The following is a 144179-nucleotide window of genomic DNA, read 5'->3' on the forward strand; positions in this document are numbered from 1 at the left end:
GTGAGCTGTGGACAAACAGCATTTTGTAGGAGTTTTATAAAGACTAACCTTTGAAGAAATTAGTTGACAGAGAATATAAGATGACACTAAAGATTTCTTGCAGGTGAAACAAGAAAGAGATACTCCAACTTCGATCCCTACCAGATAATAGTATTGTAGGACATATGAAAGAAGAACTGGGAAAATCCCCATGAAGAGGACTCAAGATCAGACCAGAACACACTCTTCTTGTTGACCCACTGAGTATGGGTCTGCAGGTGTTCCCTGAAGAGGAGAAACTGGAAACTGATATCGGATCTCCAAGATATGGTATACATTACTCTCTAGAAATAAGCACCAGAGTAAAATATATATTTCTAGAATGTTCTTATTCTAGAATGTGGACTCAGTGATTGTCTTTTTGTCTTGGGTAAAATCTCAAGGTTAAAAACAAAACACCTCAGGCACTGATTATGAATATGTAGCTTAAGGTATTTACCTCACCCTTACTGTCAGGATTTAGTGCCCGGGAAAACAGGGAAGCAGCAATCCGTCCAGACCACATTCCCATCAGGGCTCATTTGTGTACGGCCTGCTTCATGTTAGATTGGTACACGAAGCAAATGCTTTATCTAAAACCGCATTGAATGGCACTTAGCCACTGTTTGCCCATGCCTTTCTGTCAATGGAAGCTTCTTAAACTGAAAACCCCTTGAGGGCAGGAATTATGCATGCTTTTCTCAGCAGGACCCGGATGGTAACAGGGACTAGAAAAATGCTCTCACCAGCAGCCACCGGTTACGCCTGGGACTCCAGCAGCCTTCTCCGCTTCATCCAGATCTCCACTGTGGGTAGTAATCGTTGTCCTCTTCACTTGAAATGTTTTATGAGAAATGGAAGATTAAAGAAATACAGCCAGTTGGGAGAAAGAAAGCCTATGGCTAAAATCGGATTGACCTGCATTCCTTTGAGTTGAATGGCTTATTCTCCATATTTCTCTGAGTTGAATCTCGGCTAATTATTTCTCTGGGAGGATTATGATCAAGAGTGCTCATGTTTGGAGGCACCATTAGCCAGACAAACATTTATTCATTGCATATGGATGCCCAAAGGAAATCCAAAGTGGAAAGGGAAGCCCAGGAGAAACAGATCCGCAGAGGGCTGGAGCCTGTGTCAGAGGGGATTTGAATTCCCATTATGGGGGTTTAGATGACGTTCCTAAATTCAAGTGCTGAATGTGCCGATCTCTACGCTCTGAGCTGACCCTTTCTCGACCAAAGCCCCGTGGAAAGCAATCAGAACCATTTAAAGCTGACATTTCTCAAACTGAGAGCAGCCCCTTCATGCTCCTGTTAAAGTATTGATTAGATTTGTCCAGGAAGTTTTCTATCAGAGGGAGAGATGAGTGCAGAAGATGTTTGCATCTATTTTGAAGTTCCTAGACCTGCAAGGACTTGAGGTCCCCATAATGGATTTCCTTTCCTCCCTGGCACTTGGGGAGGCCCAACACTCTGACAAGGTCCTTGAACCTTTCCCCTCGATGACAATCTATTGGTTTTCCCAGAAGAGGCCTTGAACCTCCGAGTTTCTGCTTCTCCCCTCCAGAGCCCTTGTAAGATCCTGCTGCTAAATTTGTTGTCTTTCCTCATGGGCTTCCTGAAGATAGGTAGATTCTAATCTCCTTGATGACTCCCTTGCAGCCTTTGGCCTCCCTCCCTGGAAACCCCCCTCCCTGCCTCGGCCGCCTCAGAGTGTAGCTTGTGAAAGCCCAGGCTGTCATCTCCCTGTGTCTGAACTCAGGTGCGAAGTCAGTGATCTAGGGAATGCGTGGGTGTAGTGGAGGAGGCTGCCCTCTGGGAAGGGGCTGGGACACAGGTCCTGAGCTGGGCTGTTGCTGCCCTTACATCTGGGGCCATGAGGATGTCATGAATACCCAAAGCGGACAAGGAGGGCTGCATAACGAGCTTCCCAGGTGAAATTTTAGAGGAGAAACAACTAGGACTATACATTTGATGGCAGAAATCATTTGAAATGTTTACCTAGATCAGATATTTATAAATGCAGTAGGGGAGGGTTCTTAATCTGACAAAGAATAAACAGAGCTCCAGGATAGACTTCAGGTAGTCTAAAACCTCTGAAATCATAGTCAAACTTGTGTGTGGGGTCCATAGCTTTGATCAGAATCTCAAAGAGGTATACGGCAAATGAAAAGTTAAGAACCACTTAATCAGTGACTTGTGCTTTTGGCATCCCTACCCAGCCCCCTAGCAACCAGGAGACTACCGGGAAAGCAGAAAAAGCTCCTATCAGGACAATACCAGGCCTGGGAATATTGCCCAGCCCAGCCTAGTCCCCTCAAAACGCTACCCCCAACGGGAAAGCCTTCCAAAGCTGGATAGGAAACCCAGAGACCATAAAAGAAAATATGGAGAGATTTTATTACACAAAACAGAAAAGTTTTCATACAGAAAAATGCTATCAACAAAATTAAAAGCAAATAATAGACTAATAAAAGTATTTATGATCTACATAATGAAAAGTTGATATTTTTAATATGTGAAAACATTTCAAAATAGGGAAAAGCCCTGAAGGGTTTATTTATAGATGAGGATATTCAAACAGCTAATAAATCCACAAAACTCCCTAGTGATCAGACACATATAAACTAAAACAAAGAGACACATTTCTCACCAATTAGATTGAAAAAATGAAGATCAATAATGTCTAATGTCCAGTGATAAACTATTGTGGGATTATAAACTGGTGCAATATTTTCAGAGCAGAATTCAACAGTTCCTAATTAAATTTAAAATGCATGTAATTTTTGACCCAAGAATTGCACTTATAGGAATTTATTCTCCAGAGTAGTCATGCAAATGTGTACAATGTTTACTAATCAATGTAATAGGAAAACTCTGATAGCAACATAAATATTAATTAATAGTAGAATGACTCATAATACCTTATGGTTGGTTCATACTGTGGAATGCTATGCAGCTGTTAAAAATAATGATGTCCCTCTGTATGTATTGAATTGGAAGAAGGTCCATGTTATACCATTGTGCTTTAAAAAAAAAAGAAAATTATGCCATAGTATTGTCCTATTTTTATCTTTATTATAAACTACAAAACAATATGTATATGTGTGAGTCTATATGTGTGTGTTTGTGGATAACCAAAGTTCTGAAAACAATACATATTTATCTATTTAAATTTATATACATAATTTATCTACTAAATTTATCTTCCTGTGACGTTGGGGAGTCACTTTTAAAATCAATGTATTGTTGAAAACTGTAAAAACAGTTTTCAGTGTATTGTTGAATTTTTAAACCTCCATATACTAATTTTGTAATCACAGAAAAAAATCAAAAATTCTCCTTAGGAGTGCATCCCAACCCCGTTGTAATATGGTTTGTATAAACGCTGTCTTGACCCAGTTTTGTGGCCCTGGCTAGAGGCTGATCAGTTCCCCTTCTCAAGTAGTTAATTAGTTCCACAACCCCAACCACCTCCTTTATGGGGCTCTCGCACTCTAGGCCACGATATACTTGTCCTAATCACCCCAGGGCTGGGCACTAGACAGCCAGGGACAGCCCCTAAGCCCCAGAGCTCAATGAAATTATTCAAACTAGCCAATCCTAAGTCTGCTTCCCCTGCCTCCCTTGTTCCTTCCCACGGAAACCACGATCAAGGCCCTTGCCCACAGTTCCACTTTCTCTCTCTTGTGACCCACCCTGGTGCTTCCCTGCGTGGTCCTGCATGGTGCACTGTGCTCTTCCCAGGGAACTGTGAGAATAACAAACTATAAAACTCTCTCAGGCCTCTGTCTCTTGATCTGCACCTGGCCTCACCACATCTCACGCGACGTAATATGGTAAAAACCCTAGTAAAACATGCTTGGCCATGCTTTCAAGGAACACCCATGGGTAGACACCCGGTGCTCACAGAATTAGCTCCAGAAGTGCCCCTATTTTAGCTGCCTTTGCCTGGCATCTCCCCTTGGCTCCCACACTGCTGACCTTTACACAGGTCTGATGCCTCTTCTCCCCGGTGCCTGGACCTGATGCACCTTTGGCTCCATTTCCTGGCTCTCGCTTTGCCTCTCCCATCTGGTCCAGCATCTCCATGGAGCAGTCGTTGGCTAATGACCTGCTGTCTGGCCCAGCTCCCACCAAATATGGCCCAGCTTCATGGGCAGTCCTCTAGCAAACATGACCAACGAAGCACAGAGACAGAGCAAAACTCTGAGGCTGTTAGACCTAGAGCAGTTTGAAGCTGGAGTCAGAAAGCAGGCAGATAGATTGTCACAAGTTTGGAAACTTACGAAGCCAGCAATCACCAGCAAGCTCTCTGAAGCCAGGCCTGTAAGCAGAAACAGGAGCACATGTGGAGACTGGAGCTGAGGCAAGCAGGCTGTTAAGAGCCAGATGGACACTTTGAGGGGCAAAGCAAGGCAGAGGCCGAAAGGGTAGGTTGATGGTCACAAACCAGCACACCTATAAGAGAGGCAGTGCAGGAAATAAAGAGCAGTGAGCGTGACTTCAAAAGGCGTGGGTTGGAATCCTGGTTCTGCTGATTCTATGTTGGCTGCATAGATGTGAGCATTTAAAGCTTTGAAGTCCCCATGTCTTCATCTGTAGAGCTGGACATAAGGATACCCAACCCGCATGCCCACCTCAGAAGTGGTTGTGAGACTCCATGCCCCTTGTCTCCCCTCACCACACACCTGACATCTAGAAGGTATGAGACGCAGGTGAGAGAACAGTTAAGAGGCTCCTTGTGGCAGACACCTTGATCCAGAGGTAGAAGCTTCTTACATATGTGTCTCGGCTCTAGCTCATCTGAGGTCCTCTCAGCAGAACTCAGGATATGCTAACTGGCCAGAGGTAAGGAGAACCTGAGGCGGGGGTCCTAATTCTTGGTTGGGCATGAATTCTATCCCCTTCATCTCTCCTCATGTTGCAATTCTAGCCTCCACAGACCCTCAAATTGCGTGCCCCTCCCCTCAAAACCCCCCACCAGATATACGTACCAACTTTCCTCTCACCCCTCTTTGGGGCTGCTAAGAACAAGATGCCTGTGTCCCAAATCTCAAGCCAAGACACAAACCCCCAAAGCCACCTCTGCAACCCCCTCTTGTTCACCAATTCCTCAGAAATCTCAAACAATTTCCATTATTGGCAGACACGGTGTTTCCTTGTTGCATGCCACGTTCATACAACTGGAATTTGTAGACAAGAAAAATACAGCTGTTACACAGCACTAACTGGGCTTTTATGTTGCTTCACAGGCAGGAGACTGGCTGTGGAATGCCACACACCTCCTTATCACGGCTTGCGTGCTGGGACCTCTATTCATTTTATGCATTGTGTATCTCGGAATTTTCCAGGATGTGATGGAGAGTCGTGTTGCTTGCTCTCAGAATTATACAAAAAGGTATTCTTTTTCTTGAGCAAGAAATCATAGGCACTCCAGAACCCTTCTGACTCAGGCAGAGCTAGGGGGTGGGTTTTCCACAAAAGGCAGAAGCAATGAATTGACACTAACTACGTTAACTAGCCCTCCCAAAAGGAGTGGGAGCCCCCTGCTCCCATCCAAGTGTGAGAGCCATTCGGAGGCAGCAAGCCTTTAAACACTCACAGTGGACCTCGGTTCCTTTAGCTTTGTGGTTCCATTATGTATTGGCTGACAGAACTGCCACCATTAGTTGCCTATTTGTTCAATTCAAATAATTATGCCAATGTAGTGTTCGAGAGAGGGCTGGAATATGCAACCTGGGAGAGCCTGGCCTGCTATTTGTCAGCAGTGGGATCCAGGAGGAACTGAAGGTCTGTAAGCACTTTGAGACCAGCACCTGGTGAACTGAGAGCCAGAGAAGATATTTAGCCTCGGACGGGAGGAGGAGCAGAGGCCCTTGTCTTGGAGATAGCCCTTGGCCTCCTGCTAAGGGAGGAATATGTCTTGATTGTCCAGCCATTTGGGGAGCACCTGAGAGGCTCACGTTGCTCTGTGCTACAGGCCTCAGGTCCCTTATCAGTGGATGCTCACACTGATTTGCCTCCAAATTTATCAGGCAGCCACTGTAGCTGCAAGTTCATCCCATGGGTGTTCAGTGATTCTGCTCATTTCCTCTCTGTAAGTAGGATTCAGGATGTAATAGAAGGAAGGAAGAGGAGGAGAAGGAGAAATGAAGCAGACTGGAGCACTTCAGGAGAGGACCTTCTGGGATGAGCTCAACGCTTGGCAGCTTCTGAAGGGCAGGCCTCCCGACCTCTGCTTGGGTAACCCAGCTTCCACCACTTGGGGGATTAATATTTCTGCCCCGAAAGTAGGCCCCGGGGGGCTGTCTATCCTGTGGGTGTCCAGCAAGTCCTCCCCTCCCTACCACATCCTCTGAAGCTCAGCCGTGGAATGCAGTGGGTGGGACTTTTGTCCTGCAAACCACATTAACAGAATTCGAGCCCCGTCTCATTACTCGCACTTAGCTTTGCCACATCAACCTGTAGATCAGACATTCAAGCCCTTATGGGCCCACTTCTAACTTTCTCTGTCCTCCGTTTGAATTGGTTTCATCTAAGTCACACTCTTTTGGATACCAGGGTTCAAAGGACCTTTCTGTAAAGACCTCAGATTTTCCTCTTGTGCCTCTTCTGATACCCTATTTGGTGGCTCTGTAGGAATGTGTCCACAGAATGTCTCTAAACAAGATTCTGAGGTTTTCTGCAGAGAACTCAAGTCCAGACTCTGCCCTCTGTTATCCCAGTCCCTTCCCACACTTTGGGATCCACAGTTCCATTAAAACGTTGGCACATTACCTCCCATGATTAGACATGTACCACCAAGAAATGCCATCTTAGATTTCCAATTCTCCATTCTTACCCTAAGAGCCTTCAGGAATGAACTGTCTCATGACCTGTTGCTTCTCCTCAATATCAACATTAGTATAAACATGGCCAGACTTTTCTTGAAAAAATTATTCAGGTTCAAACCATACAAAGAGGTATAAAAGGAAAATGAAAATTCTCTTTCTTCCATCTTCCCATCCCACTCTTAAGCAAAGATTTTCATTTTTGTTATAGTTACCACCATAATTATAAATAATGTGCTTATTTCTTTATTTCTGGATTCACCAACATCCAGCTGCATCTACTGCTCCTAGCATGGGGTAATTCTTACAAAACAAAAAGTTGTGAAAAGTTGGAGATATTATTCCATCTGTACTTGCAAGTAAATCTCTTTTCTTACAGTCCTCCTCACCTCCTAGTGCCACCACTTTGATGCACTGTGACTTCAGAACCAGTGGAGGTTTATGAATGTGAGGGTTCACATTAGTCTGGGCTTTGATGGTGACCGCCACAGGCAGAAGAGGAACCCAAAGAATCTCGCCTCTGGTGGCCACTCAGAACACGTGCTGAAAGGGAGGAACAGACAGCTGAGTGAAGCTAGCATTCCTCTGCAATCTTGCTTTCTTCTGCTGTTTCTCGTGCCCAGACAGCCCTGAGCTAGCTGGGAGCAGAGGTCCTAGGGCTGTGGGTAAAAGCAGGTCAGACTCCACTTCTGTTGCCCCATCCAGTCACGGCTGCTGTGGGCTGTGGGCTGCTCAAAGGTGCTGGCCTCCCTGCCCAGGCCTACCTGGTTTCAGACCAGCCAAGGGCAGTGATGGGTCACAGGTACCTCATAAGCACCAGGGACCTGAAGAAATGAGGCAAAACTGGGTGCTAAATACGGGGAGACATGTCTGGCCTGAGTCTCCCTGCTCACCCTCTCATCTGCTACACCGACCTTTTGTCTCCCTCTTCCCTTGTCGCATAAATCCTCTGCCCTCCTCTTCCCTTCTCAACTCTGTGTGGCTGACTGTTGTGACACTGGACAGAAAACCAAAGGCCTCCAGCCATCCTCACCACAGGCAATTTCTCACTGGCTGTTTTGTTCTAAGACTTCAACTTGAATTGCTGAGCCTTCTCCATCTTGACCTATGCTGTCCAACAGGGTAGTCACCAGTCCCATGTGTGGCTATTTAAATTTAAATGTATTAAGATTAAATCAAATTAAAAGTGTTCAATAGCCACTTGTGGTTAGTGGCCACCATGTTGGACAGCAGTGAATTGAAACAGTTCCATCATCGCAGAAAGTTCTGACCTAGGCTTTCTACCCCGACTCCTCTTCTAGCTCTGGACTCACCTCCCTCCATATTTCCATTCCTTTATAATGCGTAAAAAAACCACAATTTTTTTTTTTGTCTAAACCTCCTCCCTAGTTGAGGCTCCATTCATCTCTATGTAAGAAAAGTTTCTTCAAAGGTTTTCCCTACACCAAAGAGCCGCCTCTCCCCCTCTGATCAGAACTGTACCTCTCTGCTGGATTGCTGAAGCATTGAAGTGATTTCTCCTTTTCCTTTGGGAAGGGAGGAGCAAGCTAGCCCCCGCGAGGGCCAGCAGCGCAGTGGCCAAGGAGGAATCTGAGGGTTAGACTTGGGGGAGCCATCTAGATGTTGTGTACAGACATTAATGATCAGAGCTGGGCTAATCAGAAGTGGGTTCTTGGCCAAAGCGTGAAAGACCATATCTAAAGATTTGCAGAGTGAGAGAGATGGAAGTGAGCAGAGAGGCTGGTGAGTCCAATTCCAGAATGTGGGCAAAGAGATTGACTCAGGAATGGGATACAAGCAAATTGAAGAAAAAGGAAAACAATAAAGCCTCTCCAATGAAATAAGCATGTTTCAGAAAAAGTTTACTGTAGAATGGAATTATTTTAGGTGTTTTTTTGTTTTCTTTTTCCTGAGGAAGTTTCACCCTGAGCTAACACCCATCTCCAATCTTTTTTTGTTGCTTAAGGAAGATTTGCCCTGAGCTAACATCTGTACCAGTTTTCCTCTGTTTTGTGAGTGGGTCGCCGCCACAGCATGGCTGACAAGTGGTGTAAGTCAATGCTGGGGATCCAAACCCATGAACCTGGGATGCGAAAGTGGAGCATGCTGAACTTAACCATTACACCATGGGGCCAGACCCTAGAATGGAATTATTTTAAGTAAATCCCATTTTCCTTTTGACTTCCAGCAAGAAATTGGAAAGTTACCTTAACAAAGCAGCAAGAGTTAAAATACATGAGTGTGTGTGTGTATTTTAACTAGGAGAAAATTCAGTAACGTTTTGTTATTGAATGCTAATAACAATACTCGTGTTGAAAACAATACATCGTTCTACTCAAAATGAAAGCAGTGATGGGCACATAGTAAGCAATCAATAAGTTCTTGTTGATTGATTGAAAATAAATCACAAGATAAAAATACAAATTAGGAGTCCGTGCCTCTCCTAACCATTCTTTCCCCCACACTAATGAGTTGTTGATTTTGCCAGTGACGGCTTCTCCTTAGGAGTTGTTAGTACAAAATGGTGCTTGTTGAGGCTGGGCATGTGCTAATCAGTGTTAGAGATTAGTCTGTATCTCAAGTGGTGGTAGCTACAGAGCCGAGAAGACAGGCACGAAACTTCCATTCTTTTCATTTTATAGTGGTTTGTGATTTAATTCATCAGTCCCTCAAATGAGGAATTCTATGATTGGTATTTCACTAAGTAAAGGAGAGTTGTACACTTGGGGCAAGTCATGGGTTTGAGGGACAAAGAAAGAGACACTTTCTGGTTAGGAATTTCAAACCAGACAGTCTATCTGGAAGCAGGAGCTGTGAATACTTGTGCTGAATGTAGCTTATGCCTGATGATCATATGGCCAATAATAGCAACTATTGTAATGGACACTTGCTTTTGCTTCCAAGTGTCCGTTTCTCCTTCTTCTGATGAAAGTGACCCCCACGGATTGCTTTGGAGAGGGGAACGCTTCCCTTCCATGCCCTATGTTAAAGTAAATGCTTTAGTAGCCATAACAAAGAGACTCCAAAATGTGATGTCTCAAACAGGATAGTAGGCTATTTCTCTCTCATATAATAATCCAGAGCCAGTAGACAGACTCTGCTCCGCACAGTCACCCGGGGACTTAGGCTAGCAGGTCAGAGCTGCCATTCTCAACATTCGGTTTCCAAGCTTGCCCCAGCCTTTGCCATTTCCACCCAGCAGGAAGGAAAGGGAGCATGGAGGAGTGCCGGCCCTGTAAGTGGCTACCTATCACTTATAGTCTTAGTCCATTAGTGTGAACTTGGTCAGCTGGCTACACTTGGCTGCAAGGGAGGCTGGAACGTAAAGTTTCTAGCCAGGCCCCATGTGTTCCAGCCATACTCTAGGCAAAAGGTGAGCACATAATCCGAGCTAAGGTAAAGGACACTCTCCCTCAAACACTCTCTCTAGAAATTTGAATCTTGAGCAGAATGGCAAAAAGACTGAAAATGATTGGAGCTGATCTATCCCAGTGGCAGCATCCTAAAGAGATCCTCCATTGATTTCTGCCACCTAGACACCTGGAACTGCCCTAATTCATGTCCGGTTTTTACCTATCTATATGGAGTGGCTGTAAGTACGTCTCTGCTTAAGCTAACCAGTGCAGGTGTTTATTTCTGGCAAGAAAGATGCAACTGATATAGCTGCCTCTTAGTAACTGCCTGCTGCTTAACTCAATAACAAAGATTTCTCATTCTTCTAACTGTGTGCTAGACAATATTCTAGGCACATGGATCCATCGATAAACAAAACAGATTACAGCCCTGCCTTCATTGCGCTCTCCTTCACAGCCGCCTCTTCTGACTTTCTGTGAGCAAAACTCTTGGCTTTCAGGCTCTCGTCTCAGTTCCTTCAGTGCGGGCCTAAAACTTCAAGTCGGACCCAGCCAGCTTCCCACAAGAGCAAATGCACAGGGAGATTGTCAATGTCACTTGCACTTTCCTTGGGCATTCTCACTTTTCTTTTGCCTTCTTTTTCTGTCTGCAATATGTAAATTAATTGCCAGTGCATCTTGCAAGTAGGTTATGCCCAGGCAACAATTTGACTATTGCACTGCAGCCTCCACGACTCCACCAGCTATAGGCATAATTTTTGTGACAAGTAGGAATTTGCATAGTAGCAGGCATCAGTGTACTGGTTTGCAGTGAACCCAAATAAGAATTCCACCTGCCCCCAGGCGATTATTACACGCATCCTATGCTAACAAGCACATTCAAAAACAGATGGCTTTATGAAGGTCTCCCCTTTACCTCATTGTCATGCAAATAGCCCAAATCAAGGAGTCTAAAAAGTGCTGGAGAGGTGCTAGGAGAGCATCTTAAATAAGTAACAAGTCAATGTTCAGGGCATTCCTTGATGAATTGGGAGTTATAGCAAAATACTACAGGCTTCAGCCAATGGGAACTTGCTGACACCAAATTATCTTTGAATACCCTCCAGTAATATAAGAAACTCCTTCTTGCTACTTATGTCAATTCTTTGTGGGTTTTTTCCTTCCCGCTTTTCCATGAGGAATGAAGGTGGGCTGGAAGAAGAGGTGGGGCTTGGAAGGAGTTGCAAGCTGCAAAAAGTCAAGCTAATTAGCAGAGGGCTGGGGCCAGGCCGGCGGGGCCGGTGTCTGGGCTGTGTCAGAGTAGAGCGGGGTGGCCCTATGCATTTAACAATAGCAGCCGAACAGGTTTCAACCCTAAAGATACGTGGTGGAAAGATGGCATGAATATTCAGTGAGCACCAGGTCCTGAACCCACGTTTTCTCTCATAAAGAGGAAAGCCAGGCGCCTCAGGTAGCAAGTTTCCAGTCTATCAGAGCCGAATCTCAAGCTTTCAGAGCTTCATTGCTAAGTGCTGTGTAGGTGTGAAAAGCCTTATTACCATGTAATTTTGTTGGGAGCAGACTTCCAAGTACCTGCTTTACTTTATATTCACATACACAAAAAAGATCAAAATGCATTTTATTTCCTAACAATAGCCAATTTGGCTATAATTATTGTAGAATACTGAATTTTAAGGCCTTGCGCCCAAGTGACTCCCCACGTCGCTCCCCTCCATACGTGAATATCTTCTTATTTATTGCCTCCCCCATAATGAACTTTGAGATAAACAACAGAAAAAGTAATTTGTTTTTTGACAATGCTGAACCTTTGAATAGAGAAAATCACACAGTTGAACACAGAGCGCGGTCCTGTGTGGTAAGTGGTATCCATAGCAACCAATAGATTTTATGCTAAGTCTGGCCTTTAAAAACATTTCACGTTTACCACTGAGAAAAAGATGGCCTTGATTTAAAAATGATACAAGTACCTCGAATGGGCATGCTTTCCGCTCTGGGCTGCAAATACAATTAAGAGGCATCTCCTGAGCACCGAATCACCTCAATAGTATCTGTGTCATCCTTGAGGAACATCATGGCCAGCTTGAAAAAAAGAAAGAGGCTGGGCGTTTTGTATTCTGCTGCAGAGGCTGAGGCCGTTTGTTTTCCACTTGTTCTCCTTGTATTTAACACCAGGAGTAAGAAATAGGGAGTAAAAATAGCATGTTGGCCTCTTATCTTAGTCTGTGATCATGGTGACAGTGAAAATATTGTGGCCTGCTTATCTTGGGAGCAGCTCCAATCACACGGCTTATTATAACTTGAAATAATGGATGGAGAAATACCTACCATTCCGGCTTCAGACTGAGCGCTCTAAATTAGTTTCAGTTCACATTTAGAAAGTTGGGTACCAAAAATGGAATGCAGTTGTGGCAAAGAGAGGATGTCGCCTTAATGATATACTTGAATAAAACGAGAAAGGACAAGCCCCTTCATTAAAGAGAAAAAAGAGAGAGAGAGATTTGATCAATGATGCAGCATAGGAAGGAAACACAATTAATATCTTTAGGGGGAGTTTGTTTTGCTGAGCTGTTTATAAGTGCTTTGACAGCTTCCTTTTTTCTAAAACAGCATTTCTGTTTCCTTTTATTAGATGGGTTGTCCTTGATTCCTCAAAATGGGATTATCTTGGCCATATCAGAAGTTAGAGAAACCTCGATATATTTCTTCTAAAGGTATTTTCAGCTGGAGAGCTTTTGCCATTGGCTGGTGTTATGGGCTGAATTGTGTCCCCCCCAAAATTTACATATTGAAACCCTAACCCTGAGGACCTCAGAATGTGACTTTATTTGATGTCAAGGCTTTAAAGAGGTGATTAAGCTAAAATGAGGCTGCTAGTGTGGGCCCTAATCCAGTCTGTCCGGTGAACTTACAAGAGGAAACTTGGACTTCCAGAGAGACGCCAGGGATGTGCGTGCACAGAGGGAAGACGGTGTGAGCACACAGAGAAAGGTGGCCCTCTGCATGCCAGGGAGAGAGGCCTCAGAAGAAACCTAACCTACCAATACCTTGGTCTTGGACTTCCAGCCTCCAGAACTGTGAGAAAATTAATTTGTGCTGTGTAAGCCAGTGAATCTAAAGTATTTTGTTATGGCAGCCCGAGCAGACTGACACAACTGGGGTGGGAGTGAGGCGTCCTTTTATGGAGAGGACAGCTTCTCAGTGCACTGGGGAAGGAGATCAGGGTTGAAGAAACCATCAACCTCTCTACCTTCCCTGAAATGTGGATTTTTGCGGGAGAGGGGTCTACTTCATAAATACCCCTGCTGCCTCCTCTGACTCACCCAACCGTATTAGACAGTGGCAAACAGGACAGTTTAGTGACGCCTCATTATTGGCTTTAATGAATCAGGGATAATTTCTGAGTCATCAACATTTTACAAAGGCGAAGTCTTCCACATCCTTCATACTGCCAAATACCTGAGAGATGACGAGACCCAGGAGGATAGTGATGCCAGAAAGGAATGGCGGGGAGGGGGCACGAGGGGCTGCATTTTGTTCCTCACATTCATAAGCTTTGCTTGATGCCTGGGCCTCGGGCCCAGGACCACACATCAGCCACCTGCCCAAAGGCACGAACCATTCATCTTTCTGAGATAATTTTCTTCTTTCAGTCCACAGAGAGCTCTGGGCTATCTTTGGCCAGAGAAAGAATGTTGACTGTTTCACACACTGAAACATAAATCACTCTCTCTAGGCCTTGTTAACTTTTACTTATAAACTGTTTTAATGTAGAACTGTCAGGACCCCGTGAAAATAATGGGTGGTGACAGGTTTAGGATTAAAATCTTCTCAGGTAGTTAGGATGGTGAGTTCCGTTATAAATCGCTTTTAAAGAGCTGAGGCATGGACTCTGAGCTTCATATGCTAACTCCAAATGGACACCAATGAGGCAGCTGGGACAAGTATATGCTAGTAATTCATCTTAATTATTTGTCAGCAAAGCCATCGTAATAAGAGATGTCTTTCATTTTGATTAAAATGACCCTTGGTAATCTCTAAAGGGTCTTGTCTGAAAAGCACCATTGAAAGGGAGAAGTTGAGTCTTCTGGGGTTTCTGTCTCAAGCAAGGAAGCTTGAATTAGAAAAATATACCAACTGATGTAAAGATATAGCTCAAGTGTCCAATTACAGAGGCATCCATAATTCTCTCAGATGACCTCATTTGCTTCAGTGCCAGGGTATCAGTGGGCTCATAATTTCTCTCAAAACTTAGTGTATCTCAGGGCTCACTGGACAGGCATGGTTGTTTACTCACAGGGAGGTGGGGCTTTGAGGAAAGACCAGTACCTGTCATCACACCCTATAGAGGAGGCGTGGTTTGTGTACCATGCAAGTTCAATGAGTAGGCAAAACAAACAGCAGCCATCTCCAGCCATAGAGAAGCAAAGCATTTTCTCAGGGAGCTAAAAAGAGTGGATGTCTAGCAGATGAAGGACACTTGAACGGGAATCTGGGCAAGAACCAGCTTGAGTACTGGGTAGAGAGAGAGAAGCAGACCCCTGCTCTTTAGAGCTTAAGCCCAGGAGTTCAAGGATCCTGTCCCTCCTGACAAGAACTTCTCAGTGCTTGGGGAACACACATGAGCACGATGGTCACACAGAGATATTCCAAGAGGACAGACTATCAGAATCTTTTATTCATTCGTTCATTCAACAAACAATTATTGAATGCCTGCTGTATATCAACGCTGTTCCAGGGACTGAGATACATCTGTGAACAAAAGCTACAAAAACCTGTCTCCTTAATGGAACTTGCATTCTAGGGGCATCAGTTATTCCACATCAAGCCTCATCCATCAAATGAGACCAAGGTGACTTATGTGGTTTGTTCCTTGAGACAAGAGCTGCCTGGGGAGGGCAGCTTCAGACAGCTGCGAAAATACTTGCCAGGAAATGAGCTAGAGAGGTTGGCTGCCTCAGAGTCACACATCCTCTTCTGGCCGACGTTTCTGGGTGGAGAAGTCTTTCCACATCTTGGAGAAGCTCTACAATTCGATAACAATTTACCAAGATGTTTCTGACTCTTAAAACTTGTAGCTATAGCTACAGACAAACTGTATTACAGGGCTTCAGAGAACCATCTGCTAGACTTTAATTTGCTTCTTAGGACTGAGAGGATTATAAATCACGCAATAACACATCTCAGAACATTCTTTTCTCCATATCTGCAGCTTTAAAAAAATTACACATAGTAGCATCATTTTACTTTACCATTCTTTTCTTGGTGAATTCCTTGCCTAGGACTTCTCCTTGATGGACAGAAACAAAATGGAATCTCACTAAAATAGTGAACAGCTTTACTAATATGATACACTGCATGCAAATATAAAGTAAACTGAAATACTTTTCCACAGGAATTTTTAATAGTTGTTTTTCTCTATTAAATTTATGAGACTCTGTCTGTGTCATTCCAAAGTGTCACTAGCAGACTCTCAGACTCACAGTTGAAGGATCTACAGCATGAAAATCTAAAGCTCATGGGTAAAAATATGCAGGCAAGACAAGACTTCCCACTCACTGTCATTAGGAATTGCACTTAAGGCTGTATTTCTAATAATCAAATCCTCCATTTGGCAAACATTTGTTGAGTACTTGTATTGTACCAAGCCCAGTTTCTCTCCAGGAGCTCACGATTCAGTGGAGGGGAAATATGTGAACACAGAAATTCCACAAAATAGCATATGCTCAAAAGAAGTATATTTCAAGGTACCATGGATGCACAAAGGTGGAAACCCTTAACTCTGCCTGGCAGGTGCTTCCCAGAGGAAGGGACGTTCGTACTTCCTTGAGGAATTCCCATCATGTGTAAACTACAAAGAGCATGTGGTAAAAGTCAGGGAAGGAAAAAAAGAGCATGGAAAATTCTGGCAACTGCAAGCACCTCAGCGAGGCTGGAGCCAAGGGTTCGTATGAGAGAGTGATGAAAGACGAGGCTGGAAATATTGACCAAGGTTATGGTGCATCTTTTCAACAATACTAGGGGATTTGGCCTTGATCTCAAAGATAATGAGCAGCCTTTGGAAGAAGGTTGCTTTCTTCTAATTCACACACACTTGCTCACTCTTTCATCTCTGAAATAATGGGATTCCAAGATGATGCACCCTGTGCCAATGACACAGAGGGAAGCTAAGGTATCCATCTGAGGATCAAACCTTGTCCTTGGCTTCATGAATCCATGCCTTTAGCAGTTGCTTTGACTTGGAAAAATAGTATAGTGATCCAGGAAAGAAGGGGCCTTATCAGGTAAAAGAAGTCAAATGAGGCATTGTCCTAAGTTAGAAGCTTGAAATCCAAAGTCTGGGAAGGGTAGGTCAGGATCTTTCTGACCTCAGAGACCTGAGGTTCCTGCATCTGAGGTCCATTGACCCAGACTATATCTCTCAGGAAAGTCCCAAAACCATACAGTATGAACCTTGCCAGATACAAGCTAAGAGTCGGGGAGGGGACTGACAGCCAACTAATACACTCTGTTTTTTATATTTCTCTCTGCCCCTTGGCACTTTAAGAAAAAGTTGTATAACGAATAATGTCCATATACATTTTTTTTTTAGATCTTGCCCAAACTACTTTCAGATGTGATGAGATGGCATTCTGCCTTGTTTAACAAGCCTGAAAATGAGGAGTAAATGAGTCGATATGATTGGAGAATTTTGAAACCTTTCCTTTAACTGGTACTCATTTGTTTTACATTCTGAATGGAATGGGATTTAGCAAATCACACTTGCCTTTCAATGTGGGGATGATGGGAATCTGTTGACTGAACATTTCTACTTGGACTCTCCCTCATGGTTTTACCTCAAGCATTCACCAATTGCTACGGGTGCTTTAAGTTTTCCTTTAACTGCCATCTGCTGACTTCCACCAAGGAGTTATTTTAGCCAACTCACACTTCTGTGGAAAGAGAAGGTGTTGGTGGATTGGAGAAAGCCCAGTCAATTCTCCCTATTCCGTTCTGGGCTCTGACAGTTCCTTGATTTGTAGGGTGGGACAAAGCAGTTAACCTTTGTGTCTCCAAAAGCAAATGATGAATTCTGTCCCATTTACATTGTTTATTAACAGATGGGAGTTGCACATGATTAACTACTCTGTTCCCTCATTTCTTTGACCTTAAGATGCCAACCTCGTGAGAGGTTGCTATGCAGAGATGTATAGCACGCAGAGCCTCGGAGGAGGTGAGCAGCACATACTCTGCGGGGGTAATGATGATGATGAAACTCATTTGACTTCTCAGCAATGCCAAACTCCCCAAAGGGTAACACATGTGGAAGGTGAGCCCTATCTACTTTGCCGTGCTGGAGGAAGCTGTGTAAAGTGGGCAAGGAAAGTGAGGGTTCACCAAAGCTGAATATACCCTACTTTGCTATAGCAAAGCCAATGATAATAACTAAGTTGGTTCAAAACCAAATGGCAGGTCGGATCTTTGATGAATTGCTGGAGATTAAATCAGCTAAGTGCTGTTGACACTTGGCCATTAAGCCCAATGGGGATTCTTTGACCTGGAAAAAACACTCATCATCAATATCTTGGCAGTTGAGGAGAGAAGCAAGGAAGTTATGGAGAGTCTAGCCCCCCATTTTACATTCCCTTTATGAACCTGTTTGTCAGGTTACTCCCTGACAAAGTCTTCTTCATAACAGCAAAGGACACTTCCTTATCCCCAGTGCCTGATAAGATGAACTATAATTCTCCACTTTATTTATGTATATATCTGAATCCGCATAAAGTTAAAGGGAAAGATTTAGGACTTTCTCTAAACCAGCATGTTTTAAAATGTGTTCCACAGAATGCTAGTTCTCAAGATGCTCTTCAAATAAGAGTACTTTGATCAAGTTTGGGAAATGCTTTCAAAAATTATTTCCTAAGTGCTGGGGACACAGTGATGAACAAGTCATTCAATGCCTGAACTCTGGCGGATCATGGCACGTGGTAAGGTCAGAGAAAAGGCAGAGATGGGTCATGTAAGGTCTTGGAAATCATGGCAAGGACTTGGCTTTTATGATTAGAACAGGCAGTCACTGGAAGGTTTTAAGTAGCTTCTATCCAGTACATGGTGGGATATTAAAGTCCCTGGGAACTTCTGAGAGGAAGAAATCTGTAAAGCTTTCTTTAACCCAGTTATTCCAACTTATTTGACTTGTTATATCATTTAACACGTGGGAAACACAATTTTGAAGGATTCCTTTGCCTCATTTTGATGTCCTTGTCCATTGTGCCGCTTTAACATTAAGATGCTGCTCCTGGCCCAAGGATTTCACTGCAAAATTGTTCCGGTTTTGAACCTTGGCTACTTCCATGCTTTTCCCCGCTCCTTTGTTCGTAATGCTGAATTGTTATTTGAAAACATTTCTTTCTTCCCTTATATTAGTTATAACTGATATAATTAACAGACCTGGAAAATATATACTGGCTCAAATACCATAGAAATATATTTCTTGTTGACGTAATAACCGTACAGGGAAGGTGAACAAGTCAGCAAGTACCCTTCCTCCACATAGTCATTCAGGGATGTAGGCTGGTGGAAGCTTTGCCATTTTCAATATATAGTTTCCAGTGTTGCCCTAAGACTCGCCTTCATTCTGCCCAGACAGTAGAGGAAGAGAGAATGGAGAAATATATATGCATGTGTTTGGGAGGGTGGGGGTGGAGTTATGGGCCATGGCTGGAAGATATCCAACACTTCTGCTCACATTTAGAACTAGAAATAGTCAAGTGGCTCAACCTAGGTGCAAGGAAGTTAGGAAATGTAGTCCTTGCATGTGCGGCTACCTCCCAATGACATTCTACACTATGGAAGGGTTGCATGAAGTCTGTTGGACAGCTACCCACATCTGCTACACACCTGCTATATTACCAGCTCTTTGAAGGAAGGACTATAAGCTTTAATGCATTCATTTTCCTTAGTTTCATAAATATATCATGGTGCTGGCATAAAACAGACATCTGACAAATGTTGGTTGAAATAAGCAATGGTACATTAAAAAATTAAATTTCTCAAACAGGAGGGTGAAAAGAGTTGAAAAGACCATCAGAAAACAGAATAAGGCAGCTGCCATGGTATTTCAGTTCCAAAGAGATAAACATTTACAGAGAAAGTGGTCAGATTTGAAGTTTAATTTCTCCCATGATTTATCTAAAGGAGGCCTTAAGCAAAGCAGAGGCGAATTGAAAGACAGAGATGAGATTTTCAGAGGCTTATCTGCAAGAGAGGAAAGTTCCTTCTACATTTCTTCGTTGTGTTTTTGGCCTGGAACCTCACCAGGCAGCCTGAATGTTGTCAGACATCTTCTGGGTCATAAATCACATCGAGGCATGGTGAGCACTAAATCAATAGAGTTTCTAATTTCTGGAAAAGTGGGAAGGTGCTTATGTAACCTGCTGGGGAAAGAGAAGGCCATTGGCAGCTTGCCTTGTTTATCCTGCATCGGATTCACGCTTGGAGGGCTCTCACTCCCTGGAAGCCCTGTTACTCAGATGGCGCTGGGGAGAATGCTGAACTCTGTAGTCCTTGGACACTCAATTTCCCCACATTATTTTGTTCTACCCACAGTTCATTTTGCAATTGGAACTGACTGAAGAGAAGTGTTTACAGTGTCGCACATCATAGCCCTGCTAATGTTTTCTCTGCTGTAGAAGGGAGAAGAGGTGGGAGCTGGAAGAGAAAGAGCATTTATCATCTGGGACAACTTCCCTACCACATGCCATCGTCATACCTCTTCAGAGAAAGAAAGCATTTGGGGTGCTTGTTTTGTATGATCCAGAAGTTTTCCATTCCACCTTTAACACCCCCACGATATGATCTTCAAGCAAAGAACACCTGAGCAGAAACACAGCTTGTACTTCAGGCCTCTAAGCTTCTCTGTCTTCCCTATTTATTATCTACATCCAAAGAGAGCTGAATGCTCTGGGCTTTCTTTATTGGAAAAGTGGGGTGAAAATGCATTTTTCTTTTCAGCAGAACCGAGGTGGGGAGAGGCACTTGCAGCTTAATACACCAGATACATGGTCCGTTGACGCAGTCTAGCAAATTTCAACAGAGCTAGACATCAAAACTGCCCTTCATGGACCAGGAAGAGTTAAGTGGGAGAGAGATAAAAATATATGACATAAATAATCAAAGCAATAAATTTCCCTGCTCAATTAGTCACTCGGAGAGGCAGGAGGTGGAGGGGATGGGTGGTTGAGGAAAAGCGGACATTCATGTCGCAGTGTCACCCCAACCTGCTTGGTTCACCTGCAGAATTCAGGCTGGTTGTTAATTTTATAGGAGGTCCACCTACCTCACCTCCCCACCTTCTGTTACTTTAAAATATTAGCCAGTTAAACCAAGGATATCCATCACCCCATTCAAATCATGCCTCTCTCTTTTGACAGCAGTAGGAGAAAACAACCTTCACCCACTCCCACTTTTCTTGGTAATTTGGGTTTCTTTCATTTTCCAACTTACTGTTATAGGATACACTGAAAGCAGAAATCCTTCAAAATCCATATGGCCACTGCTAGAAACCTACATGAATACATATTTTTATAGGCTTAACGGGTTATAAGTGAATCCTGATATCAGGCATTTCTGACAGCCGCTCCTGGCCTGACCCCGGAGGGTGTTCTAGGAAATCCAGAACTAGGGCAAAATTAGCCGTGCCCCAGAAAATCTGGTCTGTCATTGAGAAAAAGCAATTTATATTTGGAGGAACTGGTGTATGCTAATAACCACTTTTGAGTTTTTCCAATCTGGTCTAAATTAGCCCTAGTACTGCCAAGGTCTAGCTACCAAATGAGAACAATTATTTCTGGATTTCAATTAAATTGAATTAAAGAAGTATTTTATTTGTTTTTATTTGCAATTTTTTTATTATAAAAGTAATATAGCCACATTATAGAGAATATGAAAAATATACTGGAAAAAAAGACTCCCATAATCCCCTGCCCTACCAAGACCACTGCGTCCATCTTGGTGTTAACTGAATAATATTTAAGGAGCATCCACAATAGTAGATGCGGTGTGGTGGAACAAACACCACAGCAACAGAAGCATAAAGTAAGAGGTTTGCAGGCTGGGAGGGAAGGCCCCACATGTGCATATAATGAGTAGAACGGGTCAGTGAATGATACAGGCTGAATGACGTAGGTCTTGAGAGGGAAGAAAGGACTAAGGGTTAGCAGTCAAGGAAAACTCTACAAAGGTCATGGGAAATGAGTAGTACTTTGAAGACTGGATGAATTGTGGCGGGGAGAGGCTGCTAGACTAATGAGGGTTGTGGGGAGGGACCCTGGAGAGAACTAGAAAATGAATCTAGCAAGTTTGTAAGGAATAAGGGATTTGGGCTGAAGGATTTAAATGGAGGAAAAGTCAAATATAAGATCTGATAGAAAGTATGAGCCCTTGTAGTGTAGCCTGATGAGTCTGTGTGAAGGGCCAGTGTTATGGGTTATCTTATTCAACAGCACAGTGTCTGTCACATAGTAGGCACTTACTAAATCATTGTTGTTCCATTATTCACTAACGTACATTTAGTGACCCACACAGTGCCTAGAATAAAGGAGATGTTCAATCAATATGTTTTGACTAAATAAATCAATGAAAGGGTGGGGTCAGATTATAGAAGGTAGGTTTTAGATTATAGCCTCTTCAAATTCAAGGATAATGAGAGACTTACTATTATGCTTTTTCAGTTAGGATTGGGAGAGGGACAGAATGACCCTAGTAGTCTAGAAATGTGAATGTGGTAGCCAAGTGCTTAAAGGGATGGAGAAGGGGAGCTCGAAGGAAGGGAGAGCTGCTAGGAAACTATTATAATAATTAAGGAGAGGATGTGAGGAGAGGCTGGAGGAAAGTAATGGCAGGAAAAATGGAAAGGATGGAGAGAGACAAGGGAAGAAACAGCCTGAAGAATAAGTATTAGGGGGAATTGTCTTGAACAAGGCAAACTCAAAGCTCTCTTAAAAGCCTTGAGCTTGGAAATCTGGGGGCACCAGTGAGGGAAAATGGGCAGCCAAAGGTGTGTTCTCTTGATGGGGAAAGGATATATTCCATTTTGAACTTATTGGGTTCAGAGTGACATTGGGACATTGAGACCAAAATGCTGGGCCATGGGACTGCAGCTAGGTTGGCACTCTCTAGACCAATGGTCTTCAAACATTTTCCGTCATATACCCTGGTCAGTAAAATTTTTTTTTGCTATTATTTATTATTAAATTTTGTACATATATAATACTATGCTATGTATTAGATACATTACAAACTATACATAAAAATTGAAATTGATGATAAAGATGAAAAAGACAATATTTTAAAATATTTTGTTTATATGACCTCATTTGATTAACTAACGTTAATAGTCTAAAGAGAAATAAACTCTGAGTGAAGTTTATTGTGAATGATAGTGAATATAAATTCATACTTCAAATAATTTAAAAACATTTTGGTTAGTTTCTTGACAGACTTTGTTATATTATGACTTTTTTTCTACCTTGAATCTGGTTGATGGAAATCTTGCATCTGGAGTAAAAATGTCAGCTCTGCTGTCTTCGTATTGTTTGCTGGTGCTTGCATATTTGTAGGGTGAACCCACGTGTCCCAGTTTGCTTAAGATATTCCCTGTTCACATCACTTTCCTGGCATAATGATTAATAGTGCCCCTTTTACTCTCAAAAGAGTCACTGTTTGGATGTTAAATTAGGAAATCATGCTAATTATGATTATTATCTTCAATTCACAGTTTTATTGCAGGAAACATTTTAAACCACTTGTCCACCTTGGGTGGGCTAGTTTAGTCAAAAATAGATGGTACAATCTGCAAATCCACTTAACAGATACGTGTAAACATATATGCGGTAATAGACTGCACCTGCATTCAATGAGCGGCGGCCCCACCACCAACCTTTCCTCCTGTGGGCATCCTTTAAAGCCTTCAAGAGCCACTGTGTACAACACATGACCCATGCCTGGCTGCCTTTTAGACTGAGTGAAGAATCACTGTCCACAGAAATACGAATTACTAACAAAGCTTAATTTCTCTCTTAGTTTTTGCATGAAAATGAATTAGATGTTTATTAGAACTTTCACTGTAGTAGATTCGCATGTGCACCCAGTGGGGATATCCACTCCACTTTGGGCTATTGAAGGGTCTGCCTTATTCCCATCTCTATCCTGAAAGCTTGGCACTGTATCTGGCAGATAGGAGGTAGTCGAGATGTAAAAGGAATATGGAATGAATGAATTATATTCTTCAACAAATGAAATTCAGGTGGAATGCAGAACTAGAAGTGGTGAAGAGAAACTACTATCTATTGAATACCTTTCTTGAACCCAACGCTTTCACTAATGCTTTCATTTAATCTTTCCTATAATCCTGTGAGGTATGCTTTATTCTTCTAGTCTTACAGATGAAACTGAAGTTCAGAGGAATTACATAACTTGTCCAAGGTAAGTGGCAGACCCAGGTCTACCTGACTTCAAACCCATATTCTTGTCAGGAGTTGGGAGCACAAGGGTAATAATTCAAAGGATGAAAAACAATGAGTTCTTCAATTCAGAGAGTATAAAGTCAAAGAAGAGGCCCAATGGTTGAGTTTGGGGAATCACCCACAGGGAAGGACCAGAAAGAGAAGGAGTGAATGGAGAGGTGTGAGGGAAACCAGAAAAAGTGGTGGGTGACGACATTTGCCAAAGAAGGAGAGAATTTCCTTAGGAAAGAAAGGCTGACATGTTGAAGACTCCCAATGGACCAAAGAAATGGGGACTGTAAGGAAGAGTGACTAGTGACCTCTGAGAGTGTGTTGTAATTAAACAATAGGATAAAGGTCACACTGCAGAGGATTAGAGAAAGAGTGGCTGATGAATGAATACACAGAGGAGAAATACACACTCATTTAGGAAGCTTCTCACCGAAAGGAAGTTGAGGGCCAAGAGGATTAGGCAAAGTTTTCTCAAGGCACAGGACATTCGTGCACTTGTAAAGATGTAACAGAGACAGTTGGCATTCACCAAATAGTCCATATGCTTTCCCACATTTCCCAGCCTTCTTTGCATATTGATTTGGGGCTATGTGATAATTTCTGGCCATGGACTATGAGCAGGACTATGAGCAGACTACGACTTTTGTAGTTTTGGGTGGAGGTTAGCAAGAGTCAATGAGCCTTCTCCATCACCCTCTTTCCCTGACTTGGCAACCATGGAGGCCATCATGTTCCAGATAGCATCACTTCAGAATGGAGGAAGGCCACCCAACCCTTATTGGACTCTGTGAAAGTGACACGTTAAGTCTTTGTTGTGTTAAGCCACTGAAACTTGGGGCATTGTTTGGTAAAACAGCTAACATCAATTGTTTCGAATGAGGAGAGGATGAGATGAAAGAGAGGGACAAGTTAAGTCTAGGAGCAGCATTTGTCAGGATTCAGGAAAAAATGGAATTTTGAAAGGAGAACAGTTCTTTCCTGGGAAGCTGAAGAGAGGCTGAGAGGACAGGAGTCAAGACTGAGGGATTCCATAGGATGACCCAATCTTTTGGCAAGGAGAAGGCGAGAGGTTAACCACTGAACTTGCTGGGTGGGAGTGGGTGTTGGGCTGGAGGAGAGACTGCACGGTCTGAAACTCATCCTCCCTGTACCACGTGGAGAATCAATGAGGGATGGTCAAAGGGATGGCTCACCTAGAGCCCAGCTGCCATTGGACTTCTCTAGAAAGCTATGGGGAGCTAGAAAATGTCCAGAAGAGAAGAACTAAAATGACCAAGGAAATGTGAATTTTGTAGGAAGAGAAGCTAAAATGTTTGGAACTCTTCAGCCTGGAAGCACCAAGGCTGAGCAAGATGTGATCAAAGGCTTTACAATATGAAGAGGACAGAGGGAGAGGAAGAGACAGTCTGGCTCACTGAAACTTGTAAACCCATACAAAGGAGCACATCCTGAAACCTGACGAGATGTAGTTTTAAGATAAAGAACCAAAGTACTGCTTTCTACGGCAGGTCCGTTATTGGCATAAGGTATAGCATAAATGTAAATACAAATGTAGCAGGAAACTGACTTCTGAGACTGAATTTCCAAAAGTTTGTACAGACATTAAATATAAATAAACAAGGATTTTGCATGATCGAAGGCAGAGTGGGAAAAAATGTGGTTTTGAGCAGAGAGACCTGGTTTTAAACTCTCTTACTGAGCTGGCTTCCATAGTTCATTCAACAAAAATTTATTGAACATCCACTATGTACTGGCGCTGAGCTACACAACAGGTTCTAACAGCAAATGAGATGTATATGGTCCCTGCCCTTAATGAGTTTACAGTCTAGCAGAGAAGGCAGATATCAAATAAATGATTGTGCAAATAATTATTTAAATCACAATTTTGATAAGGGCCTCCAAGGGCAGGCCCAAGGTGCTGTGAGAACATCCGGAGGACCTAGACAATCTGGGGTGTAGGGAGAAAAGCTTCCTCAAACGATGACTTCTGAACTGAAATTTACAGATCAATAAGAATTGACAAGTGAAGGGGGAGGAGAGGAGAGTTGCAGGCAGAAGTGAAGGCACTGAGGCCAACAAGATTATCTTTTCTGAGCCTTAGTCTCCCCAGGTGTTGTTAATGCTGTTGGTGGTCCACACCAGGCCATTACACACCTCCCCTAGCTGCTGTGAGTATTGGCTGCCAACAGCTCAGAGCTGTCCCTTTGGAGATTTTGTCCTCTGCCAGCAAAGCTACATCACTTGGAAACACCTGGAAGGTTATGGCACCCCCACCCCACCCTCACTCGTGCAGGTAGGGAGAGGTGGGTGCAGCCCACAGCCAAGGACTGACTGATCCAGGTTACAGATGGCTGGCCCCTTGCCTCATATTGTGGAGTTGTTCATGCTCCAGAGCTTGTGTGGATCTGGCTGAGTCTGGTCTTCAACTGATACCACGTCTCTCCTTCACCTCCCCTCCTGCCTCATCCTGCAACCCTCACTTCCTCACAGTTTCTCTCCTGAGTATACTCCCTCCATAGTCACTTATGCAAGAATCTCCATCTCAGGCTCTGCTTCCACCCAGGACGGTTACCTTAACTGAAATAATGGCTGGAAAGGACATGAACCATATATTGATAACCGTGCAGTGGAGGAGCTGGGAATCCATGGTGCTGGCACGGGGGTGCTGGGGAGCACCCCTTCATATCTCTCCTCATCCAGATATCTGGGTACCTCATTTTGTGCAAGGATGTTAACCATACTGTTTACAAAGCGTGTTCTTATCCATTGTCTAATTTGCCTCTCAGAACAACCCCTTAAGTAGGAAGGAGCAGGTATTATCCCATACCTCACAGTCCAGCTAAAAGCTAGAGTCGCAAAGGTGAGTGACTTGCTCAGGTTCACCCACTAGTGATGCCAGAACTCAGAGCTTCGACCCTGGTCACCAAGCTCATCCACCTCCACACAGCCGTCCACCCGTTGTTGATTGGTGCCCCTGGAAAGATCGGGCACAGAACGAGATGCGGAGGATTTGCCTGACTTCATGTGGCATTTCTATGCTCTTGTGGATTTGCTGTCATAATCTTTGCTAATTTGACTTTGAGGGCAAACATGTTGATCAAGAGAATGCATACACCACTTTTCAGACCGTGTATCTGTGTTTTCTTTTTTCCAAACTAAATGCTATGTGCTGGTTTCCTTTCACTTGTGAGATTTTCCCCTCCCTTCTTCAAGTGCAAAATGCAGAAAATCTTTTAGGATCCAGCTAGTGCGTAAAAATCTAAAGGGGAAAGTAAGAGAAAGGGTTTGAGTATCATTTTGTTAGGGAATTGAGGAGATCTTAAAGAGCCATGGCCTCTCGGGCAAGTTTACTGAAAGGAGTCAAATGATTCCAGGGAATGAGTCCTACCCCTCCTCTCCCCAACCAGCTTTGATGCAGAAGGCGGAGTAACCTTGTGGGTAACCTGTCTGGTCCTGACATTCTATAGGCAGAATAAAGGATGCTTTGGCATTTGTATGACAGTCTCTGGATTTTTCTTTTCGTGCCTCCAAGTGCACAGAAACAGGACTTTCATTTCTTGAGAGTTAATTTCCTTCAGCAGCTTAGTCTCCATCTGAAGTCACAATCCTCTTTGGGGAAGCAATTGGTTATTGTGTAAAGGATTTTGAAGTCACATGCTAAGGATTATAACTCTATTTGGTGAGTAGGAAGCAGTGTCAGGAGAACTCTTAAACACTAAATACCCAGTTTTGATGAAAATGTTCCTACTAGAGACGAATAAGTGAAGGAAGAGTGAAATCGATGAAGTTGTTGCAGATGGGAGAATGGTTAATGAGTATCTCACCCAAATGTGGCCTATCACTTTATTGACTGAGCATTGCAATGCATTTCTGCCCTGTGTACTGGGGCACTTTGGTTAGAATTTAGCTTTACTGGTTTTATGAAACTCTTTGTTGCCATTATTTTTATCATATCACTCTTGCCATAAACATAACCCCTTCCCTGCCTACCTGAGAGGTTGCAATGAAGATAAATGACAAAGGACGCTTTGCCAGAAAACACTACATATCTGCAAGGAGGTCTTACCATCATGTGCAGCATCCCTCTCTCCCCACAAAACAGAAATCCATGGCACGAGTCGTTTCCACGTTCCTAAGTGCTCACATCCTGACATGATTCTACATGAGCACTGTTTTGTTTAAACATGTACACGAAACTCACTGAAATAACACTCATGAAATATTAACTTACAAAATTTAACCCAGGATGCAAAGAGGAGGGAAAATCGCAAATTTCATAACATAGATCATTCAGTGTCTTTCAAGACTGTTTAATTTTTTATGTAAGCTGTGTATTTGCAACCAGAGCACATTGGCCTCAAATTCAGAAAGGTAACTTTAGCATTGCATGACTGCTCAGAATCTTTACTTGTGCCTGCCTTACTAGAGTTGCGCTCGTTTTGGCTTGTGGGAGGGAGGTACCTTCTCCTATTTGGCTCTCTGAGTTAATTCACTCTGCAAAGTAGTGTGTCCTAAACCCAGAATGAGCCCTTTTCTTAGGGCTCACCACAGCTTCCAGCAAAAAGTCATTTTGATTATCCTCCTTGCTTTGGTTTGGAAATAAACTCTAACTCCGCCAACTGTGCGACTCCATCAGACCAGAATATGCTGAAGAACTAATAACCAGATGGACCCTGAAGCCATCAAGTGTATGTCACTCTTATTTATGCCCATTCGTTGTGGAACGTAATCATATTTTCATAAGGGGAACAGGCGCACAATTGTGCTCTTAGTAAAACGGTATATATTTCATCTGTATTAAAGCGAATTTTCAACTATTTTGAACTCTTATTAATTCCCAAGTATCATTTTTCAAAGTCAGTAGCGAGTGCCCATTTATCCAAAAGCTCATGTGCGATGCTCAAATGGCCATATTTTTCCTACATAGTGACAAGTGATGCTCTTAATGATGATTCCAAGTACCACGCAATCCTGTGCCTGTAGAATCATCAAAGACGAAATCATGCTCACCACAGGCTTCGGGTTGTTTGTGATTTTGTTATAATTCATCACAAAACTGATAACTTTTGTTGATATGTAGATAACTCCTGGTTAGATAAAATATCAACCAACCATCGTATTATCCCATTGTCAAATAAGGAAAAAAGTAATTGACATCTTTCAAAAATAGAAGCTATGAGAGTTGCTTTTAAAACAAATCATTGACGGATTCAGAATTTTGGTTTTTAATAGATGTAATCATGATGAAGTTACTGCTCAATCTTAAGGCCACACAGATGTGTACAAACACATACCTTTTCTGAGCTTACAAGTCATGGTCGTTGGAGGTCAGTTTGCCACTTGGTTGTAGGGAGAGAGTCAAGAGATGGCTTAGGTCACAGCTCTGATTTAAAAAAATCCCCAGGAGGCACATTTTTATGAGGCTTTATCCCCAACCCAGGAGAGTAAGCAAGTTCCTCCTCTTTACAGAAACACTTTTTCTCCATTGGGCAGTTCTGCAAGCCTGTCTCTGTGAGGTCTTTGCCATACCGCTCTGTCAGCAGGTCCTAATGCCAGCTGGGACTCTTGGGTCTAAGATGACTTTTCAGTCAGACTCACACCCTTGGGGGACCTGGCAGTTCGGCAGATGTTGGGGTCGTCCTAGATAACAGAATGTATCTGTTGATTTTCAGTAACCATAGAATACCGGTTAAGTGCATGGACTCTGGTGTTAGTTAGACCAGATTTAAATTCCCTTGTTGCCATTTGTTAGCTAAGTTACCATTGTCAAATGGCATAACTGCTCTAGACGTCTGTTTTCTCGTTAGCATAACAAGGATAATCATGCTACCAAGAGTATCTACTCTGCAGTGTCGCTGTGAATTAAAAGAGATAATGTGTGCAACACCTAGGGCACCGTGCCTGGCACATAGTAAGTCTTCAATCAAGAGTGATTATTATTTTTATCTGGCAACCTTCCACAATCATATATATGTGTATATATATACACACACACACATACATGCAGGCTTCTGTTACCCATATTGATTTAATAACCTAAAATCATTTTCTCACTCATTATTATAATAGCAATCATAATTGCAATTATTGTTTATTCATGACACCTCACATTATTATAATTATTATTTTTATCCTGCTCTCACAAATGTCATCAATAACTCCCTGCCGTTAGTTGTCATTAATAATTATCAACTCCATGACATCCCAGCCCAATGTGCAGGATAAATAAGAGTTAGTTTTGTTGGTACTAAAGGCCAGCCATAAGTGAAGGACATTAAACAAGAAAAAATCCCCCAGAATGTTCAAGGTGAGTTTATTTTCTGCTCTGAACTAAACATAATAACTGACTAAATTTAATGTCTGACCTAAAACATCTGAAAAGACCATGCTCTGAAGGAAAACACTTCAAGGCTATGAGGCATGTGTGAAATCATGGGCGCTAGGCAGGAATATGCCATCCAGTGTTCTGTGAGGCAATATTCTAGAAGAAATAAATGAGTTAGTTGGTTAGTTAGTTTTAAAGCTACATGAAATATCAGCTTGCTTTAGTAAACTCTCCTCGGTGAACACATAAGTAAATGGATATGTAAGGTAAATCTCATTAACTTCTAGCTTTTTTCAAATTCTTTTATTTGCTGGGATTTTGTGAAAGTTAAATACAGTATATGGGATAGAAGCCAGACCTGGACCTTCAGCCTCCAAGGAAATAAACTGCAGTGAGATTTGACTTCACTTGAGCCGTGAAGTGATGGGTCTTTAAGAGTGACAAATGAGGTGAGGAATGAGCAACATTCCATTTTGGATTCTGGATTTTTTATGTCCATCCTCCTTATGTCCCTTGCTACTTTGTTTTGCTGCCAGGATGAAGAGACTCTGGAAATCAGGAGGTCTGGAGAGGACACAGGGTGGCCCAGCTGCCTCCTCTCCAGTCCTGAGGGGGTGTGCTAGCTCAGTGTGGCCATTCCCACATACACAAAGGCAGGTGGACGCATCTCCGAAACAATTTTCTGTTCATGCAGTTTGTATACTCTTGATTTGTTCCCGTAAGAGTAAGGCTGCAGGCTTCTCAAGGTCAAGGACGAAGATGTGCTCAGGTTGGTATCCCCAGCACTTCACAAAGGACCTAGTGTGCATATGGCACCCTATAAAGACTCTTGAGTGAAAGGGGAATGTGCAGAGTACATCCAAAAGCGGGTGGGAGGGGCATGAAGTAAGCAGGACTGGAGGTGAGAAACAGCAGTGATCTGGCCTCCTTCTATCCTACAAAACAGACTCACTGTGAGTCATCTCTACCTTTTCCTGCTTTGATTTCTGTATGGTAGAGAGATTTTCGTTGAACCATATGAAATTCCATCTTTGTTGTTGAAAAATGTACAATTATTGACAATTTAAATTTCAACCTAATAGTATTCAGAGGGATTAAGAGCCCTTATCTGAGATGTAGAGACATGAGTTTAAATTTTGACCTCTGCTTAGACGTGCGACGTTGGACACGTTACTTAACATTTCCAAGCTTCCATTTCTTTGTAGAATTGGAGGTGATAGCACCTACAGCTTTGTAGAGATTGAAATAAGGTAACACACGTTGACCAACAGCTGCTACATTCTCCAAGGTTTGGAGTACTGAGGCACTTCTCATCTGCCTCCATTGTCTTAAACGTAGGCGCTGGCCGTCTTTCCTCCATCACTCTCCCACTCTGCAGTGTACTTTCTGCGTGATACAAGTCATTATACTCTGCCATTTTAAAATGAGATTGAAATAGAAGCTTAAAAACAAAGCATTCAGTTGTGTTTTTTTCCTACTAAAATCAGAAATTTCAATGCTGCCGGAAAGCATTTTTTTATTTAATTATTCCAACTAATGGGTTTTATTGTAATGAGATTTTTAAAAACCATTATGATGGGCAAAGGGCTGAGGCTAAAATATTTTCATTTACAGATACGTTCTGCTTTAATGAAACCCAATATGTAAAAAACTAAACTTAGATAAATTGGAAGCTTTATCTATGTTTATATTGTTTACATCACAAAAGAGGTATTCTGCCTTACAAAAGCGTTTATGTCTGTGTTCCTTTCAATAGTGAGATCTCTATGGTACATTTAGAACACAACTTGAATTATTACTGTGTTATTTACACACAGGTGTTTGGTGTAAAGCAGGGTTAATCTGAGGAGAGTGTTGGGTTGAGTAGGAATGGCTCTGAATTCAGTGAGCAGTCAAAGAAGAAGAATTGAGAGAAGAGATTTTGAGTGACATCCTCGGTAGAAGGTAAAAAGGTTCAGCATTAGACTTTCAGGGCTCCTATCTCATCTTGATGTGAAGGCATCTGTCAGATGCACCATTATATCTCTTTAGCTTAAACTGAGTGGTGTTTAGCGATTAAAGTAATGGAACACGAATCAGAAGCTGTGTTTTTGTTTCCGTCTCTTTTAAGCTTCAGAGTAGATACTCTTGACGTGTTCCCTCTAAGGCCAGTTTCCCGTTTACAAAGCAATTATTTCCATCCTAGGGGCTGCAGTGAAACCTCGTTAATGTTCTTAACAGCCTTGTGAACTCTTCATACTGAAGATCTGGCCGTGTTGCCTTCCACAGCTGGTGAATCAAGACTGGAAAACCCTCTTTACCCACCACTTGTCTTTACCTTAAAAAAATAAGTGGTTATAAAAGCCAAATCATCAGTTATGCAATTAAGAAACAAAAGTCGTGTCACCCAAACTGTACATAAAAACTTTCTCCAAAAGCTTTATTAAATAAAACTTTAAAATCTGTTAAATGGACGGCAACCTGTTACTAAAGCTGTTGTATGGACTATTTTATTCAAAAGAATTTGTTAAATCCATCTCAGCAAATCAGGGCCAGTTTGTATAGTTAGTGAAAAGACAGAAATATCCTTGTTATATATAAGTGGGCAAAATACTGAATATATCTCCTGATCCACATTGTGAGAGTTTGAAAGTAGAGGTTTGATGATTTTAGACCTATGGTCTTTGAAAGTAAAGACTAGTTCTAGAATTATAGTAGAATCAGATCGTTGGATACAATCATTTAAAAAATATAATTGCTTTACTTATCTGTTAAGGGAAAGTGAACTAGCTTTAAAAGAAAACCAGAAAGGATGTGGTAGACGTGTATTCCAAAGAAAAGAAGAGAAGAAACCAATATGATGAATTAAAGTTAAGACTTAAGTATATGTTATCCCCCTTCCTTTTGTTACCAAAAGTAGAATGCATTCGTCTATTCCTACCTTCTAAACGCAATATGAAACCAGTCTTCCCCAGACGTAAAACAGTGCCTAAAAAAAGAGTAGCCACTTAATAAATGAATGAGCTGGCATTTACAGAAGTATCTTATCTCCTTATGTACAGGGTGGGTGTGGACTATTATGAAGGCGAGATGTGGAAGCAGAGACCAGGCCCCATTTGGAGACCCAACCACATTGACAGTCAGTTGGTGATTGGTTAGCAGAGAACCAGGTCCCAGCCACTGTACTCAAGTTGGAGGCAGCCATCCACGGGCTGCAGGATTCCCGGCAGGGATACTGGTTAAAGTAGGATTTCAAGTCCTAGAGAGAATGGACAGAGATGTACTAGGGTAAGGAGAGGAGCACAAGGTCACAGCCAGTAGAAACCAGCAATCCTTGATGCCAAGTCCCGAGGCGTGAGCTCAGGATCTGCTATGGGAAATGAGGTCAGGTTGAACCTGAAGATGGGAGCCTACTGTTCCTAGCTGCGGGATGAGAGGTTATACATTAAGGCTGAGAACTTAAGGATGTCATGGAGTTAGCATGTTTACACTTTCCTAGGTGGTGAAAGAAACAAGGAAGAAAGGCTTTAAAATCTACGTTCCACTAACATTTCATAAGATGCTACTGATTTACATATCAGAAAAGGAACAATTATGAACAAGGATTGTTTGAATTAAGGATTCCTCTAAGCATTCTATTAATACGGTCCCAGAAATAATCTACAATAGATATCTTGTTTTTTCTTTTAATGAAGAAGTCTTTTCCCCTCTGTATCAAGAAGGCATGAAACAGATGGCACCCTGAAGCTAGGTAATTAGAAGAGTTTAAAAAAGGAACTATTTACAATGATGTGGGCTGGATTTAGGAAACCAACAGGGATGGTACAGTGCTCCAGACTATCAATAGTGGGAAGCCGTTCTACCCTCAGGGATGAAGGACAGTGTTTGGAGAGGGTTACCTGCTGCTCTTTATAGAGATATGGCAGGGAGGGAGCTGGGATAATAAACACCCCGATCATACTGCTCCCTCACCCATTCATCTCCTGCCATACCTCTCATTGGCTGAACCCAACCAAAAGCCAGAGAGCGCACAGGTCATCCAAGGGCGGGAGAAGGTGGAGAAGGGTAGAGAGTGGACCTGGAGAGGCAAATAGAAGATTAGCCAGCACACCTTTACTGGGAAATTAATTCATCTTAAGAAAATGATACCTCAAAGATATTGCAAAACGATTAAAAATATTCATTTAGGGGAATTGATGAAATCAGCTCTGTTGGATTCTTTAACATATTTAATGTTGGTGTACATTTCATAAAAGCCCCCAGTCAGCAAGTATCTTTGATTAGACTGTGGACTTTCTGAGGGCAGGAACTCTTCTTTATTCTTTATCGTTAACAACCAGCACTCTTCCTGGCACATACTACACGTTCAATAACCATTTGTTGAGTGATTGAATATGTGAATAAGTGAATGAATGAATTATGTTCTGGTTTATTTAATTTTCTTGTCAAAGGAAGCTTTATCCAAAAAGAAAAACAATTACAGAAAACCTCTCTGAACTTCTACACCCACGATTGAAAAACTCTTCCTAAAATATAGCATTGGCTGTTCCTACCATTTTAAGAGGATTCCACTAAGCATGAAGGAACATTTCTTTGATGACTGAGAATCTAGCAATACTCAGGGCAGTCATTTTAAGCTGTAGGTGTGGGCAACAGAGCTGACTTTGAAGACGCTCAAAGTTTTTAAACATAAATAAATAAACACGTGGGAATTGCCATACCAGATCAGACTGGCCATGTATTCCGTCAAGTATTCTCTGCTAGGGCTAAACGTTCTACATTTTTCCTTAAGTGTGAACTCTCTGATTAATTTAGGAATTGGGCTAGTTGGGTTCCAGTGAGTAGAGATTTTACTTCTTCATTAAAAAAAAAATTCTTTTTTCTGCCACTGTCATATTTTGACTTCTCTTCTGGTGCTTTTCCAATTTCTCAAAATGTCTTGACTCCCTATTAAAATAAGTCTCTGGACTTTCTTTTTTCTATCGCCCTTCAAAAGATATTTTTACCCTCTTACGTCATCCTGGTAGAGATTAGGTAGTTTTATCTTATTTCTTCTTTCAAACATCATTTCTTTAGGCGAAATAATTGCAATTCTCTCATAAACTTTCTCCATAGTCCAAGTTTCCTGGTGATGTTGTCAGTTGGCTTGCTCTTTGACAAACTCCTCCAGCCCTCTCGCAATCTTGAAAAGAGTGAAGGCCATTGATCTGCCCACGTTTAGTGTTCTAGGGACGGTCTGGTCCAGGGTCTGTCACAAGGATAGGTTGGTCAGAGAACACTGACTTACACAACCTAAAAAGAGGGTTGTAACTCAACTAAAGTGGATTTTCCCTGGATAATTTTGTTTATCCCTAGAGTAATTTCCTGGCAAAGGTCTCTGGTAATTTCCTATGGTCCAGACCTCTTGTCCCTTCGGAAATCTGGCTCCCAACACTGGTTCTGTTCTATTTTCAAAGTAATAAACCATCACAGACACCTGGAAACTCCCAGTCTTCCAGAACTCTTAGGATCCTCGTCCAGCACCTCTTAATAGGAAACCCTCCCCCGTTCCTTATACCAGACTTTGGATTCACTTCTTTTTTTGGTCACCACTTCGTGAAAGAAGCTCTCCAGATCCAAAGATTGACCAAATCTCTCCTCAGCCTTCTTGGTGGAACGGAATAACACAGCCCTCTCAGCTTGTGTCTTTGGTTCTTCTCTTCCCTTCTTCCCACTCTACTTCTCTCCCCACTCCACTTCTCTCCCCATCGTGCCCAAACCATTTTTGTGGCTTACCTTCAAGCTCTCCACAAGTTCTCTAAGGCCTTCCTAGTTTAGTCCTCACTTCCTGAAGAAGTGGCAAATTATACCTTAATAAGGAGATAAAGTTTATTTTTAGAATAAAATTTAAATTGTACTATATGTATGTGTGTATATATATGAGGATGCATATAAGCAAAAGAATAAAAATCACAAAATTCATAAGCAAAAAACCAAAAATTAAAAAGATAAAAGTAATCTCTGATCTTATTATTCAGAGACAACCATTGTTTACATTTTGATGTATATACTGACAGTCTTTGGGGAAAAGAAGTCTAATTTACAATTTTTTAGGTTTTTTTTTTTTTGAGGAAGATTAGCCCTGAGCTAACATCTGCTGCCAATCCTCCTTTTTTTGCTGAGGAAAACTGGCCCCGAGCTAACATCCATGCCTGTCTTCCTCTACTTTATATGTGGGATGCCTATCACAGCATGGCTTTTGCCAAGCAGTGCCATGTCTGCACCCAGTATCCAAACCGGCAAACCCTGGGCTGCCAAAGTGGAACGTGTGCACTTAACCACTGCGCCACCAGGCCTGCCCCATAATTTACAAGTTTTTAACAAAATTGGACAATACTATCTATAACTCTCTTTTTATCTCTGCTAAATAATACACGAGGGATATTTTTCCATATCATTAATCTTTTACATCATTTGAAATGACTGCGTAATATTCCATTTCATCAGTGTTCATAATTTATTCAATAAATGTCTTCTTGTCTCCAATTTTCATCTCATCACGATGTTCCAATGGCCACCTTTATCCCTAAATATTTGCACATACTTATATAAAGAAATAACTCCAGATGGAATTACTAGATCAAAGAGCATACAAAATACGGAGGATTTTGTTATAAATTAGCCACATGGCTGAGGTCTGGAATCCAACCTGTTGCAAAAGTTGAGAGTTAAAAAGAAAGATAAGGAGAAAATGAGGCTGTTTGAGAAGCACGGGAAGAATATCATTAGTGAGGGAAACCTGAAAACACTCAGGTAAAGAAATAGAAGATTAGAAGCTCAGCTTGTGAACAAAAACATGTAGAGGAAGGGAGTCCCTATGATACTTTAGAAATCTCGTCGGACTCCTCCCTGACTTAACTGGGAAACTAACTTTATAGATGGAACACTTCAGTACTTCTCTATATATCTCTTGGCATGTTTCCTCAGTGAAATATTTCTTAGACCAAAAACAGATTGCAAGATCATGGTCTTGGTAGTAAAAAAAAAAGACAAAGATTAAAAAAGGGAAGCTCAAAAGTCAGCATTGTTGGTTTCATGTAGAATTGCAAAATCCCCCCCAACAAATCAAAGCTGCAGCAGGGTAGTAACCACTCCCATCCTTATGACCTTTGAACTTAGAGATGTGACATGTTTGTCTCCTTTGTGACCAGTCCAGTAAGGGTGTTGTCCCAGTTGTCTTATACCTGGTTGAAATAGAACCTTGAAATAAATATAGCAGGCTGAGATTCTCTTTTCAGAATGGTTCACAAATAAAACTAGGCTTAGGGAAGGATGTTCAGAATGTATCCAATGACGCCATTTCAACAATGACTTGAGGAAATTAATAATAAAAATCATCATTCATTGTCATGGGTGGCTATGGATTATGACCTCAATTCTGGACCTGCTTATTGCTTCCAGCCAGAATAATCCTGGAGCCCAGGGTAAACATAAAGCATACCCAGAAAAGAAGGAAGGAGAGAAGGCAAGAAGGGAACAAAGAGTAGAAGAGTAAGGAGAAGAGAAGGTGAGAGAGACAAAGGTGAAAATGGAGAGAAAGCAGAGTGACTGCTTCATTGCCACTGGGGGCATGAGAATAACGATTTGTTAACAGTGCTCTGAAGACTCCCTGTGCCGGAGGTCCTGACATACTGCATTCTCTTCTCATCCAGAAAGAGAAACTGTCTGTACAGCTTGCATAGCTTTAGCCCTTAATACACACACACTGCTTAAGTAGTTTCCCAGGAACAAAACAAACAGAGGGAGTGTCAGAGTCCTTGATGGGCTGGTCTGTGACGAGCCAAACATAGGACCTCATGGGAATGCACTCTAGGAAGCCCCATCATGGGTGCCTGGGGTAGCCTTCGAGGGCTTGTTCCAACTCTACCCGAATGCAGGATCTTTGATGTCCATTCTTTTTGAGTGGGTTCTTTAGCATCAACCTCTCTGGAATCCTAAGTCCCACTTTGCGACACTGTCACCATGATGGGGAGATGCTACAGCTGAAAGCAGTGACTGGCAGGAGCCTGGGAAAGTACAATAATATTCTAAGTTGCCTTTAGTCTTATTTTTATTTAGGCTAATTTACATGGCTGGTTTATGCCAAATGAGGATATTTTTCCTTTTCCTTGGAATAGCTTCATGTTAAAATATCACTCTTTTCAAAATGCCCAAATATTACTGTGATGAATAATGAGACAGATGGAAAATAGGAAGGGTGGAGCAAGTTCAAAATGCTTTACACTTGGCAGAATTAATTAGCTTTGCAGATTTCCAGCCTCCATCTACTTTACTCATCTGTGGGCACCTTCCACTCCATCCTGTGGGGATGCAAGGACCAGAGAGCTTCCTGGATCTTAGCTTCCACAGGAGCCACATCGAACTCTATCGGCCTCCTACACGCAGCCTATTCAAAGGGCGTGTGGCAGCTGTCTGTCCCGAGCTTAGCATGATGCATTCTGAGGAGTGAGCATGCCCAGGGAAAGCTTCCAGGCTGTGGGACTTTGCTACTTTTCAGAACTCTGCCTGAAGCATCAACCATTTTCCAGAAAGAGTACCGAAAATCCAGTGCATTGTGAATTTTCAGAAAATGGAAGATTGCAAGGAGTTCTTTATCCCTTTCCAAGCAGACAAAAGCAGGAAGCAATCACCAGCTAAATATTTGACAAAATCAGCCTCACAGCTTCGTGTTGCTAGTAACGTGGGTTATGTCTGTTTGATCCCCATAATGGCAGCTGCCATACTGATGGATTCCAGTGTTGTTCCTCAGCTATGGTGTGTTTCTGTCTCACCTTCTTCTACCCAGACCGAGCCCACCCTCCAAGGCCCACGTGAAATGTCAGCAGCTCTTCCAAGAAGCCTCTCCCGTGTAGATGCCTCCTTTCTGTACCATTTCTTCTCTCTACTAAACAATTTAGAGATTAATAATGTAGCAACAGGAGAGAGATTAAAAAGCCATCTGGTGAACAGCCCCTGACACAGCTTAAAATACCTACAAAAACAAAAAGAGATGCGAGCTCACAGTAAAAGCAAGTACTTGGGAGTCAGACAGATCCAAATTCAATTTTTTGAGCTGCTGCTTACTAGCTGTGTAGTGTGGGCTGTGGTTATTTAACCTCTCCGTGCTTCAGTTCTGGGAATAATAATAATACCCACCTTATAGGGTTTTTGAGATGAGTTGATTATAATTATAAATAGTCTAAATAGGATAAATGTTAATTATTACAACTACTACCCTTGCAGCTGGGATGGATCACCTGTGGCCACAATCCTGGGGGGAGGTCCGCTGACTTCCTGACCGATGGAACCAGATGGAAAATGCACTGGGTGGTCCCTTCACGTCTGCCTGTTGCAGTCAATGAAAGCCTGTAAATGGACAGGAACACTCAGGGAACTCAGGGAACTCAGGGAACACTGTCCCTGACCCTCAGTCTGTTCCTGGGTGCCAAGAGCTCACAATGCCGCATTCATTCATTCATTCTTCATTCATTCATTCATTCATTCACGGAACAAATATTTAGTGAATGCCCAGTAAGAACTGGGTGTTTATCTAGGAACTGGATATAGAGCAATGAATCAAGCTGACAAAAGTCCCTCCTTCTCTGAATTTTACATGGTAATAGAGAAAACAGATATATAACTAAAATCTATGGGATACTAGGAGCAGAGAGTACAGAGCTGGGGATAGCCCACAAAGTGGGCTCTGACACTTGGGGACAGGGGCATCCATCCCTCCGGGCAAAGCCATGGGGGGTGACTACAAAGACGGAGAGTGCTGAATCCTAGAAGGACTGGGGCCCCGCTCAGCCAGCACCCTGTGTGAGGCCAATGAGCCAGGAAGCCCTGCAGCCCTGAGGGGCTGGAAGGGCCCAGCTGGGACCCAAGTCTGGTTGCCATGGTTTCTTCCTCCCCTTAACTTTCCCTTCCCCAAGTGGTGGCCGAGAAACCACCTGTTAAGAAAAATGCCTCAAGTTGCTTTTATTTATGAGTTTTATCTTCAATCTAAGGGTCCTGCAAACATGTTGCGGGTAGAGACCAATTGTGATACTTGAATTGCCCACAATAATTTTCTTAGGGCTAAGTAATAACATTAATAGCGAGCACATACTGAGTACTCATCACACACCATGGTCTCAAGTGCTTCACGGGTGTTAACTCATTGACCTCACATCACTCAAGGAGGCGATACTTTTATTTTCTCAGATGAGGAAATAGAGGCACAGAGACGTTCAACACTTTGCCTGTGGTCACTCAGCTGGTCAGCAATAGTTCACCGTAGCAGTACTGTCATGGGCTGAATTGTGTTCCCCCAAAATTCATGTGATGAAGTCCTGACCCCCAGGACCTCAGATGTGACTATATTTGGAGATAAGGTCCTTAAAGAGGTAATTAAGTTAAATGACGTTGTTAGGGTGGGTCCTAATCCAATGTGACTGATGTCCTGATAAGAAGAAGAAAATTGGACACAGACACATACAAAAGGGAAGTCCACGCGAGGACGTGGTAAGAGGGGGCCACCTGCAAGCCAAGGAGAGAGGCCTCAGGAGAAATTGACTCTGCCAACACCCTATCTCAGACCTCTGGCCTTCAGGGCTGTGAGAAAATCAATTTCTATTGTTTGAGCCGCCCAGTCTGTGGCAGTCCTAGCAAACTAATACAGGTATGTAGTGAGTACTGAAGAAAGATCTGGAGACTCTGTACTTTATTTATGAGGCCACCTAATCTAGCCCTGCTGTCCTTCCCATGTTAACATGAGGATGTGACATCTCTGGTCCCCTGGGCATCTGGCGCCCAGCAGCCTGAGATGTCCGTGGTCTCCTCAGTGCTGAGCACACCCCAGTAGATGGAAATATTCATGTTCATCACACAGAAGCCGTGAATCACTGGCCTACACCTGGCACAACTCATGCAACTCGACGTTTTCATTCACTGATTCATTGGTTTATTGAACCAATGATTATTGATGCCTGCTACGTGCCGGACACTGTCCTGAGTCCTGGGAATAGAAAGGTGACCGGGATCATGTTACAGTCTCAAGGAAGTCATCATACAAATAAATGTAAAATTTGTTTTGATCAGGTAATCATACTAATGAAATTAAAATAATCGATGTGATGAGAATGAAAAAGGAGAGCTATTCAGTGCAATGGAAACAGTCACTGGGGAACGTTGACCTGGAAAGGGAGGTCAGCAAAGGCTTATCCTTATAAGATATGTAGGATGGAGTAACTAAGCGAAGAGAAGGACTAAAATTCCAGATGGAGGAAAAGCCAGGGCAAAGATTTAAAGAAAAGGATTCAAAACACATCAGCTCTGCTTCTCAGATGCTTGCAGAATGGAGGAAGGAGAGGAAGGAAAAAGAAAAAAGCAAGAGGGGAGGAGAAGAGATAGAGAAGAAAAGAGGAGAAGAAAAGGGGAAAACCAACATTAATTGAAATCTACTACGTGCCAGGCCACATGCTGGACATCTTCACATAATTCAGCTCATAATTTCAACCCTAACAGATACAGTCACACAGGACCAGGATGAGGCAGGAGAGACGCCCTTGCCCGACACTGAGAGAGATGCCTCCTTCAGTTTTGAGCACAGGTGCGTCACGCTAGCCCAGGCTCTGCAGCTGCACGGGCACTTGTCTTCTTTATCTCTGTGGCCTGGGCCCGCTGCATGGCACCCCCCGCCCAGTAACACAGCAAGCTCGCCCTCAGAAGCATGCACTGGAGCAGAGCTCTCAGAAAGCTTGCCACAACGAATTAGGCCCCTACACAGTCCCCACAGCCCAGCTACTGCCGTCTGTGCATTCCACTGCCCATGCAGCCTCCCTGCAGGCGTTTGAACAAAGCCCAGGGTGGGTGGGGAGGATAACAGGGGGTCAGGAATTGGTGGAATGCGATGGGATGTGCCGCAGGATTCACATTCTCAGGCAAAGTCCAAGATAGCAGAAAGAATTGATAAACGAAAACCAAGACCTGGATTATAAGCAGAGAGATAAACTGGGCTATTTTAAATTACTGCCCAAGAAGTGATTTCGTGCTATATATATGCCAACAGAAAAAGAGAAAAGACAGCAAGTGGCTCAGCTCAGATCAAAAATATTTTAACATACATTTACCTGCCACGTTCAGAAAGCCTAGCAGCACTTAGGTCAAAGGAATTCCTTTTATTTTCTGTAGTTCACCATGTGCTCAGCTCCATCACTTTCCTTCCCCCTTCCTAATGAACACAAGCAACGACTAAACGAACTTTGCTAATACAACATCTCTAAAAGTATGACTGAGAGCCTTGTCTTTTACCTGGATCAGATTCTATATTAAAGCTCACGAGAGAATTCGATGCTAAGAAAAGCTTTGTTTCCTTGTCAGTAATAAGAGCTACAGAGCTTGCTGAGTTTCCATTTTTACCATGGCTACTAGGAAGCCCACAGTCATGGTTAAGTTTAAACTTTGCAACTATGTTGCCTCTTATGCTCAGCAACTATCATTTCCTTGTTTGGTCCTGATTTTCTATTTCCTATTTGTACTTATGGCTTCCTTGTACAGAGTTTTTTGCTGTAAGTCGCTGCACATTCTTTGGGAAAAGAGAGAGTAAACAAAAAACTAACAAGTTCTATTATCTGTCCATGGACCAAGCTTCTCAAACTAAGAATTCCTAAGTAACCCCTGTCTTTGGTCATGGCTTTGACAGCCTTGGCCACTCTGACGTAACAGAGAGATATTGCCTTAGCCCCTCCAGCCCCCTCAGGGCTGCAGTCATCTGAAGACTTGACTGGGGTTAGAGCGTCAGCTTCTGGGGAGGCTTCCCCCACCTCTCCCACCAGCAAGCGATCCAAGAGAGAGAGCAAGGACTAAGGCACAGTGCCTTTTATGACCTAGCCTCAGGAGTCACACAACATCACTTCCACCACATTCTCTTCATTAGAAATGAGTCACCAAGTACAGCCCACACTCCAGGGAAAGGGAGCTAGCCTCCACCTTTTGATGGCAGGAGTATCAAAGAACTTGAGGACACATTTTAAAAACCTTGTTCAGAATATATAAAGCTACTTTCATTTTTCTAAAAGTACATATATCCAAGGCACAGCTTGGTATTCAATGTGACTTTTCCTAGGTGCAAACTAGGATAGAAAAAAAAAGGATGAAAAAGAAAATGCTTTCCCTCATTTGATGCTCTATCAGCCAGCATCCTGAAATTGCATGGCTCCGGGAAGCTCCAAACACAGGCATATGTGGGAAAGAGAACGTGACCCCAAAATGGAATGGGGATCAGAGAAAGAAGGAGAAAAATTTTAGAAGGAAAGAAAGGGAGCTCTATTCCTAGTTAATCTTAAAGTTCAGCCTCTCTCCAGACCAGAAGGGAAGCTCAAATAAAGGTGGCAAGGTCTAACGTATCTACAAATTACTCTCATCTTTTGCCAAGCCTTCAAGTTAGACCCCAGGTGAGAAAAATGAGCGGTGACTCAGAAAGCAAAGATAGAGAAAAGAGCTGATTTCATCCCTGGAGGAGATGACGGGTGCTGGGGAGGGAAGAAAAAGGGGAAGGCATTCATCACAGCTCGAGTTGTAGACCAATGTTGCCAGGAGAAACCTAGTGACTCCCATTGGCCAGATGCTGGGTGCCTGGTATATGCCCTGCTGTGCTGGATCCATGTTCCAGGATGCGTTGCTGCTGGTTGATCTAGAGATTGCCATCTTATAGTAAAAGAGTCAACAGGAAAATAGGGAAGCTTCCTAATTCATCTTAACATGCTTGCTTATTAGGGTAGTGACCACGCCAGTGCTAAGGTTGAGTTGAGACAGCTAGGTTTTTCTTCTCCTCAGTCATCTCAGCTTTTGCAAAACTGCCATAAAATACTCCGATATGCACCAACTAAGTAACCAGCTCTGTGAGGTGTGTAACATTCTTGTCATGTGGGAATTAACGGACCTAAAATATGGGCAAGCCAGAGAGTATATTATGGAATAAAGCATGCAGCTTAAACCTTTTTTCTTTGTTAAGAAATCCAGGTGCCTAAGAACATTAAATTTGCTCATTCAAAGCATTTAATGGCACATCGGCCCCGCCCCCCCAGCCCACACTCCCAACCCTCCACGTCACCTCTGACCCAGCAGAGGACACTTCCCTGACCCACCAAGGCCCAGTTCTGTGCCCTCCCCAGGGCTTCCATGGGAGCTCTGTGCACGATAGCTGCCTGCCTGGGCCGTGTTTGTTTTATGTTTATCTGACAACGGGTCCATTCCTACTTCAGATGTGAGCCCTAGAAGGAAGGGATTTGTGCTGAGCCTGAGTCTACTGCTGATGTAGGTACTTTACTTTGGGAAGGGATTCCAGGAATAGGGATGGGAAAATGCGGAAGGAGGGAAAACCAATACAAGAGTGTATTCTTTTGTTTTGGTAAGGAAGATTCTCCCTGAGCTAACATTCGCTGTCAATCCTCCTCTTTTTGTCCTTGAGGAAGATCAGCCCTGAGCTATCTGTGCCAGTCTTCCTCTGTTTTGTATGTGGGTTGCCGCCACAGCATGGCTTGATGAGTGGAGTAGGTCCATGCCCAGGATCCAAACCGCGAACACGGGCAGCTGAAGCAGAGAGCCCGAACTTAACCACTCGGCCTCCGAGCCAGCCCCCTAGGGGATGCCTTCTTCAGGTGGTCACCACCCCATAAATGATAGCATGTGTTCAGGGGCTTCCAGCCCTCACTGGTCAAGAGCGGCAATAAATCCCTCACCTCTGCAGGCCCCACAGGATGTCCATGAGTGCAGGGCTCTCTGGCAGGCACCAAACACTCTGGGCAAGGGAAGCCTTAGGGCAGCTGAGGTGAGGTGCTGTTGGAAGCTGATTGTCACAGCAATGGCTCATTTAAAAGGCGGACAAAGGATGTGAGGCAAGAAACAAGAGGTGACAATACAGTGACCAGACAGGAGGAAGGGAAAACATTTGGAGGCCATTGCAGTAATCTAGCAAAAGGTGATAAGGACCTGGCTTCACACCCACTGTGTCTGTGGAGACAGAGAGAGAGGAGCTGACAGGAGGACCATTTCAGAGAGAGCTCTGGTAGGTCTTGCAGACTAGAAGTGGATGAAGACACAGAAGGGCGTAAGACTGAGGATGCCTCTCTGGGTTCTGAGCTGGCTGCCTGGGCAGAGGGTAAAACAGGAAACAGAGGACTGAGAAGGAACGGAGAAGCCTGGTGGGGATTATATTATTGACTTAGGGGAGATTGTTGCACGAGTCATGGAGGAGATGGGGAGCTGTTGGAACCCAGGCTTAGGAAAAGGAATGAAAAGTGCCAATGAGGGCCCAGCTGAAGAGAGAGGTTGTGAATTATATATTATATTGGCCCCACGCTGCATGATGTTGACAGTTTCTGCAGACTAGATGCAGGAACAAGTAAGACGGACAGCAGATCTGATCCAAGCTTGGGATTTTATTGGGTGTGCCAAGAAGGACAAGCGAACAGAGGAATTGAAGATATGCTGAGAGTGTGAGACGTGTTGGACCATATATTAGATTTTATGAGGGGTTCTAGATGATATTTACAACTTTTTCATATGTTCCAGATTCCTAAATTAATATAGGAAACATGATGATTTCTCCTCTTTGTGATCTGAAAAAGAAAAGTAATGTATCTGATGTTGGTGTTTTTGAGTATTCATGGCCCCCCCAAAATTTTTTTAATGGAATTGGCCAGCAGTTCCTACCAGGTTTTATAGGCAGCTGGAATGAGCTTCTGGGTGACTTCCTCAGAAGGGCTGAGGTAATGAAAGTTTACAAGGCACATCCTGATTTGGCTTCCCACTGTTGGCGCTCAGCTGTCCTGGGAATGACGGACATATAAAAGCCAAAAGGGCTTTGAGCGGTCTCTCCTCTACTCACACTCCATCAGCATGTGTTTGCTCCTCGGCCATGTTTTAGTTTTTATTTTCTGCATTTCTCCCCTCCCTTCCCTTCCCTTCTCTATCCCTGCCTCCCTCCAGTCTCTGGTGCTGTAGGGTGACAAGAAAATATTTGAATCCACCCCAGCATGTCCCTGTAGGTCATTTCCTTGAGTACAGTACTGGTTTTACAAGGGATCCAATTACCCTGGAGAGAGCTGGACCGCCCCTGAGGCACCGGGGCCAGCCCTGACTCCAGGCTGGCCCCTCTCTCCCGTGACACTGGTGTATTCTCTTTCAGGTTGGAAGCCACTGCTGTTCCCTCCCTGTGGAGGTCATAAGGGTTGGGGAGGTGACCTTAACCCAACTCTGCTGAAAGCTCTAGGGCTTTTGTTTTCTTTGATTCTTTTCTAAGGCCTCCTCTGTTTATGTGAACATTATTCCACCTAGAATGAGTTTTCAAACCCTTGGTATTTGCTTTAAAGGTAAGTCTGCTTTGAAGACTGGTGGAAATTTCAATCCTATTCCTATTCATAGTCAAAGAGTGAGTGGGAACTAAAAATATCAGCATTTGGGATTATTTTTTTCTTCTGAAGCTCTGAACAGAAAGGCAGCAAGCGCTCCAAGGGAGGCGGGCTGGCACCCCTGCCCCCTCGTGTGCCTGCGTGTCAGCACCCGGCTCCAGTAGCCCCAAGGCTCTCCGGCCAGAGCACGAACGAGTCTTCAAGGCCGTTTTTCTAAACACGTAAAATGAAGTTTCCTAAATACATTCATTACACATTTAACAGGCAAGACGATTTGGCTACAGAAAAACCTCAGATCAGTCAGGATGTTCAGAGTATTAAAAGCCAAATTAGCTGACAAGTATCATCTCCACTCCATGTGCGGCCTGACATCAAGCAGTTCTAAAAGTTATTAGCAGGACGTTGTGGCCAGAGAGCGCTGCGTGCTGCTTTCAAGCCTGCGTTCATTATTCGCTGGCCGGTCTGCCCGTGTTCTTGCAGGGCAGTGATAGTCTCTAGGCGTGGACAAGCCAAGCCAATGGGGGGTTGGAAAACAGCGTACTGGAAAGGCAGTCCCAGCACAGACACTGATTTACCATTGAGGGCTTCTTGTGAGTCAGTCTTTCTAAAAAAGGAAAGGTTCCTTTAAAAGAAAAAAAAACAACCTCCAAAATCGGTCCATTTTTTTTTTTTTTTACCAGATCTGTCTTTTGGAATTAGATTTAAATTAGGACAAGATGACTCATTCTGCCAATGCCTCATTAAAAGAGAGATACCTTAAGAAGGCCAGAAGTCTGGATGTTAAGAGATTGGATACAGATCCTCCTTCCCTTTCTGGCGCTCTGCTCTCCCAAAGACAAAAGGAGCTGGCGAAGTTCTGTATTTCTTGCCCAACAGGTCAGGTTGCCCCTCAGTAATGTGGGCAGACATTCTGATTGACAGACTGAGTTAACAGTCTGTAGCCAAGGTAATAACCATTTGGTAGGACCATATCGAAGCTAATTATTAAAGTTAATTAACAGGAAGCTTAATTAACTTATTAGCCATCCAACAGTGAAGAAACTGCTAAAGGTCCCTTAGGGACTGGTCAGCCCTCTGATGTTTTATTTTAGGTTAAGGGCAAAGCAAGAAAATATCTACTAATGAAACAGAACAAAAAGAAAAATTGTTAAGGATCAGAGGCACTCTGGTAACGCTCCATTCTGAGTGTGCACTGCCGCCAGTAGACGGCCGATAATGATAACAATTTCCAGTAAATTGTATTAGATAATGCTTGTCACAGAGACACAAGCAACTAAGCCATTGTTTCCTTACTATGAACTTATCTATTCCTTTCATTTAAAATCTGAGAGGAAGAAATTCATCCACATGAAAACAAGTGGCTTTTTGGACAAATTGCCAAAGAGATCCTGCCAGCTCAGAAGACAATGCCTGACGAAATAAAAGTAGCTGATGATCATCACGAGCAATCAAGAAATGTTAATTGCCCACTCACCCTTCCTATCTGCCCATCCCCACCCAGGCCTGTCTCTCTGATTAGGTTCATCCTTACTTTCTGGCCAGATGAAATTAATGTGGTATAATACATAAATACCACCTGTCGGTTACTGCCTATTTGACACTGGGTAAATTCTTCCAAATCCACGGAGACCATGGAGGAAAGAACCTGGGTTTGAGGGTCAGACTGACATAGATTTGACACCTGGCTCTGCCACTTACCTGCCATGTGACTCAGGCAAGTCCCTTAGCCCCTCTGGACCCACCTTGCAGGCTGCTGTATGGAATAAAGCTAATAGCATTAAGTGGCCCACAGTGCCTGGCATTGAGGAGGTGCTCCATAAACCATATTATTGTCTTGAGTGGCTGTTTAAGTGACAAAGAACAGGAGGCCCATTTATTAATTCCTTTATTTAATACATAATTATGGAGCACATTCTATGTTCCAGGTTCTGAAGGCACTCCGAGGTTATCTTCGATCACCCTGGGGCTCCAGAAGAGACTGGATTAGTCGTACACTAAGGACCACTTACACTAATGACCTCTCTGGACCATGGGGTAGTATTTGGGCCATTCCTCTCTGTCCAGGATCTGATTCCACTGAAGCTGTCATTGGGCTACCATAGAGTAGGGAGTTGTAGAGAGGTCAAACTCTTTGGTCTTAGGACCACTTTACATTCTTAAAAATTACTGAGGGCGCTGTATTGTTTATCTTGTTGCTGCTGTAACAAATTACCACAAACTTAGCTGCATAAAACAATGTAATTTTATACCTTACAGTTTTGAAGGTCAGAAGTCCAAAATCAGTCTCACTGGGCTAAAGTTAAGGTGTCAACAGGGCTGATTCCTTCCGGAAGCTCTGAGGAGAGGGTCTGTAACCCTGTTTTTTGCAGCTTCTCAAGGCTACCTGTATTTCTTGACTCATGATCCCTTCCTCGCATCACTCCATTCTCTGTTTTTGTCATCACATCCCTTACAGCTCCCCCGATCACCTGCCTCTATCTTACAGGAACCCATGTGATTACATCAGCCTCATCCAGATAGTCTGGATAATCACCCAGCTCAAGATCCTTAACTTAACCACATCTGCAAAGTTCCTTTTGCCACATCAAGGAACATTCACGGTTCTGCGGACTAGGATGTGGACAACTTTAGGAGGCCACTCTTGAGCCTACCACAGACCCCAAAGAGATTTTGTTTATGTGGATTATGTCTATCCATGTCTGCCATGTTAGAAATTAAAACAGATTTAAACAGTATGTATTTATTAATCCACTAAGAAATAGTAACAAACTCATTACAGGTTAACATAAATAACATATTTTAATGAAAAATAATTTTATTTTCCCAAACAAAAAAAAAAGGCAGTAAGAAGAGTGACATTATATCACATTTTTATAAATCTCTTAAATGTCCAGATTAATAAAAGATAGCTGAATTCTCATATCTGTTGTGATATTTTTTGATTGAACTATGTAAAGAAAATCCAGTCTCATACAGGTATGTAGCTGGAAAAGGAAGGTATATATTTAATAGCCTTTTCTATTGAAGTCAAAATAGATTTAATTGTGGATATTCTTCTTTGATACTACACCAAAACTCAACAAGCGGTAGTTGCTTAGAGGCTAGTTGCAATATAGAATCAAATCTGATAACATATCCATGGACTTTTCATATGCTGTTATAGTAAACCCATTGGCCTACTTTGAATCCAATTTGAATGGCTCTTTTATCCATGTGTGATTTTATAACATCATGTTATAAAGTGGTCATTGGAAAATATTGACTCACTAATTTATACAGACCTTCCACATATTGACACATTTCATTATACAGTAATTAAAAAGCATACTCATTAATATCACCATTAGTTTATTAGAAAAGTATTGGGAAGATGTCAACAAGTTTTCCAAAATTCTAACTTTTCTAATGTTTGCTTGATAACTCAAATGTTATCATTGACAGCTAATACTGTCACTTGTTTTCCTTGAAGTGACAGGCTCACTTAGTTCATTTTTGAGAAAATGTCTGCCTAATACCCAAGTCTGAATAGCTGTAGTTAGTCAGCTCTTCTTTCAAAGAAAAATGATCCAGTGGAAAAAAGTGGCTGGCTCAGCTTGCAATTCAAACAATCACACAAGCGTTTTCCTTTGAGACAATAGACATAACTTGGTATGCAACATAAGGGCTTTATGATTATTTCCCATTCTGTCACACAGAATATTAAAAAGGCATATGCTCAAGAGCTGAGAATTAATAAAATTAGTAATTTTTATTGCTTTGACAAGAACATTCTTAAATAGAAATGGCTTTGATTTTACAGTGTTTTTATGTTTGTTTTACTATGAGTTCCTAGCAGTAAAGAAAATAATGACCATTAATATGGTTTGGTGCTTTATTGGTGCTAAGGACCCAGCAGTTTTACCCACTATTGTCTTTGGAGCATCAGGGCAACTGTGAAGACAAGACAAAAGCAAGTATCTTAGTGTTATTATGAAAATAGTTTTGACTTCAATAGACTCCTTGAAAGGTCTTGGGGATCCCCAGGGGTCTACAGACCATACTTTGAGAACTGCTACCATACAGAAACCAATATGCCAAGAAATAGAGAATCAAGAAGAAATGATCTGGAGCTGTTTTGATTGTTAGATATCACAGAGACAGCTCCAGGTAGCAAACACGTTCTTGGAATAGAGAAGGTTCTTGTCCTAACTTGAGTCCTTTGGAACCTAAGTTTCCCCTTGGAACCGTATTTCTCCTATCTTAAAGATGAAAATAATATTTTCCCTAAGAGTTTCAGAACTTTTTATTATGAGAATCAAACTTCAAAAATGTGTAAAAATAATTGCTCCTAACAGTTTTATTGAGGTATAATTGACATGAAATAAACTACACATGTTTAAAGTGTATAGTGATGTTTTAATATACAGATACATCATGAAACCATCGCCACAGTCAAGATAATGAATACATCCATCACTCCCAAAAGTTTCCCCATGCCCCTTGGTAATCCCTCTCTCCCACCCCTATCTACACCACCAGTCCCCTGGCCAACCACTGATTTGTTTTCTGTCACTATAAATTTCTTTACACTTTCCAGAATTTTATATAAATGAAATCACATTGTATGTACTTTTTGTCTGACTTCTCCCACTCAACATAATTATTTTGAGAGTCTTCCATCTTGTGCTGTGCACCAAAGGCTCATTCCTTTTCATCCCCAAGTAGTAATCCACTGTGTGGACATACCGCAGTTTGTGTATCTATTTGCCTGTTGATGGACATGTGGATTGTTTCTAATTTGGGCCTATTACAAATAAAGCTGCTATGAATATTTGTTTACAATTTCTTGTATGAACATATGCTTTCGTTTCACTTGGGTAAATATCTCAAGCAGAATAGCTGGATCATTGACAGGCATATGTTTAGCTTTTTAAGAAACTGCCAAACTGTTTTCCAAAGTGGTTGTACTATTTTACATTCCCACTTGCAGTGTGTCAAATTTCCAGTTCCTTCATGTCCTATCCAACACTTATTATGGTCAAACTTTTTAATTTTAGCCATTCTGATAGACATGGAGTAGGATGCATTAAAACTATTGGAATGCTACAAAATCAGAATGCAAATATGAGGTTTCATTAACAATACCTCTGTACTCTGTAATCTCAGGGTATGTAGATTTAGCTTACCTATACTTTCCAATCATTGGTCAGTTGTTTGGCTAATATTTTCCAAAGTTTTGGACCACTTTGAATTCTTAATTAAGATTGCAAATTCTTCAATAGCAATGATGAAGATTTTTATTTCTTTGATCTTTCCAAAAAACCTGTTGGCTGACCAATGACAATATTCTCTTCCTATCTCCCAAATTTTCTCCAAAACCACTTCATATCTATATTTCCATTCAGTCAAACAGACAAAGCCTTGGAGGATTTACAAATTAAAAGGTCATTCAACTAATATGTGCCAATGACGCTGATACTTTCTGCTGATTTTGTCTTGTCCTTAAGTCTTTGGGCCAGTTCTTATTTTCACTATGAAAGCAACTCCAGAAAGATTTGGAACTTGAGTTCCCTGGAGGGCAGAATATGTTTAGAACCTTCTCGCAGCTACTTCTTAAATAGGAATAACCTACACAATGCGATCCATCTCAGAGACATTCTGGTTTGCAGCCCCAGAATCACACTGAATTTCTTGCCAGAAGGCCTTGCTAACTCTGATTGCTAAGGAGTGAAAAAATAGATCATTAAATAGCAGGGAAGACCAGAATGGTTTCTAAAAATAAACACTAATTAGATACACTTTTTTAAAACAAATGCTTAATTCCTTGTTTTTCCCTTCAGCGTAAATTTATGGTGTTACTGCCTGTTATTAATAAACCTTTTCTACCAGTGTGGGTAACTTGATCATTTATAAAACACTTTTAGATGCATTATCTCATGTGATTCTTACGATAAATCTAAAAGTAACATCCATTTTAGACGTTAACAAAAAAACAAAAAACTGGGGGCTCAGGAAAATTGTGACTTACCTAGGTACCCTATATTAGTTTTCTATTGCTGTGTAACAAATTACCACAAACTTAGCAGCTTAAAACAACACAAATCTATTATATCAAAGTGTCTGTGCATCAGGAAGCCAGGCCCAAGTTAGCTGAGTCTCCTGCTCTGAAATCAAGGTGTGGGCAGAGGCTGCAATCTCATGTGAGGCTTGGGGCTATCTTCCAAGCTCACGTGGTCGCTGGAATAATTTAGTTCCTTGCAGTTGTAGCGCTGAGGTTCCTGTCTTCTTCTTGGCTGTTAACCAGGGGTCAGTCTAAGCTCTAGAGGCCATCCTTGGGTGCTAGTCACATGGCATCTCACAACATGGCAGCTTACCTCATCAAACCCAGCAGGAGAGTTTCTCTCCATTTTGCTATGCTGAAGCTTTATATAATGTGTAATTGTGAGTCTTACACAGTATAATGTAATGAAAGTGCCTACGCAGCACCCTCACTGTTTATCATAAACTGATCAAGAGGGCAACTATCCCATCACATTCACAGGTTCCACATATAATTAAGTGGATTATACAAGTGTGTACATCAGCGGGTGGAATCTTGGGGCCACCTTAGAGTTCTGCCCCCCACCCCAACAGATCCACAGATCTGTTGTAAGGACCAGAATTCAGATCTAGGTGATCCAGTAGTTTTCAATATGAGCTGAAGAGATAGGTCTTCACGGGCCTGGAGCACCTGCACATGTGTCCTTTATCACATCCATTTCTTTATCACATCCATTTCCCCTGTAGAGTTCTTCTTCCGAGTCAGTGATTCCCCTCTCCCCGCACAGAGGACATAGTTGAAGTATATTCAGCAAGACCCAGATTGAGCAACTTGACCTTGGTTGGGAACAGTTTGAGGCAGGTCAGGAAGGTATCCTGAGTGCCAGCAAACAGCACCACTGATGGTAACACTCTCCCTGGGTGGCTGACAGTCTCTTTTCACCCTGTACACAGGTAAAGATAGGCCTGTTTGTTCGTGGCTGCCAACTCCCTCTGTGGAAGCTGGCATGCTTTGCTTCTTCACTTCACAGCCTTCCCAGTGACTCTGTTCAGAACACAGCACTGTTCTCCCCCTCACTTCCAATCACAGTTTGTTCAAATGTTCTTTTTCCATGTCCAGGAATTCCCAGTCATCGTATGGCATGGTCCCATCACCTGAGATTGACCTCCTGGGAAGTCACCGTTAGCTGCCCAACAATATTTGTTCTCTCCTTCATGGGCACAAAGCTAAACAATATTTCCCAGCCTCCCTTGCAGTTAGGTGTGGCTGCATGACTCAGTTCTCTCCAATGTAATGTGAGTAGAAGTCACATGGGCTACCTCCTGCCCTGGACCATAAAAAGTCATCACATTTGCTCCTCTGCTCTTTGCCCTTTCTTTGGCTAGTAGCAGATGACGATGAGGTCTTCAGGCATGAAGAAGCCACAGATGGGAGGAACCTGGAAGAAACCTGCTCTCTCATCCTGAGCACCCCCTCAGAACACTTATATGAGAAAGATACAGTCTTCTACGGTCTTGACACATTTACTATTTAGGTCTATTTGTTACTTAGCCTAATCCATACTAACACCTTTTTATCTGCTTCGATACCTCATAGCCCAGTGCTCGCCACAGAGTAAGCAATTTGTCAAAGAAGGAATAAGTGAATATTTGTACCTGTTCAGAAATCCTACTATCTTCTATTCATTTTCTTTTTGCAACTCAACAGAATTTCATCATAGCAAACAATGAATGCTCTAAAATTTTTCATGTTGGTATTGGATATTCTGGCTATAGATCATAGATAACCTTGATTTTACATTGAATTTCTTGACCAATTTTGTCACCTGTAAGTCATTTTCTTATTTGAGGGCTAGCTGGAAAACTTGAGCAGACCTGCTGTGGCATATTGCCAACCAAGGATCTTGGCTTTAACTTCGAATTTTCTGGTTTATAATAATAACACCTATAACTTCTCACATGACTAACATAGGCCAGGCAATAGATAGATAATAGGTAGATAGATAGATAGATATAGCCTACCATACTCACACATACACACACACACACACACACACACACACACGTGTATATTATTAGTCTGAACAATAAACCTGCAATATTAGTACTACTATCATTAAGCCCATCATGTAGATAAGAAATGAGACTCAGAAGTTAAGGAACTTATGCAGAGTTGATGCTGGTAAGTGGCAAAGCAGTCTTCAAACCTGGGTGCTCTTTCACCTCTTCACGCAGACTTCCTGTCTACCGCTGTCCTCACTTCAGGGTTTCCCTGCCACTGAGCCATATGCCTTCTTCACCAGGAAGAGTAAGATTCACCACTAGCCCATGGGGCAGCTTTGTATGAATTACAATAAGGCATCCCTTCATCAAGGTACTTTGCTGCTCTCTGCCAGAAATTTGTTGCAATAGATATCCAAATTTTCTGTATTTATGTTGTGGTGGTGCTCCCTATGTTGTTCAGTGTTCAACCTACACAACTATGTGGGGCTGTCCTTGGGAGGAACAGCAAATTGGCATGGAGAGTCTGATTCCAATTTTAATATGATTGGTCTATACTGCTGAGTCTTGGGGCCCAGACGACTCAATTTTTGTGGGAGTTTGGTGGTTCTGTGTCTCCCTATTCTGATCAAAACCTGCTTACAGATGACTCAAGAGGAGATAACTGTCTTATTGTTTCTCTTGGTTTCCATTCCTCCGACTGTGAATTCTAAGTCCTCAGGAGTAGTTATGCCGACCAGGTAGCTCACTTTATTTCTCCCAGAAATGCAGTGGACCTCAGATTACAAACCTCAAGCAAGTGTAGAAGGAAGCATGTGCCAGACCCAGCAGCAGAGATGAGAGCACAGAGACAGCAGCAGATGTAGCCAAACCACCCTTGGATGTGTCTCTTGATCTGAGGATCACATGGTTCCTCCTTTAAGCTGCAAACCGGAAAGAGAAATGGAGGGAAAAGAGGTTCATGGGCGCCTCCTTCAAATGAATCCAGCATCTGTGCTCCAAGCTAGCGCATCAGGGGGAGGCTGAGAGGAGAAGGGAGAGGTTGTGTTCAAAACCGACTCAGTCACTGGAGGGCCTGATAGGTCCAGGGAGACGCCATTCCCAGCTGCTGCTGCCTGTCAGCAGTTAACTGTATTTCTCGATTCTTGTTTTGTTGGTTGTGGATTTTTCTGCCCTAGGGGAGAAATTATTTCGGAGCAGAATGAATTTTTAAAGTGAGGTCATTTGGAAGGAGGCATTTGGGCTCTGACATCTGGATGGTCTCTAGCCACCAGAGGTGACTCAGTCTCCGTGAGCCTTGGTTTCCTCATCTGTGTAATAGGAAAAGTTAACAGTATCTACTTCACAGAAACTAGTGAGAAAATTAATGTAAACACGTCTTTATCTAAGTGCCTGGCATTGAGCAAGCACTCTGTAAACAGTCGTGATTTTGTCAATGTAACAGGAATATAAAGCTAATATAATACCTGTCTTTCCTGAGGGTGACATTTCTCCCCCAGTCTCATTCCATTGAGCAAAGTTCCCCCAAAGCTCAGCACTTAACGTCTTGAAAACAATTCTGCAGGAATGAAACACCGTAGAGAAGAATTCATCCTGTGACATAAATTTGCGTGCAACCTCACTCTGCCCGCCCCGTCGCGCCTGCCAGCTCTCCTGCCATGGATTGTGGCAGTAATTTTAACACAACCCAGTCTCCTGAGCCCAAGAGATAAGGAAGAAAGAACTAGTCTAGTGCAACTACCAGAGGGACGAGAGTTTAGATAAAGACTCTTATTATGAAATTGTGCAGCTCTCTTTGGACCCGGGATCCGGCTTCTCCCACCTGCCCCCTCCTACACTTCTGCTGTTAGACTAGATTTAGACACGAGGCTGTGCACCCAGAGAAGAAAGAGAACTTGGGAGTCTGGATTCAGCCAAGGAGAGGTGAGCCTGAGCTTGGATCTAATGGCACCCCTGCTTCCATCCGCCTTTGCCTCTTCCTGACTGGGAAACCAGTCCTCAGCAAAAAGAAGAGAAGCAGATTAGAATTTTTTGGAATCAATTTTAAAGTCCAATATGAAGCAAATATGGTTATACAAATAGCTATTTGTTCAGTAGAACAGATACGAGAGACAGAAAAATTATGGAGCATGAAGGTGGAGGAATTATGGACACTCCCCACAGCTGAATAAGAATGAGCTTTAAAAGGTCCAGAGCTGTCTCACGTGGTTGTGCAGCTTGTGTGGTGTGCAACCTAAACAACTGTACAAGGTGATCCTGAAAGAGTCTAGAATCCCCTCCCCTTTGACAAATGGCAAAGGCACACCTAGCTGTGCTGTCCTTGATGTTACCCATGCCCCTCTCTCAGGCTGTTCTGGTCAGATCACAGAGGTCCCTGTGAAGCCACACAGGGTTGGAATCTGTGTTTGAGGATTGTTCTGAATATTAAGCAACATTGGGGACCACCAGAGTGGTAGAGTCCTGTTATCCTATCAGCAGTTTGTCACTTTGGAGGTTGCTGGTTGTATGCTATAGATGGCAGAAGGTCACTGGTTGTGTGTTCTTGGTGAAATAAAGCCCTGGACCCTAACCAGCTCGTCTTCTTCCTGTTTCCTCCTCTGACAGCAGGACTGAGGCAGTATGCTGCATTTTTCTCTGGTTAGCAGATGAAATAGTCTGGAGTCAGGAACTAGGAGACATACATGTATTTATGAAAACTCAGGGCCGGGACCAAGGAAATGCCTTGGCCCAGTATTGAGAAGGGGTGACTCTCCCTCTATTTTCCAGGGAGCCTGCCTTTCTCTGTAGAAGAGGTGGGGTTGGAGATGCGCCAGCTGTCATCTGTCTCCAATGGCTGCACCCTTAGCCAACAGCAGGCAAAATGGCAGCAAATATACCAGCAATTACCAGGCCACTGTTGCTGATGGCCTTCAAGAGAGAGGCGGGAGTTTTCCTTTCTTTAGGCCCTGAAGTGGGGCAAACAGAGGAAAAACATCTTACGGTGCCAGAATAAGTGAAAATGTTGCATGTTACTTTCATATGTTATGTTATATCACATCCCATCTTTATGTCCCACAGATGACACATGTGATGGTATCATACATCACGGGTATATGATATGATCTGATTTTTCTTTAAAGGGGGAAAAAGAGAGTTATGTGAAGCTTGAATAAATCCCCTAGGAAATTCCGGTTAGTCATTTTTTTGTTTTAATGTGGTTTTTTTGCTTCTCTTTGGTAGTTTGATCTTGAGGTTAATACTAAAAGGATGTTATAAAGACTTCTACAAAGCTGTAAAAGACAAGAAAATGAGGGACGCTTTCTGGGTCAGGCTGAGTTTGTGTTGAAAATGGAGATGGCGTAAAGTTTGATGAGGGGACATTGAGGCAGAGAGATGCAAAGGGTTAACAGCACAGAAGAGAGTTTGGAGGTTGGTGATGGAGTAATGAAAATAAGAATGGTGCTCCACATGAAGCGGGGAGAGACAGAAGAAGTGAGGTTGCTAGGCAACTTCCCGGGGCAGAGGAGAGAAATCTTGAGGGAGGAGGCACTTTCCAAAGTGCCGCTTTGTGCCGTGGGTGGCTATCTGTGGCCGGAACAAACAGACCCGAGAGGTTGGTCACACCTAGCTGGCAGCCGGCTGTTCATCCTGAGCTGCTTCCTGCAGCAATAAACATTCAGGAAGAGTCAAGGGCACAGAGCCCCAGGAGGAGTGTGGCAAACAGTCTGAGTGGGAGCCAGGATGCAAAATAAAAATGAAAGCTGTTTATTCTACATTTTGTGCCACAGAGGAGATAATGGCATGGCCACTGGCACCAAGAGTTGTGGTTTAAAAATACATTCACTGAGTGCCAACTAGGTACCAAACACTGTGTTACTTGCTGGGAGGAAACGAAGGTAAACCAGACATGATTCTTGTCCATAGGCAGCTCTCCATCTGGTGGGGGAGAAATGCACAAAGACATGAGCATTGCTAATTACCTATAGTCATGGGGTGTAGAACACAGTCAAATAGATGAGAGTATGGACTCTGGAGCCAGGGTTTGAATTCCAGTCTGCATCACACTAGCTGTGTGACCTTGCAATAGTTTCTAAATCTCTCATCTGTAAAACACAAATGATAATAGTACCTATGTCACAGGGAATGGAATGTGTTGACAACTGTAATGTGCTGAGGATAACGTCTAGCCAACAGTGAGGTCTGTAAAATAAGTTCTGGATAGGGGCAAAGAACCAAGGCTATGAGTGTAGCGCTGAACGTGGAGTAGGTACCTTTCCTCACACACTTTTATAAAGGTGGCGCCCAGCTAGGTACACCTAGGATACTGGGCCTCACCTGCAAGCCAGCTCTTCTATTAGACAGTTCTGTGATTACCCTACTGAATCTTGCACACCATTGTAAGCCATCTTCTCTGGGTGGAGGAAATCAAGCCTTTCTAACTCAGATATGCAGCCTAAAGTAGAACTGAGTCTGAAAAATTTAGCTATCAGTGCACTCAGCTGTCCCACTTGTTTGCCTTTTCTGTCACCTGGAATGAGGAAGAACACATGCCAATCATGGCACATTTCCTTTGTCATCAGCAGAGTTCTACTCCAGCTCATCTGTCTGCACAGGGTCCATCTCCCTTCCTTCTCCAACTACACAGCCTCCAGGTGCACTGCCTCCCTGGCCTGCCTCTAGCTTTCCCTAGAAATTCGCTCCTGTGTCCTGGAATGCACACACTGGACGTCTTGCATTTCCAACCTTCCTGGCCAGGTAAGCGTGTTGCCTGTTGAACAAAAATAACTTTAGATCTGCAGACCAGCACATGATGTTCTTTATCTTCCCAGCCCTGTCCTCTGCAAGGGCACCTGCGACACTTGGCTGGCAGGACCCAGAGCCAGCCAACTGCCACAGACAGAGATGACTCCAGAATGTCAGCTGTGCAACAGGCAGGGTATTTATGGCACAAACACTTTGCAGAAGAAAAAGACAGGAGGAAAATGTTATAAAAGAGGAAGAGGAAAAGTCCTGAAAACCCATTTCCGCCGCAGTCCTGGGCTGCCTCACCACCCCTCATTCTGCCCCCGTAGCCAGCAGGGGCCATCACTCAGTGTCCAGATCACCCAGGACCACACAGACAGAGAGTGCTCACTCTACCCTCAGGACTTGCCAGAAGAGAGAACATTATCAGACCATGGAAAGTCCCAGTTTTCTGCCCCAAAGGAGCTGTTTTGGTCAATTCAGACAAAGGCTGAGATTCAGAGTTCTCTCACTTGATTCTGTGCCCGAGGGCATTTGACTGGGGACACGTAGAAATCTCTCTCTAAATGCCTCACTCCTGCGGTTAATCATAATTTTTGTGTTTAAGTACCAGGGCCTCTTTGGGGAGACAGTAAAATGCTACAGTCTCTCCCTGTGCACAGACTCTCTTTAGGCCCTGTGTGGTCTGCTAGTTGTCTCCATCCTCATCCATCTGTTAAGCTGGCCTGGAGCCCACTTACAAGTTGGTTTGACCCTTGACCTCAGGCACCCATCCAAGGCCACATGGGCTTAGATGGCCCGTCTGAGCAATGCCGGAGGTGCCATCTGTCCTGCAGGAAGACCATCTTCTGTGTCAGTCCTAAAGTATTGGCTCCATATTTTAATCACAGCTGGTAACTGTTATTTGCCAAAATGACAGATACCTGAACAGTAAGGCAAGGAAGACGGACGATTCAGGGGCAACTTTAAATATAAGCTGGAACTTTCAAGCCACAGGGGGATCTCTTGGAAGAATATGAATAACAACAAAATAAACAATAAATAAAATTAGAAAATTGCTCAAGAAAAAAGAATAGCCAAGACACTTAGAGAAACCCAGAAAAATTCCTATACCTTGGGGAATAACTTAGCAAAGCACTTTGCCAAAAATCAAAGCTATGAAAAAGGTTTTCAAAGTTTTCTTCGTGAATGATTTGCATTGAGGCCAACAAGTCCCACCTTTCCTCATCTCAGAATATGCCCAGGTTTCTCCTAGAGAAATCGGAAACTCCAATATTTCAAGCAACATTTGGAGATCACGGAAGGGAAGTGACCACTCCCGGAAATAATACCACTGCTTACCAGATCCCTGGAGTGAGAGGGTTGAAAGACGTTTCTCTTCTCTAAAGGCCTATGGGCAGAATTGGAAGGAATTCCTGGAAAAGCCAGTTTCAAAACAAGCCCTAAATTTACTTTTATTGAAAGTTTGTCAGGCATGACTCGCTACGAGCAAAAAGCAACTTGGTTCCTTTCTGCGAATGCCCGCTTTAAGCCCCTTCTGGTCTTTGTCCTCCCCACCCTGGGTAACGTCTCAGGATGATCGTACAGGCTTTCCAGTCACTTCCAGATAATAACAACTCCAGGCAAGACCAATGCAATCTCTTACCCATATTTTCATTTTTTATTTTTCTTGTGTTTATGTAAAGTTCCTCCTTTCTCCCTTGCTTGGGCCCGCCTTAGGTTGGGAAATTTATTGGGGAGGAGAGAGGAAGAGCCTTGAACATCAGGAAGGAGGAAGCCCTCTTTCTCCCTATCTTCCCCTCCAACGCACTGTGTCTGGTTCAAGAACCTTAGACTTGAGCTCAGGGCAGGAAGGATTAGAGGAAAGAGTTTGAAAGACCTGCATGGATGTAACCTAGTGCAGGTGCTCCCTGGGAATAGGTTTATTATAGCACAGTGGAGAAATTAAAACACAAAGACGGTAAGTCACTTGCCCACAGTTAGAAAATGGCAGAACGTGGACTTGAACCTGGGCAATCCAGCTCTGGAGTCCAGTGGCAAGAAGATTCCATTCCCCTTGACTTGAATGATGCCTCATGTTGCTCTTATGACCTCCCCTGGCCTCAGGCAGTCCCCCACCCTCACACTGCACACCCCTTACTGGGGCTGCCCCGCCATGCCCAGTGGTCCTCTCAGCCAGGGTCCCTTCCAAGATGACTTTCAGTTGGATTTCTTCAGTGCAGTCAAAACTAGTGCTAGAAGAGCACAACTCTGGGCATTCAGCTGCTTACTGAGCTGTCTTGTCTCTCTGTTCTGCTGCTGGCCAGCTGCTCAGCCTGTCTTTAGCCTTTAGATTTTCAGACATGCGTGAGGAGCCAGACCTTGGAGTCCCCCAATGTCCAGGGACACATGTCAAGTCCCCAAAAGGTACTCTTGGCTCACTTGGCTTCTTGTGAGGGAAAAATCCCAGCACCCTGACAACTCTCTCCAAAGAAATTCTCTCCCTCTGATTTTTGCCTCTTTCACAGATTTCTTATATACCCCAACGTGAGCTGAGGGTCACAAAACCCACTTCACGATCTCAGCGTTTCTTCTATGCTGATCTGACATTCACTATTCTCAGGCTTCTGGGGACTTGGCCACAAGTCAAAACTCAGGAAAAAACATAAAACGCTGCATTTAACATCCTATTATACACGCTGGAGGAAATACCCTCCAAAGCAAAACTCTGCCCTCCAGGTTCTTTTTCCTGCCCAAAAAAGAAAAAAGAATGAAGAAGGAAGAGAGGGAGGAAAAGAAGGAGAGAGAGAAAGAGAAAGAGACAAAGGAGAGGACAAGAGAGGAATAAAGAAGGACCAGATTGAGCACTGACATCATTGATGTAACTAACATGTGTTGTGAAGCCTTCTTTGTGCATGTTACCTAACAGTTTATGAGACTCTTTGTGGAATCTTCTAACAACAACCTTTTAAGAGAGATGCTATTGTTACCCTTTCACAGATAAGGAAATAAAGTGGAAACTTAGGGTGGCTCCCCCTTGAGAGGTACCCACAAAGGAAGGGGGCAGCCTTCTACCAGAATCCTTCTACCAGCCTTCACATAATTGCTATTATTCTGCAATTCACAAACATGGGGAGCCTTGTCTGTACTTGGTTCTAGGCTCCGGCACCTCCCTGGTGTTCTCTCTATCTCTGGTCACACCTTCTCAATCTTCTTTGCTCTTTCCCCTCATCCTCCCAACCTCTAAACACCTCCAAGCTCAGGCCTAAGACCTCTCTGCTTTCCTACCTCCACTCACCCTCTGGGTGATTTCATCCAAATTGGTGGCTTTAAACGTGATCTATCTGTTGGCGACTCCCAAAGTCACATCTCTGGTCCTAATCTCTCCACCATCCAGCTGCACACTTGCCACCACAAACATTAGTCATCTGAAGCTGAGCTCCTGTCATTCTGCCCTGAACCTTCTTCTTTTCATAGTCTTCCTCATTTCAGGAAGTGGCAAGTCCATTCTTCTAGTTGCTCAGAACAGAAACCTTGAAAGCATCTTTGACTCCTCTCCTTCTCTCATGTCCTCTATATCCAATCCAGTAGGAAATCCTGTTGGCATTCTGCCTTCAAAGTGTATCCAGAATCCAGCCACCTCTCACCACCTGCACACCTTGGTCCATGTCACCACCACCTCACATCTGGACACCACAGTAGCCTCCTGACCAGTTGCCCTGCTTCTACCCTGGCCTCTTGAGTCTACTCTCCACATAGCAGCCCCAGAGTTGGATCCTTTCGTTACTCAGATCATGCCAGAACTCGGTAGGGACCTCCCCCTGCCCAATGGTTTTCCATCATACTTGGAGTAAAACCCCAAACCTGTCTAAGACATATAGCCCTGTGTGAGCTGACCACCAGCTACCTCCCCAGCCTCCTCTTCTTCTATTTCCTTCCCCTTCATACCACTGCATATGCCCTGGCCTCCCCTATTCCTCGAACATGCCAGATATACCTCCACCTTACCACCTTAGCTCATATTCTCTCTGCCTGAAATTCTCTTCTCCCACATAATCGCACAGCTTAGGGCCTTTACTTAAATGTCACTTTCTTGATGGGCCTCCTGCCCTTGGCCACTCTTTCTGTATCAGACACTTCATACACAGCCCCTCAGATCCTATTGGTTTCTCCTGTCTCCAGGGCTTTGGCTACTAGTTCTGTTCCAGTTGCCACTTCAACATCCAACCCCGTGGGGGCTCCCACCAATGTCACATGGGCACAACCCAGCAATACCTCCCTTCATGCCCACACCATACGCCCCTCATCTCACACCTCAGAACTTCCCCAGTTATGCAAGATGCCACAGGACCTGCTTGCTGCCCACATACATGCAACCCAGAATTGTGGTGAAGTTAATGCCCCAAAGGGATACAGGAGCCCACAGAAAAATTCTTCTCTCTTCCTCTCTTTGGACAAAATGCCCTGAGACATAATGGTTCTTACGTCCTCTTGGAAGTCAGTCCTGTGAGAGGCAGCCGTCAGTCACTCTGGATAGTCAAGCGGTGACTACTGTGGGACCCATCCTTGCATTGATTCTCCACCTTCTCTGCCTCACTACTCCTGTCTCTCACTCTTGCTTCCCTAGAATTTTCTCACCAATGAGGTAAAAACCCATAAGCTTTAGTTTTAAGCCCTGTGTTCTGGGAAACTCACTTTCTAAAACTGTAATCCCTCTGCCAACACACACACACACAACTTCCCATCCCCTTCCCTTCTTTATTTTTCATCTCAGCACATATCGCCGTATACCATACCATGTGTATTTACTGATTTATTTCGTTTACTATCTGTCTCCTTACTGGAATATCATCTCCATGACTTTTTCTCTTTCGTTTACTGTTGCATCACAAGCATCTAAAATATAGTAGATGCTCAAGAAATCTTTGCTGAATGAATGAATGAGTATGCAAAGGAGCTTGATCTGAAAAAACTACAGAAAACCAAATTTATATGTAGTCACTGACCGGAAGGAAGCACTTCCCTAAAGATAGAACAGGACCAGAGACCATGCTGTCCAAGGGTCTAATGGGAAAGTCTTGGAGCTCAATAACAGGCCAGTTATTTCATGTCCCCGAGGGTGATACAAGTATAAGGGGCCCTACAATGAAATGACACTCGATTCACTCATGGTTTATGTCTATGAAACTGAATGAACTAGCTTCATGCATCTTAAAACAAATGTATTTTGCTGTCGCCATTGTTGATATTTCCAAATCTTTAATGTAGATTTAATCTGTATCGTTTTACCTTTGGAGGTAAAGTGTCTATGACTTTAGATACTATCTTTGCTACAATTTAGAAAAAAAATCCTAGTAGTCCTGTAATGTTCTTGTTACATTTTGCCCAGAAAATCACCTTTCATGAGAAGAAAATGCTAGCATCAGATGCTAAAATCAGATGTTCCGCAGATTCGGGACTAATATAAATAAATTCTGAATGGGAGAATCCACTTCACACATCATCTTTGTGGGAGTAGGAGGAGTTATCCTGCTTTTCACATCCCCTGCCAAGGCAAACAGAGGTCTCTTTCTGATCAGTTTGGAAATCAGCCATATCAAGAGTCAAGCAATATTTATTTCAAATACAGACTACCTACAAAACATCTAAAATTCCTGGTCTACTAGAAACAAGATCAATACAGAATAATAGAGTATTGTGAGTGACTCTGAATCTAGAGAACCCTTTGTGGGGGTATTTTTGTGTTTTTTTTTTTTAAGATTTTATTTTTCCTTTTTCTCCCCAAAGGCCCCCAGCAATAGTTGTGTATTTTTAGTTGTGGGTCCCTCTGGTTGTGACATGTGGGATGCCACCTCAGCATGGCTTGATGAGCAGCGCCATGTCCACACCCAGGATTCGAACCGGTGAAACCCTGGGCCACCAAAGCAGAATGTGTGAACTTAACCACTCAGCCACGGGGCTGGCCCCCAAGAGAACGCTTTGTTTTATCTTGAGTATAGCACACCACACCAGGAAAGTTTCTAATGAGGGAAATAGTGCATTTCAGAAGAAAAAGTCTGTTATGGCTAGGATTTCAAATTGTTGTAGCAAACAATCTACAGAATAGTATATCCAGATTTCAGCAAGGCGTTTGACTAAGTCAGTCATGATATCCTCTCATGGGCAACATGGAGGAATGAGGACTTTCCTTATATGGCTAGTGTGAGGGCTATGAGAGAAAAAAATTATTATTATATATTACTGTGTAATTCAATTCCTGGTGCCAATGAGCTGTTCTATAAGTAGTGTTTATTATTGTAACTTCATATTAGCCACCAAAAGTGAATTCCTAACTGAAGAATTATCATGTTTAGGATGAATTAAATGCATCCAGTATCATCTAGAGGTTGGAACTAGGGCTTTTCCGACCCCAGCTGAGGGGCTATGCCAGGGGGTAGGAGTGGGAGGAAGTCTGAGGCTAGAACCCAGAACACTGGTAGGCGGAATGAATTTCAGGAGGGTGACTGGCCTGGGGCAACACCAGGTGAGAGCTCCTGGTCAGAAAACAGCTAAGAAGAAAGCAGCTCAGTGGTCACCTGGAGATGGGAGGTGGAAGGGGGAGATGACTAAGGGGTACAAGGAAACTTTTGGGACTGATGGACGTGTTCATTATCTTGATCGTGGAGATGGTTTCATGGATGTATACATATGTCAAAACTCATCAAATTGTACACTTTACTTATGTGAAGTTTATTGTACATCACTTCTACTTCAGTAAAGGTGAAGAGGAGAAGATAAGAGAGGAGACAAAAGGAAAGGAAGGAAAAAAGAAAATCAAGCCATGTCAGAGATGTCAAAGCAGCTAGCATTGAGTCAGGAGCCTGGAAGTTAGTGATCAATTTCAGTGGGAGACTGGAGTTACCAGAGCCGAATGCAAATGCAGAAGCGCAGACATGACTGGAGTGTTCTGATGTAAGGTCAAGAACTGAGGGAGACATTGGGTGAGCAAGATGAGCGTGTCTCTGACAGTTGGTAGTTTGATGCTTTTCCCTTGCAAAATGCTCAATGCCTCCGACACTTAAAAAGGACTTGGGTCAGATCCAGGCAATGGAAATTACCGGGCACCATATTCAACTGCAATATCAGCAATGGCTGTCTCAGGTCTTAAGAGTTGGTGAGCTTGTGCCACTGGCAGTGTTGAAATGAATATTAGGAGATCATCTGTCAGGGATACAAAACCTTGCTGCCTAATCACCTAGGAAGATTGTTAAAATACTCTCCCTACTCCGCTCCTGTCCCAGAACTACTGAATCAGAATGTATAGAGAGGCAAACGGACATCTGTATTTTTTTTAAACTCCCCAGGTGATTCTGAGGCAGCCTATGCTGGGATTTGTTACTGTAGAATTTGGCTCAGTTAATCATCTCTACAGTTCCTTCTAATTAAGTTTCTATGATTCAGTTAATGCCCTGGACATTTGAAATTATCCTTTATGTCCTACAGGAAGCTTCTAGGACAGACTTTGTTTTTCTCAGACAAGAGGCCTGGGGGAAAAATTTTCAAAGTGTGAGAGCCCCAAGGCCCCGATTCCCAACAGCAACAACATTTGTAAAAAGCTTAGCATATCCAAACCATATTCACCCCTGAAGACTTGCCCGTCTTCTTGGTGAAGGGGTCCTCTCCTCCCACCCTCCATCTAAGGTCCCAGTGGCCTCCCCACTCCCTCTCCGCGCCCCACCCCACAACTCTATAGAAATCTCAGTCCTTTTTTTAAGGGGAAGGGGGAAACAGAGGACACTTCTCTTGTGTTGTTTTACTTTTTCTGTTGGAGGATTCAATAGACCCAATTAATAATGCCCTGCATGCCCAGCAAGTTACAAACTAATTGAGAAACCAGACAAAATAAAAGGGCATATGGAGACCAAAACAGCATCTTCATTACTGATAACTTTGCTATTAGAATAGCAGAATTCACTGCCTAGTCCCCATCCCAGGCAGCGCTGGGGAAGGTGCCTCCCCATAGGTCAGAGCCTGCCCTTACACAATTTATACCACAGAGGGGCAGAGCAAAGCAAGTGCCTCCTGTGGGCAGCCTGGCTCCCAAGGGGAAGAGGAAAGGAGGGAGCTTGGTTCCGTGTGCCCATTTCTCCTTCATAGCTCTCCGATTAGAGGATGTCCCTCCTCTTCTCTCGAGAGGGCTGAGTGGAGAATGGAGATTAGCGTTACCTGCATGGACTCCCTCCATGTGAGACGAGCCCTCCAGAGTGGGAAGGAAGTCCTCCTGCCTCCCCCGACATTGTCTTGTTCCTCTTCTGTATATGTCTGGTCCCCTTGATGGAATTATAAAGCAATGGACCACAGGGATTACGTGTTGTCTTCTTTTGATGTTTTCTCCAAAGTGCCCAGCACTATACTAGGCATATTATGGATGTTCAAAAAAACGTTCAGCACAAAGAACTCAGGAACAAGGGACAGAGAGAGGGAAGAAGGAAAGGGGAAAGGATACGATGATGATTTGTAAGTGTATTTTAAGGATGAGTGACTTATAAGTGGTTAAGGGCTCTGACTTTGAAGACAGATGGCCTGGATTCAAATCCTGCTTCTGCCCCTTTCTGGCTCTATTACTCTGGGCAAGTTGCCTAAATTCTCTCATCTGTACTTACCATAGAGGGTTGTTGTGAGCTTGAAATGGCTTTTGGCCTATCAGAGGTTAGAACAGTGTTGGCAAACCATGGCCTGTGGTCAATCTGACCTGATGCCTGTTTTTGTAAATAAAGTTTTATTGGAACCCAGCCACACCCATTCATTCATGTATTGCCTACAGCTGCTTTCACACTACAATGGCAGGGTAGTTGAAACAGATCTCACAGCCCACAAAGCCTGAGATATTTACTGTCTGGCCTTTATAGAAAAGGTTTGCTGACCAACCCCTGGCTTAGAACACAAGAGCTCCATTCTTTATCTCTGAGAAGTAGAAGACTCAGTACATGTGTCACCTTCTCTTTAAAGTAGTCCTCAATTCTTACAACTAGACATTGGTACTCCCTCCCTTGTCTCATTCCATAGCACTTCAAACCTGCTTCTACGGCACTGTTCACTCGGTGTTTTCTCATTGGTTTTGGCCTCCTCCATTGGACACTGAGATTTTCCAAGTTGGGATTGTGTCCTATCCATTGCTGTAGCCTAGTGCCTTGGACAGAACTGATCCCCAGAAAAATGCTTGCTCAATTAACACAGTCACCAGAAACATAGGAACACACAATATAAACCCTCAGAAATAAAGAACGATAAACCTACCAAGTGACAAAGGCTAGAGCTCTGAGGAAGCCTCTCTGGACTTTGCCCCCATAGCTGTGACTGAGGCAGATTTTCAAGTCCTCGCCTCTCTCTGCCTCTTTACCTCCCCGTTTTATTTCTCAACGTCTGGTTTGCAGTGGCACTGGAATAGCGGCAGCTCTGTCCTCATTGATCGGCCAGCGATCTACAACTGGCGTCCCTTTTCGTTCCTTGTGGGGTTGTCAGCTTCTCTTCAACACTTGGAAGTCCATGCAGAGACATGGCAGCCAGGAGGGCATCGGTCCTGGGGCAGATGCTCCCTGTGGGAGCTGAGGAATGCTCCCACCCTTCATTCCACAGCAGGTGTGCGGGGGCATTCTTATCATGCTTCCTGTAGAGCTGCATCTGCTCCCGTTTTCAGAGCTCCTGATCATTCTCACGACAAAATGTTAGGCTATATTTATCTGTCACATCACCAAAGCTGGCCTTTGAAATGTCTGGCCAGGAAATGTTAAAGCCGTGCTGTTAACAAGCTCAGTGACCTTGGCACCTTCCTGATCCCTGACCTCCTCCTCTGTAAAGGGAGGGGAGATGTCCACAAGGCCCCCCTGACTCTAACATCGAGTGCCTCTACAAGGTCACATGAACCCTCGGTGCTAGAAATTCCTTTAAACTAGATTAGCAGCTGGTTCAGGCATTGACTTACTTGAGGGGCAGGTGGCTGGACCCCACCACCTGTGAAGTCCCCTGCCTGTAGGATGCTGACCTCTTGTCCTCCCACTGACAAGATCTTGCCCAAATCCCCAGCTTTCAGGTGAAATTCCTCAAAAAGCTCTGAGTAGCCTGAGCTTTCCCAAGGCTGCTTGGGGCTCAAAGGTGAAGTCAATGTTTGCCTCCAAGAAAGAATTCATTAGCTGCTATTGCCACTCAGAGCTGTTTTCTCTGAGCAGGAACAGACTCCCTGGAACCCCACAGGTCTCCAGGTCAACAGCTTAACATGCAGAATCGGCAAACACCAGTGGTCTGGTCCACCAAAACCAGCAGGTAACACGTCAGCTTCCTCTTCCAGCTCCGTAGTCTGGCTGCCCATGAGGGAGTGGCTGAAAAGTAGCTGCCATGTCTTGCCCATGAGACCCGGGCCCCATCAGACATCAGATGATAAATCTCAGATGGAGCTGGAAACTTGAATATCTCTCCTGGGCATTTTGGCATACTCGCCCTCCAATATGACTTGAAAGAAGAATTGGGTTTTTTTTCTTATGGCATTTTTATTCCCATGGGAATCAGTAAGTAGAAACGTATTTGTAAAGTAATGGGTAAAAATGATTACTGGGTTTTTAAAATGCTCTTTCTGATGTTCCAATTCACTCAGTAGTGACAGTTATACTGACAGCCACACTTATTCATGATCTAGAGAAATTTTCTTTGCTTAATACTGTCTTAAGAACTGTTTGAAAAGTACCATCCCTTCTATGGTTTTCCCCACGGTGTTCAGGGCCTTTGTGGTGTTCAGCCACAGGAGCTGACAGTGTTTTAGCAAAGTCGGCTCTTGATGGAATTCCGTTTTGGGCACAGAAACGTCTCAGGATAGGCATAGGGGTCTGCCTTCTTCAGATAAGTAGGCCTCCAGGAATGTCCTAGGAAGATGACACTGACCCAGGGTTGACTACTGTAGCACATTTCTCTGGAACAGACTTTATTCTGACTGGGGAAAGGCCACCAAATGAGCTCTTTTTAATTAAAACCCCCTGAACCTTACTTATTAAGACTTTGGCACACACTGACAGTGGAATTTTCCCGGCATGGTCCTTTAGGGAGCTACCTAGATGACTTTGGCAGAGAAATGACATATAAATAACATTTAGGATTATTATTATTGGGCTAGGTTCTCATCCTGTGTAACTCTCTGGGAATTCTAATGCTCAGACTTGCGTGTTATAAATACTATATCCTCCACCTTCCCCCAAGGGAACAGGGGATGAGTTTGTGGAGGGCTGTGTGGGGTTAGAAGAAGGTGTCCTTTGGAAGATCCATTAGTCGAGTCAGTTTGAAAGTCGTTCTGCGCATGATTAAATAAGTTATAATAAATTATTCCCTATTTCAGGTAATTCATTCATTCACCAAGTCTCCAGGGAGGTAAATAGCAGGCAGGTTTTACACCCATTTCAGGGATGGAAAACAGATTGAACTCCCAGTGGGAGATGAGGTTACAGAGCAAATGACACTGACCTGCCACAGAGTAAGAAACCAGGACCCATCACAGAGAGGCTATAACCAGATGAGACACCCTCAGGAGGCAGAGAACAGGGGCAATGGACTATTCCTGAAATTTGAGAAGAGCTTCTATTTAGGAATGCTGGTCCCAGATTCCAGGCTGACAACTGATTCACTCAGGAAATATTTGAGTCTACCATGTACCAGAAACCATCCTCTGTACTGTTCTGGGCTGATGAAGAGGACAGGCGGCAAGGTCCTTGCTCTCGGCAGGGTCAAATGCTAGGGTGTGGTGTGGGGAGAGACAGAAGATAAATAAACAAGAAAGCAAACAAAGAGATAAGATAAATTCAGAGAGGTGAAAAATTATAGTCAACAAAACAGAGAACCATGGTGGAAAGTGACCGGGGAAAGGTAGAACGCTGGAACCTGGACAATTCAGATACAGTGAGCGAGGGAGGCTTCTGGAAGGAGGTAGCATTTGAGCTGAGATCCAAAGGATGAGAAGCAGATAGACCTGGGAAGATGTCACTTCAAAGCTTTCTAGGCAGAAGGAACAGCAAGTGCCAATACCCCAGGGCAGAAACATGATTGGCATGTTCCAGGGGCAGAAAGAAGAGAGGACCTGATGTGGCCAAGTGAACAAGGGGGAGAGTGGCAGGGGAGGTAGACAGGTGCCAGCCCACCTCAGAGGCTGTGGTAAAGGATTTGGATTTCATTCTGCAAGCACGGGCAGCCCTTAGAGGGCTAGAAGAGACTACCAGTTGTCCCCTATAGCCATTCTCCCCTTCCTTTTAGTCCTAGAACCCTTTTGTTTCAGCCAGCAAATGCCACTCAGCTTGAAAGTACACTTTCTAGCTGTCTTTGCATTAATATGTGACCACGTTATTAAGTTCTCATCCATGACATGTGAGCAGAAGTGATCTGTGCAACTTCTGGGCCTTGCTCTTAAAATGATTGGGCGTTACTCTTCCCCTCCTCTTTCCCCCATCTCAATGACTGGAACATGGGTGTGACTGTAGAGCCAGCTTTGACTTTGGAACATGAGGACAGCACACTATGGCATGGTGAGCAAGAAGCGAGAAGGAATCTGGGTCTCTGCGTGAACGTATGCAGCTTGGCCACCTATCTGCCCTGAACCAGCCTCCTTCCTTTGTTTGAGCCATGGTATTTTGAGTTTTTGTTACATCAATCTTAACCTAATACAGAATGATTTGAGCAGGAAAGTGGCATGATCTGATTTATATTTCAAAGAGATCAATCGAGCTGCCATGTGGATAAAGTATTGGGAGGGGGAAAGAAGAGTGGATCCACTGAGACCAGAGGCCAGCTACGAGGCCATTGCAGTAATCCAAACAAAAGATATTGATGGCTTAGAGTATGGTAGCCACTCTGCACCCAGAGAAGTGAATAGATTTGGGATAGATTTTGGAAGTAGAACCAAAAAGATTTGGGCATGGATTGGATGGCTGGGAAGAAGATTGAGGAAAGAATAATCAAAGTAACTCCTAGTTTGGGGTCCTCTGGTGATTTTCCCATCTAGATGGGATCTGAAGACAATAGAAGGTGGAGCCCACTGGAAGGACATTGGAGCATCTCTGCCATGGCATCTCTGGCATACGAGCTACCACTGAGAGAACAAACTTAGAGATGATCCATACCACAGCTGTCAGTCTAATAATCTTCTGTAGAGACACAGATATCATGCCCTACATTTGAGTTGAAAATACTTAAGATTATTTTAGTTGCATGCAACAGAAACCAACTCTGGCTAGTTCAAGACATAAAAATAATTTATTAGAAAGATTATGACACAGCTCACAAAACGCAAGTATAGTCCTTTAAAAAGGACTAGAACTGAGGACTACAAGATGACAGGAGCCAGACAATACTCTTAGCTCTTTGTCCTTGAACAGATCACTTTTTCTGATTTTCCCTATATACGATGATGAATGATGTCTCCATGGCTTCTGAGTTTATATTACTTCTAGCAGATAGACTAAACCAATCTAGACAGTCAAAGTCTCATTTCTAAACCCCTGGGAGTGAGAATTTAACTAGTCCTGATTGGGTCAGGGGTCCAATCAACTGTAGTCAGAAGGACAGGACCAAATAGTTTAAACATGACTACCCACCCATAAGGAAAGAGCAGGTCATAGCGAAAGGGGTCTATGCGAGCTCAGCAGACATCCCCCCAAAATCCCTCTCTAACAAGGTTCATATTGAACACGAATACCAGTTTCATGAAGACGCAGCATTGCAGGGTTCAAAAGCCCCTTTGAAAGTACCTACCTCTCATATGGAGCTAAATTGAAGTCTTAAGCCTTTAAATATCTTTCTTAATTTTAAAGATATCTTGCACAGAAGATTTCGTGGCTTTCCCTGGGGACCATTGGTGGGGACTCAGAATTTTCACAGACACTTTCTTTTGTTTCTCACCTTTGTGCTTACCACAGCACATGAAAAACTATTCTTGTTTTCTCCTTGTTAAGAAGGGTGTCAGCTGGTCACAATTCTGCCCCTCAGAAGAATCCTCCAGGAGGGGACAGTTCCAGTGAAGCTGGCCTGGTATGGATGTGGATTCTGTAGATGACTGGCCTGCATGTGACCCTGCTGTCTCAGAGGTTTGTCTAAACTAGTCCTGAACAAATCAGAGGGCTCTGGACCTTAATTTTTTTTTTTCTAGAAGCATCTATTCTACAAAACAGTGATGCCATCTTCCTCTTCCCCTGCCCAGTCTCACTCATTCTTTATTCCCATCCAGGGCTCCCTCTCCCCACTTCTCTGAATAAAGTTTAAAATTGAGCTATAAGAATGGATACAGCAGCTCTTTATCTGTCAGAGAAAGATTAACTAAGCCTAGTTATGGGCCTCAGGCAAAGATAGGGATGCAGTCTGCCTCTTAAAGGCTTGATTGGGAGGATTTTATTGTTATTATAAAGATGCACTTTCTTTTACAAGTTTAGAGCTAGGTTTTTTTCTTCTTTTAGTTGCAGGAGGTCATGTGCTTTTTTTTTTAATAAGACCATTTTTAGTTTTAAGGCTAAAACTTAACCGCATGTGCAGTAAGGACTATGGGAAGTGAGTGGGGGCCGTGAGGAAATCTTTTCTTCTATCTATACAGGGACTCAACATCATGAGCTGTGTGCCCCTTGATAATCCACTCAGGTCACAACCTTTCTACCACAGACAGACCCACAGCAGGGGTCCAGATACACTTTTCCAAATGGTAAGGCAATGAAAAAATAACCTTTTGATATCCTTTCTATTACCCGATTCCTTTGACTTTTTTATTATGCAACTAACAATTGCAATCAAACAGATATTATGTATAAAAAGTGCTCTAAAAAATATACTATCATTATTTTTATGGGTTTTAAATTTTCATAGCAGAGTTTCTGCTCGTGGTGTTTCTAGCCAGTTATCGTCATCTCTACTCCCCTTAACCAATAACTATCACATGCTCCTGCTTTTTTTCCCACATTTTTTTATTGTGGTAAAATACACATAACATAAAATTTACCAGCCTAACTATTTTTAAGTGTACAATTCAGTGGCATTAAGTACATTCACGATGTTGTGTAACCATCACCACTATTTTCAGAACTTTTTCATCATCTCAAATTGAAACTTTGTACCTATTAAACAATAACTCCCTGTTTCCCCCTCCTCCTAGCCCCTGATAACCTCCATTCTGCTTTCTGTCTCTATGAACTTGCCTATTCTAGGTACCTCAGATAAATAGAGCCCCTGCTTTTTGGTCTGCTCTCCAAATCAGGCACTGTGCCTCCCCCGCCACACCCTCTTACAAAGGCCAGAGGTCATCCATTCTAAACTAAACCTTATACTCTCTGACCACCATCTTATGTAATCCTTATAAAACCTTGCAAGCTACATATTAGCAAGTCCATTTTATAGTTGAGGAAAACGAGGCTCCTACAGATTAGATCACAAAGCTAGTAAGCGGCAAAGCCAGGATTCCAGCAGGTTATCTGAATACCAGTTCCTGCTTTTAACCATTATGCTTTCCTCCCTGCCCTACTGACTATCAAAGTTGTGCATCTGCCAACCACTTGGAACACAGAAGAGCTGTCCTCCAGATTCTTGCCAAGGATTAATATCATGGCCTCTATGTTGTCCAGACTTTACACAAACCCCAGGCTGGGAGAAATGTTCTTTATACAGGATGTACACGTACTTTACTGAGAGCCCGTGTAGTATGGCGGTTACATGTCCAGGCCCTGGAACCAGGCTGCTTGGGTTCAGCAGCTGAGTGACCTTAGCCAGGTTACTTAACTCTCATGATTCAGTTTCTATTTCTGTAAAATGGGGATGATGTCATCAACAACCCCCTTCTCTCTGTTACTCCATTCTGCCATCTCAGCATCCGCCTCATTCTAAGGCTGGCTCGTGGGAGCAGATTGCTTCCAGTGACAACCAGAGCTTTGTGCTTCCTATTCAGATCTAGAAAGAGAAAAGGAATAATAAGCTTTTCTTCATTATACTTGGGCCAACTCAGATCTCACGCCCACCAGTTGCCAACAGAGTCCCATCAAAGCCCCTCTTGGAGCTGAGGATAGAGAGTGGATGCCTATATAAAACCTATGTTCTCAGAAAGACAAGACTAACCTCAACAGCTTCAAATCTCTATGTCTCAAAATGCAACGCAAAAATTTGGCAGGCAAGTTCAGGAGTTTCACTTTCTCCAGATTAAGACCCTGTGGATGCAGCCAGATTTCCAGGAAGTTGTATATATGAAACATTGTTTTGACCCCTCTTGGAACCACTGTCACTGAATTGCATGTCAGTATTATGCTACGGATGCTACGGGTCTCTTCTTCACCCCATAACAGTGTTTGGAAAAAAATAGGCTTTTCCAGAACAACTTGCTTGATTTCAGTTTATGGACAATGTGAAACACATATCTAACCATATTTCCTTCACCTTGGCCTCTAAGCATGATAGATTCATGGCTTATCTCAAGGAAAAAGTAGAACTAATTTTTCTGTGCTAACTGTATACTTTGTTTATTATCTTTTCAATAGTTTCCTTTCCCCCAATTCAATTAATTTTTTGTATTCTATGTAAATTTTTATCTACCCAATTTATTTATGGAAAAAACATGATAGTAATAAATAAATACATTAAATCACCCAAATATGGGAAAAAATATTTATACTCAACCTCAGCATAATTAATAGTTAATTTTGAAAAGTGAAGAAATATAAATGTTCAGTTAAGGGAATGACTGAATAAGTTATGGCATATTCACAAAATTAAATATATGCAATTAAAAATTATGTTTACAAATAATTTGTGATAAAATGAAGAAACTCTTTGCCTATAATATTAGCTTTAAAAAAACAGCAAGCAAAATTGAGTATGAGTCTTCAGTTTCTGACAAGTCAGTAAACTAGGTTAACACAGTCTCTTTCCAACCAAAAGTTAGAAAAGTTAGATTAATTGTTTTTGAAATAAATTTAAATGCATAGCTAGAAATAAAAGGGAAAGGAAAGGAGAAAGGTAATGAGGGAAGGAGAGAGGGAGGGAAGGAGGGAGGGAGGAAGGAAAAGAGGACAAAAGGAACTCCCAGGTGACATAAATAAAACAGAGATTGAAAGCCAGGGATGGAATTGCTTGAAATCATACCATGGAAGTTCAGGAGAACATCAGATCCAGATATATTCTCTGACAGCTAAGAGCTAGGACTTCAACACCCATGTTGGGACAGAAGCTAGAGCTCTGAGACTAGACAAAGTGGGGGTGGTTTGAACTGAAATCTCTGCATAAAACCAGAATCCTTCCTCCTTGAATAGTGGAAATAGAACCCATTGGCCCAGAAAAGCACCAATGAAACTTGTCTCTTCCCATGATGGGAAGGGGGAGCCTCCAGATGCCTCTCAAGCCTCTTACACACAGAAATATAACATCCAAATGTATTTTACTCATAGGGTGGTAATACCAGGGTGAAAACCTAACGACAACTTAGCCCCAGATTGGTGAAATTTGGGAAAATCATGCATAAAATCCAGTCTGTAAAGATACTATCACAGATTGACACGAAAGTAAATAAAAGGCAGTGAAGATGTGTAAATAATCTAACCAATCAAAGCAGATGGAATAAATAGAAACTTTTTTAAAACTTTTAAATAAACAGAACAATCTAGACAAATTAAAAGATAAATATGTTTTAAATTATCAAATAAAATGAAGAATAGATACATACTAAATGAATTAGATACTATAATATCAAAAATCTAGTCATTGAAATTAAGAACCCAATGAAACAGCAGATTAGAATCAGCTAAAGAGAGAAACAGTAAACTGGAAAACAAATATGAGGAAGTTGCTTAGAATGCAGCACAAAAAACTTAGATGAAAAAGATACGGAAATTTTAAGAATTTAAAGGGTAGAGAAGACAGATATCTAAGAAGAAACAATAAATAGACTGATGTCTCATCCACAAAAATAGAGACCAAATACAGTGGGATGACATCCTCAAAGTATTCAGGAAATATAATTATCAACAAGGAAATGTATACTTAGAGAAACTATTGCTCAGAGTAAGGGCAAAACAAAGTGAATGAAGACAAATAGAGCTGATCGCTCACAGGGTCTTGTTGAAAGAACTACTGAAGAAAGTTATTTGGTTGGAAATAAACTGAACTTAGAAAACAGAAGTGACACACATAAAGCATTGTGGAGCAAATAATTTGGTAAATGCAGGGGTAAATATAAACAAGCATCCACTGTAGAAACTATTAAAAAAAAATAAAAACATTACACATAATAAAAATGACTAATTTTAGGGAGTTTAAAAACAAAATCAACTCTAAATATTAGATAATGACATGGATGATCGACGAGAGTTGCCAGAGTTAAAGTACTCGAAGGCCTTTGTACTGTCTCAAGGAAAGTAAACGTGTTGATTTAGTGCTAGCTTTCTTAAACCAAGTACACAGGCTAAAAGTTCAAGGGTGACCACTAAAGGAACAGAAATAGAACAAGTATTTCCTAATATATAAATATTCAAAATAAATACAAACATATTAAATTCGCCCATTAAAAACCAAAGATTATCAGATTGTTTTTAAAATATGCTTTATCTTCCTAGTGGATTTTTCTTTCCATAATTATGTAATGTTTATCTTTATCCCTACAAATTTTTTTGGCCTTGAAAGTTACTTGTCTAATATAAATATAAATTCCAGTATCTTGAGTTAACCATTCACGATGTTTTAGAATGTTCCTTAACAGCCTTTTAAAATTAAATAAATATATGCAGTTTTTTCCAGAAAGGCTTTTAGTTAGAAAAAAATGTCCATTTTAATATGTGAATAATGTTAATATCCATAACCTTTTGATTTCTAGGTCTCCTCCAACAATAAAAAAAAAAGCATTTATCCTCCTAGACAATGGGCAATATGTTTCAAAAGTAGAATATTCTTAGTCAGTTTTTGGTAGAGGCGCTTTATCAAGTTAAGGAAAGCATTTTCCATTTGTAGTTAATGGCCAGTTTTTATTATGAATGATGCTTTAATTTTATACTTTTAAAACATTAGAAGCTTTACAAGGTACCTTGTTATTCATCCCAAGTTCTATTCAGCATTGTTCTACAGAAGGTCTTATCCAACAGAGTAAGACAAGAAAAGGAAATCAGAGTAAACGGAATAAAAAAGAAGAAACAATATTGTCGTTATTCACAAATAATATGCTGTTTTGACATAGAAAATCTTCACATTAACTGTTAGAATTAATAGGGATTTCAGCAAATATGCTAAATACAACCATCATACAAATGCAAACTAATGTATCATTAATATTGCCCATGTCAGAAGGGATAAATCCACATCACATTTATTAGAGCAGGTCTAGAAATAAAAAGGTAGTTTTGATTATTTACTATTATTTACATTATTTACATACTAGTTATTTACATACTAACATGGATATCCTTTAAGTCAAAGTCTTTTTTGGAAAAAAATTTAGCACATGTGTATATCATTTCTAGAGGCCATTAGGGAACATTCCAAAATGTCAAGAGTGGCTGACTCTAAGATGTAGAATTTTTTTGGATGATTTCTAGTTTTCATCTCTATAATTACCTGTTTTACAAAATTTCTACAGTAAGTAGTACTGTTTTACAATCTGGGGGGAAAATATGCTTTTTAAATTTTCTTTATTGAGTTCATAATAGTTTACATCATTGTAAAACTTCAGTTGCACATTATTTCTTGTCTGTCACCATATAAGTGTGCCCCTTCACCCCCTGTGCCCACCCCTACCCCCCTTCCCCTGGTAACCACTGAACTAGTCTCTTTGTCCCTGTGTTTATCTTCTACATATGTGTGAAGTCATATGGGAAAATACGTTTTTTTAACAAAAAAATAAAGGCATTGGAGCCAAACCTGTACAGCACCTATCCTATACTTAACTACCACCTCCCTAAGGAGGCATTCTAACTAGCCAGAGAGTTCTTGACAATCCAAACTACTTTCTGCCTCATTCATTCCATCTCACTTTAATCCTCATCTGAAAATAAATTTTTTTCTCCATCCCTTAGTAGTACACATTTTAATTTCTCCTACTCTGCTTCCTATGGCTTCAGATCAAATTATGTGATATATTTTGGCCCCAAAGAGCCTAGATTATAATAACGTCTTTACCTAAAAACGCCATATCTCACACTTCCTCAGCCCTTGATGGATAGCATGGCAGAGAAAGAGTGAACAGGGCCTGCTTTTAATACACACTATAGGCAATTGCTGGAGTGGGAAGGTGTGCCAGTGTCTAAAATTCCACCATTAAAACCTTTAGGTTAAGTCTGGCCTTCTCTGGTTCCTTTTTAAAGATTTACTTCTGCTGGAAGGGACTAAGACATCAAACAGTTCTCCTAAACAACTCTCCTTCATATATGGAAGGGAGTAGAAGAGACAGACAAAAGGAAAAATACAGTTTCTCAAAATCTGCACCAGGACCACCTGATAAGTGAGTTCCCATCTCTTGCTGTGGCAGAGAAGGATCTTGGGAAGATCAGAAAGGAGACTGGCTCACCAGAGCTGACTTGTTTCATGATTTGGTAATATACCTTCTCCTAAGAAAGACTTTATCAGATTATTCTGCCAGAGTCTGTTCTGTAGAAACTATTATGATCCAATTTTTCAGATTTTGAACAAAACCTCCCACTCTTCCCTCCAAATACTTGGCTCATAAAAGTCAGAGAGAAAACCCATCAGGAAGCCTCTTTTGCTAGGTAGAAGTTGCTAGGGTAGCGAAACTTCCTGTGTACCCTTCACTCCAAAGCAAGGGACCTGTGCCGAGGACAGCGGTAGGGCCAGTGCAGAGCCTTCTGCCCAACCAGCAGCCCTGGAGGATGTATTGCCAGCTCTAGTCTCTCACTCAAACCCCCTGTGGCTTGGTCCAACACAGTTCCTTCCTTGACCTGTTCAGGTTTGTGTTTAGGTTGATTAGTTTACAGATTCCCATCAATAGGCATAGAGGAGACTGAGAAATCCAGAAACTCTGAGTAAAACCTGGGCATCTTAAGTGATCTGAATTTTTTTTCAGGCCCCACAGGAAGATTAAAATAACTACATTTTTAGTCTGTCACATAGCCATTCAATCAGTAAATGACAATCGAGCATCTATGTGTTAAGGTCCCTGCTGGGCCCTGGGAGTTGGGAGAGGATACAGTGCAATCCTGTTCCAAGAGATTAGGTGTCTAGAAGGCAGACACATGACGATAGGTAAATAACCATGAAACAAGCAGCAAAAGAAAAGTATCATGAGAGAGTTCCAAACCAACTTTGTGGCCAAGTTCTAGGGTTAGGCGGATGGGTTGGAATCCTGGATCCAACACTTCTTGTGTGTGACTTTGGGGAATAACATGATAGTCGACATTTATTGAGTATGCTCTGTATGCCAGGCATTGTACAAAGCACTCTAACATGTATTATCTCATTTAACCTGTATAATAATCATAATAACCAATTGGAGGCACTGTTACCATTTTATAGAATAGGAAACTGAGGATTAGAAGCAAATGCTAAGATGGAATTTGGGGTGCAAGGTGTTTATTAGGGATAAACACCTGTGAAAGGATAGGGGAAAAACAGGACCTGGCAGAGGAAGAAGATGAGCTCTGATGAAGGCTGGGCAAATCCTCACCCGGGGAGCTCTGGAGCTTGAGCACTGCCTCACGGAATGTCCCACGTTCGGCTGCAATGACCAGGCATTGTACACTCATCTCATTCAGTCACTAGATGGAGGCTGCCCCTGGAAGGACACAACCTCCAGTAAGGCAGTTCGCTACAGCTGAGGGAGACCCCAAAGGAGCTGAAGCCAGAGGCTGTTTGCTGACTGCTCCTCCACAGGCGGGCAGCAAACCGCGAGCAGCGTCTCTCTATGTCTGCCCCAAGTACCTACCCTGCCAAACTATTATAAGGATTAGAAATAACATTTAAAATGTTTAGCACAGAGTAGTTGCTCAATAAATTGTGGCTTTTGTTTTCCAACACAGAACCTGAGCAGGAAATGTGTCACGGTAACTCCTGAAAGATATGACACAAACAAAACGTTGTTCACGTTGATTGGACCTTAAAAATCTGTTTCTCCCCTCCCCTGTCCATGGTCAACTGATTCTGAGGCTCGCCCCAGCTACAAAGTGCATGCAGTGGTAGAGTGATGTGGCCAAAGAAACCGCCACTCACGGATGCAGATGGCACTGTGAGAGAAAGGAAAGCCTGGACTGTGGTGTGATTTTCTTAAAGTAATACATATGGACTTGTTAGTTTTGTGAGCATTTTGTGGAAATATTTTGTAGGGATGGTTTCGAGAAAAAGAGTCTCGGGTGGGTGGCAGGTCATTTGTTATTCACCAGTGAGATGGCACACAGCGAGGAGGTGGTGGCAGCAATTTTGGGATCTTCATGGAAGCTGAGCTCTGTAGGAGCCAAGGCAAAGTCTGTGGTCAGGTTGAGAGGAATAGTGATGGAACTGTAGTTACTAAGCAAGCCCACACTTTCCAATTACTCACCATGAGACCTGTTCTTAAAATTCAAAAATGACAATTGAGATGACGAAGAATGAGCCTTTGGAACATGCGTCTCACATCAGTAGAAGAAAATCTGGCTGCTTAAGGCCGTTGACCCAGTCAGTCCAGCAGAAGCTAATTACCTTATGTGGATGACATTTGGAGAGCACTGCTAATCTGCCCATTATTTTTAATTAGGAAAAAGTGAGAGTCAGTATTTTCTGATTTTTATGTCCTTTTGTTCACATGTGTAACCCACTTCACACTTTTGTAATCATTCCTCGCAGTTACTGGACTCTGCCCCCTGTCAGAGCAACTTTGGGGACTGTAGGAACACGTGACCTATACCCTCAGCCTCTACTTCTTTTCCTTCCATCACTTTCCTAACTCCTTTGGTATGGATTCTGCCACCACCATGACAGAAATCACTCTCATTACGGGTACCAACAGGGTTCTTTGGGACAAACTCTCAATGTTTTTCAAAATAGGACCTTTGAAGCACCTAGCATCTCATAACCATTCCCCTTGCAGAACTTTTATCTGATTTTCTGACAAAACTAAGAATAGCAAATAAATTTTAACTTGAGTGACCACTCTCACCAACTGCGATTGCTGCCTGGAGTTTTGCATTCAGAAGGAAATTCAAGTTACATCTAGGATGCGGTCATTGATTAATATGCCTGTCACAGGCACCAAAAAGGAAGGAGGGGCATGTGTTCCATGCATTCACCTTCCTGTATCACATATCTTGTTTCTCCACATTTCTTTTTGGTTTCTCCTTTTCTTTCACTATTTAGGCACTGTTGATTTATTCTTTTTTGACCCCTAATGGGGTCTATCTCCATTGCACATTGTGATAGATTCATTGAGAGCATGACTGTCAATGAAACGATGTGTAGAAAGCCTCTTATATTGGATTCTGAATCAATAATAATGATTATTATCATCTTAAGTTGTTGTTGTTTAATTCTCTCCTGAGATTTACCTCCCCAGATATCTCAGGTTCTTCCTTTATGCTGCTTAGTTACTACCTTGACTCTCAAGTCTACTATTCCAGCCCTGACCTCTCACCAACTCTCCAAGAAAGAGGAAGACAAGGTAGAGAATGGGAAGCAGAAATCCATGCAAAGCACAAGCAAAAACAAAAACTTAGGGAAGACGAAATTATTTTCTTCTCTAGGAGTTTGTCCATTTGTTTGTTTTCAATCAAATCAAAAAGCCTTCCAGGAAAAAAAATGATTTTGAAAATAACTCTGTTTTTGATACCTCTAGCAGAGATGTGATTCCTCATCCCAGAGACTCTGACCTCTGGCTTCACAACACAACTACCTGATTACCTGCTGCTTCACTTTCTTTCCTATCTCCTGCCATCTTCTCACCCACTGGGAGCCTCTTTCGAGTGCCTCTACCAGGGTAGAAGAGCCAGATAGGAAGAGAAACAGAAACACAGAAGTACTAGTCGATCAAAACAGAGAGAGGAAGGAAAACGAAAGAGGAGGGGAAGAAACGGCCAGCAGTGGGCCCTTCTCTCCCAGAGCCCAAAAAGCCTCTCTCAGCCTCCACAACCCTGACCTGCCCTGGCTCTGGAGACGCCCAGGAGCCATCTTGGCCGACCCCTTGTGGAAGGACATTCTGCCTTCAGTATCTATTTCTACCCTAAGGATGAATTTTGCTTTTTCACAGGATATCTGCAATCCCACCTTTTCTTTGCCCTCTAAGCAAGGGGACCTCAGGAAGCTTTATGTCGGTCAGAGACGGGGCTATTGCCCCATCTCCTTGGTTGCCAGGATTCCCAGGGAGATGTGCGTCAGCTCCACTGGCTCCTTAGTCGGCCCACACCACCTCCAGAAAAGAAGGCCTTTCCCTCTGCCGTGCCCTGAGGATTCTCAGATTCTAGCAAATGAAAAGGAGCCCCTCCTCACAGAAAGTTAGCCACTCCTGCTTGGGTTGGTTTTCCAACCACCAGTGCTGAGGCACTTTCTCACTCAAGAGATTGACCTTTTTCACAGAGGACAATTCAACCCTTGTTTGGTGACCCGCAGGGGCTTCCTTCTGGGCCTGAGAGGTGAAGCTAGAAAGTGGCCCCCCTCCCACTGCTGCTGGCCTCTTGAGAATGGGGCACCCAGGGTAATGGGCTCAGCCTTAGGGATCGTGCTCACAGGCAAAGGCCCGCAGCCTCTATGAGACCTGCACGTGGGTGTAAATTCGCAAGCAGCCCAAGTCTAAAGCTCTCAGACCCCCAGCCCCCATCAAAAGGAAAACTCTCCTGACCATAAATACATTAGTTGCCTTGCCACATTAAACTACACGATACAGAAATCCACCAGCCATCCCGAGCACTGCCATCCTCTGGGGCCTCCCTTGCACAAGGGTATTTTATCCTTCAATGAATAAAAAGATACGCCAATTGCCTAAAATTAAAAAGTGCAGTGGGATGGGTATTTCCCAGGAAGGGTTCTGAAGCTCATGCTTTATGGGGTGGAGACCTGAAAAGCCCGGCTGTGGGATTCCTGTCTCTGCACCTTAGTGATGCTCCTTCCCCACGGGCCCTTTCCGCTTCCTTGCTGGTGGCCTTTCTTCCATGGTGGTCCACAAGGAGGATGCTGTGCCCTGTGTGGCACGTGCTTCTGAAGTTTCCACTGTCCACATCAGGAGACATGCTGAAGCACATGGACTCTGCTCCTCCCCTCCTGCTGGATTCTTCTTGCCCCTTGCCCAACCGTCTCTCAGAATCTCCAGCTAAGTGGAAAATGTAAGGAGTTGCTGTGGAGACAGGCCAGCCCTGAACTCTAAGACCCAGCCTCATCATTACTAAGTTCAGAAGACGCTGTTCCAGCTAGAGCTGAGAGCGATTTTCCCAGAAATGTAAACAGACGGCTAAGACTGGCTCTTCCCATTTTGCTCTTGGAGGAGCTAGAAACAAGTGCTGGGAAGATCTGCATTTTAAGGAAAAGATATGAGTTTTAGGGGAAAAGAAGAAAATAAAGTACACAAAGCAATGTGACACTTTTGTCCCCACTCACCTCCTCACACTTTGTCCCTGGGTGGGAAAAGTGGGGAAACAACTATACGAATCCTCCATCGCAAGTCTGAAACATCAGCTAAGCCAGCTACGTAATTTGCAGGGCCCAGCGCAAAATGAAAATGTAAGGCCCCTCGTTCAAAAAGCAGGAGAAAGGGCTTAATTATAAAGCTTTCATCTTTCTTCTGCCGTCTCTCTCTCATCTTGACATGGAGTTTTTTATTTGCTATTTAATGTTGTTCTAAGTAAAGAAAAATTACAATTTTAAATTATTAGCCTGAATTTTACCAGTCTACTTTATACTGTGCAATGCCAGTTTTAAATGCAAATTTAAGAGCATTTAACTCGTATGTGGAATCACTGAAATGACACAAGTCGTATTTCATAGCTTGCACATGCATATGTATTTCGTTCTTTCCAGAACAGTGGAAACACTGCACAAAACTAACTCAACTGTTTTTGTTTCTCTTCTTGATCCATGCACATTTTACCAACATGTTCCACCTTTGGCTTCTGATGGGTAAGGAAGGACCGAAGGGGAACAGAAGCATGGATTGCTTTCTCTTTCCCTTTCCTTCTATGTCATCATTTTCAGCTAAGTGGTTGGTCAACACAGTGAAATATCACGAATAAGGAGCAATATGATAGGCAACACATGCACCTTGTACTCGCTTTGAATCTCCCTCTAGTCCCACGCATGCATCAGGGGTCCGCCCAAATGTTGTGCTTAAGGGGCATCGCAAATGTTATATGCAAATAGAGCAGGAAGAAACGGCAGACACGCATATTGAGTATCTATCGTCTGCTCACGTGCATGCATTACTTACAAAACACAAGTTCAAAGATAAAATGATTAAGAATTTCAAGACAGTGACAGCAGAGCACTAAATGAAGCATAGGTCCTTCTGAGCATGGAGCCCTCATGACTGCTCAGTTCACACACACATGAAGGATCAGAGAGAAGATGCCCTGAGGTGCCATCTCCTGGCTGCGGCTAGGAGGGGAAGCACTGCAGGCCCCTCCCACAGCACTGGTGTGGGACAAGCCAGAGGGACAGTAGCCACCTGCACTTGGACATGAAAAATCCCATCTTAAAAGCAGCATGGAAGGGATAAATAAACCTTTCAGGCTCCAGAAAGTGGCCTAAATATTAGCAGGGAGAATGCATTGACATGCCAGTTTCAGTACACTGCCTAGAGGGGCGAGGGAGGGAGCCTCAAAGGGCTACCTGGTTCTCACCCACAGAGTCAGGGCAAGCGACTGCACCTCCAGAGCCTTACCCTGGCCAAGGACAGAGCTGTGAAGGGGATGAGACTGAATTTGCCTGGAAGTCACCAGATTGGACTGCTTCACTGGCACCTGTGTGTTTGACATTGCCCACTAGGTGGGCAAGCTGGCATCAGTCAGATATTAAAATCAGAAAGCTCTGTTATCATGCACCTCCATCTTGCAGATGGTCATCATTTGTGAAAGCCCCATCCTTTTAGACCTCAGTTGCACACTCGCTGTGTTGCCAGGTGCTATTTCAAGCACTAGAAACACTTTCATCATCTCATTTAAGAAGTACCCTGAGGTACAGCTGAGGCTGGCCCAGTGGTGTAGTGATTAAGTTTGCGTGCTTCACTTTAGCGGCCCAGGGTTCACGGCTTTGGATCTTGAGCATGGACCCACACACTCCTTATCAAACTGTGCTGTGGCGGCATCCCACATACAAAATAGAGGAAGACTGGCATAGACGTTAGCTCAGTGACAATCTTTCTCAAGCAAAAAGAGGAAGATTGGCAACAGATGTTAGCCCAGGATCAATCTTCTTCACAAAAAAAAAAAAAGTGCCCTAGCACCCTGGAATTTTGCTTCAAAACCCTTATCCATTTTGTCATCATACATGTATTTGTATGATTATTTTAATTAACGTCTGTCTTCCCAGCTAGACTGAACTGCCTGAGGGCAGGGACCAATTCAGCTTTTGTTCAGTGTTGTGCCTCTGGCTACTGGCACAATGCTTGGCAGGTTATACCCCTAGCAGGGGTGAGGGGACTTGAGAGGTATTCGTGGCAGGTGGCTTTGGCTTGGTTTCACTCTCCTAGAGCTTCTTGTCTCCTTTGGATCATGGCGCTCTTGGAGCACCTGGTGCAAACCACAGAAACTAATGCATATACATCAAAAGTTTCAGACTCCTTGAAACCCATCCACCAACCCCAACTTTGAGAATCCCCAGACTATACAGTTGGACTTCCTATTTTCCCAACTGACATTTTCAGGGGCATTTCTCCATGACATAAAATTTTCCCTAAGTATCACTTCTAAGGGTTACAAAATACAAGTTATATGAATCTGTCATAATTTACTTAACCTTTGTCCTACTTTTCTTTTTCCTTTTTTTTTTGAGGAAGATTGGTCCTGAGCTAACATCCATGCCCATCTTCCTCCGCTTTATATGAGCAACGCCTGCCACAGCATGGCTTGACAAGTGGTGTGTAGGTCTACACCCAAGATCTGAACCCACGAACCCTGGGCCGCCGAAGCAGAGTGTGTGAACTTAGCCACCAGGCCGGCTTCAGCCTTTGTCCTACTTTTGCATTTCCATGTTTCTGACCGTCTCCTATCTGTGGAGTTCTTGGGATGGCATTATTGGTTGAAAGATTCTTAATATATGGTGCCATACTGCCTTACAGAGAGACTGTACACATTTATATTCTAATAACGTGCCTACGCTAGCATTGAGTTGATCAGTTTTTAAAATATTCTCACTTGATAAATAAGAAAGAGCATTTAGTGAGTATTTTCATTTTTCCTTCATTAGTCTCTAAGAAAGCTAAACATTTTATTAAGGTATTTTACTGCCTCTTCCGTAAATAATTCACAAAATTTTTCCTATTGTTTTGAAGCTTGTTTTTTTCTAATCAATGTGCATCAGCCTATTAAGAATATTAATCCTTTCTCATATTTGTGGAAGGTATTTTTTTCTCAGTTGTCTATTTTAAATTTGATTTATACTGGTTTGTCTTTTTTACATATTTACTGAACTTTTAAAACTTTTATGAGTCAAATCTATCTATTTTCCTTAGTAATTTTAAAATTATTTTTATGCTTATAAAATTCTTTTCTATGCAAATATTTAATTACATGTGTACTGCTATTTTAAAAATTCACCTATTTAAATGACTTGAAAATTCTTTTAGTAGATGCTGTAAGCTGGTTCTGTGCGGGCATTTATTCCACTAGCTGAGCTAGCCAGTCTTCCCTGTGATGCCAAATGTTGCATCAGTGGTGGTGCAGCACATACAAGTGTTCAGGTCATGGATACACAAAAGCAGCACATCTAAAGAGGTGCCCTTCACATCGAAGACGTTGTAGATTTGCTTTTTTTTTTTTTTTGAGGAAGACTGGCCCTGAGCTAACATCCGTGCCCATCTTCCTCTACTTTATACGTTGCATGCCTACCACAGCATGGCTTTTTGCCAAGCGGTGCCATGTCCACACCCAGGATCCGAACAGGGAACCCTGGGCTGCCAAGAAGCAGAACATGCGCACTTAAGCGCTGCGCCACGGGCCGGCCCCAGATTTGCATTTTTATGATGACAGTTTCCTGGCAGGTGGCAGTAAGATGTCCTGTTCTAATAGTCAGTATACTATGACAATTTTCCAGCAGATGAAAGTAAGATGTCTTGAGCAAGAGTGGCTTTTCTAATTCTCACAAGACACCGTAGGGACTAGTGCCTGGTGGGCCAAATGAATCCATGCTTCCCCACATCTCACTTCATGCTTAGCAGCTAAATGACCTGGAGCTCTACCTGATTAGATGTTTCCACAAAACACACACACACACGAAATGAAATGCCTTTCCCTCATGAATATGAAATCAACAGGCCCTCCTGCATCGGCCGCTTAGCCTCTTTCCAATACTAAAGGCCTGGAGGAGTGTTTGATTTGCTTCAACCTGAAATATAACCACGAGGGCTCTCTCTATTTTCTCTCTCTTCTAATAAATAAGGAAAGAACGAAGTCCTCTCACCAGTTCTAACAACCGGCCTTCCAGATGGGCTTCCACGCCCCCGAATGAATAAACGCTGGGGCGGCAGCACGCAGATTAATTACGCAGGCCGTAATCGCCGCAGCAGCCCGCTCGGCACTCTCCAACGAGGCTGAAAATGATTTGTGCCACCTGTTTATGGCTCCAAGCGCCTGCCTCGGGTCCTTCAAGTATTCTATTAAAAACTTTTTGATTAACTTGGTCTCAGGGCTAACTTTCTGTTTGTTTGTTTCTTTGGAGTGAATAAATAGAAGTTCTGTACCTTTGTGCCTGGAGGGCCGCCCGGGTAAATCACCAAGAAGCAGTCAAGCCGAAAACCACCACGAGCGCGAGTATTACTCTCAGAGCTGACGTTACCTACGAGACTGAAGATTTGTCTGATTCGTAAAAACTCCACTGCACAGGTGTGCGGAGTGAAACTTCCTCATTTACTTCAAGGACGTTTTAGCTGTCAGGAGCTGGGAAGAAGGTGGCTTTGTTTTTCACAAGACTGCGATATTTTTCACTGTTGGACACCGAGAGGTGATTGCGTGTATGTATATATAGACACATCCCCAGTTTGGACCCAAATCATAATAAATTTATGTGCTATTTACACATGGCTTTAAATCATTTCACTAAGAGAAGTATACAGCCTAGAAACTTAACTGCTCTTTCTGGTGCGTAAATGGCCACCTTTTTGAAAAAGAGCATGGCATTTAGGGGAGGGAGAAGCAGCCTCCACCGTAACCAGCAAATGAATGACGATAGCATGTTCTCGCCTAGCAGTTAAGAAAAGTGCCCTTCCATGCATGGTCTCCTTTGATCTTCGTAAAATCCCTGTGAAGTAGGAAGAACACGGATTAGCAGGCTGAATTTATATATATGTGTATATATGTATATAATATTTATACTTTATATATGTTTACAAATATTGTAAATATACATATATGGAAAAATTGATGTTTAGCAAAAGAAGGTGACCTTCTCAAGTTCATGAAGTTTGTAAGTGTTCCAAAAACCTAGACTCTGGGGATCATGAGAGTAAGTAGTCCAGTGGTCTTTCTAATATTCCATGTTGACTCCATAAGCCATTAAGGCTTAATCATCCACTACAGGGTCGTACTGTATTTTAAACATTTTGGCATACTACGTGATTTCCTAAGCCTTGTGCAGCTACCGGAAAGTTATGTCTCATTGTGGATTTGGGCCTGGGTTGCACTCAGCGCCATCACAGATGGGACTAGAGTGACAGGTAGACTTATAACTGGGCTCCTGGCAGACATCACCAATCAATCACTGCACCCTTTCTCGTTGGCTGATGTCTGGGATGAGACAGAAAAAGAAGTTGGGCTAAGTCCTGTGTCCTCATAAACCACAAGCACGGATTGATCTCAAAACATACTACCCTTAGATTCCCAGGCTGTCAAAAGAATAATCCCTCACTTTGCTTCATCTTACTCCTACTTCCTTCTGAAATTGGAATTCTTACTGAGAACTCTTCTCAAGGCAGTGTTCTAAACAGTCCTCACCAATGGGTGAGAATCAGCGTGGAGGAAGAACCTAATTGCCACCACAGCTAAGTGTTCCTAAGTGTACTGTTCTTGATTATATTGATTACTTATATATTGACTACATTGCTTTATTCCTAAGCAAGTCTTGCCACGACCTAGCCACACCCCACGTCACTAGATCTAGGGCACTAACACACGAAGCCTCTTAGGGCATAAAACCTCTGACTGTCCAATCCTGCCACACACCCTGCAGGGCTTGAGGGAAAGCTGTGCTCAGGTTCCTGGCCCATCGGTTTGCAAATGAATATAAGACAGATAACTACCTCTCCCCACGAGACTCTACTGCTGTAGGTGGAACTTTGAAATGACAAAAGAAGCATATACCTCTCACCATCCTGGCCACTGTGTATCAAGCTAATCTCTCTCTTTTTTTTTTTCAGTTTTATTGAGATATAATCGACACACAGCTCTGTACCACATAATAACATATATTGCAAATTCATTACCACAATTAGTTTAGTTAACATCCATCTCCTCATATAATTATAAAGAAAAAAAATATTTTTCCTTATGATGAGAGCTTTTAGGATCTGCTCTCTTAGCAACTTTCAAATATGCTATACAGCAGTGTTAACTATACTCATCATGTCATAAGGCTAAACTCTTTTAATTTCCTCATAGTGCTATTGATTTGTTTGAATATTTATTGTCTGTCTTCAAAAAGTAACATGTAAGCCCTTTGAAGGCAAGGAGGACTTTGTCTTATTTCCTGCACAAAAATAACACCAGGAATGTGGTAGATCTCCAATAAATATGTGTAGACAGACTGACAGCAGAAAAAAGAGGCAAGAATACCAATTTTTTCCATGCACATCGGGAAGCAAATCCATTTCTAAGTGTAGGATTTTACAGGGAATCCTGAAATCTTGTGACATTTGAGATAATATTATACATGTCTGGGCTTTTAGGAATATTCTATCTATTTATTTTCTCATTTTTATTCAGTCAGCAAGTATCGCTGAAACACCTATAATGTGCCCAGACATCAGCCTGGACTTCGCAGAAAGACCTCAGCCGAGATGGAAATCCCCAGAGCAGCGTAAGAACGGACCCAGCCTCCCAAGGCTCTTGTCATGGATCAGGGTAAAAAAATGAGCTTGGGCTAAGCCTTCGTGTTCTCATAAACGACAAGCACGCACTAACTTTGGAGGGTTCTCCTAGATTGTCAAAAGAATAATCACTCTGCTTGACGTTGCTCCTACTTCCTTCTGAAATGCCTCGCGGCTTCTACTGCATCTCACAACTGTCACTGAAGCTCAGAAACGGGAAGAAGCAACTCTCTTGAATTCCTCTCTTCTTTCTCACTTTGACTCCCTACCTAACTGCTAAGTTCCATAAGGTCTAGATTATCCCCCGACACAAGGAGCCGTTGCTCTGGGAGGGACCTAGCACTGCCCTGCCTAAGTCTCTTTTCTCATCCGTATCCTAATGTATCCTCTCATGCCAAGGAGACAACCAGGAATGAGACAAGCTTTTCTATAAGAATGTCCAATGTAGCATTCATTTATCATAGCAAAGGCCAGAAACAACATAAACATTCTACAATAGGAGAATGGCTAATTAATTATGGTACTTCCATAACATGGAACCCTAAGTAGGCTTTAAAGAAGCATATTAATGGCACAGAGAAATGCTCCTAATATAACGGTGTGTAAATAAAAAGCAGAAATAAAGCAGTGATGTAACTGCATGCATAAATGTGTGTACACACAGAGGTGATTGGAAGGAGATAAATCAAAAGGTTAAAAATAGTTAACTCTCAGTAGTGGAATTTTGTGGGGGTTTCTTGTGTTTTTTCCTTGTCCACATTTTCTGTACCTTTCCAAATTTTCTACAATAACTCCAATATTTTATAATCACGAAAAAGCAACACACCTCGAGAAGGTGTGTGTATATCATTCATGGTTTATGACGAGAAAATAAATATTCAGATAGTTGACTGGCTCTCAGACTTGAATGTGCACCAAAATCATCTGGAGGGCTTGTTAAAACAGAGATTTCTTGGTACTACCCCCAGAGTTTTCGATTCAGTAGGTTTGGGGCAGGGCCCGAGAATTTGCATTTCTAGCAGATTCTCAGATGATGGCAATACTCCAGTTCAAGACCACTTTCTGAGAACAACTGCTGTAGGTGTTTCCAGCAGAAGGAGGTTTGATTTTAAGCAGAAAGAGGTATTTCAAGCAGGAAGAGAATTAAGTGTGAGCAAAATTGTTGGCTGTGCAAAAGGAAGGTAATCTAGTGCAGCTGCCACCAGCTTCCAGGTTACACTTCTACAGCCATGCTTCCCAGATCCCCAAGGTGCCACTCGTATCCAGGCTCAGGAAACTGCCAGAAACTGCCACTGACTTCATGGCTGCCGCTTGACCCTGAAGTGGTGGCTGATGTTAGAACATGGAGTCCGCTGCTGAAACTCACATCTGGGCAGTCCATGGGTCTGCCATACTTCTGCCAGGGAAAGAAGAGCCCCTTTTAAACTGCCTTCCAAACCTCCCTGGAGTGCTTCTCGACTGTAGGCGAGGGAGAGTGGGATGTAGCTCCCAGGCTTCCAGCCCCTGAGAGCAGAGCTGTGACTGGGAATATCAAGCCGGGGGGGGGGGGAGGGCAAGGAGGAGGAAGAAAGAAGTAGGAGTGCACATCACATTTGGGTGTGGAATTAAGTGAATTCAGCAGCTGTGGAATGGGAATTGGTACTAGCATAACTACATGGAGGGGGGGATAGCAGGGAGCAAGGAGGTGTTGGCGCCAGGCTAACAGCACAGAAGGAATTCAGTTGTGCGGACAAAAAGGTGCACTGGAATCAGATCCAAAATATGTTAGAGAAACTAGCGGGAGCTTGGACCCACCCGGACGAGACAAATTCTGACTTGGAGTTTGTGATTGGAACAGAAGTAACAAAGTTTTGTGGTTCCTCCTGCCTTATTTCTATCCTGTGCCTTAAGTGAACTCAGTTTAGTGAGTAGATAAAAGTGCTCTTAAAATTGTGAAACACTCTATAGTTGTAAGGAGTCATCATCTTTCTTTTTTATGCCAAGGTGGCCATCTAAGAATTACCACTGAATTATCAGAAGGCAGGGGCAGGGCTTCCTCCTGAAAACCTCTGGGCCACCGAGGGAGGTGAAGAGGTCAAGGCGGGAAGGACCCCCGTGGCTTCCTCGCCTCAACCGTCCTTGAGAATAGCTGTGCTATGCTCCAGGCTGATTGGAATTGCTTTGCAACTGTACGTTTACGGGCAGTAAAAGCTGTGTTTTCTGCTCTCCTTACAGAGCAGCAAACTGAGGTGCTGAGTCTCCAAGTGGATGAGCAGGAAGCTTCAGGACTGGATTTCCAGGCAGCTTGGGCCCGGGGGGGAATGTCTTCTAAGCATGGAGGTATTGCCTGGGAAATGAAGGGAGATCTGGAAAAAGAAAAATAGCAGGAGGAAGCCCGGAGTGTTCCCAAAGAAAGCAGGACAAGGAGCCCTCGAAGTCAAATGGCGGACTGTTTCCTACCATTATTGATCAAGGAGGCTTGGAGAGGATAGCAGTGGGGCCTCGGATAAAGTTCCCCTGGCTTTTCTCCACAGTGCCCATTTCCTGCTCTTCTCAGCATCAGTGATTCAGTCTGATCCCCTCTTCTGTAGCCAGAGATGCTGCTGAAGCTAACTATATGCCTGTAATGACTGAAGAGGACCATTGGGAGCAGGACTGATTGCCTGGACTCGCAGCATCCTTCAGACTCCCCTGCAACCATCCTTAACCATCAGATATCACTGAAGCACCAACGCCTCATCCTCCAGGCTGTCTCTGAGGGTAGCACCTCAGCCGGCCAGGGGCGCCTCAGAAACCGACCCTTTTCCACCCCACACTCTGCTTTGCTGCTGCTGTTACTGTTTATTTGCTTTGCTGCATTTTGCTTTGTTTTCTTTATTTACTGGTCCTTGCTGGCTTCCAGCAATAGAGCAAGGCACCTCTCCATCCCTCCCTCGGCTCCTTTCCCCAAACGCAAATGAGGACTATGTCTGGCTTCTGCCCTCTGCCCCACGTCAAGGCTCCAGTGAGGCTTTAGAGGCCACCCTGTCTCAGCTCTCGCTTCCCCAGTCAGGGAGGCGAGGCAAGCCCAGAGCCGCTGAGGAGACCCAGGTGTCTGCCAGCTGCAGGCCACCATAGGGACCATCTTTCCTGGAGTCACTGGGGCACATTCTCATTTTGCTCTTGCTCTTGTCAACAATAGCTTGTGGGCTCTGGATTGGCCTTTCCTCACAAGAGAGTGGTAACAAGCACTGCTCAGGTGTGAACTTTGGGAAGAAAAAGCAAAAGCAAACTTTCACGCTACCTCTGGCCCAAACACGACATGCCTGGTGATCTTCCCCTCTGGAGTTTGGGCCTGAAGCTCTAGCTAATATCAGACTGCTCTCTTGCTCTGCTTTGTCCCTGGGGTGTTGCGGCTGCATGTGGCAGTTGATGAATGGCTCAGGGACTGTCTCTGGGCCGTCTGGTTCTATACGAAATCACCTATGTCCACTGAACTTGCAATCCTGACCGCTCATTTTAGGCAGTGAGTGACTTTTTGTGTTGTTCTGAAGAAACTTGTACCCCTTCGTGCCTGCCCCACCTTGCATGTTGTTTTAGCAGCCAAATTGCGTTGTCTATCACACATGACTGATGAGGTGAAAATTACGGGCAAAACATTCTGCTTGCTCCTCTTGTCCCGGGGCTCTTGCAGAAACAGATATTTCCTGAAGCAAGTGGGGACATTTTCCTCCCCAAGGCATCAGAGTTGCTGCCTTTTACACCTGGGCACATCCGAGGGTTTTCCAGGGCTGGCTTTTTTAGGCAACAGCATTCATGGCGTGTCTCACGGATTTTGAAAAGGCTACAGAGTAATATACAATCTATCTAGACATTTAAAAGGCATTTTTAAAATGCCAAATGTCTGTGCTCCGTCTGATCGGGTGAGCTTCTGCGCTTCATTTCCACTTTAACTCCGTGGGGGAGGGTTCCTGTGGAAGCCACCAGCACACACAGAGAATGGAAACTTGGTGATTATGCGTCCGTTTCACCGCAAGAAGATCTGGGCTCGTGTGGCCAACGAATTTACAACCTGTCCCTAATTTATCTGCATTTGGGGAACTGATCATGGACAGCTACCCTGAATGTGGTTGCAGGATGACGTGCTCAGAGGGAAAGCTGTGCTGAGGATGAGAGGGGACTCAGGCAGCACACAGCTCCAGGAGGAAACTCGAGAGTGGGAAAGAAGTTGTCTGCTGGCTGAGGCTCTTATGCGCATTGTCAGTGGGCTATTTTCCAGGATGCCATTTTCCGTTTCTGATACTGTGTGTGCTTTGCTACGTTATCCCGACATTTGCAAATGGTTTCCGAGTCCAGCATTCGGTACTATTTTACGCTGGGTGAACGTGGAGCTCTAAGCAGGCTCAGGCTGAATTTGCAAAGCTGGCTATGAGTGTCTGTAATTTGGTGGTGGATCTTTTTATTCAGCAGGCAGGCTGTCTTTGGAATGCTTAATTCATAAAGAGGCAGAGCTGTTGTTGGTTTTAGTACCCCACAGTCCAAGATAACTGTGGATCCAAGAAAGGGCACTTATTATTCAAAGACCTGGGGATCTCCAAGTTTGGTTTCTGCCTCGGTGCCCCAATTTTGGTCTGATAACCTCAGTCATATATTTTCTAGATATTTACCTAGATTTGGTAGTTATATCCAGAGATACAAACTATCCATAGATATATAACTAAAAGTAATGACTATACATAATAGAGGAGAGAGAGAACTGAAGGATGAAAATAGGGGAGCAAGAGGAATAAGACCAAATATTTTAACCAGCCATGTAATCCATCAACAGTCATTGATCGATCAACCGTTTATTCCAAAATATTAATTGGGTATCTCCGTGAGCCAGGCACCACACCAGGTACTAGGAATGCATCAATGAATGAGACACTGTCCTACCTTCTAGAAGCTCCCAGTACAGTCGGAGAATCCGAGAAGTAAATCAATGATTATAATACGCAAAGATAAATGCCAGGATGGGCAAGTTCAGGGAGCTGTGGGAGCACAAAGAAAGGATCCCTAACATATTTGGGTGGGGGAGGAATGGAGAAGTCAGAGGAAACTTCCCAGGCCAGGTAACATCTGGGACTTCTGAAGGGGAGAAGGTAGACAGGCATCGCTGAGGAATGGGCGTCAGTCAGGTTCATGACCCTCTGTGACGCAAAGAACTAACTAGAAGCAGAAGATTAAATGTCAAACAACTAGCTTGGTGTTACTGGAATGCAGAATTCGACAGGAGTCATCAGGAAGGCTTCTCAAAGGATTTGACGTGGATCTTAGAGTATTGGAAAGGTTTATCCAGGTAGACAAAAGAGGGAAAGGCCCTCTAGTTAGGGCAAAATAATTTACAGGAACAAGAAAGACAGGGATGCTTAGGGGTCAGTATGTAGAAAATGCATGCAAGAAATATTTATTGAAAATGACACAGTTCTATAGGACACACAAAGTAATCTAAGACACACTTCCACCCTATAGAGCAGAGGTCAGCAAACTGCCTGTGAAGGGCCGGATAGTAAATACCGTAGGCTTTGTGGACCATGTGGAACTGGCCCATAGGCTGTGGTTTGTGGACCTTGGCTCTAGAGACTTACACTCCTACTGGGAGTACAAGATAGGTTTGCGAATAATTATAATGCAAAATGAATTTCCCTGGAGTCTTGGAAGGTAAGTCTAATAATGGGAACTGGGCTCAGGTTATGGAGAGCTTTGAACACCAGGCTCAGTGTTTGCATGTCATCTTGCAGGTAAGCAAGGGATTGTCTTTCAGAAGATTAATTTTGCAACAAGGTGCAGAACGGATTGAAGTGTACAAAGCCTGGAGGCAGGGAAATTGTAAGAACTCTACAGCAGTACTCAAAGCATCAGGAGAAGAATGCAGCTTCTGCAGTTCGTAGGGAAAATGGAATGGGAAAGACAAGAGCAAGAGACATTTCGCGTTGTTCAATAACTGGATAAGAGGCCTAAAGGAAATGAGGGAATGAAAGATGACCTCACGACGGCAGATCCAGGTGGCTAACTGGTGGCTCTGAATGAACAGACACAAAAAGTTGGGAATAGAGAGTGATTTGAAAGGTCAGATTTGTTTAGCTGTAATATGCATTACATATTACATTGAGTTTGAGTTGATAGTGCAGCATCCACACAAAACTGCTGATCTAAAATACCAGAGGGAGAACTCATAAATGTGGCCAGGACTGCAAAAGTAGAATTGTGGGTCATCCGTGAAGAACCATTAGCCATAAAGGTTAGGAAGATAAGAACAGTGCGCGTCAGTGGAGAGCAATTAGGATGCTGGGTATTGCCTTAGATGTTTTAGTGTTATGTGCTTTTATTGCTCCTACAACCCTCTGAGGCATATATTGTTATCCTCATTTGACAGATGAGGAAACTGAGCCTTAAAGAAGTTAAGTGATTTGCCCAAAGTCACACAGTTAATAAGGAATTAAACCGCAGTTAGTTGTGTCTGCCCCATCAGGCTGTGCTCGTGGCGTCAAACTACACTGCTTCTTGGTTTGGGGGCTTCTTCTCAGGGTCCAGAAGCATTCTTCCCCACCAGGCTACCAATTCAGAGCCCACATTCACACTTGGGTTCCCAATGTATGTGGAAAAACACCCTCTTTCTTTTCTTCTCCAAATTAACCCAAAACCCAGATAGGCACTGCTCACACCCTTACCCACCCACTGCACATCTGACTTCCTCCTTGGTGGTTTCCTCACCCTCTTCTGTCAAAAAGGAGACCCAGGGACAGCCAGAGTGGCTTAGCCCCAGTCCCCCACTTAGGGGTTTAGCATCCAGACTTCACAGTAATGACCTCTTCCTACTTCACCTGCTCTGGCAGCAGGGGCTGCTGTACATCTTACCCGTGCTCCTTAATGTCTCAGCTCCCAGTGGCAGATTGCACAAAACGGCCACAGTTCTTCTCCTTCCTGCATCCGTTCCCCTGTGATGTGACTTTGAAACTTCTTCCATCAAGAGGTAGTGTCTATTCCCCACCCTTTGGATCTTGGATCTGGGCTGTCCTTGCGACTTGCCTTGGCCAACAGAATGTGATGGAAGTGGTATTTTGCCAATTCCAAGCCTAGGCTTCAAGAAGCCTTGCCTGCATCTGCTAGCTCTTTGCCATGTAACAGCCTGTGCTAGCCTGCTGGAGGATAAGAAACTGCATGGACCAGAGATGAGTAGCCTCTTTTGTCCCAGCCAAGTCCTAAGACATGTGAGAGAGCCCAGCCAAGGTCAGAACCACCACACAGCCAACAAGCAAACACACAACTGACTGTGGATGCCTGGGGAACCCCCACTGAACCCAAACTAAATTGATAACTTACAGAATCTTGAGCTAAATAAATGGTTGCTTTTCTTTTTTAAACTACTAAGTTTAGGGGTCTTACAGCAGTATCTAACTGACACACTACCCTTCACACTAAAACTTTAATGATATCTGCATTTGAATAGCCATCAACTGGCCACATTTTACTCTAGAACATCCTGGATTTCACATTTGAGGCCTCAGAGCTTCACTGGCTTGCTTGTGGTTCTATGAGTTAGTTCCAGAGCTGAGAACAGAAGACAGAATCAAAGTAGCTGTACCTCCAGCCACAAGGAAGCTCTCCGTCTTAGATGAAAGGGCTCTAATTAAAAGGCAGGAAGGATCAGTTACCTCTTAGAGTTCACTGCTAACAGTATCTGAAAACCTGCCTGTCAAAGTCGCTTTGCTTCTGACTATTCATACATCGGAAGACTAATTAACTGTGGCAAGTTGACCACTGGAAACCATTTTCATAAGGACGACAAGATGATGGATGGGTCCGTGCTGTTCCAGTGTCGTTGCTAAAAAAGATGTGACGAGTCCAAGTTCCAATTACTTAGATGCACACACAATACAGAGGTCTTTTTAAAGCCACAGAGCTCCATTGCAACGGACTGACATGTGTCACCTTTTCTGTGTTTAAGGCCCACGTTCATGGGCCAGTGACATACTGCGCTATGCATGCTGGGCCTTCTGTGTCTGGCAGCTGGAATGAGACCCAACGATATCTTGTTGTTTCAGGGCTTTAAATAACAAATGGGAAGTTTGTGCAATAGAAAAACGCAACCAAAAGCGGTATTTTCCCATTTCCAGAATGGGAAATATACGTGCGTTTGTGTGTGTGTGTGTGTGTGTGTATCATGCCTAATGCTGCCCCATCAATTAAAAACTGCATGCCACGACTAGCCTTCCCTCATCACCACGTGGCCTTTGTGTCTTTGTTGGGATGTGTTTGGCCAGCCGTTGGTCTCATACTTTAGAGCAGAATTTGGAAAATGAGTCTCAAAAGGCCTTAAATCCGGGGTCAGCAAAAGTTTTCTTAAAGGGCTAGGTAGTAAACATTTTAGTCTTTTCAGGCCAAGAGGCAAAAGCAAGTATATTATGTAGGCGTTTATATAACCATGTAAAGGGTAACTATTCAAAAATGTAAAAACCATTCTTAGCTGAACAGCCATGAAAAATTAAACAGCTGGCTGGATCTGGCCCATAGGCCATACTCTGCCAACCCTGCCTTAAACAAACAAAATTGTTAGATTTCTCACTAGGGTTATACTTCTGCAGGAAAAATTCCCTTAGGTTCAGAAAATTTCTCTCAGGTACAGAAAATCTGATCACAAGAAGTCTGAAAAATAAGTTAATATAAAATTATATGTAGTAATATATTATAATATGTATAATATATATGTTAATGTACTATATTACATATTATGTTAATATATAATATTAATTAACATAGTTAATATAGTAACAATAAATTATATATAGTAATATATTATATTAATTATTATTTCTTCCAATTAACATCAGAAACCAGGTTTTTCTTCCACAAACGAAAGCTGAAGCTCCCTGTTTGGTTTTTGGCTCCTGATGTCTCACTAGCCCGCAGCTGCCGACCCCTCCCAGTCTCATAAAACAGTGCTGCTTACATAAAAAATGTAGAAAGACTTTGATTTTTGTTATCTGAAGTGGATGGACGGGAGAGTTTTAGAGTCCCTTATTTGGTCATCTGCTGACTTCTAAATGTCTTTTCTATGAGAAAACTGAATACTCTGTTGTACTAGCATATTTTGTTTAAAGTGTTTAATAATATACTTTCACGTGATGCCAGAGTCAAAGCTACACAAGGACGTATATTCTGAGAGATCGTGCTCCCACTTCATTCCCACCTTCCCTATGGATAGTCCTGTGGATGCTTCAGGGTTTCTTTGTGTGAACACAAGTATAAATTCTTGTTTGCCTCTTTTTATCATCCAAAAGGTAGCCTACTGTATACACTATTTTGTACCTTGCTCTCTCTCTCTTTTATTTATTTATTTATTTTTTTTGCACCTACAATCTATCTTGGAAATGTTTCCAGTACATAGAGATGTAACATGGATTTAAGGCAGTCGAAATTAAGCGGATTTATTTTGTAAACAGTTTCTTGAGATGTTTTAACTTCATGGGGGTAGAGAAATGAAATCATCTCAGTTTTTCCAAACTATCTCAAACTCTGCTGAGTCAAACCCCTTTTTCTCACTGGACTGTAGCTCCCTTAACAACATTTCAACCTGATTCCAATACTTGACCATTACTTCTGGTTATGAAAAGTCACTCTCAGTTTTTAAGAATGGTTAAAAAGCTTACTCCACACACTGTCTCATGGACTTAACTTGAGTTTCTAGAAGCTCAGTGAGGAGCAGTCATCTGCTGGCAGGAGGCAGGGTGTCTGTACTCACACTCTTCCCCTTTCCTTTTGGTGTTGGGGCAAGAACAAGGAAGAGGGGTAGGAATTTCTCCTTGTGCTGCTGCCATGGACAAGCTGTAGCCCTTCTCTGGAGTCAGTCATTAACTGCTCATCTGGCCCATTGCCTGAGGGCTTAAAGTAGATAGATGGTAGTAGTTATTTTAGGCAGTGGTGGTCTGTATCATTAGGAATAATATGTTGTTACAGGAAGCAGAAAACCCAAATAATAGTTGCTTAAGTAAGAAAAGGGTAATGAGAAGTCTAACAGTAGATAGTCTGGAGCTAGTATAATAGCTCCACAATGTTGTCAGTGACTTAAGTCTGCTGTCCTTAGGGTTTAAGCCACATCCTCCTTCTCACAAAACAACTGCTGGAGCTCCAGCCATCTCATCCAAGTTCCAAGAAATAAGAGAAAGCAAAAAGAAGAAATAATTTTGTCTATAATAGGAAAGAAAACCTTGCCAGAAATCCCCAGCTGGCTTCCACTCATTGGCCAGACTTGTTTTGCTTGAAAAACCTGAGCTGTAAGAGAAACTAGGCAATATAGTTTTTAGCCAGGCATATTGCTTCCTACAAAAGAATGGAGGGGGTTCTCTCAGTAGGGAAGAAGTAGACAACAGTCTCTGCCACATGGCTCCTTACAAGATGCAGCCGCATTTTCCAGCTGTCCACCAACTCGTGTCCTTGCAGCATTCTTCTGTTATCCATGCATCTTGCAAACTGGTAACTCTCAAGCTCATATACCGTCCACCATCCCCGCCTCCAGAGTCCACTGGTGTGTGTAGAATTCACCTTCGGTACTCCCCAGGGACCAGAAACCATAGAGCATGCCCTCGCTCCCCTCTCTGCCTGGCCATCCTGCCAGCCCAGCCATCTCTCTGCTGCCTCTTTTCCCAAACCCCAGCTCTGCCGTTCTGCAGGCTCAGCAATTTGCAAACAGCTCAATGAAGGGGAGTAGTTTGGCCAGCCCCATCCTTAGAGGGGACTATTCAGGGAGTCACTCCTCTCCTCTCACAAATGCGGCACTTCCCTAGCCTGCCCAAGTCCTCCTCATATATTCCCTGAGGGGTGGATAGCAGGGGGTGACTGTGACCTGTCACGATCATTGGTGCTTTCCCAAACTCAGATCGTCATCCATTTAGAGCCTTGTATTCCCAGTCAGGCTTTCGATGAAACTCTGGAGTCACCAGAAAATCCCCCTTGGCTCCCAACATCCCGTTATGCTTTGTGTAGACTTTTCTCTCCCTTGTCCTCCGCTCTGCTCCTCACCACAGACGTCCCCTCACCCTCCCTGACGGTGCAGTTCTCAGATTGACAGACTATTCCGACCTCCGGGTCTCATTATTCTTTTCACAAGTATTTCTAACCACAGAGGCATCAGACATAAATGCACAGACACACACACTACGTCCACCAGAAGGAAGCTGTGTGGCTAAAATCCGGTCCGGTTAATGGGTTTGAAGCAGTTGTGCTTTGAGCCTCATTGCTTCTCTCCTTCTAAAAGATTTGGGGTAATAAGTCATTATTAAGCTAAAGTAATCCATGTCACAGATAAAATGCCTAGTTTATTTTCTCCTGCATTCTGAACTTTGTTCAATGCCTGTGGGATACGGGAGCTCTGAGAGGGCCCAGGGGTGTGTGTGTAAGTGCTGGGTGCGGCTCTCAGAAGCAAAGACAGCAGACTCTGAAGGAGTCTTTCCATCATCTCGCAGCCTGTGTCTCCAGGCCCCCTCTTTCATCCTCTTCTCCTGCTGCCTCCCCACAACCTCCTTTCTCCAGGGACAAATCATCTCTACCTCAGTCTTTCATTCTTCAGCCATCACAGCAGTTTAGGCTGTTTTTATACCACGTTCCACAAGAGAACACTATTTTCAGCTCTGCAAGATGGAGGCCCAGCTCTCACCAGAGCGACCAGTTCTAAGAAGCGTTCCTGGCCAGAGGGCTTCGTGGAGGCAAATCCATCTGGAGACCACATAAGGAGTTCTGGTGCAGGCCAGGCCTGGCTGACCCATCATTGCTCCTGGGCCCCGGAGCCCACCCTGGTCCAGCTCAGCCCTCAGGAGAAGGGTCTAGAAAGAGGTCTTGCTCTTCTCTCTGATCCACAGCAACCTGGAACTGCAGACCAGGATCAAAGCTTACGTATTGTCTGTTACCCCTACTGGAACGTAAGCTCCGTGTGTGCAGGGACTTTTGCTTGTTGAATCCCTTACTGTTGCCCCAATGCCTAGGACAATGCTGTCACACAAATGCACAACAGATGCTTGTTGAATGAACAAACATCGGCCCCAGACCAGAGAGCCTTGGGACCAGGGTGGTGCTGCAGCCGACTCAGGGCTTGGGCCTGGATCCTCCCACAGAGAGATCAACTGGAGCAAGTTCAGAACTGACGAGCTCCACTCAGGTGTGCACACCAGGGGCTGGTCCAGAATCCTACAGCAATCCTGGAGCTGGGATCGCGGGGCTGTGCTCGTTGCTGTTCCATCTGTGCACCTCTGGTCCCAGGACAGAGTGCAGAGGCCAGCTCCTTCAGACCAGCATCTACCACCTGCCGTGACTGGACTGTGGGGTTTCTCTCGTCTCTTGGCTCATTATACCACGTCGTCACAGCACACAGTTTCTTGTTCTGAACAAACGGTTCATTTTGCTTTTTAAAAAGCGAAGATAATTCAGTTCACTGATCAGGCTTCCAGATGAATCAGTTGGGCATTGAAGATGGTTTCATTATTGTACTAAAAAAAAAGGTAGGAAAAAAAAGACAAGACTGAAAAGAAAGGCTTATGTGGTTGACAGTTTGGAGCACTGCTTTTCTGAACCTTTAGAAATTTTTCCTGAGAGGCTTAATGCAGCCAAGCCTGGAGTGGAACATGTGCTTATCTGCGATCTCAGGCACCAGGCGGCCCGATAAATCCAGCCTAGGTTCAGATTAACACTGTCCGCGGACGGGCCTCCTGGTCTAATCTGTAGTCAGAGGGGTAGCCAAGCATCTTTTCATCGGGACCACTGCTGACTTTCTTTAAATTCACAGTGTAGGACCAAAGGAAAACTTTAAAGCTGATGTCATTGGACTTTATAAGGTGAAAAGCACCCATCTCTGCTGAATGGAGAAAACAAGGATTTGCAGGAACAGCCGAAGCAGCACCCAGAGGACCCCCAGATTTTCTTAAGCAAGGTTCATTCCCATTCCCTGAAGAGCTGCTGCGGAAAGTGTTCAGCATGGAATCTGGAAATTACCTGAGACAGGTAATTGTTGCTTTAATGGGGGATAAGCTACTTTGGAATTTATTTTCTTAATGTTTAAAACCCTGCAGTAGCTCCCTGTTATGGACGGAATGGCATCTCCCCCAAAATCCATATGTTGAAATCCTATCGCCCATGTGGTGGTATTAGGAGGTGGTCATTAGGTTTGGACGAGGACCTGAGGGTGGAGCCTCCATAATTGGATTAGTGTCCTTATAAGAAGAGAAACCAGAGGTTCCATTCTCTGCCATGTATGGATGCACGTAGCAAGAAGGCAGCCAAGTCTGCAAGAGAGGAAGAGGGCTCTCACCAGAACTTGACCATGCTGGCACTCTGACCTCGGACTTCCAGCCTCCAGAGCTGTGAGAAATAAACATCTATTGTTTAAGCCACCCAGTCAGTTTGTTTGTTACAGCAGCCTGAGCTGACTAAGACACTCATTTCACAGGCCAACATCCACCTACAGGCTGTGAATCATCTCCCCACTTAATCTCTCCTCATTTTCTCTGTTCCAGCCCACTTGCCTCCTAGACACACAAGCATACTCCCACCTCAGGGCCCCGCATTGGCTGCTCTCTTGCCGGGAGTGCTCCCCTCCAGGTACCCGCAAGGCCTGGCTCACTCCTCAACATCCCTCAGGTCTTTACTCGACGGCCCCTTCTCAGGGAGGTCTTCCTCAACTCCATCTAAATCACAACAGTTGCCCCTTATTGCTTATCCTCTTTCCTGCTTTATTCTTTCCATAGCATTTATATATTTTTTCTCACTTAATCTTATTTATTGTCTATCTTCCTTACTAGATCATAACTTTCATAAGGACAAGTATTTTTGTGTTTACTGTCATATCCCCAACACCTAGAAGAAGGCTTGGTACATAATAAGCTCTCAATTCATTGTTTTTTTAATTGAATGAATGAATGGGTGAATGAATTTAGCTAATCTTGAACTTACCTAAATCTGAGGTCTCAACTTATCTATACACATTGTATAGTCTCCGTTGTGTTTGCAAAGTATTTGCTCTCTTCCATGCAGAACTTCCACAGGGTTCCAAGGCTTGCTCCAGGTTGCTGGTTGAAAGGCCCAGATGGGAAGCATGCTAGACTCTCAACAACTCAAGGCAGGAAGGGTCAAGAGGAAGCCAGGTCTGGACAGTTGAGAGCGTGGGGAAGTCGACAGAGCAAGCGCCCAAGATGACACAGCACTCTGGACTCCCCTGGGCATCTGAGCAGGAGCTGGGCACAGCAGCAAGCAATTCAGATGTCAGTCAAACGCTCAGGCAGGCTGTGATCTTACTTCCACAAAAATCTGTCCACATTTGATAGAGCCTAGCCTTGGAGTCAAGGGCAGAGTTAGGTCCCTAGGGGAGGAAATTGACCAGAAGGATGGAAGGTCTCAAGGCCTTAGACATGCAGTCCTAGAAGAGTAGGGACAGAGAAGAAATCAAGAGCCTCCAAAGTGGTCCAGCCCAGGACCTAGGGGACACGTCACTCTGGGGGTGCTCAGAGGGACTCAGGCCTGCACTAGGGGAGGTTGGATCTGGCTGCAGTGGGGGGACCTGTGAGGGACAGGAGCTGAAGTCTCAGCTGGTCCCTGGGCCCACACTGGTTGGAGAGTGAGAAGTGACAGCCTCCTTTTGTCATGCTTGCTCAGGAAGTAAAATAAGTCTAGAATGGGGCGCAGACGCCCCATGGATTTAGCTGTGAGAAGCTGAGAAAGGCAGAGGAAAGAGGGTGAGCTGGGGTCATTGATACCACTACAGCTGTTCTAACATTATTATCATCTGGTCCCTAAGGGAGGCTCAACGAACGGCATTCCACATTTCTTCTCTCAAGTGTTGCTTCTTAACAACGCTCTTGTCATTTCACTTTCTTCTCCACTTATGGTGCCCTATTCTATCTGGTGGATGAATTTAAATTCACTGTTTTAAATACCGTTGCTTTAATGAAAGCTTATCCAGGGTCCAGGGGACTTACCCATCCCCCAGAGTCAGAGCTAACATTCCATTCAGAGCTCAGGCTGGTGGTGGTGGATTAATTAATTCTGCCTCTAAAGAAGAGAAAGAAAAACCCTGGTCTCTCTTTTAGAACCATGATAAACTATTTTATTTTTTTGTCGGTTTTATCAACTTTTTTTTTAAGAGCTGGGCTCAGCTTTATTGGTTTTTTTCCTGTGCCTTTTCAAGTAAAAAGAACTTTTATTAACACTATTCCTTGCCTGTTAAGAAGCTGGCTTCTGTATAGGATCTTCCTGGAAGGCCCTCTAATGATAGATAGCACCCCAGTGCAGTCCTAGGTTTGCCATTGGCTGTCTTGGTCACAGAGCTGCTCTCCCAGATGTGACAGGTCTGTCCATATGGATAAAGCTACAGGTGTTTGGAAAGCGAGTGACAAAGAACAGAAAAGAAAACATTTCCCAGGGTTCTGCTTCTTTCAGTGGATCTGTTTCTTAATCTGGGGCCAATCAAAAGAAATGATGCTTTAATCATATTCATTTTACAGCTTCCAGGTGCCCTACTCCAATTCCAATGTCCAGGGTACCCTTTGGCCAAGCTGCTCACAAATATCCAGCCACTCTCCTAACACTCTTTCTCTCCCTGTCTCCCACATCTCCTCCTCCAAGGAGCTCTCTGTTTTTAACTCTGTTTTCCAGGGAAGAAGATCAAACCCTGAATTGGTCATTGCTTTTCTTGAGTCACCAAAATTTAAATGGGGCCTGGACTTAGGCTCATGTTCAACCCAGGTTCCAGGGACCAGCTAGGATAGCTGCCCCTGCCCTTCCAAGATCCCTTCACTACAGCCAGAGTCAAACTCTTCTCTGACCTGCTCCCTGCAGAGTGGCATGTCCCCTAGGTCCTGGGATGGACCACTTCAGAGGTTCTTGATTTCTTCTGTGTCCCTCCTTTTCCAGGGCTGCGCATCTAAGGCTTTGAGACCTTCCAGTGTTTTGGTCAGTCTTCCTCCCCAGGAACTAAATTCTGCCCCTGACCTCCTAGCACCATGCTCCTGGTCTCCTTGAAGCAATCAGGCTCATCGCAGCCGTTGGCCTTGGCTGATGTGGAGCAGCCAGGCTTGGGGCATGTTCCCCAAATGCCCTTTTCTGCATCAGACCCCCTCCTTTCTCCTGGCCTCAGCGGGAAGAAACACTGAACAGTACAACCTGCTTCCCACTGTCTTCTTCTACCTGCCCGGCCGCTCGGTCTCCTGGGGTGGTGCCTGCTGGAAACAGCCCTTGCCTTTCTGAAGAGACATTTCTGCTACTTCAGCCTCCTAGGATAGAATCCTCCATCTCTTTAATTTTTTCTGAGCAAACCGAAGCCAATTCCCAACCACCTTATCTCTGTTGCAACTTCGCATGGCTTTTCAAGGTGCATTTTATGGTTATTCACGGCAGAGAGTGCCCCCAGCTCTGTTCCCGGCCCACCCCCCCCCCCCAACATCCCCCAAAGAGCCAGGCTTGACAAAGTAATTCTGAACAAGTCTGGCACAGGCTCCTACCGGCAGGAAGGGCATCAGCGGTTCAGATATAATACAATAAAAACCACCAGCTTGTTTTCTCCCTGGTAGCCTTGTAGCTAAGTGCTAATGGTGTCTTCTGCTGAATTGATTAGGTCTATTGGCTGGGTTTCTAATACCCAGGAGTTCTGCAATTATAGAATACCTGCTGCTTTTCCGTCTTTCTACCTAATCATTACATAGCTCCTTAAGTCAAGGTAGGACGTTTCCACCCACTGCTCTATTTGGAGGTGAAGAGACTAAGGTGTTTCACATAAAAAGCCCATGGCAGAAACAAGCCAGTGACCTTCTGGGATCCACTAGGACGCTCTACCCACAGTCCTCTGCCACCAGGTTACTTTGGTCAGTCATCCTGCCCCCTGCTGAGACTCCTCAGAGCACATGTGATCGCGCCATAATGCAGCTGGATGGATCAGGTCCCTGTCTTCCAGGCTGGCCAGTGGCCTATGAGGTGGCTGGTATGAAAACATTGCCAAATAAGGCTGAGCCCATCACATGTTCTCTCGGGGAGTTTGAACTCAGAATACACAGAGGAGGGCTCCGTTTTCTACAGGAGCTGCAGACTGCAGAAGCAAAGACAGAGTACCTGAGGACATAAAGTTGGGGCTGGAGCGCAGAGCCTGCCTGCGGCTGCGGCTACATAATAAACCCGGCTGCCACGGGGCAGAGTTCCTGAACGTGCTCTCATGTAGATTGTGGGCTCTTCAGCCTCGGGGCCATTTGAAGTTTCTGTCCTCCTGATTTTCTCATGAAGCCTCACAGCCAGCCCTTGTTACTAAAGATAAACCGACCACTGCAATCTGAATGAACCTAGCAAACATAATAACCACGTTGACAATAAAAAAACAGTCAGCATCGGCGTTTTGTTTCCTAATATATATTTCATTAGAACCGTGGAAGATGTTTTAGAATTATATCATGACTTGCACTTTTAAAGTGTGCAGGTCCAAATCCCATCAGCCTTCCTGAATTAAATCATAATTGAATCAGTTAGAATAGTTAATGTATGTGGAAGCAGCTGGTACAATGTCTGGAAGCTAGGAGGAGTCCAGTAAAGGTAAATTTTTAATTTTGATATTGAAACTTATGATTGACACATGATAGGCAAAATTTGGGTCAGAGTTTCTGGAGGAAAGATAGTGGAAAGTTTCCCCAAGGAGGGCCTGGTCCAGGTGCCTCAACCTGTGGGAACTTCCAGGATGCTTTTAGGCACAGGACAGTGGATGCTGCACCATGACATTCAGCAGGGCTGAGCAGCCAGGTGCCAGAGCTTCAGACAAAACACCTCCTTAGTCCCTGTTGGCTCCTCTGATCCATTTTTCTCTAGGACAGGATTGAAACATAAGCAGGGGAGTGGATGACGGAGACAGAAACAGGGAACATTCAAGAAGGCTGGAGCCCGGTCCAGGCTGTGGCAAAAAAGACAAAACAGAATCCCAGGTTCCAAGGGGAATGTTATGGGCTGAACTGTGTTCCCCTAAAATTCGTCTGTTGAAGTCTCAACTCCCAGTACCTCTGAATGTACCCATATCTGGAGCTAAGGTCTGTGAAGAGGTGATTAAGTTAAAATGAGGGCATCAGATGGGGCTCTAAGTCAATAGGATGCTCTTATAATAAGAAAAGGAAAAACACCAGGGATGCATGTGCACAGAGGGATCACGATGTGAAGGGCCAGCAAGAGGGCGGCCATCTGCAAGGCAAGGAGAGAAGCCTCAGAGGAAACCAACCCTGCCACACCTTGGTCTTGAACTTCTAGCCTCCAGAACTGCGAGAAAATAAATGTCTGTTGTTTAAGCACCCAGTCTGTGGTGTCTTGTTATGGCAGCCGGAGCAGACTAACATAGAAGGGGAACAAGAAATGAACTAGAGTGGGATGAGCTAGGCCAGATGTGAAGACTGGTGGGAATGACGATTCCCAGCAGGAGATTATTATGCTCTTACCTCATATTACGGATGAAGAAACTGAGGTTCTAGGAGATGGAACCACTTCCTCAAAAATCACAGAGCTCACAAATGCATTTAAAACCAAAGGCCATCTGACACCAAAGCCCAGGCTCTTCCCACAGCAGCACGCTGCCCATGGCACAAATTATCCAGAGCCGCCCAAATGTGTGACCCGGTGAGCCCTCTTAACTCCCCTTAGTACTCCCTGATGTGGCTCAGCGTTAGATCACGAGTGCATTTGGTTTATTTTAGATGCTCTTTTGCAATTATTCCAATTATCCAGCTCTGTTTTTTCTTCTGCTCACACCCCACATACAGTCCACCAAGAAGTCCTGTGGGAGCCAGCCTCAGCAACTCATCTGGAAGCTCACTCTCTCTACCGCTACCACCTTGGTCTGAGCCACCAACCTCACAGCATTTCTGCACATCCTGGATTCCCGTCATAGGACTCCATGCCCCACTACAGACACAGATGGATCTGAAACCCAAGTCGGCCCATGCCACGTTGTGCTCCAGACACTGCCATAGCTCCTCCTTCACTCAGAGTAAAGTCAAGTCTCTGAATACTCTACAGGGTCTTAGGTGGCCTGGCTCCATTTCTCTCTCTGGTGCCCCACTCTCTCACCCTCACTTGCTCTCCACTCCAGCCACACAGGTCTCCTCACCGCTCCTCAGCACAATCCCCTTTGTACCTGTGTCCTGCCCGTTCCTCTCCTAGATGTCCACAGCTGACTCCTTCACCCCCTTCAAGTCTTTGCTCACATGTCACCTTCTCCTCGGGACCTCTCCCTCCCCAGCTTTCTGAATACCCCAGCTTGCCCCCAACTCCCAGTCCCACTGAACCTACTCTAGCTCTTCTTTTTCACATATAATCTCCTGATATGTCTTATAATTCACCTACTTATTATGATTTATTGTCTGTCTCCCTCCACTATAATGAAATCTCCATAAGAACAAGGATCTTTGTCGGTTTGGGTCACTGATGTTTCCCAAGTGCCCAGAACAGTGCCTGGCACACAGTAGGTGTTCACCAAACATGCCTGGCACAGAGTAGGTGTTCACTGAACATTGGTTGAAGGAATGGAATGAATGAATGGATAGGGAGCTGATAGGGTCCTAAAGTCACTGTGCTCACCTCTCCCTGGGCCTGCCTGGGCGCAGCTGCCATCCATCATTCCCTTTGTCTACTTCTAGGGCAGGAGGCTCATATGACTTGGCTCCTCTGTTCCTCTCCTTAAATTCCTCTCTCTGGGAGGAACCTTCTGTGCTCTGTGTGTGTCTCAATGAGCTCTCCCAGCCCTCCAGTTCTAAGTGCAAAACATTTCACCCTCGCATAAGGGCAGCTCTCAGTTCTCTCGGTTCTACACAGAATGAAGACTTGAAGCATCTGAGACTCCAATCAAGGGATGATGATACAGTGCAGATCCCAGTGTGCATTAATGAACAGAACCCCCCCACCACTGCGATTCTTGTCACTGCCGTCAGAAGTGGCTAATGGTGAACATCGTTAGAATAACATAGGCCTAAAACTGAATGTGGGTTAATGTTCACAACAAGAGGAATAATTGGTTTCTCCACAGACATTTACACTTAATTTCTAAGGCTCATTATTTATTATATTTTGTCTTGTTTAGGGCCCCTGGTAAATTGTTTGCATTTAACAATGTGTTTGACTCTCACAAGTCTTGTATTTCATACTCCAGAAGTCAAAGCAACACCTTTGATCAAAGTGGAATGTTTTAATTAAATAACCATAAAATTCTCCTCAGGGAAGCACGTACACCCAAAAGCACAGTTAGCAGATTTTCTCATTGTTCTTTTTCAGTTCTTGACATTGATCCAGTTTGGTCTCTATCCTGCTGTAATGTATGCATCCTAAGCCCAGTGTTGTCCTCTTCACTCTAGTAATTGGACCAGTGATTGCCAAGCCTAGGTCATCATCAAATCACCGTGGGAGCCTCCTGTGAATGAGGAGATCTGGAAGCTCTGATCCAGAGTGCAAGTGATGGGGCCAGGAATCTGCTCCCTGGAAAAAGCTCATGGGTGCTGCTGGTGCAAACCAGATGTGGGAACTAGTGCGTTAGTGACTTACTCCAAGGAAACTGAGCAAAGCACTTCACACACAGTGATATTCTTTCCAAAATATGCAGTGACTTGAAGAGAAAGAAGGAAACTGAGAACTACTGATAGTGACTGAGCATTTGATATGGAAGCTCCAGAAGAATAAGGACCTTTTTGTCAAGTTCTTAATTGGAGCTCTAGTTCTTCTCACAGTACCAGAAACACAGTGAATGAGAAATCAGTTGAAATAATGGACTTCCTCCTGCTGATCATTTTACATATAATATTCATTTAACTTACTCCTTACAAAAACCAGGTGAAGTAGGTGCTAGCAGCTCTATTTTACAGTTGGACATGCGTACTAACATTCTGAGAAGTTAAGTAAGTTCCTCAATTTGCTAGAAAGTTCCTGAGGAAAGTTCGGAGCTCAAGTTTTCTTAGCTCCAGAGAGCTGGTCTTGCACAGCCCTGCAGGGTGGCACAGTGGGTGGGTCACGGTGGGTTCAGACTGTGCTAACTACTGCATTTTCTGGCCTCATCCTGCTGCAGTAACCAAAGGCCTCTACCCTGCAGGTCTTCCTCCACTCACCTCCTCCAAGACCCATCCTGACCCCATCTCCATCAGAAAGTAGGTTCTAGAATATGTCACACTGCCCTGACTTAGGATTCTGCTATACTCAGTGTAGCCCCAACCATCCACATGTTTACAGACCTGAACCCTCCCTATCCTATTTGCTTTCTTCAGAATCCCTGCCAAGAGGCACCTCTCTGTAAGACCCGACTTCTCCTGGGCCCATTGCTGGAATTCTTGTCTCTTTTAAATGGCGCCATGACAACTTGCCTGGCCCTTCTTAATTCTCTTTCCTAAGCTTTCCAGCCTGTGTCCTTGCACCTCTTTCCACACCTTCTCCCTATCAGATTCCACGCATGTTCAAGACCTCATTGGGTTTCCCTTGGCTTATTGTTCCATATCCCTAAGTGGTCTCCTGGCTTCAAGAATTGTTCCATTCTCCAGGCATCCCCCAGCACAATCTATGAAAGCACACATTAAGCCATGTCACTATCTTGTATAAAACCTTTGAAGGGGTCCCCATCACCTACTGATTATAGTCTCAGCTCCTTAGAAGGGCACATCTACCCTTCCATGAACTGGCTCCTATCTACTTCTCTAGCCTCATTTCTTATATGGAACAAGCCCTGCTATTTCCACGTCTTTGATGTTCTTTCTACTCCTTCTGCCTAGAATGTCCCCACCATTTTAAAAATATAACCCTATGTGTGTGTATATTAATGAGATCCTACTATACTGCCTGCATTATTTAGTGATTCACTTTTTTTAATGGAGAATTTTCCGTGTCAGTACATATAGATCTACCTTATTTTTTTGACTCATCCTCCAAGCGTCAGCTCACCTTCTGCAGAAAGTCTTCCCTCAGTTCCCATCCTAGGTTGAATACCTCTCCTCCACGCACTCATAGCAACCTCAGCAGATTATGCTGAAGATGAAGTTGTAAGTTCCTCAAGGGCAGGGCCAACTTTTGTTGATTGCTGAGCCTAGCATCATGCCTGACACATACTTGACATTCAAAAAATGTGTATTGATCTAATTGCACTGAAGCCTGATGGGAACGCCACCCCTACTAGGGAGCCCAGCCCTCCTTCCACCTGCCTGACCATCAGGATTATAGCTTACTGGAGACTTCTGGCCACCCACTCACCAGATCAGGGTATCAAGGCATCAAAATAAATCTGGAGCTGGTGTACCTCCTTGCCTGTGGAGGTATAGAGCATAGGCTTTTCTCCTGCAGAAGCTTCATGGGCAAGAGGTGCCATCCGCTTCCAGTTTTTCCTCCCCATCAAATCCTACCCAAGTCCAGTATGACTTTAAGCCACATCCTTCACACAGGCCAGGCACATGGTACTTCTAGCCAGGGTCACATAGGTAGCAAGTGAGCGTCACATTCACAAAGGACCAGGAAGACAATGCTGGTGGATCAGCATCCTCTCCCCATGAACAACAACTTTAAAACAGATTCTCTCTTGAGAGAGGGTCAAGAACTTCGTTTCCATATACTCATAACAGTACATTAATATGGCACCCTGCTGAGTAAATATGTCCCAATTTTCTTGCATCACAGGAACGAAAACTCCAAAGGACTCCTAAAACTCCCAGCCCCTCACAGTCCTGTCACTCCTGTGCCCTGATTCTGAACAGGAAGGATGGCAGTGAGGAAGAGTGTTTCCTTGCTGCTGTGACACTCACTCTTCTCCTGCACTAACATCTTAGAGTCATAAAGGCACATTGTCTTTTGAAGGCTTGTCTGATCCTATTTCTTTGGAAATTGGATTAAGTTCTTTACTGTGTATTACTGATATTAAAAAAGAATGAATTCACATCTTGCAAACACAGCAAAAAGCAATCGCTCCCATGGCAAGGAAGTCATTGGCCAGCATCCACAAAAGCCCAATTTTAACTTTCAAGCCCAGTCAGCAGGCAAACATGCTGGCTGGTGGCAGGGTCAGCCCCAGGCAACACTGTGAGCTTGGTAACGTGAGCCGTCAGTGTCCCAGGTCTCCCTCTTTTTCTCTCTTTTGTCCCCATCCCCTTTCAGTGCCTCTTTGACCCAAACACTCTATCTTCTTCATCCTTCCAGGGCTCTTCTGTCTCCTAGAGCAAAGAGTCTGGACGGGTGTTCACATGAAGTTTGGGCACAGAAGTGGCAGGACCGTGGTGAAAATGATTTATAAAATGCAAGACAAGAATAACAGCAATACCTTATATATTCACTATCTGCTTTGCCAAGCCCTCTTGTCTTTGTGGCATAGGAACTCTTGTTAAGTTCTAGCCCCACCCCTCTCTACCTCTGGTTTCTCTGCATTTTAGAAGATGATCCTGGAGGTAGGGAATGAAAAAACAAAAGATGAAGAAATGAAGGTTAAAACATCCAGGCTTTAGGGGAGTACCGATCTGCGGTAGAGCCTAGAGAAGAGCTCTGGGTAGCTAGCTGCACTCCTCAAATTGCAAGAAGGCAGGACCCCGAAATTTGGCCCTTTTGAGAAGTTTAAGCAATAAGGATCAATAAAAGGGTGAAAGGAGCATGGGCTACTTTGGTGTGACATTCCCATAATCTAAATGGGATTATCTCCCCTATTAGGAGAGTGATTAAATAGTATGCATGGATTAAGAGAATAAGGTAGATCTACATGCACTGACACGGAAAATTCCCCATTAAAAAAAGCCAATCACTGAATAATGTAGGTAGTATAGTAAGATCTCATTAATACACACACACCTATGTACACATTGACCACATCTATAAGTAAAATACGTACATGATAATACATGGCAAAGGTCAGGATGGATTCATCCCAAACAAGCAATAATGGTCACAGAGGAGGAGGGGAGTGAGATTACGGGGATAGGAGGTTAAGGGGGATTTTCATTGTTTATTCTATTTACTTCTGCATTTTTTGACTTTGGGTTTACAAGGAATATGCATTGATTTTGTAATTTTTTTTTTTTACAAAAACAGAAAGATCTTCCCACATCGAGAGAAATTAAACTGGTGTGTGAGTAGTCAGGCATTTTAGGAGGGAAGTTTGGATGGTGGCATGATGGTCAATCCCCCAGGATAGTGTCCCCAAGTGACTGGCCATAAAGGAGGCTCAGGTAAGCTGAGTACTGTCTGTAACCTACACACCCGCACTGTGCCCAGAATAAGACCTTGTAATTCCGAGGCTGGAATAAGAATTCCAGCTAGAACAGCTTGTTCTGTATCTGACTGGAACACCAGACTCCAACTGTTCCTCTTAATAGAATTCACCCTCAGAGTCAAGGAATAAAAATATTTTGCACATCTTGCTGTGGCACCTGGATAAACACACACACATACGCATAGTTACCTGACTAACGATCTTGCTTTAAGATTGTTTTCTCAAGGAGCATGGGAGGAAGGTTATCAGAGAAATTGTAGCTTCACTTAGGAAAATGCTGTCAGTTTTTAATCAAATGTGCAGAAAATATCAATTTTAGAGTGTACATGTCTATTTCTTCCTTATATCAAGTGCAGGTGAAAATTCTGGTTGACGGCCCTCAAGTGTGCGCCTGTCAATCTTGCCGTTTACATGGCATCTCCATCTCGGCTCTCCCTGTGAGGCTGTCTCCAGGTGGGGTCTGAAGCTTCTACACCTCTGTGAAGGGTATTTGGCCTGAGCTATGGCAGGGTCTGAATCTCCTCCTGTTCCCATCCTAGAGAGGAGAACACATGGCTCTCCACACCCTGCAGGATGAGGCTACTTATCCCCAGTGTGAAATAATTTCTGAAAAGTTGCATATTTCCCTCCTGACAACCCAGCACAGTCTACCTATTGTTTCTCCTCCTCACTTTGGGTAGCCACTGGCTGGAAACATGAGCGCCCTCTTGTTAGAGTCTTGCCCTAGGCAGTCCAGAGCCCTGTAGTGAGGATCATTATAATGGGGTACCCAAAGAAGATGGAGGGAGAGGTCTTCCCTGGCTGCAATGAGGGGGGAGATTTCTATGCAGATTTTACAATGATAGAGCCAACTAGAAGTTGGTCTGCTTTGTATTATCATCACGCAATCATCAGTCCCAAATATCGTCAGGGACAAAATACTCATCCCTACCAGGATAGACCACGCATGCCCATGGTACAACAATGCCGGGAGCCTCATAGCATGCTGTGGTCAAGAACGCGAGGTCTGAAGTTAGACACCCTGGTGAGAGTCCTACGCCTACCGCTTATTAGCTCTGTGAGCTTGGCAAATTACTTAACATCTCTGAGCCTCAGTTTCCTCTACTGTAAAATGTTAATATGATATTTATAGGGTCATTGTGAAGATATAATGAAACTGTGTGGAAAATCTTGATCAACTATAAAGTGATATAGAAAAGTCTTATTGTTTATAGTTAACATGAGGTTTGCACAGGAGACTCCCCAAATAATACGGCCAGTGTCTTCAATTTTCCACACTTTTACACGTTTTACTCTCTTTATGCAGTGCCTACCCACTTCTATACTTGTCCCTGTCACCGTCTCATTCCTCTTTATCTCTGCAAATTGTATCTTTCACACCACCCAGCTGCCATTTCAAAACAAAGCCACATTTCCCTTTTAAATCCTAATTAAGTTGGCCAATGATACCTAATGAGGTATCAGATGAGATCTGTCTTCTCCTGGATTTCCCTCTCAAGGATCCCAAAGGATCACGTGATCTTCACATCCTCATGAATCAGTTCTTCTTGCCACATACCTGCTGTCACCCACCAGGAGCTCAGACATCCCCTCAAGGCTCAACTCTGCCACCATGAGCCAGGGTCAGCCCTTGAGTCCTGTGGCTGGGTGAAGCCTTGGTGCTGCTCAGAGTCCCACTGGAGCACTAGCAACCCCACACAAATGCAACCCCACACTGAGGCTCCTTCTTTCAGTGTCTAGCATGGGAGGGTGGGGGGCGAGGGGGTAGCACTCACAGCAAAACTGCCTGTACTCTGAGGACACAGCTCTGAGCATTCCTTCCCTCAGGTGACATTCACTATCATTTCCTAAGACCAGCTCATGGTGGCTGGTGCCTGAGTCAGAGGCGTTCCAGCATCATTCCCTTCCCACAACCTAGGCCTTGGGGTTGAGTCCTGGTCATTAGTCCAGATCCCCTCCCTTATATTGAATGCATGATCTGGATCAATCAGCACCTCTGTGTAAAACTTGAAAATGATCCTGTTCCCTTGACCAGTGCCCTAATGCACAGTCCCCTGATATTCAACCTGGATGAATGAAAACCTGCTCCACTTCCAAGATGACTTGGGTGCACCACCTAGGTGAGGTTTGATCAGGTTGGCATCCAAGACTTAAAGCCCCTGGGCAGCTCTTGCACTAGGAATTGCCACCAAACCCTGAGATATCCCTGGTAGTTTGGCCAGGAATCTGGCAAAGCCTTAGGGCATTAGTTAGCTTCTACCTTTCCTCACATTCACTGAAGCAAATGTGAGCAAATTTGACTCTGGCTTAGGCAACAATAAACTATTGGAGGATAAGGAGTCAGAACTTGTCCTTTAGAACTATCTTAAGCTATTGCATTTGCTTCTCCAAATGGATGTTCCTCATAGCTACACTTAAGAAAGAAAACCTTATTTGATCATTGTTATGGGATGAATAGTGCCCCAAAAAGTTATATGTACCTCAGAATATGACCATATTTGGAGACAGGGTCTTTAAAGAGGCAATTAAAATTAAAAGAGGTCATTAGGGTGGACCCTAATGCAATATCACCGATAACCTTATAAGAAGAGGAAATTTGAACACAGACATGTACAGAGGGAAGCTACTGTGAAGACACAGAGAGAAGACAGCCATCTGCATGCCAAGGAGAGAGGGCTGGAACAGAGACTTCCCTCAGGGCACTCAGAAGGAACCAACCCTGCCAATACTTTGATCTCAGACTTCTAGCCTCAGGAATGATGAGAAAATAAGTTCCTGCGGTTTAAGCCACTCAATCCGTGGTACTTTGCTACAGCAGCCCTGGCGAACTCACACAACCACTCAATATTAAAAGAAAAAAACAAAAAACCATGACGCAGATGAGGCTTTGGGCCTGAGGCCGTCTCCTGGACACACTTCTTCCCCATCTAGTTGACCGACATTGCTAGCCAGGGTTATCCTAGGCTGTAGCTCTGCATTTGATCCCCCTAAACACTGATAGTCTTTGTTTCTCATTTTTAGCAGTGGGCCTTCTGCACAGCCACAAGGAGTACGAACCAAGGCTATGGTATAGCAAGTGGGAGGTGGGGTGCTGATTTATTAGCACGGCAGTGGAAGTGGTCATGATCACTCTTCTGTTGGTGTCTCAGCTTCATCAAGTTCTGATTGCTATATCTGGGCTGCTCCAGAAGATGCAATCGAAGAACCCAGGTTGGAAACAAATGGACCAACAAGGAGAAAAGAGTTGTCCAGAGATGGGGAGTTGTGTACTGCTGGCCTCTGTTTCTAAAGCTGGAAGAGAAAAATGGTGAGTATCCTTGACTCAGAAAGAGAAAAGCTCTAAGAAAGCTGCTGTAAGGGAAGACGCATCTGCAACTCACCTTTTCTGACCTCCTCAGACTTGCACATGACAACCGGCCCAAGCCCTATACAGGTGACTGCCCCAAAGAAAAAGGAATCCTTTGGGATCGGTGTTTTTTCAATGTTTTTTCTTAAAAGAAACATTATAAAGTGAACGTCTGAGATGATTTTGGATTCACACCCACTGTCTGTGGAACAGCTTGAAGCCGACTAGATTAGCTCATTGAAACACTCTGGGATTCGCGCAGACACTGCCCACACAGAAGAGCCTGGCACCCGTCAAATGCAAAGAGATCTGGTTTTTGCAAACAGCTCCTTGTTTTCCCTCTCCCATCAGTTTGGGCTGCTCGTTGCCTTCTTTATCCTGGGTCTTGAGGGCAGCTGCTTCCATCCTTGCCCAGCCCCTCACTCCCTGCTTTCAGGGTCAGCCAAGTTGGCTACTTGGCCTCTTTGGCTAAGTCCTTGGAGCCACACTCCTATCCTCCTTCCTTCCCTTGATTAGATGTTGCTGGTATTTTTACATATCTGAGCAGGCTGCTGCACAAGCTTCCTTCTCCTCACTGGCCCACTTCCTGCCAGCTCTTCTTCTGCTCTCTCTTCTCTCTCTGATAACCAACTGGCTCAGACAGAACGAGCCTTATGTAACACGCCTCCTCCACACTCCCAGCAAGTGGGGGCTTCCAAGCCCTGGTTGACATCTACATATTCCACTTGCAGAAGCAAACACCATGATGGGCTCCCTGGCGCCTCTCCCGAGCTGTGAGATCAGGAGAGGCACAAACTCATAATTTCCTGCCTGTACCTTGGCAGTCCCTACCTTCACTACCTGGTCAGAGATTACAGGAGCAATTGTCACATAATTGTCGTTTAATCTCTTCCCAGAGATTTCAACTGGCTTTAAATTGTTTTGGCTAATAAAAACTAAGGAGATTTGCAAGAAACTCCAGATACATTTGAACACTTTGGGGGATTGTGCAGCCTGAAGGCAGATGAAACTTAACTCAAATAAACACAAGGTAAATGTACGTTGGCAAAAGTAATCTGAGACGTGAGCATACATCTGTGTGCTCCAAATTTGCAGCCGCCTCTGAGGAAGGAGATCTGGGAGTAGCTCATAATGAATGAAGTGGGCAGAGCAGCCAAAAAATGTCCCAGGGTAACCACTCCTTGACAAGGAAAACTGGATCTCGTTTTGCACGGACTTCACCAGTGACCCAAACTGGAACTTGTGGTTGGTTCTGCTACAGATTCTACAACATCACTCCCTGCTTTCAGGTGTGGGAAGACAGCGAGGAGTGGTTTCCAGATGCAAGTGATCCCCTTCAAGCTGAGGCTGGAGGGTATGGCAGCATTCCTGACGAGGTGGACAAGTATATGTCTGTGTTTGTCTCTATTTACCACTGACTGCCAAGGCCTGGAAGATGCTAGGTGATCTGCATCTGCTGTTGAACCCCCAGGGTTGTGTTTAGATGGAGGACCAATGCAAAGGCTTCCTAGACACAATTTCAACCTGTGTGTGTGGAGGCTTCCCCACACCAACAAGCAGTTCTCCAACACCAGCAGGGTGTCTGAGAATTCAACTCAGTTCTGACATTATCCACCCAAAGACAGCATCAGATTCCACAGCTAAACGGCTCAGTCCCACGAGACTGCCCTCCACTTCAGACACCCGTCACAAGCCCAGCTTTTTACCTGTGATTTTGACCAACCGGCTGTTAACTGGAGGTTCCAAAGACCCCCTCCAACTCAGGATGCCAATCCCCAGTCCAGGATGTTACCTGTACTTCTGACAGACACACTATAAATCAGAGGTTCCCATGACCCCTTCTTCGGGTTCAATTAATTTCCTAGAACGGCTCACAGAACTCAAGAAAATCTGCTTACTCATTAGATTACCGATTTTTTACAAAGGATATTAAAGGATAGGAATCAATAGCCAGGTGAAGAGAAACATAGGGCGAGGTCCCAAACAAAGGAGCTTCTGTCCTTGTGGAGTTTGGGACCTGGCACCATGGCTCTTGGAAGCATGCTGTTTCCCCAGAGTGCAAGCTCTCCAAAAAAGGCCACTGAACTGTCCTTTTGCATTTTATCAACACTTCATTACATAGTCCTGATTGACTAAATCATTGGCCATTAGCAACTGATTCAATCTCAACCCCGGCCACCTCCCTTCCCTGGAAATCAGGGAGAGGGACTGAAAGTTCCAATCCTCTGATCCTGTTGCTCGTTCTCCTGGGAACCAGCCCTCATCCTTAGGTGCTTTCCAAAAATCCCTCATTGACATAATAAAAGACACCTGTGTCACTCTCAACACTTAGGAAATCCCAAGAGTTTTGGTAGCTCTGAGCCAAGAACTGTTTACGAAGACCAAATACATAAGACAAACGTATCTTGGTCATCTGAATGATCAAATATATATTTCTTGTAAATCGCAATATCACATCTAGCTTCCAAATTACAGCAGCCCCCAATCTCAATCCAAAACTTCTCTGCTTTCTTATATAAAAATTACTGAAAAGCTATGTTTTAATGACTTACATACACGAGCTATAAAACAGAGTTTAGTTTGCAGGGTGAGGGAGGGTATATATACATATATATACACATACACTTGTACATGTAGACACACACACACACATACATTTGCTAATGCCTGCAGGTACGTCTCCATCTGGCCCAACAAACCCAGTAGACAGATAAGCAGCTCTGCTGGCACTTTAGAGGCACCAGCCTTTACAGGGCAGGAGGAGGCTGCTGCAGGTCTGTCAATCACGCCTTTGTCCTAGCCACCTGACCCTTCTCCAAACCTCTGAAGGGCTGGAGCAGAAGACCACTGGTCCCAATCCTTCAAGCTTGCTCAGAAGGGTGCTGATATCTAGAAACAAATGACGGAGAAATGACTTGTTACCACCCGCTTGCCTCACAGCAACCTGAGCTATGTAGGGCCTCAGCCAGTTCAGCTACCCTTCCTCTCTCACCTCGCCCTTGCAGAGTAAAGGAGCAATGACTCCAAAGGAGGCTGTGGTTTGAGAGAGGAGTTTGGGCCTGGAACATTCTCCCTCCTAGAACGTAGTGAGAGAAGCTCCAGTACCCGGCAGTCCAAAGGCCCCTTGTGCCTTTGGAGGAGAAAGGGAGACACGGCCACAGCCCTGCCTTCAGGGAAGGTGCAGGTCCATTTGGCCTGCTTCTCATGCCGTGGCTCAAAATTATTCAGGTGACAATACCAAAGACCAAACTGGGCACCTGAGGGGGAGTTCACAGGGGTCAACGTATAACGTGCAAAGCCACCAGTTGTGTGAAAGGCAACCACTGGAAATTATGGGCTTCTTTCTCATCCCCAAACACTGAAGCCATTTCTCCTCTTGCACAGTCAGTACCTACTCTGCCTAGGGGCTGTGTCCTCAGGCCTGGTGGAAAGCAAAGGCCACTTCCCAATTCCTCTGCTACCTTGATGCCACTGAAACAAGCACACCACTCCATTGTAGGCCTTTAAAGGTCTTTTTTTTCTAGTAATACAGGGAATGGGTTCATTCATTTATGCATCAAATAAATGTACCGGCTTGTTCCACTCCATACAAGTCACTATGCTAGGCAGCGTAGAAGATAAAGATTTAGCAGCTAACTGGGAAAGAGAAACTGTACACAACTTTCAATGTCTACAAAAACAACAAAGCAAATAAAATGCTCAGAAGAACAATTTGTCTTGGGACTAACTAAACAGGAATTTATCTGCATATTCCTAATAAAGAGGACACCAAATGATGTCATAAACAAGGAAGTGACTGGTCCTTCTTGGTCTTTCAGGTGCACACAGACCACTAGAGGAACAGATTCAGGTGGTCTGAAGTGGAGTTTGAGCTTCTGCGTGTCTATCAAGCTCTGCCATGATGTCAATGCCCTGGTCCTGCTGGTCCTCAGACCACACTTTGAGTAAGAAGGCTCTAGACCACGTCGTATGTCACTGGGCTGTGTCTTCTATGAACTTGCAGCACTGGCCAGCGATATGACAGTAAAGGGCAATTCAACTCCAGCAGTGTGTCAGGAGGCTACTGACACCCACGTAGCCAGCTGCCTACTGACCTGGCTGGCTCCACAAGTAGTTTGAAGAATAGCTGGGAGAATGGTAGACTGAATACATTTTTTAAATTCTTCCTAAACATCATTTTTCTCAGTCTAACTTCTTATATTACTAGGTGGCTATAAACTCAAGATGATGCTCACCAAAAAACACCTGGGAGGCTGCTAGGTTACCACGAAAACATAGGACCATCTGCTATAGCAGACGTCAACCTCCTCCTACGAAGCCGAGGAGCCTGGAAAGGATGTCGGCTCAAGTAAGGACAAGGGTGTGGGCAGGATGAGGAGGGAAGAGAGGACTTTCCAGAAGAAGTGAAGTGTTGTATAAAGTCCCCAAAGCAGGAGGAAAGCGCAGAGTGCATAGAAGACACTGCCTGACTGACAGGTGCGTGGCTTGCTCCCTCACTCTCTTCAGTTCTTCACTCAAATGTCCCCTCCTCAGACCACCTCATCTAAAACAGCCTCCTTCTGCACCTGCCAGGACTCACTATCCCCTTACCCTGCTTCACCACGCTCATCACTACCAGAGATCCAATCAGATATTTGAAGAAAATGCTTTAGAAGCAGAGGACACAGCAAGTGCAAAGCCTTGAGTCAGGAGCTGGCTGCTGGAATGCAATGAATGAGGCGAATGTGTCCAAAAACGCCATTCGAGAGGATGCTGAGGGCCACGAGGCAGGCTCTGGCAAGGATTTTGGATTCTGCACCCATCAGCTCTTGCGTCATGGCAGCTGCCGATGCTGAGTGGCACACAGTAGTGAGCATCCATTTCTCACCGCATATCCATGGGTCCTCTGGGGCAGCCCTCCTCGTGTGTCATTCTGGGGCCCAGGCTGCAGCAGCAGCAGCTCCTGGAGTACCTTCTTGTCCTGGAAATGGCGGAGATGAAGGAGAGCAAACCCAATGGCAGAGTCAGGTCCACTACCAGCCCATGGCCAGAGCACATCATGTGACTAAGTCAAAGTTGAGGGGCAGAGTACCCCATAGCCACGGTGAGGCTGCAGCAGGGCATGGGTGTCACACTCCTACACTGCAGGGACGTGAAAATGGGGACGGCAGTTCATCCTACCACACGGTGAGTGTGAGGTGGCAGCCACCGAGCGTGGGGAGGAGGGCGTTGAGCAGAGGAGTGACATAACTCGTGTACATTTTTTGAAGTTCTCTCTAGCTATTGCATGAATAATACAGCCAGCCTTGAGAGCCAGAGTAGACCCTTCCAGAATATATCCACAGGTGAACATGGGATCACCGAGACCTTATTGTGTGCCTGGCAGGTAGGAGAACACAAGAGACGTGGAAAATTTAGAGCCTGCCTCAGGGACCCCTGCATGAAACTGCGGTCCACCTGACTCTGACAGACTTGAGGGAAGGGAAGGCAAGTTTGGTTTTTATTCCCATGGTATTCCCAGCACTAGCACAGACCGCCTAGACGGGAAGCAGAAAAAGAAAGCAAGCACCTCTGGTCCCAGTGCAAGTGTGGCTGGCAAGGCTGCTGTCAACGTCACAGGAGCGGCAATGGCCCCTTGGACCAGATGTGAACAGAGAACTCCCTGACAGCACTAAATACATGTGCAGTGTTCAGAATGGAGGCTGAAAGGAAGGAGGACAATCTGTGCTTCGTTTGAGCTGTAAAAACAAGGCAGCAGGATGGTGAGTCACAAGAAGCTGGCTGGCTTCACCCCCTCCAGAAAGAAATGAAAGGGCTTCCCATATCTTCCCATCCCACCCCGTGCGTCACGTCTCAGATCGCCTGACAGAGATGGTGAAAGGAGACACTGAGAAAGCAGTCTTTGGGAAAGCAGGCTGTTTTATACAAGGAACACACTGTCACTAGGAATTTTTATCTATGGAGAAATGAACAAGCTGTTAGAGGGTATCATGCCGTAGGAAATGTCAGGGCAGAGGGATTCCTGAACTGGGCAGGGCTGGGCACCGGAGGCTGCTACCTTAGGATTCTCCAGGTCAACTGGAGGCCCCTCTGGATCCCCAAGAGCAGAATAAAACTGACCAGCTGGCAGCAGTGCAGGCAACAGCACTTATCAGTTACCCTCTCTTTGCAGACCATGGAGATTTACAGAAGAACAGCACAAAAAGGGAACCCATGTTATTCAAAACTTCTTAACATAAATAGTGAAAAATAAGCAGACATAACCAGAAAGAAAATATAAGCCATTAAACGGGTCAGATCAAGTCAGTTCGCTTCTTTCAAGTTTAGTTTTTCATCTTTAGACTGGAGCGTTTGGAACAAATTACACTTTAGCATGTCTTTTATTTCTGAAATTCTATAATCCATTAAAGAACACTTTGCAAGACTCTCCAAGAATGTCAAAAACAAAACCAGGAAACTGAGGGCATCAACGGAATGCACTAAGGAATGAAAAAAGAAATAGAAGAGAGATCAGACTAACGCTTTGCCTTGCCCTTTTCCAGGGAAGATGAGTGCCCTTGAAATGGACAAGTTGGAGCATTCGATAAAATTGTAGTAACTGCACAGAACATTCTAGTCTTAACTGACAAAACAGATATCAGTAAATCACTCAGACAGGATGTGATCTACCTAATAATTTCAAATGAATTCATGGGCAGAATTGTGGAGCTGTCGACTATGATGTGAGACCAGTTGTTGAACAGCTGCTGTGTGAGATAGAGAAAAGTCAGGTTGCCAATGTCAGCCTTATTCCGAGTTCCCGGGGGGACCTTAGGAAACCACCCACTGCTTGTTTCTCCCTTCCATACTAGCCAAGCTGGTGGAATTGTCGAACAAGGTACAGAATTGTGGAAGGGTAAAGTCAACACAACCCACGGAGATAAAACCAGGATGGGTTCTATATAGAGGAACCAGGTCTGATTAACAGAGGTCTTTGAGGGTACAGAGAGAGAGGAGAGAGAGTCATTTTTTAGATTTTGGAATTGCCTTTAACAAGTGTCCACACCAAGAACTTACTGTGGGCAAGTAAAGAATGATTGAGTCATCATAGAATTAAGGGACTATTTGAAATGTAAAAGAACTGAATTCCAACCTAGGAAAGCCAGGTAAGAAAAAAAAGAGCTATTTCTTTGCAAAAAGTAAGAGTTCTCAGAGATCAAGAGGGGCTGATCTCGGTGAGTAATTTTATAAAGAGATTTGAAGAAGTGGGTACACAGTGGAACGTTCATGGCTGTAAATGACCCCACGACATTCTAAGAAGTGAAATGGCAAGTCAATGAGACAGGGACTTACTGAAGCTAAGCCGAAAGTGCTACAGGAGTTTCAGTGCAGGCAAGCTCAAGTTAAAGCACCTTAAGAGCAGAAAGTTGTAGAACAATAGCCTAGAAACTATCCACAAAGCCAAGAGAGGACTTTGGAAGTTGTTTTCCTGAAAACATTAAGCCTAATGGAGGACAGTAACATCGAAGATGATAAAACACCAGGCACTCCATCAATATTTGCTAAATGAATGAAATGCTGAATCATCAGAAAGACATAAAAAAGAAAATATGTCCACACTTAAAACTATTTGCAACAGGATGTTAAAATGGGACTCTTCTTAATTCCATTTTAGTTGAAGCACAAAAACAGTAGATGTTACATTCCAAAGTAAAACCATTATTTTTTATAGGAGTCATAAAAAGGAGATGGCTGACAATCTCAAAAGGATACGTATTGAATGATTCCATGAAATAGCACAGTTATAGAGATGGAGAACAGAGTAGTGGTTGCCAGGTTAGGGACGAGAGAAGACAGGGGTGTGCTCTAAAGGTGTGTAGGGGTGTGTAGTATGAGACAGCCTTGTGGTGATGGTACAGTTGTGTGTTTGATTTTGGTGGTTACATGAAACTACACATGTGACAAAATTGCATAGTGTTGTAAACACACACACACACACTCACGCGAGTGCATAGATAACTGTGAAATCTGAATAAGCTCTATGGATTGTACCAATGTCAATTTCCTGGTCTTGACATTGCTGTATAGTTAGGAAAGATGTTAACATTGAAGGCGAAGTTTGCATGGGATTTTTCTGTACATTTCTTTGAAACTTCCTGTGAACCTATAATTATTTCAAAATTAAAAGGGTTTTAAAAAAAGAGGTGGAAGATTGAAAACTAGTTTCTACCCTGAGCTTACCACCCACCTCTGGCCTATAAAAGAGATTGGAGAAGTCAAGAAAAGAGAGAATAGACGTTGAGAGAACATTTTTAGAGAATACTCTGTGTTCTGATTCTAATCCTCTCCTTGAAGGTAGGACTGAAGTGTCAGCCCCTCTTGTTAAAATTAGTGAAGAGTCTACAATAGGAACCCTGACAGAGTGATCTGTGTGCCCTGCCGTCGTGGAGCACATTAAACCATCTCTGACTCCCACCTGAGAAATTTCAAGAGCAAGAATTGGGCTGGCCAGCGCCTGACACACAAGCCAAGGAGTGGAGGCTGTGTTGAGAGGTCCGCTCTTACAGAGTGCAAAAGATACATGACTGCTTTCCATGAACCAGATGTGGACAAAGCATAGTCTTATCCCAGAGGGCTGCCCAGAGAGATGAACAGACAGCAACAGAGACAAGCCAGAGATAATGCCAGGAACTGGAGAAGAGTGTATTGTCTACACTGGTGAACTACAGAGGAAAGGGAGGTCTTCATTGATGGGAATGTCAAAAAAAAAACCACAAGATACAGTTGAGAACAAGAGTTGGCTTTTAACACTTCTCCCACCCAGAGAGGGCAACATGGAGATCACAATAGTACCAAGTAAGGGAAAACTTGTCTGCCCAGTGTTCTCTCTTCTCCCTCCCTTTGCTCTACCCTGGAAAGGTCAGAAATCACAGCTAACACAATGAAGGACAGAAATTGAAAAGCATAAGGTGAAAAAAGAATACATTCTCTTTTGCTGCTGCTCCTGCAACAGGTCACGATCAGGGGAGGAAGAGAAAACTTAATACGGAACCAAGCGCAAACAGTATTAACTGTTACATGGGACTGGACTTTTAAATTATTGATTGGAGCAACTTATATTACCTGGGCCACCAGAAAACCTGCCTGATTTTCATCCAGCTACAAGAGAAGAACCAAGCTTACATGCAGTTTTAAAGGGACAGTGGGAGGCAAAGCATTGGTTCATGCTCATCTGCCGTGGTCTTGCTTGTTAATGTAATGGTTATATAAAGTGCATACTGAGGGCTATTTATCAAGCAAGATCCAGAAAAGGGCAACAAAAAGACCAAGGGCTTAGTGTGGGGGGAGAGAAGTCTCTTCTCAAAAAAGAGATTTAAAAAGATTAGGATTTCAATATGAAGGCAAAGGTCAAAATGGAAATTTTATTGAAATCAATAAACTCATAAATGATATGGATAAGTTCAATAAAAAACTTAGCCAGTCCACACAATACAATAACAGGAGGGCACCACTCAAGGTAAGAGAAAGAAAAAGCAAAGATAAACACTTTTAGGGAAGATGCTCCCTCTCAAGAAATGGGATAGGGCAAAATACCCATAAGTGGGTATTTTTACATTTAAATTCACTTGAATTTGAAAAATAAGTATATCTCATATAGCACTTTAGGGAGAGGTGAGAATCCAAAATTATGTCAACAAGATGAAAAGTCCTGAAATGCAACTATAAGTACCCACACTCTACTGATATCGAATGTACTTCCATAATTTACTTTAATTTTCTAAAATGTATCCTCTGCAACACTTTTAGGGAGCAGGAGGTATCTATTATCACAATGACACCAATGAAAGTAATAGTAACAACTTGAAGTGTCAATACCTACCATGTTGATAAGCAAATGTACTTCGTAAATAAGTAAAACATCACTAATGGAATGGCGCTGACATTATTCTGACTCCAATTCATGGAACCCAGATAATTTTTCACCTCATCTGAACAGGCTGTACATGATGTTAAAGGTTTTGGACCAGTGGTTCTCCACCCAAGTTCATGTCCCATCATTCTGCCCCAAGGCCTCCATGGGCTCTGTTCCCTCAGCCCAGGACACACTCTTCCACCCTCATCACATCAATCAGGTCTCTGCTCAAACGTTACCTGCTCAGAGAGACCTTCCACCATTTTTTTTTTTTTTTTTTTTTTTTTGCCTGATTTAAAATTACCACCCTCGTCACTCCATACAGTGATGATTTATTTTTTGCTTACTTGTTGTCTATCTCCTTTCCGGAATGTAAACACCATGAGAGCAGCCAGTGACTTTGTCTTCTCACTGCTGTATCCTCGCGGCCTAGAACAGTGCCTGGCACACAGTGAGCTGTGGCTAAGGCTGCCAGTTTCCACCTGAGATCCATGTTCCCCTTCTTCCTTAATAACAGAGTCCCCATATTATCAGGTCCAGCAGTTGTTCTCAGCTACAACGCTACATCTGCAGCCTCTCTTGTCAATAGAGGTGGTCAAAGAGGTTTAAGCAGAAGTCCTAGGGTGGAGCTTCTTGGAAAACACTTCAAAGGAAGCTTACTCTTTAAAGAAAACATGCCCTTTTGCCCTTGGTCTGTCCTCCTTCTTACTGCTTAAAACCTGAATGTAATGGCTGGAGTTGGAACAACCATGATTGTGTCCAAGAGGTAAGCTTACTTACAGGAACCACTCTAAGAGGGTCCTAAGTCTTTGATACCATGTCTAGAGTGCCTACCTCTAGACTTCTTTCACGTGAGAGAAAAATAATCCCCTACCTTGTTTAAGCTGCAGGAAAGTGGTATTTTTTCTTGTAGCCAAACCTCGTTCCGATGTATGGGTGCTTAGGAGATATTTGTTGGATAAATATGCATGTGTTTTTCTTTTAAACTTTTAACTTTTAAGAACTTTTTAAAAACAGACCTTGCTACATTCTTTACTAAAAATCTCGAATTAAGCAGTTCTGGAGTGGGAAATGGGTGACTGTGATCATCACACTAGTTTGCAAACCGCTGTTTAGATGACCCTTGGATTAAGCTGGATCTGTACAGAGCAGAACGAGCAGGGGCTCTGGAATCTTAGCTCATCACTTACTTGCTAGCTGTGCCACCTAAGGCAACTTCCTTAGCCTCATTAAGCCTCTTTTACGGTCAAAAAATCAAGTCAACATTGTAAATAGATGCTTCGTAAATATTTATTGTTGTTATGATATGAGTTGTAAGGCAAACTAGGATATTTCAGGAAAATGCCATGCCTCTGCCCACATGGCTGTCTCTGAGACAGTGCTGGGAAAACCATGTGGACAATCTAACCTATGATAGCAGATCTCATGCTATAATGCTTGGAGGAAAAGAAGGAAAATCCTGGAGTCATATATAGAGATCTCTTTTGAATGCAAGTTGCAGAGACCCATTGGGTCTAGCTAAGTTGAATTAAGGAATGTGCCTGAGCCATGGGAACAACTGAACCAGGGAACGGCCCAAGATTCTTTCTCCATCTGTTTCCTGTTCTTGTCTCTGTTTCTGCCTCATTCTTCTCTTCCTCTTTGTAACCTTGCTTGCTCTGATTTTCTGATTCAAATGGTAGAAAAACATGACTCTAGAGAACCCTCTAACTTAACCTGTTACTAGTCCCACCATCCAGGAGGAAACTCATTCATCTAATTCTGAGTTTCCTGGGAAGAGACTCTGATTGGCTCAGCTCAGCGATACGACCACCCCGGCTTTATGAACTATGGTATGAGTTGGGTGAGTGAGTCCCACTATCAGAACGTGGCTGGTTCTAACATAATGATATGGGGAGAACTAGGAACACTAGGGGGGAAACTGGGCAGAAAAACTGTACATATTCATTATGAGAACCTAAGTCAAGTTTTCCTTGGGTGAGCAGAGAGTCTGAGCCAGAACCAATGAAGAAGTAAGGGTGGTGAGATAAATTGTGTGAGATTCTAACTCTTCAAAAAGCTGGCCCACCTAAACCGCTTCAATCAAATTGGGGGCTGAAAACTGAGTGTAATGGAGAGATTGACCTGAATTAAGGCATCCTGGCTGCTGCATAGACAATTTAAAGAACAATGACTTGCAGTAGAATAGAGGGCTTGCAATGGTCAAATGTTTAGTCTGATAAATATTCAGCTATAGTTTGCCTCAAAGACCAAATGCTCATGATGGACTGAACATAAGAAAAAAGAATGTCTCCGATCAGCCGCCTTTATCCTATTTTATCTCTGGAAATAAAAAGACTATTTATAGATTGCTCATCCTCTTTCTGCAAGGGCTGCTTTGAAGACGATGTGCAGGCAGTCTCCAGGCCCCTCCTCAATTGCAGCTCCCACTGGGCACAATTCCTGCCCCATTGCCGGCCTTGCCAGGCTCCAGAACCCTGTTCCCTCCCCAGGTCCCACCATGTTCAGGGGTAGTAAGAGCACACCTGTGACTAATCTCTGAGCACTTGTATCCTCGGCTTGTTCCCCTAACTCAGCCTCCATAAGTATCTTCCTTTGTGGAGGAAAAAGATGATTGCATATTGTCCCTCGGGTATCAACAGGCAAATGGCTTTCTTACTCTTCATTTCACAGATTGGTTTTCTATATGTGTCCATCAGTGATATCTGGCCAGTGTCACAACTCAGCATCTCACAGGAGGGTTTGTTGGTGACTGAAGCTCTGATGTCTCTGCCAAGGCCTGGAGCTTTGTCATCAGCCTGGAGCATTGTCACCTGTGAGTGCTCAAGGCCAGATAGAAGTAGCGGTTGCAGAAAAGACCCTCTGTAAGGAGGCTGAATCTCTTACTAGATGGACCCCTCCAGGGCTTTTCTTTTTACTGACACGGATATAAGCTTATGGGATTCTAAATAGCCTAACTAAAACCAGAAGTAAATGTCCCTGTGACATCCACGCAGAAAGATATAGAATAACAAACATTTTTGAAGTTAATGCCATTGACCCTGAATGATGCTGGGGAGCCCTGAACACAGGTAAAAGGAAGCAGGCGTCCTGCCTGGCAGAGCTTTGATTGAATGTCTGTTGATACCACAGCCAGCTCAGTGGAGTGGAACACACTTGGGCTTTGGGGTTGCATGGACCTCTGGCTCTAACCCTTAGGACCTGCAGGGCCTGGGGAAATTTTCATAATGTCTCTGGGTTTCTGTTTCCTCTTCTGCAAAACAGGGATCTTGTCCTGCAGGATTAGTGTGGGGATTAGAGATACTACGTGAAGGCCTGGCACCAGAGCCAGCACAAAGTAGCATCTCAAATAAATGAGTTCTATAGTAGTCGTGAATGTAATTGAAATGGCACAGTACATCAGCCTTTCAAAAGATCTTCTGCTCTGTGTTTCTTAAAGTTTTCTTGTGGGTATGATAATGCCCCATCAGTCGCTGACTCAGAGGGACCTTGTGCAAGCATCTACAGCTGAGTTTCTACACCTATGCTGCTCACAGCTCTGACATCTGTCGAGCTTGTAAAACTGCAGAGTCCTGGGCCCCACTCCACATCTCAGGGGGTGTGGGTCCCAGAAATCTGCATTTTCATATGCTTTCCAGTCAAGTCTCACACATGAACCCATGAGGACTTCTGGTCTACATGCAATGGGTTTTAAAATTCATTGGTGATATTTTTGTTAAGGAGGGCAGGACAATGGTGAGGATGGTCTTACTTATAACAGCTGGAGGAGGTGCCCTTTCTCCCATCCCCTGGCTGCTGGGACAAGTGGTGACCATCCTCACAGTCTCAAGAAAAGATCCTCTCCAGACTAGGAAAGTGCCCAGATAGCCAGGTTCCCACCCCAAGTCTGCCTATACTGTTGAGGTTTCTCAAAATTTTGGAAATTTTCCTAAATCAAAAATACTTTCTTTTTTCAGCAATTTGCAAGGCTTATACTACATCAGCAAACTCTTATCAATGAGAGAAACAAGACCAAGAACTGAGTGTAAGTGGGTCCATTTCTGAATAATCGATTTAAAACTTCCTAGAAGTTGGCTACAAAGTCCCACCTGACTGTTCTTTACCAAAAGTCAAAATGCCCACAGATCTTGTGACTTAAATTTGGATACGAGACAGGAAATATAACCATTTTGGTATTTTGTGGAGTTCTTTTTCTTTCTATCCTTCCTTGTTTTTTTCTTTATTTCCATCCACCTAAAAATACTGTCTGCCTATTGGTCTAAATATTAGGAAGAAAACGCTGTCTGAAGGCCATTCAGAACTAGCACCCCTGTGTGCACCCAGTTCCTGTGCATCTCCTTGGCATTGATCCTCACTTGCTCTGTCTCTTGCTTCTGACTAATGCGGAACAACAAACACTTTTCTCCACATCGCTACTTAATTACCGTTGTCCAATTGATTCAACCACACTCAACACAAGAGGGTCTTTGTGATCTGACCCACTGGGAATTAAGGGCCCTATTCTTTGAAAAGGGTAGATCTGTGTCTAATGGAAATGAAGAAATCAAAATGTTTCTTGTGCTGACATGTCTGCTGCTATTTGCCAAGGTAGCTCTGTAAATGATTGACCTTTAAGTTGCTCCCTAGTGGTTGTGAGGGAGGCTTCTAGGATATGGAAGAGCGTGGAGAGTACTCCAAGTTGGTCCTTGCTAGTATCATTCTACTGGTTCATAAAGTCTTTTGTCAAGTGATTTCAGAACCATTGCTCCTTACTTGATCCTTCTTTAATTTCTTTGTTGCCTCTAAAAAAGAGAAAGGTGAATTTGGTTAGGTAGTAGGGGAGCCATGCCTACATCGAGTGATGAGCCTGGTAACAGGGCTGATAACATTCAGAGTTTTCAGTCTCACATGATCCTGTGAGAAAAAGACAGATCCCTTTATCCAAGCCGTTTGTTCTCACACATGTATCTACCTGATGAAAAAAGGGACCAGGCGAGGAGGATGGATAACTCATTCAACATTCATCCATTCAACAATGGATGCACCCACTTAGAGCAACCACTCTAAGACAGGCTCTGTGCCAGGCGCAGGGGTTAGAGTGGAGAGTGAACAAGGCACATTTTCTACCCTCAAAGACCAGGGACAAACCAACTATCACAATGAAGTGTAATAGAGAGTGATCATGATGCAATGGGAGTGAAGCCAAGTAACAGCAAACGCTCCCTGAGACAGCTCAGAGGATCAGCCAACTACTGAACCAGAACCCTATGGCAGATTCTATGGCAGGTCAATAGGGTTATCTTTAGTCAAAGGAAAGCGTCATCATCATAGTTGTTTGAGTGGCAGGAGAAGAAATAGTTGCCTGTTGCTCCTATAAGCCCTACCTCTTTACTTGACATTATAGGAAAGTCCTACCTACTTGGTGGAGATCATTTCTTTCTGACGTGGGAAATTGTGTTCCTATGAATCACTCCACATCCCACAGCCAGTACTTTTCATCAAAAACAAGCTTTTATTTCCAGCTGAGCGTTGACAAGACAAAACTGTTCCCTAATGCTTAACTAATAGAGTGGAAAATAGCTGATAAAATATGAAAAGGTTGATTTTGATTATACATACAATCTCTTCTCTTAAGAACAAAATGTGTTTGAACAGGCATGAGTCATTCCTTACAGGGTCGTGAAATAATTTATTTAGTTGTTTCATTGTGTAAAAGTGTCCTGGACCCAAATCCAATGTGTGTGTGTGTGTGTAGCCTTCCCCACACCAACAAGCAGTTCTCAGATGTCAGTGTCAATTCAATTCTGACACTATTTACCTGGAGATTCCACAGGTTAAGGGTTCAGTTCTACAAGATTGCCCTCCGCCCCCAACTTCAGACACCAGTTACAAGCCCAGTTTCTTATCTGTGCTTCTGACCAACCTGCTACAGATTGGAGGTCCCAACAACCCCCTCTGTGGACTTCAGACTCCAATCACAGGTCTAGGTTGTTACCTGTACTTCTGACTGACTGATTGGCTATAAATCAGAGGTTCCCACCACCCGCTCCTCGGGTTTGATCAATTTGCTAGAACAGCTCACAGAACTCAAGAAAACCCATTCACTCACTAGATTACCAATTTGTTACAAAGGATATTAAAGGATAGGAATCAACAGCCAGACAAAGAGCTACATAGGGTGAGGTCCCCTACAAAGGAGCTTCTGTCCTCGTGGAGCTTGGGACCCAGCATGGTGGCGTGTGGAAACATTCTGGTTCCCCAACATGGAAGCTTTCCAAAAAAGGACCCACCCAGGAGCTGTCCTTTTTGGGTTTTGATGGAGGCTTCATTATGTAGTCATGATTGACTAAGACATTGACCATTGGCAATTGATTCAACCTCAAGCCCCTCCCTCCCTCCCCAGAAATTAGGGAGAGGGACTGAAAGTTCCAATCCTCTGATCAGATGGCTGGTTCTCCAGGCAACCAGTCCCCATCCTTAGGTGCTCCGCCCCCCACCCCCAGTCACCTCATGAACACAACAAAAGACACTTGTGTCACTCTCAACTCTTAGGAAATTCCAAGAGTTTTGGGAACTGTGAGCCAAAAAAGGGGACAATGACCGAATGTATATTTCTTATTATAAATCACAATATCACAAATTGATTAGTTTTAGAATAATAACTGCACTGGTTTTATACATGCATATTATAAAAATTCAAAAGACATGCCAAAAAACAATGCTTTACTCAAATTCTGCTACCCAACCATAACCAGTGTTAATATATGATGAACATCAATTCAGACATCTCTCTATACAAATAAATTGGATGAACGAATGGATGGAGGAACAAATGTAATCTTATAAGAATGGAATCTTGTTATACTTCATTTAAAAATAAATATATTAAATTTAATTTGACATGAATTCAATAGAAGACAAAAGAAACTAAAGTGAAAATAAAGGAAATGCTGAAATTCATAGAACTTTCCTCATTCTCAAGAGGTTGCTCTAAGAGGAAGAAAAAAGATCATGAATATCATTGCGGATGTTTTTCTAATTACTTGTTCCAAATTTAGACAATATGAATTGAAAGATTTTGCTAGAAAAGATTAAGTGACCAGCATCCTTACACTTCCTCCCACCTCTCCTCATCCCACTGCCCAATTTTTCTGGTGCTTTTATTTTGTTTGATAAGCCAAAATTTATACATTTATTTTCTCTGCGTTTACGTTGTAATCTGTAGCCATACTTCCCTCCTTTGTTGCTATTTTTGTTCAATGCTGGCTCTGTAGTTAAACTAATTCAATACTCCCCAGTGGATATTTTACCGCTCTTTGGTTCATCTCTTGGTGGGATGGATTTCCTCGTCACAATGATGTATAATATTGATTACAGCGAACGTGTGTATATTATAGCGTTTATTACGGGCCAGGCACTATTCCAAGCACTTTATATATATTAATTCATTGAATCTACCCAATAAAATAGTGACTATAATTATCCCCGCTTTACAGATGAGAAGACTGAGGAACAAAAAGCAACTTGCCTAAATTACACAGCTAGTAAGTGGCAAAGCCAGGATTCAAACCCAGGCAGTCTGGCTTCAGCCTGTGTCCTGGAAGGCTTTCTTCAGGAAGGTATATGGAGACTTCATTCCCTGAGCAATGTTGTATTTCAGAATGCTCTCCTTGTTGCCTTTAAAAATATTCTAGGTCCCAGTTCTTTCCTCTGCAGACATTGTCCTACTGTTCCCAGGCATTGGGAGTTGCTAGGGAGAAGTCTGAAGCCCCTTTGATTTTTCTTTTCCTTTTCACTTTTTCTGCTGGATGCCTGAAGAATTCTTCATCTTTGAGGTTGAATAGCTTAATCATTATACAACTAATCTTATTCATTTGGTATCAATTTAGCTTAGTTACAGCGTGGTCTTTCACACTGCTGATTCAGGGCCTCCATCTCATCAGGCATATTTTCCTGTGTTATGTTTTCCAATATTTTTCTGTTTCATTTTTTGGGTTGTTATCAAGAATATCAAATATTCTTATACTGAACAGTCTTTGAGCTCCATAAAAATTATCAAATTATTTTTTTCCTCTTCATTTGCTGGGATTATCTCAAATCTTCACTAGTCATTAACATGATTTTTATCTATGTCTATTACCTCTTTCTATTTCTAATAGTTACTTGATATTCTATGTTGTTACTTTAGTCCATCCCCTCTCATTTTATTGTTTCATCATCTTATTTTGTCTCTTGTTTTATGTAAAATATGTTCTTGTTAAGTTCTCATATAGTGCCATGCACTTGCAAGGAACCTTCTTGCAATTTTGGTTTTAGTTTCTTCCAGACAGCATTTTTCATCTGTCCTTAACATGTATTTTTTTCTCAGTATATTTTTACAGGGACTATACACTATCTTTTCATCTTATTTATGCTTAATATGGGCAATTCTGACTGACTGTCTATTGCTTCAATAAAATACAGTGTAAGTGAATTTTCCTCCTCATCCTCTCTGTCTTACTTAGAACCTTTTATCTTCCCCATTCTGAGCTGCAGTTTGAGGACTGGGTGTTATTTTCGAGCTCCTGTTCTGTAGCTTGAAGGTGTGGCAATAGGGAGGGGGGACAAGGCCCGAGTGGAGTCCTTGCTGAGAGCCCAAAGTTTCACTCCTTTCTGAGATGCAGCTAACTATTTCTAACTGAAGCCTGGTCCATCTAACCAAGGGCTTCAGCTTGTACCTGCAGCTCAGCACACTGAGCTGGAAGCGCTTCCTGCCTCAGACAAAGCCCCAAGGTCAAGCACTGAAGCCTCTTCTCTCAAGGACGTTTCCTGGAATGTCCCCAGGATTGCTTACTCACCCTCTCAATCTTTCCTCTTGAAGCCGGAACACACTGTTGAGCACCCTCGGGGTTTCATTAACTGGCCATCTTTCCTCTCCACGGCTTTTGGGGCGATGGGGGTAGGGCAGGGGGAAATGTGGGGTTAAGAGCCCTGCTCAGCTCCAACAGCATCTTCTGCTTCTTTTTGTGGCTGCCACTCTTGACCTTTATGGCATAAAGTTGTTCCTCTTTCCTTGTTTGTTTGGCCCTAGTAAATCTCTTTCTCTCAACAGAGAATACCTCATACGCTTTGAGCAGTCACTCTCCATTCCCGCCTCATGCCAGCCCCTTGCAACCACTAATCTGATTTCTGTCTCTATGGATTTGACTATTCTGGACATTTTGTGTAAAGGGAATCACATAATATGTGACTTTTTGTGTCCGGCTTCTTTCAGTCAGCGTTTTCAAGGTTCATCCATAATGTAGCATGTATCAGAGCTTCATCCTTTTACGGATCTTTAATTCTGTGAATATGCCACATTTTGTTTGTTGCCCCTTCCCTCATCTTCAAAGTCAGCAAGGCAGCTTCTCTCTTACTCTGCTTCCATTGTCACATCTCGTTCTCTTACCACAGCCCGGAAGTTTTCCCCTTTCAAGGATTCACGTGATTAGTTCGAGAACACTTGGATAATTCAGGATAATCTCTTCATCTAAAGGCCCTTAACTTAATCACATCTACAAAGTCATATTCTGAGGTATGTTCCACTATATTCTGTAATAGGTTATGGGAATGAGGGTGTGGACATTGGGGGGGGGGGTACCTTATTCTGCCTACCACAGACATGTAAACCAACAGGGATAATAATAACAATAGTCAACATTTATTGAGCGATTACTGTGTGCCTGGTACTCCTCTAAGAGTTGTACTTGAATTAGCTTATTTAGTCTCTACAGGATTCCTAGGAGATAGGAACTCTTGTTACTCCCATTTATAACTGAGGAGGAGGCTGAAGTACAAAGAGGTAAAATGACTTGTCTGAGGTCTCACGAGAGGTAAGTGGCAGAGCTAGGATTTTAACCCAGCAATCCAGCGCTGGAGCCTGTACGGTTAAAAAGGGGTCGTCCTACTCCATAAGATTGGGAATCTCCACCCTAAAAGATGGAGTCTTTCCTAGTCAGGCTCCTGCCATAGATGCTAGCGGGTCCTCCTGGCCCTCAAGACTGGCTGTGGGTAGGGAGGGAGGTGGTCCCACGAGGCAGGTCTTCAGGGCCAAGCTCCACCAAGGACAGTCAGGAGCGCTTAAAATGTTGTGCATTCTGGCACAATATTTGTGATTGTCTTTCTATCTAACCATTGATTGAGAAAATATATCATGGTAAAAAGGTCCATTAAAAATTGCAATTCACTTCATAAATTTATCTCATTGATCAGTATATTCATCTATTTAAATTAAGATAGATCTACAATCCCTTATCTACACTCCTAAACTTCATAAAGCACTGAAAACAGATCTTTTTTGGTAAGTTTGTGACAAACTAATTTTGGGGTTAAAACCTGACCCAAACTGATATAAGGCTATTTATAGCCTTTCTTTATCCCATTAGTGGTGAACATCCCCACACTTAATTGCAGAACTATTAAAGTGTTTGATTATAGGGTGCTGCCCCAGACTCTGCTGGGAATGTTATTAATATGTGGTATATGCATCTTATTACCTGACTTCTAAAACCAGAAATATCTGACTTCCAAAACACATTTGGCCCAAAGGTTTGAAATACGTGCTTGTGAACCTGTAGGAGATATATGTGTAAGAAATATTATTTGTTTAGTCAATAGTTAGTGGTTAGTGTACACATGAATCTATTGACACCTTGCAATAAGTCCCCTCATGTGCACACCAAGCTTGCTGGCCTACCTCACAGTTCTGCCCGGAGTCTTTTGTCCTAATTTAAAATGTCTGAGCTCCTAATCTAGGAAGCACTTCATCTCCTAGAGGCTAGTTCCCCCCGTTTAAAATAAATACTATATCACTCCAATATAGTTAAAGGAAACATTTCAATATAATAAGAAGTCAGCATGATACAACTACAGCATAATGTAGGATGGCTTCTAATCCCCAGGTGGAATTACAGAGAAGAGTAAATTACTACAGATTGTTTATTACAGCGTGCTTTAAAGGGAATGACAAAAAGTCACATTCCCTGCCTTGGGAGGCTCTTAGGAATTCCAATCCCATGGAGCATGGCGGGGAGAAAGAGTGCCGGCTGGAAGGACACGGATACTGGATATTGGTCTGTCTTGCCATCTCATGCTGGGTAATCACTCACAGGGCATTTTACCACTCCGGGCCTCTGTTTCTTCATCTATGAAAGGAGGTGGGTTTGATGAGCTCTGCAATGCCAGATCCTATGATTCGAAGGTGTGCCCTTTTATGGGGCAGATATGCATTCAGAAACACAAGTTCTAACAGCATTCCAGAACCTCATTTCTAACCCAGGTTAGCTGCCTGTAGAATGAAATGCATGTTTTACATAGATAAAATTTAATATTTGTACCAACTCACGAAATATGCTTATTTATATGCATGTTATAACTCATAAATAACCAAAGGAATCAACAGTTTATCAAACCTTCATCTGAGGTCAGTGAGTAGACAACTCCCTCCTGATTTTCCTGAGACTGATTGTTGAGAGGTCAGCCCAGTTCAGAGTTGACCTCAATGATGAACTCATTAATTCAGTACTGACTACGCATTGGGCACTGTGCTGGGAGAGGAGGGAAGACGAAGCAGTGGATTTTGCATTTATTGGCTCCTGATGCTGTGTAGCCATCTATCTATCACAGCACAGTAGTATCTCTGTCCCCCTAGGCCTGATGATGATGGAAGAAGTTGTTGATTGGCATGTCAGTTGATTCCCATTCCTTTTTTATGTATCACAAATAATTAAGGTGTAATATTGATGGCAGGAGGCAAGAGATTATTCTGGAAACCGGTTTTATTTGTTTTTTGTTTGTTTTTTCCCCAACAGAATACTGACATTAAACTTACCATGTGAATGCAGAGAAGCACCACATTATGATTACCTTTACATAAAGCAGCGGATATCACTCACCATCAGACCCAATTGGTCATGCACCTGGCAACAAGCTCAGGGCCTCTTAGCAATCCAGGGGGTGGCTGGGCTCCGGCCTCCTTGGCACTGTGTGTGCCCTGCCTAGAATGAGCAGACGACATCAGCTGCCCCAGAACATGATTCAGGGCCAACACGAGTGCCCTCTGCATCCACTGCACAGCCGCAGAGGGAGAATCAGGCACTGGCTTGTGGCCGACAGGCCTCCTGTAAGGCTTGCCCATTCAGACACGCAGATGATGGGTGAGGCAGGCTGAGTTGTGGACGCACATGACTCTCTCAGCTCTTTGAACCTTGTGATGGCTGGCAAACAGGGACCAGGTGTGCATTTGAGAATGAATGCCAGCTGAGCAGAAGAGCCACCAGCCAGTGCCCAGAGCTTGGAGCCCACGCAGCTACGTCTTTCTCTTTCCCTTGCTCTGTCTTCTCAGGTGGATGGACAGTATAGCTGCCTCCCAGTACCAGCCTTTTCTGCTAAAAATCAGTCCCGGGAACTGTGCTAGAATTTCCCATGCAGGTCAAGGTCTGAGCAGCTTGAGAAATCGACACAGTGTATACCCAAACTTGCTGTTATTTGTTAAGAAACACTTTTAGTGTTCTCTCCTGGGACCCTGTTCCTTTCCGCTCCTTAGCGGCCAGGCCGGGCAGCACTCCAGGTCTGCATGGTCAAAGCCTCCGCTGTCGGGCCAGGGTAATCCTCTACCTGTTACTGTCACCCAAGACTTATAGCCTCCACCTCCCTTTCTCTTCTTTCTTCCTTGTTTCTGGCCCCTCCACCCTCAGAGACGCCAGACTCTCTTTTGATTGTCTTTCATTCCTGCTCCAAGCCTGAGGTGTTTGATAAGAACTGATCCATTGACTGGAGGGTGTGAGTGGCTTGAGGAGTTCTTCGTCTGAGGAAGATTTACCTTTTCTAAGAGACCTGGGGAGGAGGGCACTGCTTACCTCTGAGGAACAAAGCACTAACAGTGGCGTTTCAGCCTCCAAAGATGAGCCAAGGGAAATTATTTTTAGATTTCAGAGCTGCCATATCTGAAATCAAACCACAGAGACAGCTTGCTGCTGGTTCACTTGCAGAGTGAGGCTTGAAGACCTGGGAGTTAAGCCTAAGGCTATTCCTGCTCTGAAACGGAGCCCATGACTGTGCCAGGGACCCTGAACTACAGAGGCTGCCCACCGAGGAGGACTCAGAGGGCCAGGGGCCTGTGGATCATGATTGCCTCCTGTCTCTTCCCACACCGTCTCCTCCACTGACGCCCTCGTAAGCAAGAGCAGCCTCACTTTTGCCTTCCTCCAGGCCTAGCTCCTTCCACTCTCTAGCAGCAGTGAGGAGAGGGAGTGACAGAGGCTGCTATGGAGGAGGATGCATGGGAAGGCCATGGCAGGGAAAAGAAAGGAGATAATGATGGTGACATTCTGTAAATATCATCCTTTCCATACCCTCACTCAGCACCCCAGATGTTGAACCAAGTGGATAAGGATGTGACAAGAACCAAAGTAGAAACCCAAAAGGGGGTTCTACTAAGCAGGTTTTAAAGAAGAATCTGGTCCTCTGGTGTAATATGGATCACACTGAGAAGCAGGTAATACGCTTCGCTCAGTAACGGGCACACCTCTGTTGGCGATTTATTTGCTTTGACTAAAGATAGTGGAATTTACCCTCAATGAAGGCAGGGGAGGCCACGCTGAAGCTCAGCACCTCAGTCAGCTAACACCTCCCGAACACCCAGCACGTGCTCGGCACGGCCAAGATGAGGAAGATACGCTTTATCCCTGAAAAGCTGACTTTCTGTGTCTGTACGCTGGGCCCCCAACCATCCTGCTTGTTAGAGAAACAGCAGGTCATTTTTCTCACCCGGCATCCCACAGGGGCTGGAGCTCCTCGAGGAGCAGAGCAAGGGGCAAGCTGTGGTCTCCTGTGGGCTCTTAGGAGCATGGAGGGCAGACTTCCTCAGGACAGTTTTGATGGCTTGGTTTTTGCAGGATTTTTTTTCCCCTCCACCAGCCATTCTCTCTGTTAAAGGGAGTTATTCATTCTGCTGGATTTATTGGTTATATCTAGAATCTTTTTTCTCCAAAGGCATCGTCGCAGATGCCCACTCTTCCATTCTATCCTGGATGTAAAAAGATCTGATACTGACAAGAAATGGAAGAAATTTAAAACCCAAGAGGGAATGTAGCAGGACGGTGCAGGACATTTGAATTCTCTCTGACTCAGATCTTTCCTATGAAAGGAAAAGCGTTATGGCACAAAGAAGGATTTCTTAAATCAATTTCCCTCACAATCCTGCAGAAAATCTAATGAGTGAGTCTCTCTCTTATGGGTAAAAAATTTTTTAATCTTCTCCTTCTCTTTATGTAACAGGTTCAGCCCATTTGTGGGAAATTCCAAGCCACAGTACATCCAGGAGGCAAATTTTTGATTTGTGGGATCCCACTCATTCGTTCAGTAAAGCTTTTCATGTTTGGCCCTGGAGATATGAAGATGAATATTATGGCTTGTCTCACAGGGTTCACAGCCTAACAAGGGTGACCGAACAAAAAACCATCATATTCAAGCCATCATCCCATCCAAAAATAACCTCAAATCTGTCCATTTGTCCCCATCTTTACTGACCTCATCCTCATCAAAGTTACCATCGTCTCTTGTTTGGACTTCAGTAATGGCCTCCAGCAGTACAGTGTATTACTGTCCGCCAAATATCTCATTTTCTTTTCCTGCAATGCCCCTCCCCGGAAGGGTTACATTCACTCTCTGTTGAACTCAGGACTGACCATAATAAAAATACAAGTGGAGGTGATAGGTGACACATCCAGGCAGAGATTTTAAAAGCCACTGTATGGTTTGCTGTGTTCCTTTTCCTGCTGTAGCGACCACCAGTGTTCAAGATGATGGCTGGTCCATCAGCCCAGATCCTAGAGTGAGTAGACACGGAGTGGAGCTCCTGCTGACCTGCAATGGGTATGTAGCATGACCGAAAAATAAAATTGTGTTGCTATAAGCCACAGAGATTTAGGGGTTGTTTGTTACTGCACGACCTTGCCTATTCCGGCTGCGACACCTCCTAAATGGTTTCCCCATTTTCTATCTTGCCCCACTCCAATCCAAACTTCAAACAGTAACCAAAATTATCTTTTAAAAACAAATCACACTTGCTAGAAGTCTTTCAATGGATTTCCACGGCATTTAGAACAAAATCTGAGCTCTCCAACACGTTTTGGCCCTTGCTTTTTTTCTATCCTTTTTCCATGTCATTGGTTGTCTCCCACCACCACCACCTGTACCCCTTGCCTAAGTGCTCCAGCCCCACTGACCTCCTTTCAATGTTCCTAATAAACCAGACTCTATCTCTGGGCCTTTCCACATATTATTTCCACTGACTGGGACACTATTTCACCATTTTCATGACACTTTGCTTCTCATACTTTTGATTTCAGCTTAACTGTGACCTCCGCAGGGGGGTTTGCCCTGTTTATCCAACTAAAATTAAGTATCTTTGCTTTTCTTGTCATTAACACCATATTTGTCCATTCATAATACTTATTATGATC

The 144179-nt window shown here is 43.7% G+C and overlaps 2 long non-coding RNA genes across 3 annotated transcripts; one reads left to right on the forward strand and one right to left on the reverse strand.

Moving 5' to 3' along the window:
* Positions 1–45417: 45417 nt before the first annotated feature.
* On the reverse strand, positions 45418–47255 carry LOC139078860 (uncharacterized). The gene is made up of 3 exons (XR_011532008.1): positions 47165–47255; positions 45712–45827; positions 45418–45617 (listed from the first exon to the last, which is right to left on the reverse strand). It is a non-coding gene; the product is annotated as an uncharacterized lncRNA (long non-coding RNA).
* An 8877-nt stretch (positions 47256–56132) lies between these two features.
* LOC139082058 (uncharacterized) lies at positions 56133–99733 on the forward strand. Of its 2 annotated transcripts, none has more exons than XR_011537746.1 (5): positions 56133–56351; positions 58991–59162; positions 88926–89217; positions 91184–91321; positions 93502–99733. It is a non-coding gene; the product is annotated as an uncharacterized lncRNA (long non-coding RNA). The 2 variants fall into 2 exon arrangements; XR_011537747.1 differs by having other exon boundaries at positions 88926–89089; positions 93502–99507.
* Positions 99734–144179: the final 44446 nt, after the last annotated feature.

The sequence above is a fragment of the Equus przewalskii genome, chromosome 2 (assembly GCF_037783145.1).
Source record: "Equus przewalskii isolate Varuska chromosome 2, EquPr2, whole genome shotgun sequence".
Taxonomy (NCBI): Eukaryota; Metazoa; Chordata; class Mammalia; order Perissodactyla; family Equidae; genus Equus; species Equus przewalskii.